Below are 144,179 nucleotides of genomic sequence, written 5' to 3'. Positions count from 1 at the left end.
GCTCTAGATTAACCTTTCTTTTAATATTAAGTATTAACTTCAGCTCCTGAAGTGTAAATGTGATGCTTTTGGTACCTGAGAAGACACCAGCAACAACATCTTACATTTATTTGGCACCCTTAACATAGTAAAATGTGCCAAGGCACTTCACAGAAGCATTATCAAACAAAATTTGACAGAGGCAAAGAAGGAGATATTAGTTCAGGTGACCAAATGTTTGAGCAAAGGGGTAGGTTTTAAGAAGGAGAGAGAGAGAGAGACAGAGGGTCGGAGAGTTTAAATGAAGGAATTCCAGAGATGAACAGCCTTACCAGCTGAAGACAGAGCCATCAATGGCAGGATGAAAGAAGTGGGCGATGCACAAGAGGCCAGAGTTGCAAGGAGATTTGGAGGGTGAGTTTCTTCTCTCATTCCTCCTAAGCTTTAGAAAATTCCTCCCAATATCCTGACTCTGTTAAAATTAAGACTCATGGCACCATTTGCTACTCTAACTCATTCATTCCCCAAAACTGGAGAACTTCTCCCTTTCCTCAGTCTTACCTCCCTTTTACAATCTTTTTGGGGCTTTTAAAACCTCTAGATTGGCATCACCGAATCAATAATTCCTGAATATCTCATCTTGCACTCACTGACCTGCATTGACTCCCAGTCTGGTAGCACGTCAATTTAAAAATTCTCAACCTTGTTTCCTAATCCCTCCATGGCCCTGACCCTTCCTATTTCTGTAACCTCCTCCAGCTCCACAACCCCCAAAATCTCTGTACTCTTGCAATCCTCACCTCTTGTACAACCCCAATTTTAATTGTTCCATCATTAGCAGCCACACCTTCAGCTGCTTAGATCCTAAACTCTTGAATTTCCACCAGAAACGTTTTCACATCTACCGCTGTTTCCTGCTTTAAGACTCTCCTCACAACTGCCTCTTTGGTTTTGGGTCCTAATATCTCCTTAGGAGGTTTGGTGTCAAATTTTGTTTGATAAAGCTTCTCTAAAGAGCCTTGGAATATATTACTATATTAAAGGTGCTATATAAATGTAAGATGTTGTTATTGAGATGTTATCTTAACATATTCTTGGGGTGTGAGCATTGCTAGCAAGGCTGGCATTCATTGCCCCATCCATTGCCCTGGGAAGGTGGTGGCCGACCATCTTCTTGAGATGCTGTTTGTGGTGAAGGTGTTATTGTTTGTAGTAATTTTTAAAAAATTATTCTTTTAATGGGTTGTGGGCATCGCTGGCTGGGCCAGCATTTATTGCCCATCACTAATTGCCCTCGAGAAGGTGGTAGTGAGCTGCCTTCTTGAACCACTGCAGTCCATGAGGCGTAGCTACCCACAGTGCTGTTAGGAAGGGAGTTCCAGGATTTTGACCCAGTGACAGTGAAGGAATGGCGATATATTTCCAAATCAGGATGGTGAGTGGCTTGGAGGGAAACTTCCAGGTGGTGGTCTTCCCATGTGCCTGCTGCCCTTGTCCTTCTGGTACGGATTGCAGGCTTGGTAGGTGCTACCAGTAGCCTTGGTGAGTTCCTGCAGTGCACCTTGCAGATGGTACACACTGCTGCTACTGTGCAGTGGTGGTAGAGGGAGCGGATGTTGAAGGTGGTGGATGGGGTGCCAGTCAAGCGGGCTGCTTTGACCTGGATGGTGTCGAGCTTCTTGAGTACTGTTGGAGTTGCGCTCATCCAGACAAGTGGAGTGTTTTAGATACACCTGGATGATTTGTTAGTCCCGTCCCTGAGAGCATTTAAGAGTCAACTACATTCGAACAAAACTGAAGTGATGTATAGGCTCAGACTGAGTAAGGAAAGCATGCCCTTCCCTAAAGGACATGAATGAACCAGTTAGATTTTTATGACAATCTGACAACTTCATGGTCACTTCTCTGAAGGGCAGCTAGTTATTTCTAGATGTTTTAAAACCTGAATTCAATTTCTCAAGCTGTGATTGTGGGATTTGAACTCAGGATGATTTGTTCATGTTCTGTGTAATAGACATGTGGAGTCTTTATGGCACTGAAGGAGACCCTTCGACCCATTGAGTCCACTTCGGCTCTCTGTAGAGCAATCCATCAATCCCATTCCCCTGCTCTATTCCTGCAGCCCCGCAAGTTTATTTCCTTAAGCCTCCATTCAATTTCCTTTTGAAATCATTGATCATCTTTGCTTCCACCACCCTCTTAGGCTGTGAGTTTCAGATCATTACCACTCGCCGTGTAAAAAGGTTTATCCTCACATCATCCCTGCATCTCAAAACCTTAAGGCCAGAGTTTTTTACTGAGCGGGCGGGCGCACACCTGACCTGCTCGAGCGTAAAATGATGCGCGATGTTTCGGTCAGCAGGCACGCGGGAGTCAGCAGCGCACCAGCCAACAATTAACAGGCCTATTAAGGCCATTGATGTAATAATTAAATGCACTTTTTTGCTGTCCATCCAATCTTATAGTTAGCGGGCAGGCAAATCAGCCAGGCAGCCTTTGGATTTTTTATGGAGACCCATCCACGGGCAGGATGGTTTCCAACAGGAATTAAAAATAAAATAAAAATGTTCAAATCTCATTTGTAACATGTCCCTGCTTATGTGACAGAGTCACATGAGGGGACACGTTTTTAACATTTTAAAACTCTTTCTTTATGTTTTTAAAATTCTTCAGCCCCCTGAGGCAGGTCTGTAGCCTTCAGGGAGCTTTCAGTGCGCGCACCCCTTGTGCAAACTTCCCCGCTCGCCCTCCTTCCACCCCCACTCCAGCAGTGCTCAGCGCTGCAGTGCATGTTTCCCGCTGGCTGGTTGTTAATTGGCCAGCCAGCGTGAAATCACGGTTGGGGCCCAAATGCGGCCGGCGGTCAGTTTTGTGACCGTTCCCAAGCCTGCCTGCCGTGCCCACCCGACGAGGTAAAAATCGTGCCCTAAATCTGTGTCCCTCCAGTCCTTGTACCATCAGCTAATGGGAACAGTTTTTCTTTGTCTACCTTAACTAAAGCTGTCATAATCATTACTAGCCAATACGAGAACTACTGCACTATCATCTAGTAGAGGAATATTATAGGATATGTTTCTAACAATTATATATTAATACATGGTAAGCATAGCCCCACACTAAATAGTTTGAGATGAATATTCCACCAATTTACTACATTATTTCAGCACAGTATTATTTAGGTAGAGATTGCCCCCTTACCCTCTTGTTGCCCTTTGTCACCCTCTCCTGCCCCTCTGCCCCTTACATGTACAATATTCTACTTTTGCCAGTCTGACTCAGACTGCTCTGGGTTAAATTCTTTCTCCTCATGTGGTATCATGGTGAACATTGATGCAGGAACCATTCCCACTTCCTTCACAGCACCAAAAACTCACAAGGTGTTGATTATCTGACACTATGAGGTGTAAAGATGAATTTAAAAATTCAAATTGTAATCTTTGTCACGTTTTTATATTCTTGTGCATCCTTCATATCACCTGAATAGCTGGCAGTGGTAGATTTCTCCCTGAAATCCAATTTGTCTTTGTCACACAAGACCTGTAGCTCTGATATCCCAAGTCATGCACTTGGCACCTCCTACACTATTTTAAATTACTTTCTATTAATGGACAATTAGACAATTCCTAAATGTATACATTGGAGCCCTTCATTACAAATATTCTCTATTTGTATATCTCCAATCTTATAGATTATTGATTAGCTATTGAGTTCCTGCCCATAACTTGCTGAAAAGTTAATAGAAACTCAATTCTAACTTGTTGGATAAAAGGAAAAGAGAGAAAGAACTTGCATTTATTTATTTTTTATTCATTTACAGAATGTGGGCATCACTGCCTGGGCCAGCATTTATCGCCCATCCCTAATTGAGGAGGTGGTGTTGAGCTGCCTCCATGAACCGCTGCAGTTCCTGTGGTGTAGGTACACCGACAGTGCTGTAGGGAGGGAGTTCCAGGATTTTGACCCAGCGACAGTGAAGGAATGGCAATATATTTCCAAGTCAGGATGGTGAGTGACTAGGAGAGGAACTTCCAGGTGGTGGTGTTCCCATCTATCTGCTGCCCTTGTCCTTCTAGATGGTAGTGGTTCTGGATTTGGAAGGTGCTGCCTAAGGAGCCTTGGTGAATTCCTGCAGTGCATCTTGTAGATGGTACACACTGCTGCTACAGTGCCTCAGTGGTGGAGGGAGTGAATATTTGTGGATGTGGTGCCAATCAAGCAGGCTGCTTTGTCGTGGATGGTGTCAAGCTTCTTGAGCGTTGTGGGAGCTGTACTCATCCAGGCAAGTGGAGAGTATTCCATCACACTCCTGACTTGTGCCTTGTAGATGGTGGACAGGCTTTGGGGAGTCAGGAGGTGAGTTACTCATCGCAGGATTCCCAGCCTCTGACCTGCTCCTGCAGCCACAGTATTTATATGGCTAGTCTTGTTCAGTTTCTGGTCAATGGTAACCCCCAGGATGTTGATAGTGGGCGATTCATTGATAATGATACCATTGAACATCAGGGGGCAATTGTTGGATTCTCTCTTGTTGGAGATGGCCATGGCCTGACACTTGTGTGGTGTGAATGTTACTTGCCACTTGTTAGCCCAAGCCTGGATATTGTCCAGGTCTTGTTGCATTTTGACATGGACTGCTTCAGTGTCTGACGAATCTTGAATGGTGCTGAACATTGTGCAATCATCAGTGAACATCCCCACTTCTGACCTTATGATGGAAGGAAGGTCATTGATGAAGCAGCTGAAGATAATTGGGCCTAGGACACCACCCTGAGGAACTCCTGCAGCGATGTCCTGGAGCTGAGATGACTGACCTCCAACAACCACAACCATCTTCCTTTGTGTTAGGTATGACTCCAACTGGCAGAGAGTTTTCCCCCTGATTCCCGTTGACTTCAGTTTTGCTAGGACCACTTGATGCCACACTCTGTCAAATGCAGCCTTGATGTCAGCAGTCATTCTCACCTCACCTCGGGAGTTCAGCTCTTTTGCCCGTGTTTGAACCAAGGCTGTAATGAGAAATAGAAATGGAAATCTTAGAAATAGTACTGTGAGATCTTTTACATTCACCTGAGAGGACAAGCAGGGTTTGCTTTAGCATCTCATCTGAAAGATAGCACTTCTGTCAGTGCAGCATTCCGTTTGTACTGAACTGGGGTGAGGCTTAGGTTTTGTGGTCAAGTCTCTGGAGTGAGACAACTGACTGATTCATTATCAGTGTAGGTTTGCATGGAGCTGAGCATTGTGGAAACATCACAGGTAGCTCCACTGGTAGAGTACAGGTCAATGGTGAGGCCAGTTATGGAGCATGGGATGCCTCAAAATATATGTGTTGGAAAGGGTTCAGAAGAGAGTGAGCTGGACAGTTCCTTGCCTTGTCAGGTCTAAATTATGAAGAAGATTCAAGGGATTGAATCGTTGAACGTCCAGCATAGAATCAATGAATAGTACTGCAGAGAAATATGTAGTCAGCCCATCATGTCTCTTCTAGGCCTTTCAGAGAGCAATCCAATTGGTCCAATTAGTCCCACTCCCCAACTCTTTCCCCATATCCCTGCAATGTTATCTCCAATTTCCATTTGAAGGCTATGATTGATTCTGTATCCATCACCCTATCAGGCAGCACATTCCAAATACTAACAATTTGTTATGTAAAAAGTCACCTGTGGTTCTTTTGCCAATCACCTTAAAACTGTGCTGTCTGGTTATTGACCCTTTTGCCACTGGAAACAGTTTCTCTTTATTTACTTCTTTCAGATGATACATTTAACTGAGGCCCCACCTGCCCTGTCAGGTGAACATAAAAGATCCCATGGCATTATTTCAAAGAAGAAGAGGAGAGTTACCTCCAGTGCCCTGGCCAATATTTATCACTCAATCAACATCACAAAAAACAGACTATCTAGTTATTATTACATTGCTGTTTGTGAGAGCTTTCTGTGCATTAATTGGCTGCCCTGTTTCCTATATTACAACAGTGGCTACATTTCAAAAAGAACTTAATTGTCTGTAAACCACATTGAGATGTCTGCTGGTTGTGCAAAAAATGCTATATAAATGAAAGTCTTTATTTTTTAAAACCTTTCAATACTTTATACAGCTCAATCAAAAATCACCTTCTCTGCTGTAATGAAAACAATCCCACCTTCTTCAGTTTATCAGTATAATTGAAATCTTTCTTCCCAATTGTGTTACCTCACACTTTTCTGGACTGAACCCTATTTGACACTGTTCTGCCCACCTGACTAGTCCATTGATATCTTCCTGCAATTGACAGCTTTTTTTCTCTTTATCATCAACTATAGGGTCAAGTGTTGTATCATCTGCAAATTTCTCATTCATACTCCCCTACATTCAAGTCCAAATCATTGATATATACCACACAAAGCAAGGGATGTGATACTGAGCTCTGCAGAAGCCCTTTGGAAACAGCTTTCCAGTCACAAAACACTCATTGACTATTACCCTTTGTTTCCTGCCTCTGAACTAAATTAGGATTCAACTTGCCACTTTACCTTGGATCCCATGACCAATCCACCATGTTGGACATTATCAAAAGATTCAGAATGGAGGGCAGGAAGAACTTCTACAAACAGAGTGTTGTGAAGCTGTGGAATTCGCTTCCAGGCTTAGTGGCTGAAGCAGAAACCATGTCGACATTCAAGAATAGATTGGTGGGATGGATGCAGTGAAAGGGGTTGACCGGATATTTCAGTTAGGCAAGGTGAGTAAAAGTTATGGAATCAAGGCAAGTAAGGTGCACTGATCAAATTGAATGATGGAACATGTTCAAGTCATTAAATGGCCTACTCCGGTTCCTGTATTATGGGAAGTGGGTGGATAAGTGTGACTAAGGCTAATTGCTCATGTGGATGTAAGTCCCGACAGAAACTGTTTGGGCTGACTGATTAAGCTCAAATGAGGTAACAGGCATTTAGTATTTTAAATACTTTGTTAAATCTAAAAAGGTGTGTCAAAAATAATGCACACACAGTTTCCTTCAAGCTTAACGCCTTTGCAGAAAGCTGAACAGATCATAGAATATGAAGAATATGAAAAGAAAGTACACAGTTTGATGGAAGGGAACTCAAACTGGCCTTCTCCAGACAGGGTTCCACACATCATTAATCCTAACATGATGAAAGGATTTGCTAGTGTAACTGGGAAGACAATGTTCCCTCTAGTGACAGAATCCAGGTCAATGGGGAAAAATCTTAAAATTTGGGCTAGGCAGTTTAGGGATGATGTCAGGAAGCATTTCTTCATGTACAGGACAGTTGAAATCCGAAATTCTCTCCTGCGAATGTTTGTGGGTGCTACAGATCAATTAAATTTTCAAGACTGAGATCAGAAGACGTCTGTTGAATAAGAGTATCAAGGGATATCGAGAAAAGGCAGGTAAATCAATTTGAATGGGCTCAAGGTTCTAAAGGTTGAATGGATAATACCTGTTCCTAGGTTTCCATGTCCAGAAGCCACCTGTTGACTGCAGACTTTATCTGAAATCCTATTTGACACAGTTGAGCTCACGATTCCTAAGGCTCTCCATCACCAAGACCACCTACCTCCATAAACTTCCATAGCTTCTCCTGTCCATAAACAAACACCTGCCCATGCTGCTAAAACCCTCAGCTAGGCTTTTGTTACCTCCAGACTTGACCTTTCCAACCATTCCAGGTTGGCCCTCAAAATCCTCCATGTTCTTGTGCTCATTCCAAGCTCTGCTGGTTGAATCCTGACCTGCAGCTAGTCCCATGCCCCCTAAAGTTCTGTGCTCACTGATCTATATTGGCCCCAGGTTTGACAAGACCTCAATTTGTATATTTTCACCCTGGTGTTCATGGCCTCATCCCCTTGCCCTATCTTTGTAACCTTGTCCAGCCCCACAATTCTCCAAGATCTGAGTATTCCTCCAATTGTGGGCTTTTTTTTCTCTTTCCAGTTCCTGTGCTTCACCATTGGTGGTCATGCCTGGGAATTCCTTCCCCAAACCCCACCCTTTCTCTCTCCTGTTTTAAGACCCTCCCTTAAGATCTTGACCAAACTCTTTTGTCGCTTCTACCACTACCCTAGCCCCCATTCCTCCTCCATCTTCAGTTCTGTGCCCATTTTGCTTGATTTCCCTTGTGCCCCGGGCGCTTTCCAACGACTAAGGCGCTATGCAAATGCAAATTGTTGCTGTTAAACTAAGGGCGAGCAAACTTCAAGTCGAACCTTGATCCCTTTGGGACCGGTTTCAGGATTAACCTTGTTCCCGATGTAATACATTGGAAAACTCTACCTAATTGAAAGACCTCGATAAACTATTGGCTTCGCTGAGATTGAGCTGCAACCGGAAGGTGTCGCTGTTCCTCAACTTCACTGCCCCCAAATTTACTGGCACATTTTTAATTAAAATAAAGAGTGGGAGCTTCCCCAACTCAAATAAAACACATGCGGGTTTATTTTAGATTTGTTCTTGTTTAGTGGGTAATATTACACAAGCAAATTTTGGAAGTTAAACTATCATTGTGTGCCTTTTCTGAATTAATCTCCGAGGGGGTTCCAAGCCTGTAGATTTTTAATTTGATTTTTGCTTTCAAAAAGTAATCATTTTAACTTTTCACTTTTGCAACGGGATATAAATAGGGAATGGCAGAAATATTCGTTTTGTATATTATTTACTGTTTTTTTATTATTTTGCGGAATTTATGCAGCAACTTTAAAAAAGCTGCAGTGGAAAAGTATTTATACAGACTTAATGAGTAAAGCCATCTATGAAGCAACTCCTGAAATATATAATACATGTGAATATTTATTTTGAAGCCAATTGTTTTGCTATTTTTGGTTATTCCGAGTGGATTGATTTTTCGCGGAGCCGCCAAACTGCATCTAAATCGTTTCATTCGGGCGGAAAGTTTGCTGTTTTTTTTAAAGAGTAGGTTCCCCAACAAAGACAATTATGTATTTTCTGGGGAGTTGAGGGAACTGGATTCAGATTGAAAAGCAGAACTCAACTGGAGAAAGGCAGAGTGATTCTGCAGTTTTCCTGTGTTACTTAACCCACCGCTTCTACAGTTCAGATTCTCCGTGTTGTTTTATCCGTTTCATTTCAAATTCTCTTATACACGGTTGTAAATAACTTCAGCTTCTCCACCTGAATCTCTCCCTTTCAATAAAAGGAAGTTACCTTATCTGTCTCGATTTTGTATCGAATGTTTATTTGCATCTGTTTTAATACGTAATTCCAAAATTAATTCTGAAAATGATAACATTTAAGAACATAAAATAATTTTAAATGTTTTTAAAATCATTTTAACTCAAAGAAATGTTTTATTAAAGCTCAAATTATATAAGTTATTTTTTAAATCCTCAAATCATCTCTGTTAGAATGTTCGATATTATCCATTTTGTCAAAACAGTCCAAACACCCTAATCTGAGAGCTGAATTCCAACAGTGCTGGAATGCAGAATATTTCCGGATATGGAGGAAAAAAAACGCTCAATGCCTTAAATCTGTTACAGTCAGATTTTTTTTTCTTTTGAAAGTGTGTTGGGAAAATGTGCCAGAAACATTATATTGTCGTGACCGCTGCCTGGAGTGCGGCTCCTGGAGATTACGAGGGACAATACGCCACTAGAAAAGTTAAGAGACCCAATTCTGCAACCGCTGAACACTGCCCCCAGTCCCAACAAATATACGACAGTGGCATAGGACAGTGCAGCCTATTGAAGTAATATTTAACAAAGAATCGATAGTATCTTCGGTAATCAGAACTTGGATATTCATATGCCAAGTATAGCATCGATAAGATTTTAAACTGAGTCTAAATTCAATGTTGGGACTTTCGCTTCATTATGAGCTTTTGAGTGCGGTCTTACATTTTCTATTTTTGTCCCGTCCGCGTTTGCATGTTAATCGCTGGTTAGAATTCGATTAAATAGTTATTTTAAACACGAATCTTTCCTGAAGAATTTTCTGTTATGACAGCGCAAAGCTAATGTCAATACTTAAACACTAAAAGCTTCCTTTATTTAACTGGCGAAAACAGCAAACTGGATACAGAATGACACATCCTGACCATCTTTAATGTGCCTCGTTAGAACTGATAATGAATGTTACACACAGACACAGCGACGGGATTGGAAACAAGCACAGCGAATTTTAAAAAATATCTTTAATACGGATTGGTATTCGGCGTAGAACTCTGACGTGCTTCCCCCCAAAAAGTTACAAAATCGTTATTAATAATCTTCCAAAATCAAATATTTTTTTAAAAAACGAATTGAACGGAACTTCAAATCAGCGCATCATCTTCAGCAATTTCCAGCTGGAGGATTTATTAGATTAAAACCCCCGCTTTTACAAATAAAAATGTCATTGGATTTCGTTCGGTACTGGAAGTAAAATTAAATCATAAAATAGCTAAAAAGATTCATTACCTCAGAAGAACGGTGTGGTATATTTAGAGAAAGCTTTGGTAGCTGAAATCTGTGCAAATTAACTTTGTTTTTCTGTTGTACTGTTTTAAATATGAGTTTGCCGGGTGTTTTGTGCTGTATGCAATTTTTGATGTAGGTATTTAGCAAGTTTTATCTTTTGGAAACAACATTTTAAATCAGCGATAGAGCGAGACACAGAGATAGCACACCCAAATAGATGACAAGGAACATTTCACACAGCCCACTTGTAAAGGATGTTTCTCAACCCGAGGACTTTGACCACTTGGTCCTACCCCAGTTCCTCTCAAGATCGGAGTATCGGAAGACACAAAGACGCTGAGGCAGATTATAGGGGCATAGAGCGAAGAGTCACGACAGTAAGGCGAGCTTCCATTACCGGGTAGAAATGCTATCATATATCCCCTGAAATACAATCTTCCAAGCCTATACGCTTAGTGATTGATCTGAATCAAATTATATAACATGTGATTATAGGATTTTTTTTTAGAATTAGCAGTAAGAACTTGATAGATATGTATTGTATGTATAAAACACACTACACTGCCTCCATCATACACTATTATTATTGAGATAATGAGTAACATCTTGACAGTATAGGGCAGGACCTGCGACACGTATCATATATAAAGTACAAAATATGTCCGAACTATAGGCTAGGGCCTTAGCTTTAAAGTTGCGTATTGCAAGTGATGCAACTGCATAAATGCAGTATGTCTCTATAAATAAATGAAATCGTAAAGGTATTGGTTAGGAGTGATGAGGCAGTATGCTTTGTACCATTTGCCTCGTTGGAGCCAAGTTACAACAATATCTAAAAGTTAAGTGGTGCCTAATGACCAGAGACTCCCACCCCCAGGGACTGACCAAGTGCTTGTACATTGCATGCAGACATTTCCCATTTCCCCCCCTCGAGGCCTCTCGGACCAATTGATTTGACCTCCTCCTTTTATAACCATTTAACACCAGGACATTAAACAAGAAACGGGGCAAGTTAGAAAGAAGGGAAGGGGAGGGGGGCAGGCAACCGGGCCGCACTGTACAGTTACAGAATGTGGACAGGGTGTTAAAGGACATAGAATAATAGGACATAGCATTTAAATGAACCACACAGAATATGTCAACAGCAGCAAACTAGAAATGCCTTCGTTCAACAATTTTAGCAATTTGTTTAAAAAAGTAACAGCAAAATGATACACAAGTTTCAAATACAAACTGCAATTAATGTAAAACAATTCTTTAACGCATAGGTTATGAATGTCTGCACAACAGAAATGTCTGCATAAGATTGTGAGTTAAATTATAGGCACAGTATTCAAATCTCGGCTCTCATTTTTAAAATCAGACTATCTACTAAAAAAAATAAATTGCCAAAATAACCATCTTTGCATTTTTATGTCAATTGTAACTGACAATCCAGAAATATGGAACAGTGGCAGTTTCTCGTCATAGATACGAAGTTAAAACAAGAGTACGGGCAGTTCTGTTGCTGAACACATTTAGTTTTGTGTAGGATAATATTTGCATTTTATTTCATGAGGAGACAGCGAAGAATAAAGAAAGTTTTCGGCAACCTTATGTAATTGGATACTTTCTTTTCCCAAACACAAACCCACGTATCTGTTTAGAATCTTACACGATCGGCGTTTCTTAAATAAATAGGGGAGGAAATTGGAAATGGACAGAAGTGTATTTAATGTTTAAACCATTCATCTGTGTTAAGTTCCTTGTGAGTTTGAGGGGAGGGGGTACCTGTACCTGAAAGTTTCCCACATTTTGGAAAATAAGCCAACTATTTTATAGACGATACACACGGGCAGCCTAAATGTGTATAAAATACACATGCCCAGTTAATATTGCTGCATTGCATAGTTGCTTAAGCTCAAACCTTCAAATTCTAGTTATATCTGTCCCTTTAAAGCAAAAAGACAGAACTGACAAGGCAGAAAAGGGTGGATGAAGGAGAGATGTTTTTCATCAACAACACCTTTCCTGTTTATTAACCTCTCCCCACCCCCACCCCCACCAGTCCTTTCATGCAAAATTGCAACCTCAAAAGTGTTCTTTTGTGCCCCGTGTACTATGTATAATTAACATATGAAAAGAATTTGTTCTGAAATATATTACACATGTAAAATTCGCCGGTATTTTTCTTGCTGTTTCAGAGTTGGTTACATTCTGAAATGTAGCGGTGTGAGGAAGTAGAGAAAAGACATAGAAAATTCCAAACATCTATTTTACGTTTTAAATTAATTTCTGCTCATTTTTATTGTACTGTTTCGCCTGTACGTGTTTGCGAAAGAAAATTGTAACCAGGCCCTGCAACCGTGTTGTGTGTCGTGTGAAATTTCGGTTGCAGAAAAGTAGAATTTCAGTGACGAGAAATGCAGATATTTCAGGTAGTTCATAATCCATACACATATCTTTCATAATACATTAGCCACGTTCTCTTGCCCTCCGCCGAAACCTGTTTTAAATATATTTTAATGGCAGACCACAAATACCCGTTAAAATTCAGGCCTTAATGTTTCAATTATTATGCATAAATTACGATCGTTTTTAAGGATTTGTTTTTAAATTATGGTTTTAATTTAAGATTGCAGTGCGAAACGTAGTCAGGGGAATTTGCCAGGTAGCTTAATCTTATTTTGGACTTGTCATTCACACTGTAAGATTCTGCACTCCTCCCTTTCAAAAGAGACCTTCATCAAACAGCTATCATTTCAAGGTCACTTTACTTTTCGCTATTTGAATGCTTTGCTGCATATCTGGGTGCAGATCACCCCACCCCGTTTAAAAATAGACAGTGTCTCAACATTGGTGCCAACCGCTTGTCGTAGGATTCAAATGGCAAAAGGACACGGGGCTTGTCTTTAATGGAAAAACTAACTTCAATGCAAACCCACTCCTCTCTCATAATTTCACGTTTAAATCACAATATTTAAGCCCGGGAAAATATCAGGAAACAAATGAATAACGTGAACATATAAATTCTGCTCAGAAATCCCTGCAATGGAGAAGATGGTTTGCATTACTCTGTGCCCAGGTTAAGCAGCATTTACATTTTCGTTGATAGACTATTTTTTTTTAATTTGGACGACTACCTTGCCCCCAATCTCCAACAGCACATATCTAAAATTCCGGTTAAAGAAGTGAGTGCTCTGCATCAAGGTGACTAGAGATCCGCATTGTCGCATCAGCACTGTTTTAAGTACTTTGCCCTGTGTTTTACACAGGCTGGAGGTGATTTTTTTTCACACTCCAACATTTCATCCGTAATTATTTTGCAAAATTAAGCATTTCGGAGAAGCTTTACTGCAGTGAAATTAATTCAATGTGGGCAAAGGAGGGGGGGGGGGGGGGGTTCACCGAAAAGGACGTGACATTTTCACAACAAATATATTCCATTGATAAACCATGTGTGATATTTTAATTTGGCTCTTGGGTGCATTGGCACGTGTGCTGAGGATTTAAGAGTCACTTCTCCAAATCGCCCTTTCCTAACTGGAGCATTCACCCGGCTTGCGGTGTGGACACTGTGTATTTCTTAACTAAACGTTCCTTCAATGCACCCGGTCCGTATAATATCTCCAAAAAAAAATAATTAACGACCACCGGATAATAACACAGTAAAATTGTGAATCCTTTAAACCACTGCGCGCACTGACGCAAACGCGTAATCATTAACGTGGCGAAATTTTGGACAGAATTTCTCCCCTCCTCCCTCCATTCCTGAATTATTTCATAATTTTATCAAAACGGCTTGCAAGGGAGAGAGAGAGAGAAAGAATCTGCTTTCCCTGCCCTGAGAGCGGCGCAGTGCATGTGAGAAAGCAAGGGGGCTTTCTCTTTTTTTGCAAATAGGATGGAAGTCAAGTCTAGGATGCATGGAAAATATGGGAGACGTATCTACTTAACCTCACGTAGGGCAACGTGACCCAGGGCTAGGCTCCCTCTCCATCGTGTTTGGAGCGAGAACATCTCAGTCTGATCTGAGCGGCGTTTTAACGCGCAGTTTTATGGAGGTTGCCTGCTGGAATGTATAAACACAGTCGCAAACCTGTGCTGTCAAATCCCAGACGATTCTCTTTAAAACAGGAGAGAGAGAGAGAGAGAGAGAGGCAGAAAGACAAATAAAAAAAAATATGAGTATCTTGAGGCTCGCTAGGAAAGCAAAAATCGGCTGCATCCTTTGGCGGTGAAGTGAGTTGTTAACCGAGTCCATCTGTGACCTGGATGGGGTTTTCTTGCTATGTCTGTGTGTGTGCTTTTTTTTCCAAAAAAAAGCCAACTTGGCATCCTGGTATTTCCTCATTATAGGAGGAGAGATGTCAGGTGAATCAAGAATAGCAAAGGTGCCTTGGACGGTGGCCGAGAGAGAGAGAGAGAAGAGAGAGTGAATGAAATAGGAATAGAGAGAGAGAGAGGGAGGTGTCTTCAAATGTTCTAGATGTGCCATTGCTTCATTAACGAGCTGCCAAAAGTTGGGATTAATATATAAAAGCAGATTATCCAGAAATGAGTGAAGCGCTCAACAGTAACCCTCATTCTCAAGCCTCGGAGGGGAACATCCACCGCGCAGCGTCTTTCCTTTCAGATCCGGTCCTTCCCTGCTTTGGGAGGACATGTTGGCCCATATTTTTTTTCCTGGCGAAATGAATGGAGGGGGGGGGGGGTACAAGGCGTGAAGCGAGAGGGGATGGGGGGGAGGGGGTGGTGGGCGGAGACGGGGGGGGGGTGAGGTGGGTGGTGGGGTGGGGGGAGTTAGAGAACAGATCACGCAGAGATTGAACAATGGCTATCAATTCAGCTGGACAATGAATTGCGAGCTGTCTGCTTGGGTTTCTGAACACGTCCACATCAGGCTGGGGCAGTTTGGATTCCAGCGCGGACTCCCAGACACCCGGCACAAGTTGTGTGAGAAAATTAGTAGAAAATCAGAAAGGCGGGGGCGGGGGCGGGGGTGGGGGGGTGGTGGGGTGTGGGGAAGGGTGGGTGGGGGTGGTGGTGGAGGGAAGTTGAGGGAAAGAGTTGTGTCCCTTGTCTACTTATTTTTTTTTGCCCCCACAATTTCAGTGTCAGTCAAGCAAACGTAATGCTTTGGGAATCAAAAAGAACTTTAAAAAAAGATAACCAAAAGAGAACCTCGGGAACACAATCAAGGATTTTCCAATTTTAATTTAAATGCAAACTTGGCGCAATTTCTGACTCTGCAAAGGATGAGAACTAATGGATGTAATTCCATTCCTCAAAAACCATGTAAGTAACACAAGTGTTTCCTTTTTTAAGTCTCGTCTTATTAAAATGAAAATCAGGAGAGATTGAGAATACAATCCTTGCACCTATTGCTAATTATTTAAATGAATGTTCATTTCAAAGCTGTGTGTTGAGTGATAAGAGAAAAAAACGCGTAATTTTTTACATTAAAAGTTTATTAAATTGCTACCTAATTGCTTACATCCTTGCCTTTGAACATAACAATTTCTGTGGACAACATCGAGCCCTTCCTGGATGAGATAGATATATTAAACATTTTTTAAAAATGTATTTCAGCACAGAATTCCTACTCAGGCGTTGCGACTCGCATTGGTCCGAGCGCTTGTGTCGCTGACAAACCCAGTTGTCTTAATAATTACCAGGTTCATGGGAAAATCTCACCGAGGGCCTTGCTCTTGGCTAGCGTGACACCAGAACCCGTTGTCTGGTCAGATTCCATTCTGAAAGACGCATTATTATGATAATATCTCTCTCTGTGCTGTTGAACTTGATTTTGACTTCCTCTATTGCCTTCGATTTTTTGCGGTCACTTGTTTGTTAAGACGAGAGAGAAAAAAAAGACAAAAAAAAATTCCCCTCACTCTCCTGGGAGTAGCGTGTGAAATTAAAATATTCTGAATCCGTCCTGCCTTTTTATAATCAAGGGTGTGTGTGTGTGTATGTGTGGAGGGCGGGTGGTGGTGGGGGTGGGGGGGGGGCGGGGGTGGGGGGGAGGTGGAGAGGAGAAGTGGAGTTATGGGTTGGATAAGATTTGAAAAGGAACATCAATGCTAGCAGTGCTGTTTTAAAGAGGTACATTCAGATAATCGAGTAAGGAGGACGTCATATTTCCAACTGTCACTGTGTTATCCAGCGAAATTTGGAGGGAGAGAGTGTGTGTGTCTGTGTGTGTGTGTGTGTGAGGGACTCTGTGTAAGGTCTGTTAAAGTGACATCGCGTTTGGCCAGTGCCTCATTGATTGAATTCCATCACCGCCGTCACATTCTGACTTGCAAGATTTCTCTCCCAACCAAAACATTACTCTATGCAAGCTTCCTCCTAGAATGGGATTCTACATTACATTCTGCACCAGAAGGTAAGGAATTGCAATGACTTTGAAGGATTCTTGATGCACAGAACTGATTGTGTTAATGCAGCTATACATTGGTGTGAAATAATAAATGGAATAAGAAGGTGTGCATGTCCTAAAAGCTGTATTTTAACCGTTGCACCCGAGTGTTGGGCACCCGAGTGTTGGCTGTCAGTCCTGTGACAGTTGTGGTCACTCTCAATCTTCTTAACTGGGATTGTTATTAACTCCTGATGTTGCTTTTTGAGCAACACTGGATAAATATCATTGTGCCTATCTAACATTTACCTTTAAATATATATATATATAAATATATGTATTATATATATATATATACTTTATACATACACTCGTGGGCCTGTATAAACCTCGGTGACAATACTGCAGAACTGATACTGCTGTTGAAATTCCAGAAGTCCCGTTGCAGCACCTACTGTTCAGGGGAGTCTGTGGGCCTAAAGCCACAAGGTAGCTTGTTTCTAAAATTCAATGAATTCTCAAACGGTGCAAAACTTGGCGTTGTTAGGAATTGCGAGCTAACGACTTCTCCCTCGACGACCTCTATGTTGTTATTGGAAAATACAAGATTGTATCCAGGATCTGCCCGGTATCCATTTTTTTTCCATTGTACCTGGGTGCATCAAACAGCATTTTAGTCATTCAGGATCTGGACAGCACGTTTCCTTTGGCCAGAGATTGAACCAGGTTTGATTCTAGATTTCATGCGGATTTTAAGTGGCTTTTGATGAGTTAAGTTTAGCTTGGCACATATGAATGCCCATCCTTTTAAAAGCATATATTTTATATATCTCAATATATTTATGGTGTGTGACAGAGACCCCTCTCATTCTATAAAGCAAAAAAAAGCCTTTTATTTGTGTGTGTATGTGTGTACTTCGATCATACAGAGAGGTGTTTTGCTGCTACATTGTTAAACCGGTACCGCCAGGCTGAGAATCAGTCGTTCTTTGCCATTTTATGCATTTACTGTAACCCATTATAGACGCGAACATACGAGGTACATGCAACACTCGTGTGATTAATGCAACCCGGATGTCAGTAAAGTATCCTGTATGCAGCCTTTCTCATGACTATTTCCAGTTTGCATGACTGTAAATTGCTCCAGTTGGTTCTATTGCACCGATATTTAAGAATCTCCACTTTTCTACCTGCCCTGCACCATGTGCACACGCCAGAAGATTGATTCAAAGTGCCCAAGTAAAAGTCAATCCTGTCCCAAAGTCGGAGAAATGTAATGATATTTAAAAATAATATTTACTGTACTTGAGACATCTGGTGATTGGCAGGGAGCCTGGGCAAAGGTGCAACCGGTGACTCCTTGCTTAGTTGCGGCAGCACTCGGTGCTCAGTGCCACACGCCTGAGCTGGTGCACGGATCCAAAACGCAGATCAAACGGACCCGCTGATTCAAAAAACGAGGTCGGTAACATGCGGAAATCCGTGCTGTTAAAAACCCCCGTGCAGAATGTGAAAGTTCAGAGTGAAAGAGACAGGGGAGGAACTTCCCAGAGGCACCTGCTATCTGCATAGTCCAGCACAGGCCCAGCGAAATTATATAAAAAATAACATCCGCAGATGCTGGATTACAATTGAAATGAATTTGTAGTAAATCCGTGTTTCGGTTTACTTCTGGGTGTGTTTTTTTTAGATATTTGGATGTTAGTGTATGGGATGTGATGATTAAAACTCAGTGGAATGTTCCACGCTTTCACTGACGATTATCTAATTCGTGTCTTAAAGTGACATTAATTTTCGGATAATCCTTTATGCATCGCTCTGTCAATAATTTAATGTTATCACTGGATGTACCTTTAATCGCAGGGTATCCTTATAAAACGCGGAAGGCTCCCTCCCTTCCCATTGGCGAGTTGCTGATAGTTACAAATTAAACTTGACTGTGAATTCCCCCCACCACACACACACACGCACACACACACACAAAAGAGTTCGCCTAAATGGGACATCAGGTGCGAAGATAAAAGGTGAAAATTAATTTAGAATATATCTTTTATGCAACGTGTGTGGGAAATCTCATATCTGAATATAATTCACCGAGGTGAATATTAGGCACCTAACTATCATCTCAACTCCCTCCCAAACCTTCCCATTAAACAGCTTTTAGCGAGGATGAACGTGATGCGTTTAATTGAATAAATTGGGTCTCTACATTTTTCTTCAAAAGACACAAAGAGATAATTGAGTCCATCGAATAAGCGTGAGAAACACGGTCATTTTTTAAAGGGGGAGCCACTTTTTGTACAAAGTAGTTTTTGTACCATTCTAGTGGTGACTTTTATAAGTGTTGCAGTCGTCTGCACCAATACTCTCGCTTAGAATACAGGGGGTGAAATTACTATTTTTCCCACCTGGATAACTGCGAATTCTTATTTGTGCTGTTGCAAAATGTACAAGGGAAATTGTTCATAACTTGATCGATAATAGTTAACCAAGCTGGTACATGTGTGTGTGTGTGTGTACGTGTGTGTATTTGTGCGCGTGTGTACGTGTGTGTGCAAGTGTGTGTGTACGTGTGTGCGTGTGTGTGTATCTGTGTGTGTCTATGTGTGTATGTGGGTCGGATATTTACCTATTCTAGTTGTATTATAAATTATAGGTATACAGTGGAGAAATTTGTTTCTGGTGGCATTATTTAAACATTAAATATATATGTTATAGAAAGTCCAATTTCTATGTGTTTATGCTAAATATACAGTAAACGAGGTAATTGTTCTTTTAAACGTTATCTGCAGGTTCTAGATATTTCTTAAGGAGAACACATAACAGCTCAAGGTGCATATTTAAACACTATATTTGAGAGTGGAAAGTTTTAAAATCTAACCTCTACGTTGTGAATGTTGATTATAAACTGCATGTTATATAAGTGAGTTTCTATATAAACGTTTGCGTTTTATGTTTCTAATCCATACGTGCACGGATAGAGATTTAGCTGTCGATGGATGTATTAATCCTGGTGTAATCGGATGGATTATCAGTATGAGTTCTCCATAGCCAACGTGCGATATCGTTGCTATCCTGCTCTGGGTGCTGAGGATTTGGATATCATGGGATTTCAAGCTTCTAACGGCTTGATTTCCTGCAAGATGCCACTTGCTCCGTTTCCCGGCTTGCGATTAAAAAAATTGAATGAAAATAAAACCCTTTCGATTCTAACGTATTCGAATGTTGAATAAAGTCATTTATTATAAAGAAATATATAACATATTTCCCATTCTCACACGGCTTCTCACTATGTGAAACAACCGCACGTGGAACAGGATCTGTAATATCTGATTTACAATGTCCATTAAAAAGTTCACTGGTCTATGCCACAGTAATATATCCCCCCTTCACCCCTTACCCCTGGTGCCCCGCGGACTAGATATTTTAAAACGCCCACTGCAAAAAAAGGTAATTCAATGGCCATCCGTGAAAGGCCATCAAAATTATTTCAGAATGGATTCTGATCATTAGAGGAATCTACTTTAATTTCGGTGCTGAGGAAGAATTGGATCTTCAGAGAAGCGGGCCGGCCGGAGGCGTCCTCCCTTTAATTAGTGATATTCCTCCGGTTTGATCTGCCCTTTTAATCAGATCCCGATTTCCAAGTTACACGGTGTCACTGTCCTTGGAGAGATCCCGGGGCGGAGATTCCTCAGAGTCGGCAGCCGAGAGTCCCTCCGGCCGCACAAGAATACAGGCAGCATCATTGTGTCATCCGATAAGGAAGATTGTCATTGATTGGATTCATTCCCACAATTTTACCGCCACTCACTTTAGTTAAATCCTTGCTGTTCGAGACAGGGAAACTCAGTAACAAGGAGAAGCAGCCCAATGGAATGGAGGTGGGGGAGGTGGGGGGGGGGGGGGGGGCGGGGTAGAGGTTTGGTTAGGTTTTTTTAAAATACCAAGTTCTATGCGAAACAAAGCTGTAAGAAAATCTGGCGCCAGGAATGAGCTAAATTAGCCGTGATACAGGTTTGCTTTTCTAAAAACTACATCTACCGGAAGCCCCAAAGCGATCAATGGATAACTCTCCAATAACAGACACGGGGGCAGCAGGCAATTCGTGCACAGCAAGATCCCAGGAACGGCAAACGATGAATGCGAAATTAATCTGGGGGATTTCTTAGTGTAATGTTCACGCCTTGAGACAAGGCTGGTGCACGACTGGAATAAGGTCGCGGAGGCTGCACGTCACTGATCTGTGCCACCATCCACGATTCAATATCCCTCCATAGAACACAGGAAGCGAGGAGTGCTCCAGACCAATTACATGGCATGAGAACCAAAGCTGCAAGGATTAGGAGAGAAGATCAGTTAATTCAAGTGCTAAATATCAAGGCATATAAGAACTCCCTAATAAACCCAATACGGAATTCAGGAAAAACTTATTTAATCAGAGACTGGTAAGAATGAGGAACTCATCCCATGGGGAGTAGTTGCGGTGAGTAGGATAGATGCATTTTAGGGGAAGGAGAACGGAATAGAGGGATATGGTGATGGGCTGAGATTAAGTAAAGTGGGAGGAGGCCCATGAACACCAGCGCAGACCAGCTGAACCGGATCACTTGTTCCTGTGCTGTACACTCTACCTAATTCTGGAATGCTGACACCATGGATAAGGCTTTTTTTTTAAGTGTAGACTGTAGGGAGAAGGGAAGGCTGAGGAACGAGAGCGTTTGAATGCCTTTGAGGTTTTGAAAAGAATGTGTTGAAGTAGGAAAACTATCATGTCTTGATTTGAATTCAGTTTATAAGGAGTTCTCCAGATAAAGGTAGGGGGGCTCGAGAGGGTGCAAACAGGATGGACAAGCTTAGATGATAGAAGATGCAGCCACTGGGATATATATGTCTTCAATGTTCCGATGTATAATTACTATAGCCCATAACTGTCTTATGCGACAGTCCCGGTCTAGGATTGGTAGCTGTACAGCGTTGATCTTTCTCATAAGTAGAGCTCCGTTCACCTGGAGGTTCTTGTTAATATGGTTATTTGCTAATACGGTTCAACTGCCTGAAAACTTTCTAAACACCGGCTTCATGCTGGACTGGAGTCATACTGCACTTGGGCGAAGTTCATGTGGTGCGTGCGGGGGCTTTTTGACACTCCTGTTATATCAACACCTCCCTATTGACGTACACCTCTTCGCATCAGTATGAAAGTGGAGCAATCTGACAAGGTAGCTAAATTAATTTAATAGATTTTAATACATTTTAGTTGATGTAGGCAGTTCCTCAGCTATTGAAACAAAAGTTGTATATTTCAAATTCTAGTTTCCCTGCAAACCTGATATGTAAAAGTTGACTGGAAGAAAACAATGGAATCTCTGGATGGAGATGTCATTTTTTTGAAAAAATAAATCCTTTGGTTGGACTAGTTAAAAAGTCAGTATACACTGTAACCCACTTGACTAAAGATACAGTGGTGGTCTACCCTGGAAAGGTAACCGGCCTTTTCTAGGCGTTTGGAGGAGTGTAACTGTGAGTTGGGCATACCATTTTACAAGGTGTACGTTAGGTGTAGGTGCAGCTTGACTTGTGTACGAGTTTTACAATGGGATTTTCTGGAAAGAAATGGAAAACTTGCATTTACATAGCGCTTTTCACGACTCAGGACATCCTGAAAACGCTTTGCAGCCAATGAAGTACCTTTGCAGTGTAGTCAATGTTGCAATGTAGGAAAGGTAGCAACTAATTTGTGCACAACAAGATCCCACAAACAGCAATGTAATGATGACCAGATAATCTGTTTCGGTGGCGTAGGGTGGGGTATAAACATTGGCCCAGGACACTGAGGAAAGTTCCCCTGTTTTTTTCATTAACTAAACAGGCACTGGGTTTAACTTCTTATTCTAAAAGCGGCATCTCCGACAGTCCAGGGCTCCCTCAGTACCACGCTGGAGTATCAGCCTGGATTTTGTGCTCAAGTCTCTGGAGTGGGACTTGAATCCATGGCCCTCTGATGCAGAGGGGAGGGAAATTCTTATGAACCTTAAGGGAATACAGCTGAAAGCTAAAAGGGCCATTGTACTGGACAACACCCAGTAGGTGATAGTACAACAACAACAGATTGCATTTATATACCACCTTTAGAGTAGTACAACGTCATCGGGCGTCTTATAGGAGCGTTATCAAACAAAATTTGAACCTGATCCATAAAAGGAGATTTTGGGACAGGTGGGCAAAGGCTTGGTCAAAGAGGTGCGTTTAAAGAGTGACTTACAGGAAGAGTTAATGGTGGAGAGGCGGGGAGGTTTAGATAGGGAATTCCAGAGTTTGGGGCCTAGTCAGCGGATAGCAAGTAAATAAAGAAATTTAGGATTTAGAGCTGTTGTTCAGAGCTATTCGGCCCATTGAGTCCATGCCGGATTAGGGTGCATGTTGGTACAAGCTCCTCGAGTAACTGAATGAAATAAGATCAAAAATGAAGAATGCTATGAAGAATCTCAGTGTTCTAAGTATATATCACTTACCTCTGACGTATTAAGCAGTGAGTTTTGGCCCATTCCAACAGTAGGAGGATGCTTGCATTTCTGCAGCTCCTGGTTATACATTACGTTTATGTCAAATGTTATTTTAAGTCAACAACAACAACAACGTGCATTTAAATGGCGCCTTTAGGATAGTAATATCGCGCCGTTGACAATGTGCCACAAAGGGATATTGGCACAGATGTCAAAAGCTTGCTTAAGGAGATGGATTTCTGGAGCTTCTGAAACACGTGTGGTTTAGGGAGGGAATTCCAGAGCTGAGGCCCAGGCAACTAGAGGTGCACTCACCACCGGTGGTGTCAGCTGGAGACTTGCAAGAGTCCAGAGTTGGAAAGGAGCAGAGATGAGGTAGGTTTCAAGGCTGAAGAAGAAGCAGAAGTTAATATTCAATTGCATCAAGAGTAGCATTTATTGATCAAGGGTGTAATGACTTTAGAGTTTTCTTTCTGGCGGAGCTCTCGCCATCGTGAAACCATCGACTCTTGGTTTTAAATAAACCTGTGGTTAAATAACCATTTTGAGGTGGCCTCTAATCACACTGACACACCTCACCTGGTGAGTAGCAACGGCCTTTGGGAGAGTGTTATGCTGGGGCCTTTACGTGGCTCTCAAGCGACTCCCACCCGCAGCCGCGCTGTGTAACTCCAGGGGTCAGACCAGCAACCGGAAAGTAATTAAAATTCCTGGAAACCACTGGGTTTCGAATCCTTATTCCCGATTCCAGGCGGCAGTATAACTCCTGTTTCTGGGAGACCGAATGCACGGAGGATGTCTTGAATGGGCTGAGCCCTGAACTGCAGGTCAGGCCCCGGGACTGGAAAGACCACCAACCGGCAAAATGTGTGTGTGATCGATCCATCCCAAACATCAACAGTGCACGGGGCTTGAACTATCTACACAACAGAGAGCAGAGTGTCAGTAAAACCTGGGTCGGTATGATCACTGTGCACTCAGAGATGACCCACTCCCACATTACAACAGCTACAAATGGGGATCGGCCCGGTCAGGGAGCTTATCCTGCTGTTTTAATTCAGTCTCACCTGGTGACCGTCGATCGGACGAGAAGCTAAACGGGAGTCTCTGCTCTTTCGGGTGGGCGTGTCGGTGCCCAGACCCACAGCACTGCTTCGAAAATAAAGAGCTGGGGAGTTCACCAATGTATGTCCTTCCACAAATATCACCACAACAGGTTATCTGCTCATTAGTTTTCACATTGCTGTTTGTGGGATCTTGCTGTGCGCGGTGCATTTCCTACATTAGAACAGTGACTAAACTTCAAAAGTACCTCACTGGCTGTAAAATGCTTTGTGGCGGCCTGTGGTTGTGACAGGCGCTATAGAAATGCAAATCTGTGCTTTTTTTTCTCGTCTCCATTCACGGTTTTGGAGTTTGGTTATCCCCAATGTAAAACGATCTCTTTTTTTTTACACACATTGTGAAACCATCCAATCAAACCAATTTCCGGAACTTCATCCACAAAGTAAAAAGAAACACGCAATCGCCTTACAGGGAACATTTTGGGCCGGTGGTCCTCTCAGCAAGATCAAACGGCTGTAGACGAAGAGGGTCCAGGTTCTCGCTCTAATGAAAGACAGACGCGGGACTGATTCTGGGAACGGGTCTTGACAGGAACCTGGGCCAACGCTTGGAATAGCCTTCCAGGTGCAACCATAGAATCCCGAAGTTCCCAGTCTGCACCTGGATGTTGTAATGAGGCAGGGGCGCAGGTTCTTTTAGCTGGGCGATTTATCTCCTGATTTCCCCAAGTACTCAACGGAATCCGAAATCTCCGCCGAAACAACCCGTTGAACCCAAACCAATTCAGTCACAAGCCATCCAGGTCCACTTGGATCTCTTTCTTGTCCTGGGTATGGTCCCATTACCCCGAAACTCACCTAGCTCATCTCAGGTGCCGTCTGTGGGATCTTGCTGTGCGAAAAATCGGCTGCTGCGTTTGCCCAGCATGACAACAGAAACTGTCATTCATTGGCTGGGAAGAGCGTCCGGAGGGTCTGATTTGGGTGCTATGTCAATGCAGTGAATGTTTTAGGGAGCATTAGGCAAACGGTAGGTTTGAGACACAGAAACCAAGCGAGAAACAAACTGAGCTGGTCTTCCTCTCTTACAGATTCTCAAGACCAGGAGCACTCGGGAGGAAAGATTCGCCGTCTGTATGTGAATCCTAACAGGTAGATTTTAAACTGTGTGTCATCAATATACATTTTGGACCAATTGGGTGAATGACTTTTTCAACGTCTGTGTACAGTATCTAAAGAGGAAGGCCTGCTGTATACACTGTGAGCGATTAAAACTCCCTTTAAATCCTTGACATCACAGCCTGTGTAAACCGAGTTACCCTTATTGACCTGAGCACTCTCTCAAACTGTCCCATTCCCCTTGAGGGAAAGAGCAGGGAGAGTGGGATTAATTGGATAGCTCTTTCTCAGAGCCGTCACAGGCACGATGGGGCGAATGGCCTCCTGTGGTATTTCATTCTATGATTCTGTATCATTGGGAGGGGCCAATTGGCCGTGTTTAAAAAGACATTGGAATGATTGGTCTTACTGAATGAGAGAGATGAGGTATGTACGAGTATAATTGAAATCTGTAATAATTTGTTTAATTGAGTTTTTTTTTGGTAAGACGTTGTCTGCAATCACGCTTTCGCAACCTGTCACACACCTGAGTTTGCAGCGAACTTTTCTTTCGTCCTCAGTGGGGTCCTAAAGTTCGCTCCCGCCCCCAATTTGCCTCCGGCGTTTAACTGGATTGACACCCGAGGCGGAAGATAGGGGCGGAGGTCCGACTGAAAGGTCTGTATTGCCACTAGACGTGACATATGTCAAACTAGCAGCGAGACTTCGGCAGCTGGACTTCAGTAAAATGCAGAAAATGACATCTGCACAATGAAGCGGAGACCCCCGCCCCTCCCACCATCTCTCTCTCTCTCTCTCTCACCACTCCCCCAACATCCACCCTCTTCTAATTCCAATAGATGCGTGGGTACAAAACCAATGCATATCTACAGATTAAACACCGGGTGAATCATTTGCATTGAAATGGGCCGAAGTTCCTTAAAGCGGGAGACGGGGTAAAGCAAACCGGTGATTGAAGGGCAGCAGTGGGAATGGGGTCCCAAGGTGGAGGGGGAGGGGGGCGTGGGGGGGGGTGGTGGAGGTGCGAGGGGAGGTAGGGCTTCATAGTGTTTTCACTAACGAATCGCAGGTAAAATTGAGGCTAGACAGAATTAAGGAAAAGGGATAGTTTGCACCATAAAAATACAGTTCGATCTCCAGTTTAAAAAGCAGGAATCTACTCCTGATATTGGTTTGGGGATGATTTATCGGATAGGAACTGGGACTGGGGCAGTGCCTTGTTGTTAGGTGCCTGCTGATTTACAATTCAGTTTATTCCTCTGGTTATGTTACCCGTGCCTGTTTAACGCGGAGTGAAACAACTTCTATGAGAGGAACTGGGGGTTGGGCGGGGGTAGACTGAGACTAAGGGGATGTCTATATGTCGTGTTGGCTCTGGGCGTTCTTTGCCCATATAGTGCATCGATCTGCATTATACTCCGAAGGAATAGGTACATTCTAATAGAAACTGGTAGCCTCTTAAAATGCAGGCGTGAATCAATAAACCGAACGATATAGACAGCTTACTCGCATGTAGTGTGCCCATGGTCTTGCGTGATGTTTTAAAATACATAAACATAAAATGCATACTTTTATACTTATATACGGATGAATTGTCTGTACAGTGCATAGAAGTTACTATGTAATATATCTAAACATAAATTGCATATATTATGTCGTAACTTATATGCACTGTACATGCAACACTAATCCATTTATTAGTATATAAGTGACCTGCTGTTACAAGAGCAGGTTAAAGGCTGGAAATCCTATGGCGAGTAACATACCCCCTGACTCTCCAGAGCCTGTTCACCATCTACAGGGCACAATCAGGATTGTGATGGAATACTCCCTACTTGCATGGACGAGTGTGGCTCCAACAACACTCAAGAAGCTCAACACCAACCAGGATAAAACAGCCCTCTTGATTGGCACCCCATCCACCACTTTAAACATTCACCCCCTCCATCACTGGCACATAGCGGCAGCAGTGTGTACCGTCTACAAGATGCACTGCAGGAACTCACCAAGACTCCTTCGACAACACCTTCCAAACCCATAGCCTCTACCAACTGGAAGGTCAAGGGCACTAGACAGTTGGGAACACCACCAAGTGCAAGTTCCCCTCCAAGCCACTCACTTGGAACCATATCATCATTCCTTCATTTCTGCTGAATCAAAATCCTGGAACTCCCTAACCACACTATATGCACCACAATGGTTCAAAAAGGCAATTCGCCACCATCTTCTCAAGGGCAATTAGAGATGGGCAGTAAATACTGGCCTAGCCAGCAACACCAACACCCCATGAACAAATAAAACAAACTCCGATAAATGAATATATGCTATATACCTGCACCACATGGATTGCAGCGGTTCAAGAAGACAGCTCACCACCACCTTCTCAAGGGCAATTAGGGATGGGCAATAAATGCTGGAGCAACCAGCGGAGTCCACACCCCGTGAATGAAAAAAAAATGCATGGGTGCCCATGAGATGTGGGCATCATTGGCAACACCAACATTTATTGCCCATCTCTAATTGTCCCTGAGAATGTTGTGGCGAGCCGCCCTCTGGAATAAAAGTGAGTGACTTGTTCGGCCATGCCAGAAGGCAGTTCAAAATCAATCACAAAACTGTGGATCTGGAGTCGCATGTCGGCCAGACTGGTAGGGACGGCAGATTTCCTCCCATAAAGACATTAGTGAACCAATAGATTTTTATGACAATCTGGTACTTTCATGGTCACCCTAACTGAGACAAGCTCGTTATCCCATGTTTATTTAATTAACTGCATTTACATTCCCCAGCTGCCGTGGTGGGATTCGAATTTGGCTCTGATTATTAATTCAAGGCTCTGGATTATTAGTCCAGTCTACAGTCACACTATAAATGCAACATGAATCAGTTTATACATTCTCATGTTGGAACGTACGAATGCACATCCATCCTTATACATGCACATTGCTTGTATCCCTTATGTCCGGATACAGAAAATTGATGAACTGATTTAAGTATTATACATACAGATAGGCTGTGTGCGCGCGTTCCCATGTGTATAGGCCATTTTAATGCAGCAGAGATGTATTTGTAAAAACAAAATGCGCAGACATGTTTGAGTGCGCTATTATGTACGCTAAATGACATTGGTGTACACACGCGGCAGTACATGGGCAGATAACCTTTGATGGACACTTTTCGCATTGTTATAATATACTTCTGCAAGTAATTACTTTACTTAAAAACGGAGCTATCCAAGAGAATAAGAACAGAAAAAAACAGGCACAGGACTAGGCCACTCGGCCCCTCGAGCCTCCTGCCTGCTCCACCATTCAATAAGATAATGATTGATCTTCTATCTCAACTCTACCTCCACCGCCATCCAAACCCCACCCCAACCCCCACCATCATCTCTATGTTTCTGTCCAAGATCTACGGGGCAGTATAGCACCAAGATCAAAAACCAAAACACATTAAACAAAGCTGGATAAGCCAAGAAGTGATGGTTATGTGCAATCTGTTCCAGGAAGCTGTAGATTGTAAGGGGGGAGACTGGTCAGTGGTGGTGAAGAGTTCTCCAGTCCTGGGGGAGGGGGGGGGGGGGGTGGGGGTGGTGGGGTTGGGGGGGGGGGGTGTTGTGGTGGCGGGGTGAGTTAGTGTAGGGGACGGTACGATTAGTCCAGTTTTCAGTGACAGTGACTATGTAGGGACGGCGAAGAGGGACTGGAAGAGTGAGTCGGTCACCTCTGCGGGTTTCCTGCTCATTGTTTAATGCTGTTTGATTTATTTTATCCGCCATCTCAGCTGAATTTCTGTCCAGCCTGTGTCGCCTCCCTTCTTTGCCTCACCCATGCCCGTCACAATCATCATGTCTTCGTGTGACATGGAAAGTACGATTTTTCTCCAAAGTAAATAAACAGAATACCCAATGTTTATTTCCGAGCGCGGGATCGATACAGAACCGAGTTCAAACTGAATATAAAATAACCCAGAGTGGGAAGGAGTTCGAAAGGCGGAATGGTTTTAATTAAAACCAGTGAAATTACCTGATTCGGTGTCTACAGCTAATCTAAATAAAATGCTAGGAAGGTTAAGGAATGTGAGCAGAGTTCTCTTAGCACTTTGGAAATAATAAACGTTGACAATTTAGTTCGATATTAAAGGAAGAACCTGCGTTTATTAAAAGATCTATCTTGACGCTTAAACATTTGCAGAATTAAGACTTTATTGTGGGGAAATCAATAAAGGGTAAAAGATGGTTTGCTCTTTTTCGACGATGATAGCCTTAAAATATCAAGATTTCAATTTCGTTCCAAATCGTCCATAAACATCGATTGCTAGGTGGATGCAGTTTTAGATACAAATTCAGGTGAAATTCTGATAGGGGACCTAGTTGATATTGTATTCTAAGATAAGTAGTTCTCGGGTTGTTCAGAGAATATTATCTCTATTAACATCTTCGCAGTCTGTCTCTTTTTATCTCCCTGCACCTCTCTATCTCTATCGTTTCTCTGGTTAACCACCTTGTTCTCTATACATTTATCTTCCCTTTCCCCCTCTCTCTCAGACTATCTATCACTTTATCTATCTATTTTGGTACTATATCCTCTCTAGTTAAACCTGTATGTTTTTGCCTATCCACCCCCCCCCCCTTCTCTGTGTTTCTTTCTCTTCTCCCTAGCTATACCACACTCTTTGACTACCTATCTACCTATCTGTCCATCTATCTGTCTGTCTATCTATATATCTATCCATCCATCCACCCAGCCAGCCATCCAGGTGCCTACCTGCTCATATTTCTGTCTCTCTATGTATTTCCCCGTTCTAGCTGTACAGCTATCTGCCTTCTTTAGATATGCCTTTAGTATGTGTCCCCACTTCCTCAGTATGTCAAGCTATTGCGTTGTTCTTATACGTAGACCCTTCTGCGTAGTTAAAGATTCAGTGGGAAGATCCTTTCTTTATTCTTGAATATGTGTTGTCTTTATCATGCACTCAAGATGCAGTCCTATGACAATTTAAGATCTATCCACCCGGCTCCAGTTCCTTTGTATATTATAAAATTATATATTGAGCATAGTTTTACGCGCGAACTCGGATAATTTTATCCACATAATGTTATGTAAGATATTATTTTGTGGTACATTAGTGTTTACAGAGAAGTCGGAGATAAACCCAGTGGGGAATGCGGCGATTGGAGAGGATGCTAAAATAGAACAACTGCAACAACTAAACGGGCAAACAGGGTCTCTCCCGCAATCCAACAAGTAGAGAACGCCAACCTCCCTTCTCCAAACTTCGGGCTTTTAAAATCCAAGCCTAGCGTCAAATAATTAATCATTATTTCATCATGTATCTGATCTCTCTCCTACTCTTCCAACCTTGGTAGTGTCCGGCACTATGGACCTTCTCCTTGGTCTTCCAATGAGAAAAAAAAATCGCTGGTTAAAACTCGCCATCTCAGGCCAGCTGTCCAGTGCCATCAATCTGCATCTTTGCAAAATTAGGCTAACATTGAAACGTCCCATTAAGTACATGGCGCGAAGATGAACAGCGCAATTTATGGGTACAATATTAAACTTTGAAAAAAAGTACATTTGGTAACTGGAAAACGATTTGTTCCTCGTCAGAATTTTTATATGTAGTTGGATGCAATGAAATTGGTTAGGGAGGGAGAGCGAAGAGAAACTCTGATAGTTCACAAGTTATGCCACGTTCTAGTAAATTGTACTTGATTTTATAGAGTGATAATTATGCACTATTTATACATGAATCGGAATACACAGCTGTGCATAGCATTAAGCATGTGCTATATTTTATATATAAAATATTGCGTGTGGTATACATTCAAAATATAGAGACAGATAGATGACCAGATGGACATAGAAAAAAAGTCAGATGCTCAGTATAACTCCCTTGTTTTTAAAGCATTGAGCCTTCAGTAAATAGTCTAGTGTAACTTTATTTAATGTAGGGATTACAGCATTTAAACAAGTGGAGTCAGATTTGGCTATCTCATGTAAGTTGCAGGGAGAGCAGATAGGAGACCCAACTTTAAACATCCCTTTTGGTCGCTATTGAATCGGAACTGTGTGGATTGGCTGCCAAGTCTCTATGGTTACTAAAATGAATTTTTCTACATGTCCTGTGCAATATAAGAGGCACACCGAGGCGGTTTGCACGGCTAGAGATTCAAGGTTACTATTGCGGGGGTTGGACGGCAATGAGATTTGGAGTATTCACAGCCCATCCACTGTATACATAGACTGTCCAAATGTAAGAATTTATATCTAATGCTATATTAAACACCGAATCTGTCTGCAGTGCTGAACATCACCTTTTCGATACATGGATTTTTAATGCCTTAAAAGCGGGGGAGGGAGTGGGACTGACGTAAAATGTGTTCAGAACCAAGCAATGTACTGTGGCGTGAATGTTATTTTTAAAGGGCCCCGGATCTTTTCGGTAAAGTGCCAGCTTCATGGAAAATGGTAGGAATTGAGCTTATTTTATTTTAGAAGGTTTATTTTTAACCCGAAGCCCCTTGGTTTGGATATATCGACGGCGTTGCATTAAGAACACGCCCATGTATACACCCAGGTATCTATATACACAGGTACAGTCACTGCAAATCTGCAAAATATCACAGTAATATAGAGACACTCCATCACAGCACAGACACACACACATCCACCGAATCACAACACACACATAAACACATATATACAGGATCACCACGTAACTGGATATATTGAATAAGAACACACATACATACATACATATATGCATAATCACAACATGTACACATATAAATACAGAATCACAACATACACACAGATATTCAGGAGACACACATATACATACAGGATCACAAGACACACGATTATAACCAGTACATTGAACCTCAATCATAAAAAGATAACACACACAGAACCACGTATAGATACCTACCCACACAAACGCACATATGCACACAGTCACACACTTTTGCATTGACTGCGTCTCTCACACACAACCACACAGAAAATCTCTGCCAAGCGCTCCTTTCCACACACACACACACACACACACACACACACATGTACAATATATCTTGCATACAGTCATCAACACAATTCCCGCCTTCTGTCCCTTTCTCACACACAAGAATTTCCGCCTTGCTCCTTTTAAACGATAATCAAAGACAACACTAAGGGGTATAAAATGGTAAGTGTGGCACAATCCTGTGTGCAATGACAAATTATCTTTCAGTAGCTATGTGTGGCTGACAAAGTAAGGGGACCTCTAGCTTTAAAATATTGAGAGGTCCGCACAAACGAAGAATTTAGATATTTGTAAAACACAGAAATTGCTGCAAATCCTCAGCAAATAAATGAGCATCTGCAAGAGAAAGAGAGTTTCAGGTTTTCACATGTTGGTTCCTTTATCGACATTTTTTTTTCAAATTGAATTTTGTTCTACTAATGTCTCTAGTTTTTAAATTTGCATCTGAAATAATTTTATCCACGCGTGTGATTTATGTTAATGGAAACCAAACTTGCTTTGAAAATTGTAAGAACAGTTGGATGTTAGAAGGGGGTTTAAATACTCCAGTCTGTGGGGAAGGAACTCTGATCGTTTCCATGGCACACTATGGAATACCTGCTCAATGCCCGCTGCTGTGTGTGGTCAGTGCGATGCAATTGGACGAGATAATTAAAACAAAACATGTACAAATGGCTCCAGCAGTAGCCATTAGGTCCCCTACACAAATTAGGAACAATTCGAGAATTAAAGAATAGGCCTAGTATCACCTGTGAAAAGAAGGCAGACTAACCTTCCTTCCTCTCTCTTTCTTTCTCTTTTTATGTTTCCTCTTTCCATCTTTCCATCTCCCCTATTTACAAATATTTCCCGCCGTATATCCACATTTAAACTCATTTTCCATTTACGCACGCCTTCCAAACTGACTCTTAGCTAAACTTGTCCATTCCAAACCATTTTCTGCTTGTTTTTGTTCGGTGCATTTACCTGCGTTGACAGGATGCGCCTGGAAGTACACTCATGTACTCTTTCCACAGACCCCAAATGCCACCTTGCTCCAATGATACTTTCCATCTCCCCATACTACGTCTTACAAAGAGGGGCTCCTCAACAACAGCACAGCACACAAGTTACAATCACAAGTTAGATCCCAGCACATACGGTTCATATTTTTCGTTAAAATATTGTACAATATTAATAACACAGGGCAGTTTCCAGCGGCCGAGACCCGCTGATACAACATTTCAATGTGAACATCTGTCCAGATGAGTAGATTATACAGTTAAAAGGAATCCGGCGTTCCATCAAACAAAAGAGCGTCTGACTCCCACTTAAGGTATGTTTATTTTTGGATCTTAAATTCTAAAAAAACAGTGCCAGAGCTGACTCTGTGGGCATATGCTGGCATTTAAGAAAAGTTAAATTAAATACCAAAAAAAAAACGATTCTGTCCGATATAAAGCTGTAAATTGGCACTGCAAGGAAACATTGTAAGACAGACCTGTATAATATGGCCTAGAGTATTCCAAAGCCAGATAATAATTCTGTATTCCAAAAGCTGGTGAAAGGTAACTGACGCACATGGCAACCGCTTTAAAAGTATTCGGAAGTAGTTTATTTATAAGATGGGGTGTGGTGGGGTGGGATCTTAACTGTCACAATTTCACTAGGTGGGAGCCATGTAACAATTATTTCATCATATCCTGTAGAGCTAGAGGTTACAAATATAGGGATCTCTTCTGCTGCAGTCAAGACACTGTTAAATGCAATGTAAAAATATATTGTATTGTGATGGAAGTGACATATATAGACAGCTATAAATGGAAAGACGGAGAGAGAGATCCAATAGTTTAAATGCAACATATGATTGAGACCCGCGTGTAAAATATTGCATTACTGTAAATTAATGTTTCCCTCTCTCATATAACCCAATAGCCATGTAACAGTTTAAATACAACCTTGCCTGTGTGGAAAATAAACGTTTTTAAACTGTTTCGAAGATGATAGACAGATGGACAGAAGTACAGATAGTTAGATAGATCGCCTTTCCTGCTGATGAAACCTATTATAAAGCAAGGGAATTCCCTTCAAAGTCTACACTGTAGTAAGTGTGGCGCCAACGTTAACTAGCTGCAGGAAGAACATTGGAATAACAGTTCAACTCCTTGTACAAAAAAAAAATCAAAAATCATATCCTAAATATTTTTTATCTGAATTTCTGTGCTTTTAAGAAATTAATTTAAAATTCCAACCAATGTTAATATTGTGTATAAATGTGAGATGTATAATGAGGGCCCAGTTTGCAGGATTCTATGTATAAATAAACATTTATATAAAGTAAATGCAAAATGAAGTGTAACAGTTAAGTGCTTTCTGTGAAACTTTTTTCAGAACACCTTTAAAACTATTTTATTTACTGAACTGGTAGAAATCCAAAATTGGCAAAAATGCAGAAATACCATATTAAAAACTGCAGAATAAAGAATGTAAGTTGTGGGCCGCAGTTTGCGTTTTAACTAAGCCCCCAACGCAAAGTAATGAAGTTATTGAAAATAAAACAACATAAGGATGTGTTGTGAGGTTTGGTAGAAAGGCGAAAAGAACAGGCGACCTATCAAAGTTTGTAATTATTATATGAAGCAGGAAACAAGCTCACTGAGCCTGTCGCAATCCTTGACCTTTCATTTTTCATCCGTTGCCCATCCAAAAATTATCCTTCTGTCCAGCAATATGCTACAACATGTTTACATATTCATCTATCTGTCCACGAATTTATCTATCTATGAATCTTTCTAACCAAGGGCCCCTTTATCCATCCATGAATCCATTTATAAATCTAGCAATGACTCCATCGTTCTCCCGCGCGTACATCTATCCATATAAGCCTTATTTTCGTCTGTATTTTAGCTGAAACGTGAATTGAAAATAATATTTCAGTCATACCATTCTAATATTTTGTAAATATGACGTTAATTTTCCAGAAAATATGTTTTTGGAAGAAAAGAGCTTTTAAATATCAGAGACGAGTCATTCTTCCCCTTGTTATTTTTAGCCTCCTTCCTCAATATTACTTCCATTTCTATCCTTAGGTAGTCGCCCCTTTTATTTTTTGTATCCTGCCTTTTTCCCCTCCCTTTTCTCTCTGTTCGTTTCTTTTTCACCATGAGTTTTTGGCAGCAGTTTAACGTTCCTTTGCTCTAGTTCATGCAGGTAGTAGCATAGAACATTCTTTCTCAAAATAAAATGAAAACTGTTTAAACAAGCCACGGATTGGTATATTTATGTTATAACGCGTTGTAAATATGTTACAGGGCTGGGGCATTTACACGGAATGCACACTGATACCCCAAAACCCCGCTGAAATTATTCACCTGATTCAACCCTGGTCAGTGTATGGTATCATAAATACCATTTACACTACCAGGACTTCGGGGGGACTCTATTACAGCAAAGGCTCTAACAACACAATGTGTTGGCTACTGGCGATTGAACAATGACCCATGTACAGTAAATTTAATTCTATCTATTCATTCTTCTGTCTATCTGACCTGCTAAAGATAATGGAGTAATTTCTGCTAATATAAAAACAAAAAAACTGCGGATGCTAATTTCTGCTAATACTCATTCAACAATGTCCGTTCTTGTTGAGATAAAATTCTATACATTTATTTCATTATGGTTCAGTCCTTCTCACTATCTGTGGCAATTTCGTATTTAAAAGAAAACATCCAGGGTCTAATCACTGGGATAAATAACCGGCCCTAATTCTACTGCTTATTGGCTGGAAGGTCCCCAAATTGTACATACCTGGGAAAGTTTGGGTGGCGGGGAGGGGTGGGCGGGGTAGTGGGGGGGGGTGGGTGGTGGTGGGGGGTGAGGAAGATCTGGAAATTTGGGGAAGTGGGTGCGGGGTGGGGAGGGCGAAGGACACTGACCGGAGCTTAGAATGCAACCTTGGCAAAGACCCGCACTTAAACGGGCCGCTGTCGATATTTGCTGAACGCTGTACTTTGCGTTCAATTAATTTGTGATCTTTTCTAACATAATGCTCTTCACACACGTTATATAAGAGAACTGGCACTGTGTTTAAAAAAAAACTGTTGCAAGTGTTTTAGAATGCGACCCTTGTGACTGTAAATACAGAGCTACATCCGCTCTCACAGGGTCTGTATTGAACCCCTTCTTAGTGACAATGTCATTAACCTGGATTTTTTTTCCTGCTGTTAAAATGATGGGGGTGCAGGATTGTTGCTAAGAGCTGGGTACCGGCAATAGCCAGATTTAATTCCTTATGCCCCAGCTAAATATGTACTTCCAATTATTAGATAGAAACAATCGTGGGGAAATTAGCCTTTTGCCAGGTAAACGGGTTTCGATCGTAAAATTAAAACGGGAAGTGAGGTTGGGGTGAGAGGGGGTTGGTGGGTTAATGTTGGCGTCGTGCTGGTGGAATAGAGAGAGATCTAACACTGGAGGACTGGGTTAGTCAAGGCACTGTGTAGGCCTGGGCGAGCCGTCAGATCTTAAATGAAGAACACTTCACAGTGAATCCATCGCCTCGTAAAGGATAAAGAGATAAAGGAACAGACCCCGAAGAAACAGTCGTATTTTATCTGTACATATGTGGGCAATGGGTAAAACAAAAGATTCCCGTTTGTAGGGATAAGCGTCCGAGAACCATTGGCCAGTAGCTCAGCATTACCTTTCCTTCCAGCCCTCAGAGAAACAGGGAAAATGGAATTGTTTAATCTGTGGCAAAATAACCGAGGTGATGTGATATTTCTGGACACATCCCTCAATACTGTAATGCTTAATTTACCATCTCTGTCTCTGAAAGGTGCGTCGATGTGAATCTTTATTTTGTCTGCTAGGTTGTGTTCCGAATCAGGCTTACATTTTATAACTCTAATATCTGCTCAATATTTAATGATGTCGCTTTTAAATAAACCCTCCTTAAAATCAAGACACTGTCGCATTAAAACATGGGAAAGGTACGAAATACAAAATATATATTTTCATGTAAAATCCTTAAATAGGACATAACAAGTAAATTCAAACATATGATGATTAAATCGCTCTGCTTTTATATTGCACGTGTTTCCCGTTCCCAGTCTTGTCCCTGGTGCTGCTGCGCTGTATCTGTGTTCTTGTAGCTAATTCATACATTTCCTTTCAGGCCCCTTTCAACCCCCTCCTCAACCCACCCGAACCCCAACCCCACCCCTGACCTCTGTTTTTGCATTCCCCTGGGCGACAATCCACTGACTGGGATTAAGGGTAAAATCGTGAAACAAACTGTCCTAGGCGCACTGACCGAATTTGGATTCACTAAAGCATCAAATCTGTCCTTGCAGGTCTAAAAAAATAAGGCGTCGGATTATTTGTCTCCCCCCAACGCCACCACCCCGCCCCCGCCCTTCCCCGCCTCAAATACATAAACCGCAATCTTTCGAAATGTTTAAAGTTTACACGTATAACTTTGTAAAAATACATTTTTTTAAAAGAATTGTGTCCGGATGGTGTGTCACTGTGGTACGCTAGAATTCTTGTTTTAATTTAAGTTTACTTACTAATATCACTACAATTTGCTAAATATACTCATGTGTGCGTACTAGTACTGTAGTTACATAAATGTATCATTTTGTATGTTTGAACTTTATGAAGGACTCTTTACATACATAGGGGACCGAGGCAGATATAACGCTGTAATCTTATACAGACATGTAATGGAAATAAAGATAAAGTAGTGCATTTAAAAATTCCGTGCTTTACAGGACAAAGACAGATTGTAATGACGGATATGCCAGAGAAGGAAGGATATTATATTTTTTGGACAATAGAGACTGAAATACCATAGGTACAGTGTGGACTAGCAGGTATGGCTGTAAACAAAATGTGCATTCGTAGCAATTCATAAACCTGAGTATGATGTAGAAAGTTCAAATTTCCAAAACATAAGAGAGAGACGTATCATTGTCTGGGACATATTATTCAATGCATGCTTCTATTTCCGCATGTACACAGAACATATTAATTTATCATTGAAGCTTTAATTTTTATATAGAATAAATACTCTGTAGAGAAGACAGAGATGTGTATTGTGACTGCAATAAGAGAGATATGAATTATTCTGAACTATACATGTATAATCATTGTGCACCTAGCGATAGTTTCAGAAATGTAGATAGATGGAGTGAGATAGAATATTTGGTCATATATTGTGTATAGACACAGGTTAGATGAAACAGATGACTTAATTTTCTAAATCAGCTGCAGATTGAGGAATGACCAGAGAATCCAGTGCTGTACCCAGTGCACATTATCTGGGCTCTCGGCCACCATTACCAACAACCCTCCCGCCGCCCCCCCACCCCCCCCCCCCCCCCCCCCCCCTCTCTAGGAAGGATCCGACTCCTAAGCACAATTCATGCTAACATTTCTGTGGCTTTTAGTGATGTGCACATTTTTTGTTCTGTATAAACCGTTCATTTCATCGTATTGTACTCAGGCGTTCTACAGACCTACATGGGAGAGAGTATATTTATTGATAGTGTAAAGCAAAACAACTAAATCGTTTTTTTTAAAAAATGAACCCAATGTACAGACTCGGAGTTGGTTATTAGTGGAGGACTGTACCTTTAAACATTTAGGCTCTCTCGCAGGCTGCTATGAGAGGTACAGACACTTGTACCTGGAGCACTGGTGATCACAGTGTTTCTGATCTTGGAATAAAAAAAAATCCACACTAGGTAAGCACATAGCAATCCAGGCACAATTTAGACAAACTGTCAGGAATTACGCAGAATCTGGCCCCACCTCCAAATCCTAATTCAACCAACATTTGCACTTTTACCAATTATTCCCCCATTCCACCACAGCCCGCACATTCACACGCTCACATTGACACACACACACACACACACACAGCTCTGTGGCAAAGCAGTTTTCGATCGAGACAGTGCGTGCACACTCTAATCCAGGTATGAAATGTTTTCCAGGGGCTTCATGCCCTTGCTCGTGTTGTGCACATTAATTCAGGGTGAGATTTACAACGCATGATGAGCATGGCTTTAGATATAATGCGTCTGCGTCGCAAACTCCCCTTCAGTGAGTACCCACGGGACCCACAAGCCTCCACCCACCCGCCCCAACATCACCCGCTGCACCCACCTTCCACCACAGTCGGCTGACAAACCAGCTTCCCGGATTGAAGTTTACCACGTGTACTTCAGGATCACCCGACGTAAAATCTGAATATATTATGGAGAATATTCCAGCTGCATTATTGGAAGCTGTATGGACCACGTATATGACAGCGATTTATTGCAATAGTTTATATAAAGATATGTGTGTGTGCATGAGTCTCTTATGTATGAATTTGTGTCTGTGTGTGTTTGTGTATGCATGTGTCAGCATGTACGTGTGTCTGTGTCTTTGTGTGTGTATATATACACACAGAGAATGAAAGAGAGATCATCGTTATGTATTCTGTACAAACACCTTAGGGTAGAAGTTGGTCTCGGACGGCTGTACAGCACGGGTGATATCGGATTGGCCTCCCGTTATGCACAGAGCCTGGTGCTCAGTTCCATTACGGTCAATTAAATATCAGGCGTTGCATTAACAGGCAGCCGACCTGATATGGTCCGTTTTGTGCAATCGCCCGAGACGAACTTCTACCTCCCCATATACTATATATATGTTGTGTATTATTATATACACAGTCAAGTTTATTAGTGAGGCTTGAGATCTTCATATTGGACAAAATTAATTGGCATTTGTAAAAGTATAGGCTCCTAAATGAAAGTCAGTGTGAATTTTGTTTAAGGCAAATCATGCTTGACTAACTTGATCGAGTTCTTTGATGAAGTAATGGAGGGGGTTGATGAGTATAGTGACGTTGATGCTGTGTGTATGGACTTTCAAAGGGCATTTCACAAAATGCCACATAGTAGACTTGTTTTAAAGCCCCATGGAATTAAAGGAGCTGTAACCGCATGGATAAAAAATTGGCTAAGAGACAAAAAGCAGAGTAGTGGTGAAGACTGTTTTGCAGACTGGAAGGACGTGTACGGTTGTGTATCCCAGGGCTCAGTACTAGAACCTCTTCTTAATATATAGTAATGGCCTTGACTTGGGTAAACAGGGCATCATTTCAAAGGTTACAAATTACACAATATTTGGAAATGTAGTAAACAATGAGGAGGATAGTTACAGACTTCAGGAAGGCATAGACTGACTGGTAAGATAGGCAGACACGTTAACTTGACAAAGAGAAATGTGATCTGTTATGTTTCAGTAGGAAGAATAAGGAATGGTATAATTTTAAAGGGAGTGCAGGAACAGGGAGACCTGGAAATGCATATATACAAATCTTTGAAGGTGGCAGGACAAGTTGAGAAAACTGTTTAAAAAAGCATGTTTATTTTATTAATAGAAAAATAGAGCACAAAGGCAAGTTATGTTAACCTTTCTAAAACACTGGTTAGGACTCAACTGGAGTATTTTGTTCAATTCTGCACACTGTGCTTGAGAAAGGATGTCAAGGCCTTGGAAAGGGTACAGAAGAGACTTACCAGAATGGAACCAGGCATGAGGGACCTCAGTTATGTGGTGAGATTTGAGATGCTGGGATTGTTTTCCTTAGAACAGAGAAGGTGAAGAAAATATTTGTTAGAGGTGTACAAAGTCATCAAGTGTTTTACTGGAGTAAATAAGGAAAACTATTTCCAATGGCAGAAGGAACAGTAACCACAGGATATCAATTTAACGTGATTGGCAAAACACATGAAGAAAGAGTTTTTTGCATAAGTTGTTGTGATCTGGAATAATCTGCCTGAACATTGGGGTAAGCAGATTCAATAGTAACTTTCAAAAGGGAATTGAATAAATACTTGAAAGAGAAAAATTAAGGGGCAGTGGGGAAAGAGCAGGGGAGTGGGATTAATGGGATAACTCTACCAAAGAACTGGCACAGGCACAATGGACTGAATGGGCTCCTTCTGTGTTGCAACACCCTATGATTCTACGATTCTCGGTGTTAGGCAAGAGTATTAAGGTATATGCCACTATGGTGTTGGAGTTGAGATATGGAGTTAAGACACAGTTCAGCCATGATCTAATTGAATGACAGAATAGTCTTGAGCTACTGAATGGTTTGCTCCTATTCCTAGTGTTCCTAAGCATGCTGTAAATAAAATCATGTAATGATGTGTCATTGTAGTAAGATGCAAAGGGAGAGGTATATTTATGAATATGTGAGCTACGCCAAGGGCCTGGAAAGAAAGGATTTTGGTTCACATGAGGGTCATATGAATAACCCAAGCAACTATAGACCTGTGAGACTGGCAATGGGATTGGATAGAATAACAGAATGCATTCTGAAAGAGGGAACAGTAAGTGATTGGGAGAAACATACATAGTATAAGAAGGAAGGTTTTCTATGTCTGGTAGATCTTTTTTGATAAATCTACTAGAGTTCCTTTGAAATATAATGGTTAGTTGACAAGGGAAATTCAGTAGACTTAATATGACTAGACTTCAGCAAGATGTTTATCACAGTGTCATATAGGAGATTGCTCTAAAAGATAAGAAGCCTTGGAATGGGAAAAAAAAGCTTTAGGAGTAGAAAACTGATTGAGTCAAGGAACGTAAAGGGGAGCCAAATCTATGTGGAGAGAGGAGGATAGAAGATTCCAAAGGGATTTGCTCAATAGTCAAAAATATAGATAAGAGATGGCGAATAAACTCTTTGAGTGTTCATAAATAATCGGGAAAAAGCAGACTGTAACAGAAGGTTATGGACAGGTTGGGGGATTGGGCCTTAACGAGGGAGGTGTCATTTAGTACAGAGAAATGGAATTCTCAAACCAACTAAAAAAGAACAACAGTGTACAGAAGGAACTCAGCCATGACTGGATGGGTTGAACTTCTGAGGCAGTAGGTTGTGGGTTTATATCTCACGCAAGGGATTAGAGCACATAAATGAGCTAATACACCTCAAGCAATTCTGCGGGGAACAGGAAATGAAACAGTAAGGAATCTGGGGTGTTACTATAAACACCCCATAATTATACTGTTCATTAAGCCAAACAGCATTTTTACAAGGCCAAATAAATATTGAAAATGCTGGAAGTATTCTGATTTCATTTCAGATTTTCAGCTTTGCTTTTTTATTTGTCTTAGACATTTTATATTGCTTGAGGGATAGTGTGTTAAGTCCCTGGAAATGATAATTGGTTTGTACAATGCACTGGTCCATCACCACCTAGAGTAGTTTGTACAGCTCTGAGCACCGTACCTCAAGAGAGAAAATACAAAAGATGGATGCTAAATTGATAAATGAGATTGTGCACCTGTGCTACAATTTACTTGGAGAAAAGGTGCCTTAGGCACAATCTTCTCGAGCACTGCATTGGCATCAAATCTCAGGAAGGGTATATTGGCCTTGGGGGAGCTGGAACACAGATTCACCAGAATGACACTAAGGTTTAAAGGGTTACATCTTAAGGACAGATTGCATAAATCTGACCTGTATTGAGGAGCAATCTTCTTGAGCTGCTTAAAATGTTAAAAGGATTCAATAAGATAGATAGACAGAAATTACCTGGGGTGTAGGAATCAAGGGGACATAATCTTAAGTTTAGAGTTAGGCTATTTTCACACAAATTATAGTGGAATTCTGAAATTCCCTTCATCAAAAGGCTATGGATACAAGGGCACAATTGGAGCATTCAAGACTGAGATCAATAGATTTTTAATGGGTAAGGGTCACAAGTTGTGCAGTAAAGGTGGATAAATGGAATTTGGAGACATATCAGCCATGATCTGAATGGCAAAGCAGGAGCTGAATGGCCTCTTCCTGTTCCCATGTGTTGAAAATGCCAAAAAGAATAGAGAAACTGATCCCAAAATGATAAATATTGATCCATCTCTCAGGTAAAGGGACAATTCCAGGTAAAAAAAAAAGCAACTACACAGCTAGAGTATAATATAGTTAGTAAATATATGGATGGTGTGAATAAATTTTTACCAGGCATGGCTATTAAAGGATGTCAGGTGTAGCATAAAATAGTAATCCTGTTATCTTTGGGATTGACTCAATTGCTGAAATGCCATTTTTTGGCTCTTTACAGACAGTTTTTCCCACGAGGAACTTAGTTCATTTATCAAGTGATGTGTCACAATTAACCTCAGGTCTCTGCAGATTAGTTGATTGTCTTATGGACTCAAACAGGAATCAGTTTTCATTGAAATTGGACATAGTTTTGATTTTTCTCTGGTTTACCTCCCTGAAGACTTAACATTACTAACGTGTATATACCAAAAGGGCAAAGGCAAACCATCGGGCCCACAGTATCCAGGTAACCATGCAACTAACAGACACCATTGACCTCCCCACTAACCACACTGTCTCCTGAGAAAGACAAAGAAACAATGTTCCTTTCTAAAGTAGCGCAGTGGCTCTTCATCCACTGCCTGTTTTGTCTCCGTGTTCCAGAAGGTGATGATGACTATCTGCAAAAAGAAATACTCCATGACAGCTAACCTAATTCTTTGATTATAGATCTCTGCAAGACTGTTGTCTAGCCCTACCATCTCTATCCATATGAAACAATCTGTGTACAGTTTTGGGTCCCGTCACCTAAGGAAGGATATACTTGCCTTAGAGAGGGTGGAAAAATGGTCCATTAGATTGATACCTGGCATGAGAGGGCTTTCCTGTTAGGAGAGATTGAGTAGAATGTGTCGATATTCTCTGGAATTTAGAAGAACAAGAGGTGATCTCATTGAAATGTGTAAAATTCTTAAGGTAAATACTAAGAGGCTTTTTCCCCTGGCTGAACAGCCTAAAACTAGCGGCCATTGGGTAAGCAGTCAGCCATTTAAGATTGAGATGAAAGAAACATCTTTGCTCAGAAATTTGCAAATCTTTGGAATTCTCTAACACAGGGAACAGCGAAAGTTAAGTTGTTGAGTATATTGTGAAGAATATCAAGTTCATGATTTATGTTAATATTTTAGAAGTAACGTTTAGCCCTGGGAAGATTGTTGTTGTGAAAGTAAGGTAACTAAAATACTGGGCTTCAGAGATTGCCAGAACACTTAAAAGAAAATGGCAGTTGAGAAGATTACCCAGGTTTGTTTAAAAGAAGAATAGAAAAGATAATAGAATAGGAAAAAGGGAGCCATAAAACCGTAAGTGGGCTTACTTAGCTAGCGAAGTGGAGATGTGATGTTTGCACTTCTTGTACAGTCCAGAGAGAAGTTTTGTTTTGGGAGTTAAAACTAAATTAATTTAAAAGCATTCAGTGAGTGAACCCTGAAAAGCTACGTCAACATGGAGATGGGTGGAGCTTAAGAAGGTCTTCTGGTTTCAATTTATCTGTGTGTTTGCTGGGGAAGAGACTTCATACAAAAAAGGTGCTGCTGTTAGCAGGGTCCAGGCAGTTAAGGCTCAGAGAAGCCCTGGGAGCTTTGGTGCAGCTGAGGGTTGCAGTTTATACCTTGTGTGGTTTGCAGCTCACAGAGAAACCTTGGGAACTATTAGCAGGCTCCAGGCAGTTAGGGCTCAGGGAAGACATGGGGAGTTGAGAAGGTGGCAGAGGTTCATTGGTTCCATGTCGGGTAGTTAGAGCTCAAAGAAGCCCTTGGTGCAGCCAGGAGACTGGAGTTCAGAGAAACTCGGGGCCAGTGCCTGCTTAGTGAAACTTGCGGTCTGTGAAAGAGTTGGAAGACTGCCGGTAATTAGAGGCAGAAGTGCAGCTTTGTGAATCCTGTGGAATGCAGTGTCAGGAGGAGAGATTAAACCATTGGGAGGTGAGCAGTCATTACAGCAGTTCGAGCCAGAGCAGCTTTTGAGGGAATGCAGAAGATAGATCTTCAAAAATGAAGAATTGAAATCCCTCGTAAGGGAGACAGAGTTTTAGTGAGGCTTTGTCATTCAGAGTGGTCACTGATGTCCAGGTGATGTCATTGCTGAGAAATCCATGGGATCTGCCTTGGTCGCATCTCCCTTTAATGTGCAGTGTGGTTTGTTCAACCACAGTTTCTTATTAATTCATATTTACCTCATGTTAATTTTGAATGTTAGAGTATAAGCTAGATATTGTAAATTGTTTTACTTTTCTGACTTTGTATAGTAAAGGTTATTTTAGTATTGCTGAATAAAGAACTTTTTGTCTTGCAATCATCTGAGCAATTCTCAATGATACAATGTAAGGGAATTTTTTTTTAAATTATACTGTATGAGAAGAGAGTGCTGTATTGTTGCCAAGTGGACTCTGATTGGTAGAGGTGTTGCAATGGAGAATGCACCAGTTGATGGTGACTGACAGTTAACTGCCAAGCTTTGTATGAAATTTAAGCCAGGCAGTTTGGCTCTGATTGGTCAAGTCATTGCCCTGAGGAATGAACCAGCGAATGGCTATCATTTAATTTGTTTAACGGAAACAGGTGCAATGTGTATACATGTTCTTTGTGTCTGCAAAGAACAGAGCTCTGTGTATTAATATATGTAGCTCCCAGTACATGCAAGTGCACCACACTGAAATCCCAGCTGACAATCTTAAATTGGTTGTCAACATAATCCTTAGCATGCTGAGGATTATTTAGTAAATGTCGTCCAGTCAGGAAATCACATATAATGTTTGACTCTGTGTTTTGAGTTTTGAAAGCACAGGCTGATTGAGTACAGTCTGTACCCTGCCCATTGTGAACAGCAGCTGGGACATGCTGTTTGCTGTGATCCTCCAGTCTTTGGGTTGTATGGCCTACATAGCTAGCATCACACTGGCACTGAAATTCATATACTACACTACTTATTTCTGTATAGGCAGAACATCTTTTTGGCTTGACGGCAGTATCCTATTAGTGGTGAATACCACTCATGTTGCTACTGCATTGTAGCAGCGTGAAACCTGTTGCCCAAATTTTTGAGTAACGTGGTATTTGGATTTCAGTGCCAGCATTATGCGAGGTATGTAGGCTGTAAGTCCCAAAGCCTGACAGATTGTATCAAATGGCATGTCCCTTCTGCTGTTCGCAATGGACAAGGTACAGGCCGTACTCAACCAGCCCATGCTTGCAAAACTCAAAACATAGTGTCCAACATTAGATGTGATTCTGCATTTGGACAACATTTATTAAATAATCCTCAAAGTGCTAAGAATTACGCTGACAACCAATTTAAGATTGTCATTTGGGCTCACAATGTGGCGCATTTGCAAGTACTGGAAGCTACATGTGTTAATATACAGGGCCCTGTTCTTTGCAGACAGAAAAAACATGTACACACATTGCACCTGTTTCAGCTAAATAAAATAAGTGGCAGCCATTCGCTGGTTCATTCCTCAGGCCAATGCTTTGACAAATCAGAGTCAAGCCATCTGGCTTGAATTTCAAACAATGCTTGGCAGTTAACTGTCAGTCACCATCAACATGTGCATTCTCCATGGCAACACCTCTGCCATTCAGAGTCCACTTGGCAACCACTCAGCAGTTACTTCCCATGCAGTTTAAATTTGTTGTTTTCCCTTTACATTGAATTCTTCCAAATTGTCCTGATGAGTGCAAGATCAAAAGCTTCGACAAAAGGACCCTTTTTTCAGCAATACTCAAGCTCTGAACTACCAAACAACTAAAGTTTATTTTATTTGTCTAAAACCATGGAATCTTATGGGTTTGTTCTCCTAGCGGCTAACTGGGATTTCAAACTTTGTCTATTTTAAATAAAAAGGTACTGATTCCTAACTGGATTGTAACAATATTCAAGACTTAGACTGATAGATTTTTGAACAATAAATGAGTCAAGGGATATGGATATGGAGCAGAAAAGTGGAGTTGAGGGAGAAGACCAGCCATGACCTTATTGAATGGTGGAACTGGCTTGAGGCACTATATGACCTATTCCTCCTCTCATTTCTTATTGTCTTCATCCATCTAACCAAATGAATATTGTTTCAGAAACCTCAAACTTGCCCGGGCTGAAACTGGTCCCTACCAGTGGAGACTCATAGTGCATTGGCAACATTTGCACTGTGGCTGATTTTTTTCTTCACTGAAGTAACTGGAAAGGGAAATTAGAAATGATATAAAACAAGCTGCCGGTTCACTCCCATTCTATTTTGTGCTAGTGGTGAATTCCACCCAAATCTTGTTTGAAATCTGCATTTGTCAAAGATAATTTTTTCTTAGTCATTCATGGGATGTGGGCATCCCTGAAAAGGCCAGCATTTATTGCCCATCCCTAATTGCCCTTGAAAAGTTCGTGTTGAGCCGCCTTCTTGACAACTGAGTGGCCTGCTAGGCCATTTCAGAGGGCAGCTTAAAGTCAACTTACATAACAGTGGGTCTGGAGTCACGTGTAGGCCAGGTCAGCACAGCAGGTTTCATTCCCTAAAAGACATAATGAATCAGTTGGGCTTTTATGGCAGTCAAGTAATTTCATGGTCTCAATTACTGACACTAGCATTTTCTTCTAGATTAAGCTAATTAATGAAATTTAAATTCGCCAGCCACCATGGGTGGATTTGCGTTTGTGTCTCTGGATCGTTAATCCAGGCCTCTGGATTATTACTCCAACAACATAATCACTATGCTACCATTCTCCTGGAAACTCTTCAAAGCTATCCTCATAATTAAGATTCCTAAAAAAGAAAGACTTGGAAGGTTAAGTTACCACCCTTGTCACTTGCTTCTCCACTTTCTATCAAACTTTAATATTCTTCACCACGTGCAGGGAATGAAACCAAATCAATACTCCAAGCTGCGACACATCTGAGCCTAAGTAAAATACTCTTTGTTTTATACTTGAAGATCTTAGCAATACAACCTTGTGCACCTTTAAGATCATCGAGCATATTACTTTCCATTGTCCTCCTTTTAAAGACTCCCATCCATTGTGGGAATGATAGTGAACCTCACAACATTAAGACATCTCTCAGTACTGAATTACACTGAGAAGTGTCAGTCTAGGTTTTAAGCTTTTAAGCATTCAGGTGGGCATGAACCTACAACCTACTGATGAAGAAGGAGGAGTGCTACCCACTGAGCCAAGATTGAGTTCCTTCTGTACACTGTTGCTTTCCTTTCCCTGGTCTGAGGATTGCATTTCTCTACATTAAATGACATCTCCAACTTCAGGGCCCAATCTTCCAACCTGCCCATATTCTTCTGCTCCCATCTGCTTGTTCCCTATTATTTATGTCCTCATCCGAGTTTGGTATCATGACCAAGCTTGGAGAGCTTGGGAAGCTGATTTTTGTTTTGAGAAGAAGTGAAGAGCTTCAAGTGATGTGTATCCCTGCTCCTCACTACTGTCCAATGACCTCTGCTAGAATATGCTTCTGTGAGGATAATGTGTGAGAACAGAATTGGGCTGATGCAACAAGTGTCTCATTGCTCACGGTCAAATATTCTGCTGGCAATCACAGGTAAAAAATGGCCACATGGACAAGGTAATGGGCTGGTTGTCAGGTGATGCTGTTGCATAACAAATGTCAACAATTTCAGGAGAACAAGAGAGAAATGGGTAAGAGATTCAAAGGGCAAAGAAAAGCTGTGCATTCCCATTGCCACATTAGGGTCACGAGCAGAGAGTGATAATCTCTTTTTATCGGTTTTTTTTATTCATTCATGGGATGTGGGCTTTGCTGGCTGGGCCAGCATTTATTGCCCGTCCCTAGTTGCCCTTGAGAAGGTGGTGGTGAGCTGCCTTCTTGAACCACTGCAGTCCGTGTCTTGTAGGTACACCCACATTAACTGAAACAATATTCCAAGGTGGTTTGCAATGGAGGTATTTAGGAGAATGGATGACAAAACTATGCAAGATGGAGCAACAAAATCTCAGAAAAAAGGATGGATTTTAGTAGGTTAGTGAAGGAGGAGAGAGAAGAAGACAGATGAAGTCATGAAGGGAGGGGGTTACAGAGCAGTGTACACATATATAGCGTCCCTATGTCTGTCTGTATATCTATCTACCTATCTATCTATCTATCTATCTATCTGTCTGTCTGTCTACCTGTCTGTCTATCTATCTGTCTGTCTCCCTGTCTGTCTCCCTGTGTGGCAGATTTTACTGATAGGTGCTTCTTACAAAGGCTCAACTGAGTTAGCATGACTGGAAGCTTGCACCAAGTTCTACTGATTGGGTGGAGATGATGTAATTCTTAATGTTAGGATTATGTAGTTGGTAGTGTCCACTTTCTCAGAATATTGAAAAATATATTTTTAAAATTCTCCAGAATGGGTACCTTTCAAATATGGTTTTCCACTGGCTTGGAGTTATACTACATGTGGTGCCAAGCACTGACAGTGAGAGACTGCCGAAGGTGATTTTGTGGCTCTTGTGTTAACAGGCCTTGCAGTCAGATTGCTGATGTTAACTCCAAAGATACATTGCCACTTGCTGCACACAAACCTACATCACACATGCACCAAAATGGCATCAAGTTGGCAGCCATGATTGCTCAGTCTCATTGCAGGCAATCAAATTAAAACTGGCTGAATATTTTCTTAAGATGATCTCATGCTTTAATAGAAAAGGGTTCTTTAAATCATGGACAGCAATTATTCCAAAAAATAATCCTTAATGGTTTTCTTCACCCTCTCCCATTTCACCAAAGTGTGATGGACTGAATAGCCCTCTTCAGCACTGTATGATATAATGGTTCTAATTGTCCCTGGGATTACCTGCAGCTGGGTTCAGGAAAATTTACAATAAACCATTAAAAAGAGGAAATAACTTGCATTTGTATAACACCTTTCACAACCTCAAGCTGATGAAGTACTTTTGAAGAGTTTGTAATACACCGTATTACACCAAAACACCATAATGTAAAGGGCTGTCACATCTCTGAGCAAGTGAGTGATAGTTATAGGTATGATACTTCAGTGCCGAGAACAATCTTGATTTTTTAACCTCCCCAAAACAGAAGGTTTAGCAAGTTTATCTTTGTGAACACAGTAATCTTCTTCTGAATAGATACCAAGAGATAAGAATTCTTAAACATTTTGTGAAAATGTTTCCAATTTTATTAGAAAACCCAAACAGAGGCAATTGCTACACACAGGACTGGATTAAAATTCTTAGCCTTCCCCCATCTCATAATAAATAAGTTGTTTATTTTATTTTTTTATTGTTGTTTAAAATTAGATTCATAGATTCTGTTGTGAGTCACTCCCAGTGTATAAGCTAGAGCTTTCAAAACAGCAAAGAGCAAGGGAGTATCAAGGCAGAGACCAATATTATAAAGGTATAAGCTTTCGTACACTCTGTTAGCCTCTTTACTATTATGTTATTATCTGAGTTCGGTGTTGTACTGTAAAGAATTGATGTATAGAAACTATATAAGAAGGAACTTAGGTATACATAGTACCTTACCAATACTTCAGGACATCCCAAAAGCTCCTCACATCTAATCAATTATTTTGAAGTGTAGTCAATGTTGTTTCGTAGGCTGCCACTGCAGGCAATTTGTCCTTAGCAAATTCTTATAAACAGTGATCAGATGAAAGACTGTTTTTGATGGAGGGAGGAGTGTTGTCCAGGTTAATGTCTTCTTCTTCTTCTAATAGTGTCAAGAGATCTTTTACTTCTACCCGAACAGGAAGACAGGTGCCTCAGTTTAATGTTTCATCCAAAAGATGGCATCTCCAACAATGCAGCACTCCCTCAGTACTACACTGAACCTAGATGATGTGTTCAAATCGTGAAGTGGCACTTGAAGTCCTGAGTGGAATTCAAACCAATTATTTTTTGCATCTATCTACGCATATTACAATCTGAGTGTGAGAAGTGTGGACTTTGAGTGTTCATGTGTTTGTATTTGGGCATGTGCCAAAGAGTACTGTGTGTTTATGTATGTTGACAGAATAAATGTGTATGCTTCTGTATGGATGCATATTTATGAAAGTGATTTTTAAGCTTTTCTATGTGGGAATTCCTGGAAAATACTGACTTACTTCTTTGGTCTATTTGCATATATTCTCATATGCCTCGGCACCTACTGTCTTAATTTCTCAAAGGCTACCACTGAGTCAAAGTGATCTATGCTCATTTCATCTAGCATGACTTGTTTTACAAATCTTACTTTAATCTTACTTTGCCATTTTGTAAATAGTTCAATATCTTCTTTGCAATATGGAGACCAGAATTGTGCACAGTCCAACAAATCTTGTCTAAGCAAGGTTCTATATACATTTAGTATTACCACAAGGTGGAAATGTAGGAGTCAAAGCCAGAATTTCCTGGATGACGATAGACAAAAGAGCTGGAGAGTAAGATGAGACAGAAAAAGGGTGCATATGACAGATGTCAAGCTGATGAGACAAGTGGGAGCCAGGCTGAATATAGAAAGTCCAGAGGGGAAGTGATAAAAGAAATAAGAGCAGCAAAGAGTATGTATGAGAAGAAATTTGCAGCTAATGTAAAAGGGGATCCAAAAGTCCTCTATCAGCATATAAATGGTAAAAGGATGGTAAAATGAGGAGTAAGGTCAATTAGGGATCAACATGGAGTTTTACACAAGGAGGCAGAAGGTACAGAGGTACTATATGAGTACTTTGCATCTGTCTTTACCAAGGAAGATGCTGCCAAAGTCATAGCGAAAGAGGAGGTAGGCACTAGATTGGGAAAAGTAATAAAGAGGTAGTATTAGAAAGGCTCTCTGTATTAAAGTTGATAAGTCATCAAGCTTGGATCACATATGGTTCCCCCGTTTCTTATAACAATGACTACACTTCAAAAGCACTTAATTACTGTAAAGCACTTTGAGATATCTGGCAGTCGTGAAAGGCACTATATGAATCCAAATCTTTCTTTCTTTACTTGAAAAATATGCATGGTTATGGTGAAAGAATAAGGGTGAATGAGACTGATAGAATTGCTTTTTCAAAGAGCAGGCACAAGTACAATGGATCAAATGGCCTCCTTCTATGCTGTTGCATTCTAGAATTCTATGGTTTGAAATGATGTCACTCATTTTGAAATGAAGCATGACACCTCTAGCATGTGATGAAAGTAACACCCATCCCATGAAAAAAGTTTTGTCAAACATTTTCTTGGAAACACTATGCCTTTAAATAATCTTCACTTTCCATGTGGAAAACAAACTCTTTGTGAAGTGACTTGCATCAGTGTTACTTCAACCTGTCATCATAAAGTGGCTTAAAAAACTTTGGTGTTCAGTTGATTCAATGCACTTCCAAACAATGTTTCATTCACTTGCTAAACTGCTTGATTGCTGCGGTTTAAACAATAAGGAATGGTTCAGTTGCCTGATGCCCTGGCCTGTGGACCAGGCCTGGACCAGTTCTGAGACAAGACATCCTCTTATCAGACTCTTCCCTTTTAAGAATGAAAGACCAATTTAAACCAGGGCTCGGCCTCAGCTCTGCTAACTTCTCAGCCCCTGGGTCACTAGTCAGTTCTGCTTTCTTAGATGCTTAAATTCAACATGCAGAATTTTTGAAACCAATCATTCCTCCAGCTGGCTGCTTCAACCTTTGGGGAGTGGAAGGAGATTTGGGATGAGGATTAGGGAAGAAGATTGGGGTGAGGATCAGGACAGAATAAGATTGAGGGTGAGAATCAGAGGGAAGGACATTTGGGTGAGGACTCTGGAGGAAGAGGATTAGTGCGAGAATGGGGAAGCTCAAGACTGGGTGAGCATGGGAGAGGAAAGAGTCAGATCTTGAATCATTTTGTGCCTGATTGGTCATCTGATGCTTGTGTACAGAAGGTCTTGCCTCATTCTGAGGAGGCCTTAGTTTTTTGTATTTGGTGATCAGATGTATGTACAGGGAGTTTACTGTTTTTTATTGGATGGTTTTGCTTCTTTATTGGGGAGATTGTAGAATGTTTGTATGTGCAGGTGTTTGCTTGTGTATGATAAGTTACATTGTTCTGCTCACTCACTCCATTGCAATCTTTGGATATAATTATTGAGGCTCCATAAATATCCCCATCCTCAGTCATGGGGGAGCCCAGCACGTCAGTGCAAAAGATAAGGCTGATGCACTTGTAACAATCTTTAGCTGGAAATGCCTAATGGATGATCCATTTTGGCCTCCTCCCGAGGTCCCTAGCATCACAGATGCCAGTCTTCAGCCAATTTGATTTACTCTACATGAAATCAGGAAATAGCTGAAGGCACTGGATACTGCAAAGGTCCTGGGCCCTGACAATATTCCGGCAATAGTACTGAACACTTGTGCCCCAGAACTTGCTGCGCCCCTAGTCAAGCTGTTCCAGTACTGCTACAACACTGGCATCTACCCAGCAATGTGGAAAATTGCCAAGGTTTGTCCTATACATAAAATATAGCACAAATCCAGCCCAGCCAATTACCACCCCATCAGTTTATTCTCGATCATCAGTAAAGTGATGGAAGGGGTCATAAACAGTGCTGTCAAGTGGCACTTGCTTAGCAATAACCTGCTCACTGAAACCCAGTTTGGGCTCCGCCAGGACCACTCAGCTCCTGACCGCATTACAAACTTGGTTCAACATGGAGAAAAGAGCTAAACTCCAGAGGTGAGATGAGAGTGATTGCCCCTGACATCAAGGCAGCATTTGACTGAGTATGGCATCAAGGAGCCCTAGCAAAACTGGAGTCAATGGGAATCAAGGGGAAAACTCTCTTTTGGCTGGAGTCATACCTAGCACAAAGGAAGATGGTTGTGGATGTTGGAGGTCAATCATCTCAGCTCCAGGACATCACTGCAGGAGTTCCTCAGGGTAGTGTCCAGGGCCCAACCATCTTCAGCTCATTCATCAATGACCTTCCTTCCATCATAAGGTCAGAAGTGGGGATGTTTGCACAATGTTCAGCGCCATTCATGACTCCTCAGATACTGAAGCAGTCCATGCCCAAATGCAGCAAGACCTGGACAATATCCAGGCTTGGGCTGACAAGTTACAAGTAACATTAGCACCACACAAGTGCCAGGCAATGACCATCTCCAACATGAGAGAATCTAAACATCACCCATTGACATTCAACAGCATTACCATCGCTGAATCCCCCACTATCAACATCCTGGGGGTTACCATTGACCAGAAACTGAACAAGACTAACCATATAAATACTGTGGCTACAAAAGCAGATCAAAGGCTAGGAATCCTGTGATGATTAACTCACCTCCCAACTCCCCAAAGCCTGTCCACAATCTACAAGGCACATGTGGTCACTTCCAGATTGCGCCCCCCCCCCCCCCCCCCCCCCCCCCCGCCCCCCACCAAACCCAACCTTCCTGACATTCCATCTTCTGACCTTTATGAACTCCAACTTGCCCAGGAGCATGACTGATCATAACCTGTCCTGCAATGACTCCTAATTTTCCATTACCTTGATCTTCATTGGCTTTCATTGGTTCCAATAACATAATTGAGTCCAAGTCTTCATCTATAAGTCCTTCCTTGACTACATCCCAGCCTTACTCTCCTAAATGTTCAGTTTGTATGATTCTGGCCTTCTGTTCATCCCCACCCCTCATTACTTTAACCCATTATGGATGGTGGAACCTTCTGTTATCTCATTTTTTCTCTATCCATGGACCAACCTGCCCTCTTTTTGCCTTCATAAGAACTTCCTCAAACCCTACCATTTTTAGTGTAGTTTTACAGCACTGTTTAGCTCTCTCTTGATGCAAAACAAACTATATGGGATTACATTGGATTTATGTCATAGAAACAGGCCATTTGGCCCAACCAGTCCATGCTAGTGTTTATGTTTCACTCAAGCCTCCTTCTATCTTTTCCCATCTAAATCTACCAATCTTCTCCCTCAGCTGCTAGTCTAGTGTCCTTTAAATGTATCTACACTATTCACTTCAACCACTCCCTGTGATATAGAGTTCCACATTCCCCCCGCTCCCTGGACAAAGAAGTTTCTTCTGAATTCTCTACTGGATTTATTAGTGACTATCTTATATTGATAACCTCTAGTTGTGCTCTTCCCCGCAAGAGGCAACATTCTCTCTGTATCAAAACTTTTCACAAAATTAGGTCACCCTTCAGCCTTCTTTTTTCAAAAGAGACCCAGCATGCTGGTCCTTTCCTGATATGTATACCCATTCATTACCGGTATCATCCTTGTATCGGAAACTGAAATTGATGACGATAGTTACTAGTCTTGCAAAGGGCACTCGGTTCCAGCATAATTGAGATCGAGTGTGATGCCCAGCACAGTGGAATAGCCAGTCAGCATTCGCTGCCTGGACTTGCACTTGAAGAATGAACAAATTTGACAAAGGTTGGTTGTCTTGTGCTCATGTAACCGGAATCCAACAAGAACAAAGAGGAGGGGAGTAGAGGAAATTGGGGTGTTTAAAAAAAAGTTTGAGTGCGAGTTTAAATGTCAAAGAAAAGCCCTTTAGGGAAAAAATAGTGTAAGTGAATAAGACACTGAAATAGACAGAAGGGGGTATCAATGGCTGGGGGAATGTAGCTGTGTATCAATGGGCGTATCAGATGCTAAATGACATCGTCATTCTCTTGGTCGATTGACCTTTGGCCTAGCAGGGTTGAGTCCAGATCTCCCTGGGACAGGACAGCGCAGGATAGACGCTACCAGACTTAGATGTCCCTTTCAAGAGCATGGCAGTCAGACTAGGAGGACGGGATGCGGTCAGAGCCCATTGCCTCCCCAACCGGATAACTCCTGGCCAGATAAGAAAGTTTAACACGAGTTGTGTTTGTTTGGTGTTTCGATGTTTGTCAAGCTCATTTAATACAACGTTTGTTTTGTCGCTTTATTTTGGGGGGGTGGGAGGTGGTGGTGGGGGGGAAACTATTATGGTGTTGCCATAGCAGCCGGAACACTGTCTGAATAACCAATTGCTGCGAAACGGGGACAGAGTGGGGAGAGTGGGCTGAGCAGGCGAGCTCTGTCCGTTTGGAGTCAGTTACACAGTGTGTTATTAGCAACAGAGATTTAGCCGGGATTTCGCCTGATTTAATATGTTGTGGTGGAATCTCTGCTCTCGGAGGAGAGTTTGAATTTTTTTTGTTGTTGTTTATATTTATTGGATCCAAACACCTCGGCCAGTCTGCAGATCACAATCGGGCCGGAGGACTTGCACTTTTTGGTTCATATTGAAGGAGATGCACTTTTTCTTTAAAACAAAAAGTCGAATCATTTTTTTGTTTATCTGAAGGACTTTACTTAGAGTTTGTCGTTTGACGGATGTTTCTGAAATTGGGGAGAGTGTCGCTCCTCAGTTTAATTTTATTTTTGGGGAAAAAAAGTTAACATCGGTACTGTGTTGTAGTTTTCGGATTGTTGAATGAGAAATGGATAGGCAAATTCTTTTCTAGCATTTGAGTGAAAACCTGTCGGTGGCTTTGGGTGGATCTAAGGGAGTAGGGGGAAGCGGCTGTTCATTTTCAGGCCCCCGAATAATTCATTTCAGGAATTACTGCGACCAGTTAAAGAGTTCGGATACAATGAAGAAGATTCCTTTCTTTCTAATCCCGTGAAGAATCCGCATCGGACCTGGGGAAGAGTTTGACGAGGCTGAATTTTCTCTTTGGTTATCTAGCTGTATGAGATTGTTGCACCATCATAAAGCTAGAGAACCGAATGTAAAAGCGGCTTCGAGTTTCACTGGAATTCCCCTGCACGGAAGAGAGAAGATAGACAGAGGGTGAACATGAAGACAGACAGACAGAGAGAGAGAGAGCGGGTGAAGATGAAGACAAAATGAAAAGATTACTTCTCCATTTGAAATGATGAGAAGGATGACTTTCAAGCCATTAAGACGTTGGGTTTTCCTACCTCCCCTGGGATATTAGGTGGGATATTGTGTTGATCGTGTGCTTGGCCTTCATCCACATTTAGAGACACTGCGCTGCAGAATCTTAGGGACAACGTGTCTGGTTTCCTAGTTTCTGTTGACTTTAAGGATTAGATGGTGAATGTCCGGGGATTTTTAGTCGCGAACCACACGACACCTTAGCAACTGAAATCAATTTAAGAATGAAAGCTCCCAACCAGAGCCTTTCGCTCTGAATAACAAATTTTATTGGAGAGGGGAGAGAAGGGGGACTCATTGTCAAGAATCAGCTGGAATTTGGCCATCGCTAGAGAGAAGGGCAACGGTGAGAATGTGGAGGATGGGAGAGAGAGTGTGTGAAGAGGAGAGGAACTGGCATAGAGGGATGCGAGAGGGAGAGAGAGTGAGGGAGACGGGAAAGAGGAGAGATGGGAGGAAGAAAAAGAGACAGGATGATGAGGTTTTGGGGAAAAAGTCAGAGAGAGAAAGGAAAGGATGGGAAAATATTTTGCTGTTAAATTTCGATTAGTTTGCTTGTTAAACGAGCTCTCTCGGTGAAAATTCGGGTGACTGTGCTCTTGCTCCCTGTATACGGGAGACAGGATGGTTAAAACTATTTTAAACTCATTTAAAAGTGATCAGTAACTGTTCTGACAAATCCCGGATTATTCTGTCAGCTTCCTTAAGCCACAAGTACTGAATTGAAATGTCGAGTTTCAGAACAGCAGGAAATTCACAGATTTGTTTCCAAATTGCTGCTGTTTCTTTTTTGTTAGCATGGGATTTGCGCGCGAGTTGCGCCTTTCTTTGCGGTCGGAAAACTCCACGGGGCTGCGGGCTGGAGTCCCCGGGTTGGAGTGCTGACTCTCAGGGAGATGCTTTAGGTATGCCCCGCCGTTTCCCGGCAGAATGTGTTCATGCAGAAACGCCGACGGTGGTTCAGTCCTTCACCTGCTTAATTCCCATTGACGGTCACTGACCGTCAGTCTAGGCTGTCAGATATAGGTCAACAGTCTTAAATCAGCCTTAAAGGCTCATTGTAGACAGCTAGTTCAAGTGCTGGACTTGGCAGCAGTGACTGGAGCGTTAACATAAGATATGGCCTTGTTGGGGCGGGAGCCTCGTTCCATTTTAAAAGCTCCTAAAAATTAATGCACCAGTGCAGTTGGATTCGATTCTACTGTTAGATTAGTGCAGTTTTTAGAGGACAGCGGGAGAGAAAGAGAAAAAACGAAGAAAAATAAAGAATTTGCATTACACTAGCACCTTTCACCATCTCAGGACTACCTTGCAGGAGTCCCATTCACCCATCCTTCTTGTACTTGCTGCCCTACATTGGCACCTGGTCAAGTAATTCCTATATTTCAAAATTCTCATCCTTGTTTGCAAATCACTCAAATCATTAGCCTGTCTCTGTAACCTTTTCCAACTCCTACAACCCTCCCTATCTCTGTAACCTCTTCCAACTCCTACAACCCACCTTTTCTCTGTAACCTCCTCCAGTCCCTACAACCCTCTGTATCTCTGTAACTTCCTCCAGCCCCTACAACCCTCCCTACCTCTGTAAACTCCTCCAGCCCCTATGACTCCCCCTATCTATGTAACCTTCCGCAGCCGCTACGACTCTCCTATCTATGTAGTTTCCTCCAACCCCTAAAACCCTCCCTAACTCCGTAACCCCCTCCTCCACAAACCTCCCTATCTCTGCACTCCTCCAGTTCATGACTCTTGAGCATCCCCAATTTTAATTGCTCTACTATTGGTGGCCGTGCCTTCAGTGCCTGAACCCTAAACTCTGCAACTCCCTCCCTAAACCTCTCTCCACCTCTTTCTCCTTGTTTAAGACACTCCTTAAAACCTACATCTTTGACCAAGCTTTTGGTCATCTGCCCTAATATCTCCTTACGTGGGTTCTTGTCAATTTTATGCTGTGAAGGGCCTTGGGACATTTTCCTACATTGATACCACTATCTAAATATAAGTTGTTATTGTTATTCATGTTTTAACACAGTTGACAGCCAATGAAGTATTTTTTGTTTGAAGTCTAGTCATTGTTGTATGAATCATGGCACCAATTCAAGCACAGCAAGACCCCACAAACAGCAGTGAGATCAATGGCAAAATAGTTGAGGGATAAATATTGATCAGGTTAATGCACTAATGATATTCTTAATGGCCAACACTATATTTCTAATAGATAACATATCTGCTGATTTAGTGCTTATGAATACACCTAATTTATAAAATATGTATTTTGAATAACAATTACCCAGAAGTGAGTTAAAGGCTGAAAAGTAGTCAAAGGAATTTAGTCGTTTAATATAGAATAATGGGTCCTAAGAATGGGTTACAGACTGGTATTATTTAATAAAGGGGTTCAGATGTTTTATATATAGAATAATGGATATCCAAGATTGAGATACAGGCTGAATCTGACTTGAGGGTTTTGGGGTTGTTTATATACAAAATAACAGATATCCAGGAGTAGATACAGACCAATTTAATTAAGGGGTTTGGGTAGCTTACATTTAGAATGATGAAGAGTCATGTGTGAATTGCAGACTCAAATATAATCAAGAGGTTTGGGTAGTTCATATATGGAATAATGGCAACATGTGAATGAGTTACAGACTCAAATCTAATTGAGGGGTTTGAAACTAATATGTGAAGTTTGCGATCAAACTCATTGACTACTGATCACTGCTCGATGTTTCAATATTTGGAATACTGTTTTGATGTCACACTGTGGATTTTATTCAGTCTGGGTCTTTTGGTGTGATGACATGGTGAAGTATACCCTGTGTAGTTGGCACAGAATGAAGACTGCATTTCAGGATAAGTCATTGTCAAATCATCATTGTAAGTTTATCAGAAGCGCAGTACAGCTGACCACTGATAGATTCAATGGCTAGTCTGAATTAGACAGAGAATATCAGTACTGAAAGAAGAAATAAAAAACTTGCATGTATGCAGCACATTTCACTATGTCAAGACAGACATAATGTTGTTGGTGTTCTTGAAGGGTGTTTTTACACTGAGTCACAGATGTATTCCAAATATATATAACAACTTGAATTTATTGATCACCTTTAACATAGTAAACATCGCAAGATACTCCACAGGAGTGTTTTCAAGAAAGATTTGGCACTGAACCACACAATGAGATACCAGGACAGGTAGTCAAAAGCTTGTTGAAAGAGAAAGATTTTAAGAAATATCTTAAAAGAGGGGAGAGGTGGAGAGGTTTAGGGAGGGAATTCCAAAGGTTTGGGTGAAGGCAGCTGGAGGCACAGCCACCAGTGGTGGAGCGATGAAAATCAAGGATGCGAAAGAGGCTGGAATTGAAAGGGTGAAGAGATGTTGGGTTATAGGACTGAAGGAGGTTACAGAGATAAGGAAGAGGTATGAAGATGGAGGGATGTGAAAGTAGAGATTTAATATGTGGTACTTGTATTGTATATATCTCTCTCACTGCTCATATTTTTATTTTTGCAATTTGTAATGTTAGTTCTGACTAATATTATATGGTAATACCCTGTGGAGCATAACTATTTTTCTATGATTGGGAAGACATGTGCATGAGATGAAAGTAAGGTAATATTTCAAGAGGGATAATGACAATGACATTAGATCTAGTTTATGACAGTGTCATGTGACATGAGGTAGATGATCATTCTCCACAGACAGCAATGTGAATATGTTTATTTTTTTCCCCTTTACAGTCCTATGTACAACGCCGTGAGTGCACCATTCATGATACCAGGGCTTACGTGTGTGAAGCCAGGAACTATTTCCATGGCCCCATATGTGTGACACAGGGAATATAGCATGTGGGACAGGGACAGTATGTTGTGTTACTATATGATATGGGGATCTATTTGCGAGACACATGGAGTGTACAAGATGTTACTGTATTTGTGCCACAGGGAGGGTACAAGATGTTACTGTATGTGTGCCACAGGGAGTGTACCATGCATTGCTCTGCATAATACATCCAGCAGAGAGAAAAGCTCCATCTCAATCTTTTGGGCTGGTTTGCAATTGTGAATGGAGACAGTTGGAAATGCCAAGACCACTTGTTCTTTCTCATGCATTTGACTTGACCAATGTGTGATAAGAAAACAGAATGGCATATAAGGTGTTGATGAAAATAATAATCAGTTGTTGAAATTATGTGTTTGGTTATGTAGCAATCAGGAAAACAAGTACTAAGTTATACACGAAGGATCAGAGTACACAACACCGATCTTTCACAAAGCCTTATTTATCATTCACTTGGAATACTGGAACCAGTTTCTTGACTCCCCTTTTGGAAAGGATATAGCTGTTGTGGAGAGAGTACAGGAGAGACCTTCTCCTCTACTGCTGAAGGTGCTGAATTTGAAGGAGCTAACTCAGGTTTGGTATGGGCTCCACAGGGAACAATTTCCCTTCAGTATGTTGCTCAATTGACCGTTCTTCATGTGTTAGTTAAGTCTGTCTGGTGACACATTGTGAGGAGCCATGGTTTCTTGGATTGTTTGATTGCCTTAGGGACATCATCACAGAATTTGTTTTCCTGTCTTTTATCTCCCTTATGGAAGCATTGAAGCTGAATAGGATGACCACCAATGCTTTCTTCTCACCTTCCCTTCAGTCTGTTCACATGAGCTTATGAGTGTTGCTGGCAAGCCATTCAACTGTGAGTGGAATCCCAGCCAAGCCTGATTGGTCCTGCCCTCATCCAATGTCCAGTCTCCAATTGAGTCACTGGATTGTGACTGGCTGTGGGAACTTGAGCTGATTTTCCCATCATCGCCACCTCTTAGCCCTGGGTACACTCATGAGAGTTTCTGTGCACCTCCCGCAGTCCTTTGCTAACCTTCCTGTGCTCTCTGCCCTGAAGCCCACACTTGGCAGTATAGGTTTTTTTTATTCATTCACAGGGTGTGGGCTTCGCTGGCTGGGCCAGCATTTATTGCCCTATTCCTAGTTGCCCTTGAGAAGGTGGTGGTGAGCTGCTTTCTTGAACTGCTGCAGTTCATGTGGTGTAGGTATTCCCACAGTTAGCAGGGGAGCACTTAGAGAAAATTCAAAATGAAATGGAAAAGCAGGTACCTTGGAGATGGACTGTACAGTTATGAATGAGAGTCTGGGTTAAAGTGAACGGAAGTGAACAGATTTTCCTTATTTCAGCTTCCTCATTCTCTGTTATACAATTACATTTTTAATCCCCAAACACATATTGAAGCATGAAACCAGTGCTGGTGTAACACCAAGCTGTGCAGATCAGAGGTTGATACTTTTTGTAGTCTGAGCAATACAACTGATCTCATTGGGGTCAGTACTTTAGCTTCATCTCCTGATAAGCATATTCATCAAGGACAACAGACAAATCTTAAAACTCTTCACCTTAACTCCTAGTCTAGGTCGCTGGACGAGTAATCTAGAGACCCAGGCTAATGCTCTGGGGGCATGGGTTCAAATCCCACCAGGGCAGCTGGTGGAATTTGCATTCAGTTAATAAATCTGGAATATAAAGCTAGCCCCAGTGATGATGACCATGAAACTATCTTCAATTGTCATAAAAATGCATCTGGTTCGCTAATGTTCATTAGGGAAGGAAATCTGTCGTCCTTACCTGGTCTGGTACACATGTGACTCCAGACCCACGGCAAAGTGGTTGACTCTTAACTGCCCTTTGAAATGGCCTAAGAAGCCACTAAGTTCAAGGGCAATTAGGGATGGATAACAAACGCTGACCTTGCCAGTGATGCCCACATCCAGCGAATGAATAGAGAAAAAAAAGTATCTGGTGTTCATCACCCAGTCTATATCTAGGAGTTAATCATGCTTAATTTTTTTTTCACAGAAAGAGTTCAGCTTATAATTGGTCCAAATATTGTTGCAGCACATGCATGCACCATTGTTTAGCCTTTTTCCTGCACTCTTCAGTTTGAAACGTTTTTGCGCTGTACCTTCCTGAAAACGCAAGCTGATGACAGTGTGGAGAGGGCAACAGGCCATCTGGATTCTCAGTGAGCAGCAGGACACAACAGTGTGCATCTACTTAATGGATGAGATTCAAGGATTGAGGTAAAACAGAGGAACAATGGAGAAGAAGGGTGTATTAGATTGAATCAGGTTCAGGAAGAGGAAAAAAGAAAGGAAAAGAAAGAATGGATTTAGAGTTAAAGACAGAAAGAGAGAAAGAAAAAATGTACTTTTTAAAAAAGTCTTTCAGAAGAATTTCTTACCTGCATGATTGAGACTGAACACTTTAAACTGTTTCCTTTCTGGGCTGGAGAGGTTGATTGGCATTGCATTAACAATGATCACATTGTACTAGCACTGTTAAATTCCAGCCCTAAATTTCTGCAGTGAGTTTAATAGACAATTGATGTGAAAATACAGCAAGTTCTTAAAAATAACGAGTAGGTTAAAGTTGAAATACTGTTTTTGAATGAGGCAAATTGCGGAATGGCAAATGTCGACTCAACAGTTTCTGGAGATTCATAATCACAGCGTATCTATTTTGGTGTCTGAACTTGCTGCCCGATTTGCCCATTAATAACAAAGTGCATCATGAACACACTGTTACCTTTCCAGCAATACTTGAGCCATCGGCATTTAAGCCATCAACCTCCAATCAGAATCCACACAAGCTACGGAATGTAACTAGTAGAGTTGATGAGGGGGAGCCAGTGGATGTGGTTTATTTGGACTTTCAGAAGGCTTTCGACAAAGTCCCACATAAGAGATTGGCATGTAAAATTAAAGTGCATGGGATTGGGGGTAGTGTATTGAGATGGATAGAAAACTGGTTGGCAGACAGGAAACAAAGAGTAGGAATAAACGGGCAGTGACTAGTGGGGTACCACAGGGATCGGTGCTGGGACCCCAGTTATTCACAATATATATTAATGATTTAGATGAGGGAACTAAATGTAATATCTCCAAATTTGCAGATGACACAAAGCTGGATGGGAGGGTGAGCAGTGAGGAGGATGCAGAGATGCTTCAGTGTGATTTGGACAAGCTGAGTGAGTGGGCAAATGCATGGCAGATGCAGTATAAGAATAAATGTGAGGTTACCACTTCAGTAGCAAAAACAGGAAGGCAGATTATTATCTGAATGGCTATAAATTGAGAGAGGGAAGTGTGCAACGAGACCTGGGTGTCCTTGTACACCAGTCGCTGAAGGTAAGCATGCAGGTGCAGCAGGCGGTAAAGAAGGCAAATGGTATGTTGGCCTTCATAGCAGAGGATTCAAGTACAGGAACAGGGATGCCATGCTGCAATTGTACAGGGCCTTGGTGAGACCACATCTGGAATATTGTGTGCAGTTTCGGTCTCTTTATCTGAGGAAGGATGTATTTGCTATAGAAGGAGTGCAGCGAAGGTTTACCCGACTGATTCCTGGGATGGTGGGACTGACATATGAGGAGAGATTGAGTCGATTAGGATTATATTCGCTGGAGTTCAGAAGAATGAGGGGGGATCTCATAGAAACCCATAAAATTCTAACAGGACTAGACAGGGTAGAAGCAGGAAGGATGTTCCCGATGGTGGGGGAGTCCAGAATCAGGGGTCACAGTTTGACGAAAAGGGGTAGATCATTTAGGACTGAGATGAGGAGAAATTTCTTCATCCAGAGAGTGGTGAGCCTGTGGAATTTGCTACCACAGAAAGTAGTTGAGACCAAAACATTGGATGTTTTCAAGAAGGAGTTAGATACAGCTCTTGGGGCGAAAGGGATCAAAGGGTATGGGGAGAAAGCGGGAGCAAGCTATTGAGTTGGATGATCAGCCATGATCATAATGAATAGTGGAGCAGGCTCGAAGGGCCGAATGGCCTACTCCTGCTCCTAGTTTCTATGATTCTATGAATGAATTACTCCTTTTCAACCAGTTACCAAAAAAGAAGCCAGACAACAAAGTCATGAGCTAACAATTGTTTATTAACCTTAGAATTATAACTGGCAGTACTTAAACGTAATAATTGAATATGCAAATAATTAGCAGATACGGGCAATGGGATTAAATACATAACAGAGGTTACAAAGGCAGTTCATTTATGTCACAGGAAGTCAGCACTGGATACTTGCTGATTATAAATTTATGGCTGAGATCAGTTTCTGAGACTGATATAAACTCGAGAAAACAATTAAGGGTTTTTAGCTTGTTAGATAGCTGACAAATTAATAGCATGAGATAGCAAGGCTATAGAACAGTTTCAAGTCAGGCAGAATTGAATCTTGAGGATCATATCTGGCATTGTTAAACAACCTACCCAATATTCAGCACTCTGAAGTAGAGTCTTACGGACTCAAAACATTAACTCTGTTTCTTGCTCCACAGATGCTGCCAGACGTGCTGAGTTTTTCCAGCATTTTCTGTGTTTATGTCACATTTCCAGCACCCACAGTATTTTGCTTTTGCCCAATATTCAGCTCTGTTGACTTCAATGGAACTGATTATGACGGGTGACACAGATACGGGTGCTGCATGCTTTTTCTGCTACTGCCCAAGATGAGTTTCTACCCCAATATGCTTGCAGTTAGTAATGTCTCCAGAACTTGTGCAGCCTTGTCCTTATGAGTTAGCCTTCATGAACTGGTCACCTCACCTTCTTCTGGAAGAAAGGTGTTAGATTCCTGAGGAAAGAGATGCTAGTATCAGCTAGTACCATTTAGACCCTTGAGCTTGCTTCACATTCAGTAAGATCATGATTGATCTGCAGTCTAACTCTATATAAGTGCCTTTGCCCCAAATTCCTTAATAATTTTGGATAACAAAAATCTATCAATCTCAGATTTTAAATTGATATTTACAATGAATCTAGCATTAACTGCCGTTTGTGAAAGAGAGTTCCAAACTTACATCACACTTTGTGTGAAGAAGCGTTTCCTATTTTCTCTCCTGAATGGCCTGGCTCTAATTTTTTGATCACGTCCCCTAGTCCTAAACTAGACCTAGACTCATAACAATGTGGTTGACTCTTAACTGCCCTCTGAAATGGCCTAGCAGGCCAGTTATTTGTCAAGAAAATGTCCAGGGCAGTTATGGATGGACAACAATGCTGGCTTTGCTAGCAATTCCCAGATCCTGTGAATGAATAAATAAAGAGATGTCAGTGATGAACCTCTGTCAAAGATTCTATTTGTTCCTCCTGGAACATCTGCTCTTGTGTAACTTCATACTGGTAGCTGTATCTGGACTGCCTGCTTTAATCTCACCTCCCTTGATCTCAGGAACACATAGAATTCCATAAAACATACAGCACAGAAACAGGCCGTTTGGTGTAACTGGTCCACACGGATGTTTACACTTCTCATGAGCCTCCTCCCACCCCTCTTCATCTCACTCCATCAGCATATCCTTCTACTCCTTTCTCTCTCATGTGTTCATCTAACTTACCCTTAAATGCATCGATTCTCTTTGCCTCAACTGTTCCATGTGGTGGAGTTCCACATTCTCACCACTCTTTGGGTAAAGAAATTTCACCTTAATTCCCTATTGGATTTATTAGTGACTATCATATATTGATATAGTTCTGGTCTCACCTGCAAGTGAAAACATTATCTCCATGTCTACCCAGCAAACCTTTCCATAATCATAAATATCTCTATCAGGTTTCAATTCAGCCTCTCTTTTCTAGAGAAAAGAACCCCAGCCTGTTCAATTTTTCCAAATAACTATAATCACTCAGTTATGGCATCAGTCTTATAAATCTTATTTTACCTTCTCCAGTGTCACCCCCACCACCCCCATGTTTTTATAAAATAGAGAGCAGAACCATGCAGAGGACTCCCAAGTGATATGCTTCCCTCTGCCTGTATCTGCTTGATACAATCGCAGTCCTGATGTCTTTCTCACACTATCAGAGATGTGCTTTCTAATTTTACAGAGACACCCTTCTACATCCTCAATTACCTCAACTCATTTAAAAGGTGTCTGGATGTCTGCTTCAAGTGCCGTAACCTGTGGGCTTCGGACCAATTGCTGGAAAGTGGAGGTTAGGCTAGGTGACTTGGATTTTGGCCAGCGCAGACACGATGGGCCAAGTGGCCTCTTTCTGTGCCATAAACTTTCTATGATTCTATCCCTTTAACAGGGACAAGGGACTTTAGTTATGAGGAGACTTTGGAAAAGTTTGGACTGTTCTCCTCAGAACAGGAAAGATTAAGAAGTAGCCAGTAGAGATTTTCAAGATATTGAGGAGTTTGATAGGGTGGATAGAGAAAACTTGTTCCCCACTGGCAAGTGGATCAATGACCAGAGATTATAAATTTAAAATCATTGGCAAATGACCTGGAGAGGCAACAAGGATTTTTTGTTTTACTCAGAGTTGTCAGGATTTGGAACGCTCTACCTGAAAAGATGGTGGAAGCTGATTCCATAAATATTTTTCCAGGGTAGTTGGACAGATATTCATGAATGAGGAACTTACCGAGTTATGGATCCAGGATTACAGTGGGAATGTGGGACTAAGCATGTCTGCTCTTCCAAACAGCCAGTACAAGCATGGTGGGCCGAATGGCCTCTTCTGTGCTGAAAGTTTCCGTGATTCTATATTCTAGGCATAGATTTCCTATGCCTTCCACTACAGAAAATGCTACAGGAATGACTAAACAAACTGAAACTACCTGAAGATTGAGGACTGAGAATGGAAGACTGAGCTTTAGCATCAAAACACCATTTTATACAACCATAATTAACAAAGAAGACATTTCAATTTCATTACCAATCTAAATGACATATATGTTAAGAGACTTCAGCCTTTCTGTTGTCAATCAATCATACAGCATTCTAGATAAAGAAAGAGCTTGCATTTATATAGCACCTTTCACAACCCTCAGAAGCCTCAAAGCTCTTTACAGACATTTTATTTTTGAAATGTAGCCATTGCTGTAAGTTAGGAAATGTGGCAGCCAATTTGCACACAACATGATTGGACAAAGTGCAATGTGACATGGGCCAGATAATCTGTTTTGAAATGTTGTTAGCTCTGGAGTAAATATTGGAGGGATACCAGGGATAATTCCAATGCTTTTCTTCAAAATAAAGCTGTGGGACCATTAACATCCATATGAAACAGCAGATGGGGCCTCAGTTTACTGCCCCATGCAAAAGACGGCACCCCCAACAATGAAGCTCTCCCTCAGTAATGCCCAGGATGTGTCTGCCTAGAACATTGTGCCTCTCAAGTGAGGCTCGCACCCACAACTTTCTGATTGGGCAAATGTGATTCAAGGTGGCCTCAAATCTAACCCAGGCTGTTGTAAAGTAAGGGTCTAGTCCAGAGCGGAGAACCCTCCAAATATCAGTGGTTGAGGTGTGAAGTACAGGTATTATAAGAAAAAGAAATATCAGACTGGGTTATTGATGGAGCTTTCTTGAATTTTGGTTTCAATTGGTCATTAGGCCTTCACCTGGACCTTGTTATTCCTGGACTGAAACACTTCATCCTGGCATTGGGAGTACAATTCTCAGCATCTCTGTAAACCGGCTCAATGTTTCTTCATTCTCCATAGCTGCACCTCACTATCCTATGTTCCATGTCTTCCCAGTACTAACCTCACCGGCTCTGCTGCGTGGCTCTGTCAACATAAGTGTTCAGTTTCAGAGGTGTAAAGAGAAACAATTGCATTTATGTAGTGCCATTCATGACCACTAGGCATCCACAAAACATTTTACAGCCAGTGACGTACTTTTGAAGTGTAGTCACTGTTGTAGAGTAGGAAACGTGGCAACTAAGTTGCACAGAGCAAGGTCAATGTGATAATGGCCAAATAATCTGCTTTTGTGATGTTGATTGAGGTATGAATATTGACCAGGGCGCCAGGGACAACTCTTCTTTGAAATAATGGCCATGGGATCTCTTTTATCCATTTCAGAGGACAGACAGACAGGAGGTAACTCCAACAGTGCAGCAATCCCTCAGTACTACAATGGAGTGTCAGCCCCGATTATTTTAAACCAATTCTAATCCTTAACCAGTTTGTTATCAGTACCTAAAGAATTCACAACCTCACATGGAATCACTATTTGATAATGTCGTACTAGAAAATGTGTGTGCCCGTGTGTGTGCCAACATGGTCAAATACTTTGCTGAAATCCAACCTCGAATCTCACAAATGAAGAAGATTCACCTGTGTGATGGTAATGGAGGGTGACCAGAGTCCAGGGGACGTGTCCCAACAAGAGACAGAGGCTGCATGAGAGAGGAGGGGAAAGTTAAAGAGGAGCACCGTGAAATAAGATATCAATGATTTATCAGGCAATTGAACTTCGTTATATCGTTATTGTCTGCTGGTCTAAATAGCACAATGTTTCAGCTCTCCAATTCTATCTTCTTGTGCTTCCCTGATTTTAATCATCCCACCATTGGCGGATATGCCTTCAGCTGCCTGAGCCCTAAGCTCTGGAATTCCCTTCCTAAAGCCTCACTACCACTCTCTCCTACTATGACACTCCTTGAAACTATTCCCTTCAACCAAGTTTTTGATCCCTTGTCCTGAAATTTCCTTATCTGGATCATTTTAAATTTTATTTGAAACGCTACTGTGAAGCACTTTGGGGCGTTTTAGTGCATTAAAAGTGCTATGTAAATGTAAGTTTCTGTTGTTGAGTTTATTTTGGGATCTATAGATTCCTTCCTCCAACCTATCATTGACCGTCATTAACGGACACAATTAAATAAAATCACATTCTGAGGTTTGTTATCATTATATCATTATATTTTCTGGATCACCTAAAGGGAGATCACCACTGCTGTCCATTGAAATAGTGCAGTGGGATCTTTTAAATCCAGCTGAGAGGGCAGAGAGAGCCTCAGTTTAATGTTCCATCCAAAAGCAGCAGCTCTGACAGTACAGCACTCCCTCAATACTGCACTGCGAGTGTCAGTCCAGAATTTTGTACTCAAGTTTTTGAAGTGGGACTTGAATCCAAAACATTTTAACTCAGCCACAGGATTGCTACCCATTGAGCTGCAGCTGACACCATCAAGTGATGTGTTATACACTGAACAAGACACAGGAGGGGTGTCACTGGTTTGCACACAGGCTGAGTGTGTTCCATGCAGTACAATGCCCATATACAAATTAATGCAAAAAGGGATTCAGGTAATATCAAAAAGCCATCCCAATCAGTCCCGTTAGCCTTCCTTATTCTAAGGAACCAACAGCTCCTCCAGTCTCCCTACATAACTGAAGTCTTTCGGTCCTGGTGCTGTTGAAGTCCTCTGCACCCTCTCCAAGACCCTGACATCCTTTCTAAGTGCAGTGACTCAAATTGGATTCAGTGCTCCAGCTTGTGCCTAACCAGTGAATTTATGAAGGTTAATCAATCCTGTTTTCAACACAAGGAGAGAAGTGTGTCTTCTAAATGATCAGAAGGGGTAATCCTGGTTCATTTTTTCCCTCTTTTATTCCTCCTCTCCCCCACTAGCCTAACAATTCCTAACTTAGCACCTCTACAACTATCTACAATCACCTTTCTAGATCTATGGTTCAGTCACATGTTGGGTTGTGTATCCACCAACTGAGTCCCAATAATCTTTTACATGCAGTAATTACATCTGGGTACTGGTGTTAGTATTCAGAAACAAAGAGTTCCCCGGACTACTGAACCTTGCATGGTTGATGCAGGACATTTATTCAACAGGCACTATCTGACTCTAACACAATGATTTCTAACTTTAGCATTCAGGAAAACCTCTGTTCCCTGTCACTTATGATGCCAGCTTTCTGCTTTGAGAAAATAGGCTCACATAATTGTGCTTAATGACTAGTATGTACTGCAATTGCAGTCTGGGGAATGGAGGTAGAGAGCTCTTCAGCTCATAACCCTTTCCATTCTTCATTCAGCCATTCTGCGCTCAATTTAGAGCAACACACTGCAGTAATGCACCTGTTCAGGTTGAGAGCAGCAAGGCACAGGAATATGTATTTGGCTCTTAGGGCAATGTCTTGTGCTGCTCCTGGGAGCAGGAACCAAGGTGGGTGGGGGAACTTAATTGAGCAGAAAGCCAAAAATCAGTTTCCTGACGATGGGATGAACTTTTGAATTAAGTTCCAGGAAGATTGAAGGCGTGTCGAACTTGTATTTGCATACATCTGCATGTCATGCATGCTCATTAAAAGGCCAGCTTGCCAGAATTAAGTTCCCCTTCCCAATTAAGTTATCGGCAAGCTAGCAATACATGCCTTCAGATTTACAACTGCATATAAGTGGAGTGCAGCAGGTGAGGTAGTGAACTTGCTGGATTTGGAGTGAGAAGCCACTGTTTCTTTTCTCTTTGGGGAGCATTGTTCAACAAAGTGATGATTGGGTGGTGGCAGCATAAGGGGCACTGGACAGGAAGGCTGGCCAAGGGAGGGAGGGGGTCCAGGACGGGGAGGGAGCCAGGGAGAGAAGGCAAGGGTGCAGGGATATTGGAGGGAGAGAAAGACATTGTATGTTTGGGTGTGGAGGGGTATTTTTGGGCATGGATGGAAAGAGAGAGATGGTCCTAAAGGGCAGGCTCGGGGCTGTCTACAGTGGGTCCTCAGGGTTGAATTAAGGGTACTGGGCAGCAGAGGGAACACTCACAGTGAGAGGGGGTAGTGGGCTGTGGTACGGCAGAAGGTGGAGGGTCATAGTCGGGTAGTAGATGGTCTCATGGAGGGGTTCACGGAAACGGACAAACATGTAGCACGGATAATAGGAGGGGTCAGGGTCAGGGTGGGCACAGGGATGGTAATGGGTGTTAGCTCAGAGGGGAGGGGAGGTTTGTGGAGGGTGATGGTTACAGGATCAAGGGTAACAGAGGGGAGAACTATGGCTATACTGACTGGGTCAAGGATGAGGGGGGAGGTTGGTGGGTGACAGGGAGGGGGTACAAGGTGATGGAACGTAAATGGAAAGTTACACGCACCATTTCCTCATGGCTGCTCTTCACTACACTTTGTTCTGTATGTGTGAATCCTCAAAGTGGGAGGAGGGTCTTTTCAGGTGGGTGGAGTTAAAGGTGAGCACAATTGGCTGATTAAAGGGAAACCTTAATAATCATGAGTCAGCTGGATGAGAACAATGCTTGGCTGTGTTCTCCTCTCTCTCTGGTGAAGCCCACTCGGCAGCAGGTCTGCTCCCTGACTCATGGGTCTCATAACATCGAGATCTCAGGAAGGTTGGGAGTTGGAGTAAAGTCTGCGCTGAAAGTCAACTCAAGCTGACCAAGGCAGTGAGGGGTGGTGAAAGCAGAAGCGGTGGCGAAGGTAGGGATGGAGGCAAGAGGGAAGCAGGGGTTAGCTCCCTGGGGCCCAGGGTGGGTGGGGCGAAAACAATATGCTGGTTTAGAACGTCAAGGGTCCCATCAAGATGGCCATGACTGATAATGGGGTGGGTGATACCCCCATGATGGTAAGGCAAGGGTCTCTCAAATGTGATTTAAGGGTGGTAGAGGGAAGCCCAATAGCTTCCATCACCTCAGCCAATGCTGCTGTGTCCATACACATGTTTGTGTGAATGAGAAAACTTATCTGTGATCCTCCAGGATGGGTTTCACCATGATGGGGTTGGGGGGAGGCCGGGGTAGACTGTTGCTAGCTCCAGGGCTTCTCAGTGGCCGAAATGCTCAGAGCCTAGGGGAAAACTTCAAAGAATATGCTGGCTGGATGGATCATTGCAATTTATTAACACATCACCTCAGGTACACATGACGCTGGCTCCAGGCAACCCTGCACTTCTATTGAAGAGTCATACGGACTCGAAACATTAACTGTGTTCCTCTCCACAAACCCTGCACTTCTATTAGCTATGGTCCAGCTGAGGAGGAAGCGGTGGGGGAGGGCATCCACATCCTGCCCACCCCCACCACAAGATTTGATGTGCTCCTTGAGGATAAATATCTAATAAGCTGACCAGCACAGTTGCTCATGGCCAGCTGTCCTGCCACTGAGCGGAAATCATTCTCACTTCTGCTCCTGCCTCCCAATTTATACTCCAGACTGAAAGATTCTGCCCATAGTGTAAAGTGGGACTTAGGGCACATCAGCCAAAGCAAAAGCCAACCTATTTCCAAAATTGTTCTGGTACATCTTTGAGGCCCTTGACATTAGAACTAAAGCAAACATTGTTTTCCTCTTCTTCCATTGCCCCCTCTGATTTTGGGGTCAGCAGCAAAGCGACGACCTCAAAGAAAGCTTCCCACAAAGATCCAGCAGTCTCTGTGGTGTGAATTTCCCCTTTCCTGATGTTAAGGGGAGGAAATCTTCAAGCGCCTAGCAATGGTGATGTCATCAAACAGGGTAAGCAGCCAATCACATTGAAGCATTCTCACAAACAACAAAACAGGAAGTAAAACGCACTGTTTATTCTTCATCCTTTTAATGCATTTTACACAGTTTGAAATAAAAATTGGGGCATTCACATCAGAAGTTGAAATATCACAAACATTTTTAAAACTTTTTAAAATTATGTTCAGAAGAACTTTTGTTATAATTGAGAGATTTGCCAATGACAAAATGTTTCAGGGTCAGAGAGGTTGTTCATAAATATTAATGACTCAGTATGCCATTTAAAACCCAGTTAACTTAATTAACAAGGCATAACTTTCTCACGGGTTCAACAGTAATATTACGGCATAAAAGGGGAAGTTCTCGTAAGTTCAGTGATTTCTAATTGATTTTCATCTGCGGAGACTTGAACAGTTCACCCTATGGAGAAGCCTAGAATCACTGACAGCAAATTCTACACTTGCATGTTTAACTGTGCATCTGGAGAGTCCAGAGGCTGTTGGCTGTTTCGGAGTAGTAATGACAACGAATTTGACAGTCTCGCCATCATCTCTGCAAAATCTGGCCCAAAAATAGAAGCAGGAGTAGGCCATTTGATCCTTTGAGCCTGATTCGCATTCAATAAGATTATGGCTGAATATTTACATGAACTCTACTCTCCCATTCTAACCCCATATCCGTTGATTCCATTAGTGCCCAAAAATCTATTAGTCTCAGTCTTGAGTTTACACAATGACTGAGCATCCACAGTTCTCTGGAGTAGAGAATTCCAAAGATTCAGAACACTCTGAGTGAAGAGCAAGGAGGTTATGTTGGAGCTGTCTAAAACGCTAAATAGGACACAGCTGGAGTACTGCATGCAGTTCTGGTCAAAACAATATAGGAAGGATGTGATTGCACTGGTGAAGGTGCAGAGGAGATTCACCAGGATGTTGCCTGGGCTGAACCGTTTCAGCTATTAAGAGAGACTGGAGAGGCTGGGGTTGTTTTCCTTAGAGCAGAGAAGGCTGAGGGGGGACCTGATAGAGGTATACAAAATTATGAGGGGCATAGATAGGGTCGATAGGCAGAAATTTTTCCCCATTAGGGGAGGTGTCAATATTCAGGGGGCATCGATTTAAGGTAAGGGGCAGGAGGTTTAGAGGGGATTTAAGGGAAAAAATTTTCACCCAGAGGGTGGTTGGAATCTGGAACTCACTGCCTGAGGGAGTGGTAGAGGTAGGAACCCCCACAACATTTGAGAAGTATTTAGACAGGCACTTGAAACACCATAGCATACAGGGCCAAGTACTGGAAAATGGGATTAGAATAGATAGGTGCTTGATGGCCGGCACAAACACGATGCGCTGAAGGGCCTGTTTCTGTGCTGTGTAACCCTATGACTCTAAGAAATTTCTCCTCATCTCAGTACAAAATAGCTGACGCTCTTATTATGAGAGTATAACACTGAATTCTAGAATCTCTGGGCAGAAAAAAATAGCTCCTCAGCATTTACTCTGTCAAATCTTCAAAGAATTTTATATATTTCAGTGAGATTCTCTCTCATTCTTCTCAATTCTGGAGAATAAAGGCCCATTCTGGTCAATTTCTCCCACGGATCAATTTAATGAACTTTAGTTGCACCTTCTCTAAGGTAAGCATATCCTTCTTTAGGTATGGAGACTAAAACTGTACACAGTATGCCAAAGCCCTCCGAAATTACAGAATGACTTCCTTATTCTTATACTGCAACCTCCTTGCAATAGAGACTACCATACCATTTGCCTTCCTAATTGTTTGCTGTACATGTGGGCTCCCCTACCCCAGCACCCCTTACCCTCCACCTCTACCTTGAAGGCTTCAGTGCATATTAGGGTAAATTTTTCCAGGCACCTACTACACTGACCATTGCATGTAGCCCCCATACCATGCCTCCCCACCATCCTTCGCCCTCACCAATCCCAGTACGATGCTTCTTCCATGAGACTGATTGTGAATGGCCTATCCCGCCTTAGGTAACCATCATATCTGAGACTCACTTGAGACGTGCACGTGTATGCTCAGGACATGGCTGGGTTAGCAATCAGCAACAAGATCTCTAGTTCAGGACCCTTCCAAATAAGGCCTGGCTGAGATCAGTGACTTGCGCACAGAGCAGGGATCGAAACTGGGATCTCCCTGGTCTGTGCTTATGGTTCAGTACCGCAACAGGAGCGCCTTCGCTTTGAAGAATTATTTCTAAGGTCCAAGATAACCTCTCAGGAGAGCCATAGCATCTCAGCACTATCACATGCAGGGCGTGTTGTGAGGCCATCTTACGAGGAAATCATTTTACAACAGACTATTAGAAGCCTGGGTGAAAGTATCGGTCCCATAGGACAGGTTGTCTCCAGGGCTGAAAAGAATGGCCAGAAAATCACACAGGTGATGGTTCCACTGCTAACTACGCAGGGCTCAACAAATAGGCACCCAAAACATTAGGCCTCTTGAACATAAATGAAGGGACTTAATGCTTGTAAAGAAGACTTCAGGAATTAAATATTAATTTGCAGGCAATGTCTGGGAGAAAAAAAATCCAAGAAGCATTAAAAAAAATAATTTCTTTCAAAACTTTGGTTTAGTAGTTATAAGGAATGGAGAAGTTGGGAAACAAAAGTTGGAGTTTGACTGACAATCAAGAATCATCCAATCAGGTGACAGAGTCTGGTTGCTTTCCAATTGGCTAAGAAGGCATTAAGCACTGAGGATGAACATGTTGAGTGATCAGTGAGAGGAGTGTAGGGACAAGGCAGTTGAGAGGAAGAGGTCATGTGATGAAACCTCCAGGAATACACCAAGCCTGTAAATGGCACCTTTTAGAAATTTATCTCTTGGCGGGACAGATGTTGGGGTGGAGGCTGTCCACTCAGGATTCTTCAGTGGTTCCCAAAGACTATCAACCAATGGCAGAATCAACTGAATCCCTCCTGAGATCTTCCTGAGGGCCCCTACCAGCAAGACCTTAATCACTTCATTCAAATGAGCTGTCCTTGGTAAAGCGGCAAGAGGCAATGAGGCCCCAATTCTATCAATCCACAAAACTCTTGCTTCAGGTGTGTGCTGAACCTAAACATGGGCATGGAATAAATCCTACCTCACCGTATGCCCAATGACACATGAAAGAAGGAACTTGAATTTATATAATGCCTTTCAAAATCTCAGGGCATCCCAAAGCGCTTCATAGCCAATGAAATACTGTTCAAGTTTAGTCACTGATGTAATGTAGGAAATGTGGCAGTCAATTTGAGCACAGCAAGATCCCACAAACAGCCATGGGATAATCTGTTTATTAGTGATGTTGGTTGAGAGATAAATATTAGACCAGGAGGCTGGAGAGAACTCACCTTGCTCTTCTTCAAATTAGTGGCTAACTGAATGTTTACATCCACCTGACAGGGCACTTTAACGTATCATCCAAAAGACAGCAGTGCAGCACTTCCTGGGAGTGCCAATCTGAATTATACACTCAAGTCTTTGGATTTGAGGTTAACTCACTCCCTTCTGACTCAGAGGTGAACCACAGCTGAGCTTTTAAGTGATATCAGGTAGCAAAGAGCAACCTGCCCCAATTCCTAGCACCATTATTAGACAGCTCAGGGTCATGGGCACCAAGAGCATTTAGTGTCCCTTTGGCATCCTATACCCACCGCCTCCCTCCCCCACCACCCCTGGCCACTTCCAACCCCCACACAACCCTCTCACAACCCCGCTCCATTAAAAGAGTTGTAAATTGTTTGAAGAAATAGATCCATGAAATGTTTACCCACTATATTAATAATAAAGTAGTTCTTTCCAGTTTCTCAGCATTATTGTTTTACTGGGGGGCTCCATGTTGGCACCATGTCCCTGGTGAGGGCTCCATTATTGGCCCTATGGCCCTGTCAGACCCTCCACCTGGCAGTGTTCCCTTGGAAGGAGCGCTGTTTTGACCCTGTCGGGGGCCCCACATTTGGCTCAGCCCCTGGGTTCAGGCCTCTCACACTCCTGCGCTAATCTCTCTGTAACACCATTTTAGCCAAAATTCACCCTCAACCCTTTCAGGAAAGTGGAAAGCAAATTAGAAAGGAGAAAAGTTGGAGGCTTGAAAAGGAGCAAATAAATCAATGAGCGTGAGAGACAGCGATAGACACAGTGAGAGAGTTGTAGGACTGCTGCAAAACAGGTGTGAAAGCGTAAAAGGATTAACTCAAAGGCTGTGGGTATTCATATGCTAATTGAATATATCCAGGCCACAAAACAATTCAGGCCTAAAGTGGGCGCTAGAAAGAGTATGCATGCTTTCATATTCAGTTCAAGTTTCTTCTGTCTGGAGCAAAAATCTCCCTTTCACTCAGGTAAAAAAAAAACTGTGCATGTTATTCAAACTCTATCACACTACAACTTTAATCAGTTATAAAATAAAAGGGAAAATGCTGTAAATGTACAGCAGGCCTATCAGGATCCAAAAAGTGCAAAGGAAGGCTAATATTTTTTTCTGGATTGATGTGTCTCTTTCGAAAATATAACCCACTTGCTGTGTACTCCAGCATCTCCTGTCTGTATTTCTGATATTGGGCTGGATTTCGCAGACAGCGGTGAAGAAATGGAGCTCACTGCTGACCTCAGGGAAAGTTGCCCATGTGTCCAGCGATCTCAGTGGTTTGGATTTCCCCTTCCCTGATGTTTAAATCTGCTGCCTAGAAGGACAAGGGCAGCAGGGGCCAGGGAGCACCGCCACCTCGAAGCTCCCTCAGATCCACACACTATCTTGATGTGGAACTACATCGCCATTCCTTCACTGTCGCTGGCTCAAAGTCCTGGAACTCCCTCCCCAACAGCACCATTTTTTAAAATATTCATTCTTGGGATGTGGGCGTCGCTGGCTAGGCCAGCATTTATTGCCCATCCCCAATTGCTCTTGTTCAGAGGGCATTTAAGAGTCAACCACATTGCTGTGGGTCTGGAGTCACATGTAGGCCAGACCAGGTAAGGATGGCAGATTTCCTTCCCTAAAGGACATTAGTGAACCAGATGGGTTTTTACAGTGGTTTCATGGTCATCATCAGGCTTTTAATTCCAGATTTTTTAAAAATCAAGTTCAAATTCTACCATCTGCTGTGGTGGGATTCAAACCCAGGTCACCAGAGCATTACCCTGGGACTCCGCATTACCAATCGAGTAATAATACCACTACTACCACCTCCCCCAGAGTATTTATACCACACATGCTGCAGCGATTCAAGAAGGTGGCTCATCACCGCCTTCTCAGGAGAAATTAGGGATGGGCAATAAATACTGGTCTTTCCAGTGACACCCATATTCCATGAATGAACTAAAAAAGTCAAGTAGCTTTCCAGGAATCCAGCAGCAGTGAAGTCAGCAAGCAGGGTAAATAACCAATCACATTGAAGTATTCTTACAGACAGGAAATCAGCAGTTAAAAGCACTGATAAACCTTCACTTATAATTTAAGTTTTCAGATGGTGAAATAAATTATGATGATTGGATTTAGATATAAGCTACATGATCATAAACAGACTGTAAGAAGAAATGTTTTTAAAGTAGAGGAATTTTTTTAACATCGTGGGGAAATTTAACATTCCACAGATATAAAATATTTTTGGGGCCATTGAGGATGTTTAGCAGTAATTATGAAGTTAATATACTGTTAACAACCCAGCTACAACTTGTTCACAAGTGATTTTGCAGCAAAGTTAAAAGTGGAAGTTTTTGACAATTCATTCTGTGGGGGACTTAAACAACCTCTGGAGAAGACTGACTGACAGCAATTTCTGGATTTCAGCGCTATTTTGTGCATGTGAGACTCCCAGTGTTGTTGTCAGCTGACAGATTCACCATCGTTGCCACCGCAAAATCCAGGTCAATCATTTTATCCCTATTTGCTGATGGAGACAAGAATCAGGAGGGACTAGGACGAGCTTTGCTCAGTGGGTTGCACTGTCCCTCTGGGTCAACAGGTTGTGGGTTCAAGACACTTGAGCACATGATCCATGCTGACAATTTCCATGCAGTGTTGAGGGAGTGCAGCACTGTCAGAGTTGTATCTTTCCAATGAGAAGTTAAACCGAGGCCTTGTATGCCCTCCCTGCTGGAAGCAAAGGATCCAATGGTTTTATTTGAAGAACAGGTGGCTGCTGCTGTTCTGGCCAATATTATCCTTTAGTTAACACCACTTTGGTATTTTATTGTATTATGTGGGGTCTTACTGTGTGCAAGTTAGCTGTTTAGCTGCATTACCACAGTAACTACACTTCAAAATAGTTGGTTGTGTAGTACTTTAGGTGAGACATCAAATGGAGAAGGACACTGTCCACTTCTCAATGTAATAATGACCAACTGATCTGCTTTTTAAGGGTGTTAGTTGAGGGATAAACTCGTCAGGACATTGGGGAGAACTCCTCTACACTTCTTTAAAGTGGTGCCATTGTATCATTTACATCCTCCTGAGAGTTCTTGATTTAATGTCTCATCTGAAAGGCAGCAGCACTGACAGTTCAGCACTCCCTTAGTACTGCACTGGAGTATCAACCTAGACATTTGTGCTCAAGTCTCTAGAGTGGGACTTGGACCTTTTGACCCGGAGGAGACCAACTGAGCCAAAGTTCACCCCTCATTTGCCATTCGTCCCATTTTGTCTATGCTGGCTCTTTGCTAGAGCCATCCATATTTAATTTCATTATCCCAGCTTGTTTTCCCATGGCCCTGTATTTTCCATGCTTCTAAAATCCAGGAAAAAAATGACTTGGAGTAGGAGATGGTGCAAGGATGAGGTAAAATGTAAAACAAAATGGGCCATCTGAAGCTTGGGAGGAATAAAAGAGAGAAGTTTGGAGGAACATTGACCTGAGTGGTGGAGGTATGTTACAGCTCATTCAGGGAGCCTGAATTTCTGTGGCAACATGCAAATTGTAGGCTGGAACCAAGGATCGTGATGGTAGAGGCTCAAAAGTTCTTCCATCATGAGGCTGACCAAGAATCTCTCCAACTGTTAGCACCTGCCATTGGCATGTGTTGGAAGGATTTACAGATTGATAATCAACTTGTTTGGCCATGGTATGAACTCCCTCGGCCATCAAATCCTGGGGTTGGACTTGATCCCAGAGTTCCAGGTTGAGAGGCAGGGATGCTACCCATTGCATCACAAGACCTCCATATTGACCAGAGTAGCTTTGAACAAATAGAGAGAGAGAGTGAGTGAGAGTGTGAGAGTATAAGAAAGAGTGAGAGAGTGTGTGAGAGAGAATGAGCAAGAATGAGAAGAATGAGAGTGAGTGTGAGTGAGAGACTGAGTGAGAGAGTGAGTGAGTTGTGAAGGAGAGCGAGAGGTCAGCAGTTAGAGCTGAGAGGCAAACTGACTATCTGACAAGGCTTCTACTTGCAGAGAGGCATCGTGACTTTTGGTTTAAATTGCATTGCTAGTGCACCTGTTGCCATGGTAACGAAGCTACACCACACAAATATGCTGGAGAAGTGTTTCCAAATAACTGAGGTAGCAACGTTGGCATCTGAGAGGCCTTTAACGAAGCGATGCCTTTGTGCAATGATGGAAACTGGAAATGATGTATACTCCCCAAGAACTGACTTGCTCTTCCCACACCACAAACACAAACACCTTGAGGGGCGGGTGGGGTGGGGTGGGGTGGGTGGAGTGCGGTGTTGATGTCCTAAGCACAGCTCCTGATCAAAAGCCATGGATCACAAGATATTGCTGGTTTTCGACCCAAGGGAGCGTTGCCAAGTGATTGCCTGACAATCAAGACTCCGCACCATTGGCACTTACACAAAGGATGGGCTCCCATCACCGTATTATTTGTTCTACGTCTAAAATTCATGTCCTGCGCAGTGGAAAGAATGTTAATAGGTTTCAATAGGGTAGATATGGGGAAACTATTTCCTGAGATGGGAGAAATTTAGAATGCAGGGGCACAATCCTAAATTTTACTCAGGGTCCTTGTCACACCATCTCATAGTGCTTCACGCACAATTAGTTCCTTCTAAATGCAATAATTCTTGTTGTGTAGGCAAGCCTACAGTGTGGCAGCCAAATTGTGCATAGCAACATCCCACAAACTGCAATGGCCAATTAATTTATTTTTAGCAATGTTGGTTGAGGGCAGAATGCTGGCTCAGGACACCGAGGGAAACTACCTTCTTCACATAGTGCCATGGACTCTTTAACCCTCAACTGAACAGACAAATTGAACCATCGGTTTTAACTTCTTATCTAAAGAGCCTGCAGTTTGATAATACACTGTTCCCTCGGCACTGCACTGTCAGTCTGAATTATGTGCTCTAATTTTGGAATGGAGAAAGCCTTCTGATTCAGAGGTGAGAATGTGACCAACCCAGCCACAGTTGACAATGAATTATCCAATGGGGCAGTTGTGAAGGTGATACAGTTAGCCTTAGCACCACTGGGCACTGATAGGTAAGGGTTTCTGCTCTTCACAGGTCCATTGCTGGAAGATTCACATGCTTATGAAGCTACATAGCCTCTGACATGATAGCAGGAGTAGACGAGACCCTTGACCCTGCTCTGCCATTCCATTATTTAATGGCTTACCTGCATCTCAACTCCACTTTCCTGTTTTTGCATCAATCCTTTGATCCCTGTACCCAACAAAAATCTACTAATTTCAGCCTTGAAAGCTCCAACTGACCCCCCAGCATGCAAAGACTTTTGGAAAGAAAGCTCCAGATTTCCAGTACTCTTTTGTGTGAAATAGTTTTTCCATATCTACCCTATCGAAACCCATGAACATTTTTAACACCCTGACCAGAACATCCCTCAGAGCACATGTCTCACAGGCTTCATTACAAATCCATTCAGCAGCCATGTTATTCTCCAGCACCTCAACACCCCCAGCCCTAACCCAGCCCTGCTCTCTCATACACCATCGTAGCAACTTAACTGCTGACTCCCCGCCCCAGCAATGCCAGGGAAGATCTGCTAATGCGCTTTGTAAAAATGTACTTTAATAAACTATTACGACCATGTGTTCAATTTTGTTCCCTGCACTTCATTGGGATTTTTAAAAAAATATTCATGGGACATGAGCATTGTTGACAAGGTCAGCCTTTATTGTCCATCTTAATTGCCCTTGAGTAGGTGGTGACGAGCTGCCTTCTTGAACTGCTGCAGTTCATGCGGTGAAGGTACGCCCAAACTGCCATTAGGTAGTGACCCGGTGACAGTGACTGAATAGCAATATATTTCCAAGTAAGGATGGTCTGTGACTTGGAGAGAAACTTGCAGGTGATGATGGTCCCATATGCCTGTTGCCCTTGTCGTTCTAAGTGGTAGAGGTCAGCGGTTCGGAAGATGCTGTCAGAGGAACCTTGGCAAGTTGCTGCAGTGCATCTTGCAGGTGACACATCACTTGCCAGTGGTGGATTTTTAAGGTGGATGGGGTGCCAATTAAAATTAAAATATTTTAGCCTGAAACTTATTGCCAATGATATCAGAGGGTGAACACGTACTGCTATTTACGTGGAGGTTTATTTATTCTGAACAGGCCTCTGCACACTGAAATGATGTTCTCTTGTCAGCAGCAGAAGTTTCTGCACTTTTGTCCATAAAGTGACACTCAATTCTCTATAAGCTGAGCATTAAAAAAACAGTTTTTGTTGGTAAACAGATTTAGAAGCAGCGAACGGGAGTAACTGCCATTATTTCTTGCAGCCGGAGTTTGTAGGAGTAACTCTCCTTTAAGAATTATGGGTTGGATCTTGTGCTCTTGTTGGTCGTGAGTTTGGGGGCGGGAAGGGCACGTGATTAGGCAAGATGGTGGTATACCAGAACCCCACCATTAAGTTCTGGGTGGGAAGGCCCATGGTCGATCTTCCCACCCCCGTAATGTTTGAGGCCCTTAATTGACCAATTGAAGACCACATAAGGGCCTCATCCTTCCACTATTATGATTAACATAGCTGCCGATGGGCCTATTGCCATGCAACATGCACGACAGCTGATCACCTCTGGAGTGGAGTGGGGTGGGGGGTCCTCAATCAAAGGCACTAAGTGCCTGATTGAGGGAGCAGACATCGAGAAGGCAGGGAGGGGGTGACAGTTGAGAGCCACCCCTTTGCCCTTGCTTCCAAACCACCTGCACCCTTCTCCTTTAAACCCCACCCCATGAAACCCCCTCCTGCAGCCACCCCAGCTCCCACCCCCGCTCCCCCCCACCCCCCGCCCCACCCCCCGCCATATCAGTTACCTTTATCCTGGGTCGTTCTGCAATCCTGGGACTCTGGGGGGATGTTGTTCTGGAAGCAGTCGGGACGCTGAACGAGCGCAAGAGCGGTCAGTCTCTGACTGGGCAGTAGCTCACACTAGGCGAGACTTCCGCTCCCCATTCCGGGTCTTGATACCAGGGGATGGCCCACCGCTGGACTTGCCACTGCCAGATTGGCATGTGGTTTGGCTGGCCTTCCAGAAAAGAGGCAGCGTGGGTTTCTCACTGGCTCTCCAGCTGGCAGACGAGACCCCCGACTCCTCAACAAGATTCCACCCTATATTTCTGATGCACTTACTGACAGATGTTGTCTTAATCTTCTTGGATTTTTGCTTTTTAATATCTCATGCCTTGTGTGAGACTAAAGATTAACTTTTTTTAAAGACAGAGCCAATATTGTGGAGTTGATAAAACCAGCTGTTGGATTACTTGTGGCGTTAACGAGCTGAATTAATAATTGGCTCAATTTTACTCTTTTAACAGATCCTCATTGTCTTGTGGGCCCCACAGCAGCACTAATTGCATTTTCATATTGGGGTTTCCTTTCAAAGACAAGATTGACCCGATTTATATGTTTTGTTTTTACTTTTGGCTGCTTATCATTGAAATGATATGTCGAGATATGCACTGAAGTTCATGATTTCTTCGTCCTTTGGTTAATGAATTCATTTTTTGGGGGAGGGGCTGTCTTAAAAAGGGGCGAGTGAGTAAACTGATTAGTAATCAGGTTCCTCGGCAGCAGGGAGACGGAGAGGCTGGTATTTTGTTCAGCCTGCTAGCGATAATGAGCTGTATTTAGGAGGCGGTGAAAGGGTGGCAGGGAGGTGAAGTCAATGGAAGAAGAAAAGCTGGGCCATTGCCTGCTTCAGTTTAGCGAATGATGCAGCTGTGAATAGGAATCCAGACTTTTTCCCACGCCCAGAAGACTGAGGACAGATCCACTGGTGGGGTCAGGCGACATCAGCGGTCCTACACTCTCTGCATACTTATTGAATCCAAACACACACTCTTGTCTGCATCCAGACAATCCCCCTCCATTCTGTATACAACACACACACACATGTGTATATATATATATATATATATATATATCTCACAGTGAAATATTTCAGCTGCACTCTGCTGTCGTAAAACACATATGCTGCCATCTGCCTTCCAGACAATCACTAATTCTCCATGCATCACAGTATGAAATATGTGGTCTGTAGTTTCACGCCAATTGGCCCCAGACCTTTTTACACTAAGTTAAACACAACTCTTTCTATCACTGTCTGCACTGATTCTTTGCATCTCTTCCCTGTTTTTTGTTGCTAATTATTGCTCCCCTGCCTTACCACCATCACCCACTCTTCTTCCCCTCCCCTGAAGTGTTGGCTCCTTGCAGGGTTACCGTTCCCATAGCTGTCCTCCAGTATTTGCCCAAGCTGCTACTCTTCATGGGTGAGAACTGCTAGGGTATTCAACCACAGAGGCATCACAGCAGAGTCTGTAACTACCTCTCAACTTTGCTCCCCAAACTTTCTGTCCCCTCTAGCTCTAGCCTTGAAGCATTTAAGATGTTAAAAGACACGAGAACTATTTCTGTTGGCGAGAATGTAATCTTAAAATTAGAGCAAGGGCCTTAAAGCAAGCACATTTTCACACAAAGGACTGTGGAAATCTGGAATTCACTCCCTCCAAAAAGGCTGTGGATGCTGGGGTGGGAGGTGGCAGTAGGGTGGGGTGGGGGCTGGTGGGTGTGGGTGCTCAATTGGATCTTTCAAGACTGGCATCAGTAGACTTTTGTTGGCTAAGGGTATTAGCAATATGGAACAAAGGCAAATACATTTGAGGCCCAGATCAGCCTCTCATTGAATTGAATGCTCCTCCTGTTCCTAATAATCCTATTACATGGGTTAGGATGTGTTTGTTTGTTAGTTTGAGACTTCCAGTGCAGTAATGTGGGAGTGCAGCACTGTTGGAGGTGCCACCTTTTGAATGAGATGTTAATCTGAGGCCCTTTCCACTGGTTCAGATGGACTCAACATATTCTGAAAAAGAGCAGGCAAGTTCTCCTGGTGTCCTAATCAACAAAAAAAAGGTCAGCTGATCATAGGATCACACAGCAAAGAGGGAGGCCGCTCGGCCCATAAATTCTGCACCAGCTTATTTGAAGAGAAATCCGGTTAGTCCCACTCGCCCCCCCTCTTTCCTCATATCCCTGCAATTTTTCCTCCTTCCGGTATTTGATCAAATTCATTTGCTATTGGTGGGGTCTTGCTGTGCACAAAATAGGTGTTGCGTTCATCTATCTAACGACACTGATAACACTTGATAATACAATTAGTTGGCTGTGAACTGCTTTGGGGTGTTCTGAGGATGTGGAAGGTGCTAAATGCAAGTTCTTCTCTTCGCTTCAGGGAGAGAAATGTAAACGTAGCAAGAGAAAGACAGACAGTGATCACAGTCAGAAAATAATGTGAGAGTGCAAAACACACAGAGAAACAGAGCCAGACTCTGAAGGGTTTATTTCTAAGATCAGTCAGATAAACAGTTGAATATCACTTGACAAACTTGCCATGTTTCCACGAGTATCATTAGTAAAACTAATTAGTGCAACACATTGATAGTCAATGATGCCCCAAAGCTGAGAACCAAAAATGTTAATAATGGTCGCAAGGTGAGAAAGTGAATGAGGGGGAGCGAAACTAAGAGACTGTTATAGTGACCCCTGAATTGCAGCTGGAAAAATTAATTGCCCAGGCACAAGTGAAGTTTGGGGAAGCAATCTCAAATGGTACAAGACCAAAATACCGCAGGTGCTGAAAATCTGATATAAAGACTGAAAATGCTGGCAACACTCAGCAGATCTGGCAGCATCTGTGGCAAGAGAAATGGAGAGTTCAAGTTCCAGGTCAATGATCTTTTGTTGGAACGGGTCAGGGATTCGTCAGATCTAAAGGGTTAACTGCGTTTCTCTCACCACAGATGCTGCCAGACCTGCTGAGTATTTCCTAGCATTTTCCGTACTTATTTCAGATTTCCAGCATTTTCAGCATTTTGTCCTTGCATTAGCGTTTAATTCACTGCCACCTCCCTTGCAGGAATGTTCACCTGCTGAAATTATGCAGCAGGTTGTTTGTTACGCCTCCGACCAGAATAAGAATTGCACAGACTCAGCTTTACGCAGAAATCCTGGTGACAATATGCTCGTAACCTGCAAGTACACCCTGTGTATATTGTACAGGCTGAACAATAATGAACACGTTAAATAGCCAATGTATGTTGGGTGTTCAGCCTTTGTGGTCCGATCCAGCCCTCAAACCCTCGGTGATTTAGTTCCACTTTCACCTTTATTTCTGCACTGTCAGAATTCCCATCTTCAAGTGAGATGCTAAACTGAGGCTTCATTTGTCAACAGGAAAGATCCCACAGTAATATTTCAAAGAAGAGTAGGGTGTCCTTGGCTAACATTTATATCTCAATTAACATCGAGAAACAGATTACCTGGTCATTATCACATTGCTGTTTGAGGGACCTTGCAGCGCACAAATTGTCTACTGTAGCTACACTTCAAAGTACTTCATTGGCTGTAAAGTACATTGGGACCTCCTGAGGGTGTGAGTGCCACTATATAAATGTAAGTCTTTATTTCTCACCTTGAAGGGAGTGGGCAGTTCAACCAGCCTCAGCGCCCCTGGGTGGGGAAGGGAAACATCAAGACTGGTTCTCACTAATAGTCATTCATCCTGATGGACATCGGGAAATGACTCAGTTTCGATGCTGTCTGTGGTACAGTAGCCTGCTCATTAATTGTTCAACATCAGTCACCCAGCTGAGATACTGGATGGGGCTTCTCTCCATCTCACCCTCTCAAACTCTCTCACACCCTCTCACTCTCTCTCTCCCTCTCACCCTCTCACCCTCTCAAACTCTCGCACACCCTCTCACTCTCTCTCTCCCTCTCACCCTCTCAAACTCTCTCACACCCTCTCACTCTCTCTCTCCCTCTCACCCTCTCAAACTCTCTCACACCCTCTCACTCTCTCTCTCCCTCTCTCCATCTCACCCTCTCAAACTCTCTCACACCCTCTCACTCTCTCTCTCCCTCTCACCCTCTCACCCTCTCAAACTCTCTCACACCCTCTCACTCTCTCTCTCCCTCTCACCCTCTCAAACTCTCTCACACCCTCTCACTCTCTCTCTCCCTCTCACCCTCTCACCCTCTCAAACTCTCTCACACCCTCTCACACTCTCTCTCCCTCTCACCCTCTCAAACTCTCTCACACCCTCTCACTCTCCCTCTCCCTCTCACCCTCTCAAACTCTCTCACACCCTCTCACTCTCTCTCTCCATTTCACCCTCTCAAACTCTCTCACACCCTCTCACTCTCTCTCTCCCTCTCACCCTCTAAAGCTCTCTCACACCCTCTCACTCTCTCTCTCCCTCTCACCCTCTAAAGCTCTCTCACACCCTTTCACTCTCTCTCGCTTCTCACCATCTCAAACTCTCACTCTCTGTTTCTCTCTCTCTCATTCTCTCTCTTTCTCCTTTTTGGAGCTGCTCTTTTTATTTCACACTTTTACCTCATGTAGAATTTCCAACATTTTTTCTTTCTTTTAAAATAATTAATTCCCAAGAGAAGTGGAATCAGCAGTTTCGCTTTCATGGCTCCTCCACTCTGCCCAGTTTCTTCATTCTTTCTTTCTCTGTACCTTTCTGTCTCTCTCCTTATCTGCCTTTCACAGTCTCTCTATCTCTCTCAGTCTTTTTCTCTCAGTCTCTATCTCTCTCTGTCCTTCTGTTCTGTCTTCCCCTGCTTCTCTTATTCTCTCTCCATCCTTCTCTTTCTCTCTCTCTAATCTAAAGTATGTCTCTGAAAGCAGCCTTTTATGTTCTACGAGATTTATTGTCCAGAGAAAGCTGACAACAAGCTTTTTTTCAGGCAATTTCCTGTAAACACATCTCCTTTTTCAACAATATTGTTGTAACATCTTGAAATCCTATTGACTTTCTTCCATCTCCTTTTTGTTTTCTTTCCTTTATGAACTCCCTTGCTGCTTTATTGCACCTTCATTCCTCTGACTCTCCTATCATTTTTTCCTTTGTCTTCACCCAAGTCTCTTGTGATTTGTAGCTCAGTGTTTATAAAAGGATCAGTGTTTACCCAAAGGAGTTTCTCATCTCTCTGTGTTGTTAGAATTTTAATAATGATTTACCAATTTTTGACATTGTGATAATGAACTGGTTTAGAAAAGAGAGCAAAATGATTTTCCTTTTCCCCCTCCTCTCCTGTCCTGTTCTCTCTCCATTTCTTTCCATCTCCGTTTCTCTGTGTCTCTCCTCCTCTGTCTGTGTCCATGTCTTTCCTTCTCTGTTTCTTTCCTTCACTTTCTCTGTCTCTATCTCTCTATACCTTTGTGCCTCTCCCTCTGTTTCTCTCTCTTGCTCTGTCCTCCTGAGCTGTATCTGCCTCTGTCTGTCTTTGACCTTCTTTGTCTCTGTCTCCCTCAGCCCTATTTCTCCCTCTGTCTCTGACTCTCTTTCCCTTCTTCTGACCCTGTCTCTGTCTGTCTCTCTGACCATCTCTGTCTCTATCCCCCTCTGCATCTGGCCCTCTCTCTGAACTCTTTGTTTCTCCCTCTCTTTCTGTCTCGCTGTCTCTCTCTTCCTGTCTATCTCTCCTTGTCGCTGTCTCTGTCTCTCTCTCTTTCTAACTAGCTTTCTGTCTTTTTCTCTCTCATCTCCTTTTGTCGCCCTCGCACTCTCTGTCTGTCTTTCACTCTCATCATTCTTTCTTTCTGTCTCTCTTTTTCCCTTGCTTTCTGTCTTTGTCTGTCTCTCCGTCTCTGTCCAATTCTCTGTCTCTTGCTCTCTTGCTATCTCTGTCCTTATCTCTCTGCCTCCCACTGTCTCTCTGTCCTTGTCTGACTATCGCTCTGCCTCTCTTTTTTTATCCCAGTCCTGTTCTCTCTCTGCTCATCTTTCTCTCTCCACTCCCCCCACCCCCTCCATGTCTCTGCCCATCTCTCTGTTTCTTTCGGCCGACTCCCTGCCTCCCTTCTTTTCTTACATTGAAACGATGGTGCAAAGGGGTGAATGTTGATTTAGCTTCTTAAAGAAATATTAGAGAAGATTTTCTTAGCTGATAGGTCTGTTGGAAAATGTTGTGCACAGTAACTTGCTGAACCAAACTGGCGAAGAGAGTCACAGGTTTGGTCCTTGGTACGTTGCCTATGCTTGGCCCAGGGACAGTGTGAGCTGGTGATCAGTGTCGATTGATTCCTACTGGACAGTGATTGCAAATGAGCTACATGTCAGGGCAGAATCAGGCTCAATGTGATGCTTCCACTGGTTGAATAGCATTACACTGTTTGATGCTCAGCGCAAGTATGAAGAATGGTAGCCTGGGGTAAGGGGAGGGAGTGATGCTGTGAGATTGTTCCCAGTCTTTGGGTGACAAGGGCAGTAAAACCCAGGAAATGGGAGTGGGGGAGATCAATTACATGTTTCTTCAAACAATTAAAAATTCCTCCTCTTTATTTGCTATGATATTGTATGGCAGCCAATTCGACATTCTGCCAGCATGATCTGGCAAAATTTAGTCTCCAAGATTTTTAAAATTAATTTACGGGACTTAGGCATCGCTGGCCAGGCCATCATTTATTACCCATCCCTAATTGCCCTTGAGAAGCGTGAATGGAAACATCTCAGTTGCTAAAATGAAGCGAGCCAAGAGGCACTTAAAGGGTTAAAACAGAGAGGCCCCATCTCCCTTTTCAACTGATTGGGTGAGGGGTTTCACCCTCTCACTCCCACCCCCTGAAGGGCAGCACATTGTCTGCCCCACCCTGTTCCTTGTAATCTGCCTCCCATCACAATCCAGCTCCTAATGACTGATATTAACCTCCCATGGAACAGGCCAGTTTAAGGCCTTTGCTACCGGCTGCTGTGGATTTTATCAATTCGCAACAGCAGAGAGGGGACAGGTTCTTATGTAAACAGAGTTTTTTTCTCCCTTTCTGTGCTCTTGTGTCCCTCCTCTTCCCTGTCAGCTGAGCCAAGGGCAATGCTTGGTGTTACAAGACAATGAATCACTTACATAAAACATACAGCACAGAATCAGGCCATTCTGCCCACTGGTCTCTGCCAGCGTTTATACTCTGCAGGAGCTTCCTTCCACTCTTCTTCATTTCACCTCATCGCCAGATCTTTTATTCCTTCCTCCCTTAAGTGTTTATCTAGTTTCCCTCTAAATGCATCTATTCAATTTACTTCAGTTGCCCCTTATGGTAGCATTTCCACATTCTCACCAGTCTCTCGTGATTTCTTCTGAGTTCATTTTTGGATTTATTAGCGGCTATCTTACATTGTAGAGCCTTAGTTATGGGCATTCCCACAAGTGGGAATATCTTCTCTATGTTGACTCCATTGAATTCATAGTTTTACAAGCCTCTATCAGGTCACTCCTCAGCCTTCACTTTCCTCTGGAAAAGATCCCCAGCCTGTGCAATGTTGCCTGGTGATTTTAATGCCTCAGTTCTGGTATCATCTTTGAAAATATTTTTTCACCTTCTCCAGTGCTTCTATTTTCTTTTTCCCAAATGGAGGCCAACTGGGCAGGTGTCTGGGAGAATTCAGGCCCAGGTTTTCTCCCCCAGGTTGGGTGTGCAGAGATGGGAGAATTCCCGGCTCCGAGAACCCGCCCTTTAAAAATGGCCACCCACAGGTCTGATTGTCGGTTTGGTGGGGTGGCGGTGGGGAGGTTGGAATTGGAGACAGGGAGGGCGAGCCCAAAAGTGCTGAAGTGTCGGAAGCTGGCCTGGGACGGATCAGACGATTTGGGTGCATATACGAAACACCCCCCTCGGGGTTGTCGGTCCAAGCATTACATCCTGAATGCAGCATATCCAAAGTCTTGGAGGAGACATTGTCAAGTTGTCAAGTGAGTGTCAAAGCTGTAAATGCTATCCAACTTTTAGAATATCCTAGAACGAATGGCCGATCATGGGCTTTCCCTCTGGGAGAATTGTCACTGATGCTTCCTAATCAAAAGTGTGCTGAACTAAACCACTGAGTGAATTCTCAAGACACAGCCATGGAATTGGCAGTGACTTGCCATCACTACTTGATGCAGATAAGATGCATTGATTTAGTAAGCTGGCTAGACTCAGTGGATAAATGAACAACATTGCCATGTTCATTACCCCAGCCCTATTGCTATTTGTCTTTCTGAATGTGCCCACACTGTGGACCCTTGACCAGGTCCCTCACGTTTGGCACAGTGGTAGTGACATATCAGTCTAAATAAGGCAGAGATAGCCAGTAGGGCTGTCAGTTGTCCTTGAGCATAGCATGTCACCTTGGAGTGACAGCCACAACATACACGGCACCAAGAGTATGTGCAGAGCAACTGTCTCAACCACACCATTAAGAATATTCATAGATTACATGATGTGAATGGTTAGTGCAATCAAGCACACAAAAGTAAACTACAGCAATGTATTCTGAGTTGCTCATGACCCTTATCATCTTACATTTTCATTAACTAATTCATTAATTAATAGAATGTCACACAGATCAGCTGCATTTGAATGGGTGGGACCAGCTGCCCCACGCTTTTCCCAGCGGGACCTGGATGTCCTGGTAGATGAGGTGCAAAGGAGAAGCGACATCATCTACCCAGCTGGCTGTTGCAATCCGCCTGCTATGACCACAAAGGTATGGGTTCAAATTGCGGCTGCAGTGAGCACCACCAGAGACCATCGGGGATTGTGGATCCAGTGTCGCAAAAGGTTCAGTGGCCTCTTGCATTCTGGCAAGGTGGGTAGCTTCATTCATAGACACAGAGGTCCAAGGGAAGGGTCACAATTGCATACTGCAGATAAAATTTGAGATCAGGCGCCTACAATCCTCAATGCTGAAACAGAGGAGTGTGTAAGCAGCTCATTTAGCTGCACACAAAACACATGTGAATGGACAGAAAGATGCACAGACGCATTGGAGAGCAATATCTCTGCATGAACTATATATGAGGGTGACAAAATTCATGTTGTGGTTGCAGAACAAAAGAGCAAAGAACGCCAAAGAGATTTGGGGTATGAAAGCCTACCTGAGGCCTATGCGCCCTGTGGAACAGATGGTCATGGAGATCGCCAGGGTGCTGGGGCTGTTGACTGTTAGTGATAGTGAATCTCCAGTAGCAGGTGATGAAGGAGATGTTGAGATTGCCTTGGCACATGGTGGCAATGGTGGAGGTCATGCCGTCAGTTTGTTGAGCACAATGGGACGATGGCATGAGAGGGAGTGCCTCGCATGCACTTGTTGAGTTAAGTCATGTGGGCAGTGCGAGCGTCCTTAGGGCAATGGCGTGCATCAGAGAATATATTCACTATGAGAAGGGCTATACCTAAATATGTCATTTTGTGTCTCACACAGGACCCAACCCTGATCGCTCTTCCCCTGGGTCCATATCATTCCTTGGGCATCAAGAGAAGGAAGAGATATCTGAGGACGCGGTGTCACATCATACCACATGCTAAAATACAAGCACATTGGAGGGATTTTGCGCATGTTTAGAGTTGGTGGCATAGGGTGAAAGTCACCGCACCAGAGTGCAGCAGGAGTTTGCAGAGACATCTGTGCACAGTCCCCCTTGGAGGAGAGTGGAAAGTCATGATGATTCTCCAGTGGACAGGAATGTGGAGCCTCAGGAGTCACCTTTTGGGGCACAATATTTGTCCAATCAGGGGCAGATGTGTGGACATCTGGCAGAGTTTCTTGAGGCTGTGGGAGCTCTTGGACAGCGAATGGGGAAGTCCATCGCCGTCATGAGTTCCCATTGTCTCAAGGGCTCAACTGCATGAACTCTGACCATGAGAGATTAGCCAAACTCATGGAGAGACACATGCAGCAACACTCGGAGTCAATGCTATAGCATCATCTCGGCCAGGAGAAGGCGCAAGCCTCCGTCAGTAGCCTGAATCAGTCCACTTAGAGCATGAGCGCTAAAATCGATGGAATGCATGAGGAGCTGCATACCCTTAACAGGATGGTCACGCTGTTGGCCCAGCAGTTGCTGGACTGGACAACTGCTGCGCAGCGTCAGCCAGCCCCAGCAACCCTGCCTGACAGCCAACCCAGAGCTGTGGAGAAGGGCAAAGATGCCGAGAACTCTGCAGCACTCTCATCTTCTGCCACCTCCCGGCTCCCTCCTCCAGAGACCTCGTCTGCCCACATGTGCCAGTGATCATGGCTGCCCATGCAGAGATGCGAGGCTGCAGGCTGAGGAAGGTCCCTAATGGGTGCCTGCACAAGGAAGCAGGCCACCACCCTCCTCACAGAGCTTTCGACAGATAAGTGAGCAGCCTGCCTCCACATCCTCCGAGGCAACATGAGACACACTTTGTAGCAGTGTGCGCGAGCGCAGAGCGGTGTCTCGCCTGGAGCACTAATGTGTTCACCATGTTTACTATATGCACATTGTATATATCACATTTGAGCACTTGTTGAATTTATTTCTTTTCACTTCCAAATGAATTGGTGTGTGTGTATACAATAGAGAGCCCGAAAGGAATGATAAAATTGTGAGGTCGCTTCTCACCAGTAACATTGAGGGCAGCATGCTGACTTGTATCTCAATGAGGCTTCACCAGGAGCAATGATGTGACCTGGTTGATGAGGCATGTGAGAGCATCTTCCTTCTTTGTTGACCTCAGAGTAAAGGCATCCCTACGTAGCAGTGGCCATAATATGATTGAATTTTACATCCAGTTTGAAAGGGCAAATAGTGGGTCCAAGACTAGTATTTTAAACTTAAATAAGGGCAACAGTGTGGGCATGAAAGCTGAGCTAGCTGAAGTGAACTGGATTACTAGGCTAGGGGATAGGTCAATAGAGGAGCAGTGGCAGACATTTAAGGGGATATTTCAGAATACTCAGAATAAGTATATTCCTATTATGAAGACAAATTCTAAAGGGAGGACTTACCATCTGTGGCTAATTAAAGAAGTTAGGGAAAGCATCAAACTTAAGTAAAAAGCATATAACTGTGCAAAGATGAGTGGCAGGACAGATGATTGGTCAGAATATAAAGAACAGCAGAGAATGACTAAAAGTTTAATCAGGAGAAAGAAATTAGAGTATGAGAGGAAGCTAGCTAGAAATGTAAAAATGGATTGCAAGAGTTTCTACAGATATTTAAAATGAAAAGAGTAAGTTAATGTTGGTCCTCCAGAGAGTGACAATTGGGAGTTAATAGTAGGGAAATGGCAGGTGAAATTAACAAATATTTTGCTTCTGTCTTCACTATAGAGGATACAAAAAACATTTCAGTAGTAGCTGTAAATCAAGAGGTGGAAGGGAAAGGGGAACTTGGTGAAATTACAATCACTAGGGAAGCGGTACTGAGCAAACTGATGGAGCTGCGGGCTGACAATTCTTTGGGTCCTGATGGACTTCATCCTAGGGTCTTAAAAGAGGTGGCTAATGAGGAAGTAGATGTGTTGGTGTTAATTTTTCAAAAGTCCCTAGATTCTGGAAAGGTTCCATCAGGCTGGAAAGAAGCAAATATAACCCCTCTAATCAAGAAGAGAGGGAGACAAAAAACAGGAAATGATAGGTCAGTTAGGTTGACATTTGTCGTGGGGAAGGTGTTAGTATTGATCATTAAAGAGGTTAGAGCTGGGTAATTGGGCAGAGTCAACATGGTTTTGTGAAAGGGAAATCATGTTAACCAACTTATTAGAGTTCTTTGAAGGAGTAACATGTGATGCGGATAAAGGAGAGCCTGTAGCTATGCTGCACTTGAATTTCCAGAAGGCATTTGATAAAGTACCTCATCAAAAGTTATTGTGGAAAATAAAAGCTCAAGTTGTAGGGGGTAACATATTAGCATGGATAGAAAATTTGTTGGCTGGCAGAAAACAAGAGTATGCCTAAATGGGTATTTTTCTGATGGGCAGAATGTGATGAGTGGAGTCCCACAAGGGTCTGTGCTGGGGCCTCAACTTTTTATAATTTACATCAATGACTTAGATAAGGGGAGTGAAGACATGGTAGCTAAATTTTCAGCCGACACAAATTTAGGTAGGAAAGCATGTTGTGAAAAAGACATAAAGAGTTTGCAGATGGCTATAGATAGACTGAGTGAGTGGGCAAAAAATCTGGCAGATGGAGTATAATGGCAGATGGGAAAATGTGAAGTTATTCACTTTGGCAGGAAGAACAAAAAAGCAAAGTATTACTTAAACAGAGAATGACTATAGAATTCCGGGTGCAGAGAGATCTAGGTATTGTAGTGCACGAGTCACAAAAAGTTAGTCTGCAGGTACAGCACTTAATCAAGATGGCTAATGGAATGCTATCCTTTATTATGAGAAGGATTGAATATAAAAGTAAGGATGTTATGCTTCAGTTATACAGGGCATTGGTGAAACCATGGGTGGAATCATCCACTCCCGTCAGTGGTGGGCATGCTTGGCGGCATCAGTGGACAATATGGCGGGAAGGCTAAAAATTGGTTTCACACGGAACGAGTTTGCGATAATCCACTGCGCCTATCAATGGCGGGCTGCATTTCCTGCAGTCCAATGTTGGGAATGGAATTTTAATGCATTTGCATCTCATCATCGAAATCATTCCCTCACGCTGGATCATCTGGGCACATTGGTGTGTATGCATGCTGACGTGTTTCACAACTGTACATCTGGCAAGCTGCACTTCACTCAGGACTTCAAGGTTAGTTTGCCTACCTTGCTTCGGGCAGCACTCGCAGTCATCAGCACCAGGCTTCACAGACATCACCACATCACTTTTAGTGGGGCTGATGGGCAGGTCTCTACCTACCAGACCAGCCATAAGGCGGGGGTGGCTTTTCAACAGCTGCAGGGCAAGGGCTTGCTTGGGGAAGGGGGAGAAGTGGCCTCAGGTGAGGGAAGAGGCTGCAGCGCGAGGGCTGTATAGGGCAAGGAGGATATCCCAGGGTGTGCGTGGGGGCACATGTTGATCTGTGCAAGTGGCGTCAAGATGGTGCGGGCTGAGGAGATAATCTCCAGAGGAGATGAGGCAGATGAGATGTGTGTGAGAGAATTAGTGGTGATGTCCCTTTAGATGGCAGTGAGTGAGATGCCAGTTAATGTGTGATGGCCTTGTGAATGTGTGAGTGTAGAGTGATGAGATGGTTGCCTTACTCTGGTGGCACAGATGAGATCGTTCATCCTCTTCTTGAACCGGATGGCCAACCTCTTCTGTGCAGCGTTGGCACTGACCACCATTACCACCCGCTCCCAAGCTGGCATGGTGACACCGATGTGCTTCCTGTGGCCAGAGTGGGGGGTAAAGGACATTGTGGCAGCCCTCCGCAGCATCCAAAAGACGTTCCAGGGATGCGTCAGAAAACGGTGGGCTGCAGTCTTCTTGCCTTTCAGAGCCGTGTGCAGCAGTCCTGGGCTGCAAGCATTGAGAGCTGTGCACATGGCTGCAGTTCAAATATGGCACCCGGCGTGAGGAAGCAGTGAGGTGACGGCGTGGTGGGCAAACTGGAGGAAGCCCTCCAGCGAAATGGCATGTTTCCCACGATTGCATAAATAACGAGGAGGGAAGGGGACGATACGATGCAAAAACCCGCCATTGCAGCCGGCGGGTAAAATGTTGTTTCACAAGCCCGCTACCGTACTTAGTGCAATTCTGGGATGATTCCGCCCCCACATCTTGAATACTCTGTGTGGTTTTGATCTTCTTATTTAAGGAAGGATGTAAATGCATTGGAGGCAGTTCAGAGGAGGTTTACGAGATTGATACCTGGAATGAGCGGGTTGCCTTATGAGGAAAGGTTGGACAGGCTGGGTTGTTTCCACTGGAGTTGAGTGAGGGGTGACTTGATTAAGGTATATAAGATCCTGAATGGTCTTGACAAGGTGGACGTGGAAAGGTTGTTTCCTCTTGTGGGTAAGTCCAGAACCAGGGGGTCACAGTTTTAAAATCAGGGGTCGCTCTTTTAGGACAGAGATGAGGAGAATTTTTTTCTCTCAGAGGGTTGTGCAACTTTGGAACTCTCTGCCTCAGAAGAGTGTCATTGAATATTTTTAAGACAGAGGTAGATAGATTCTTGTTAGGCAAGGGAATTAAAGGTTATCGGGGGTAGATGGAAATGTGGAACTTGAAACACAAACAGATCAGCCATGATCTTATTGAATGGTGAAGCGGGCTTGAGGGCTGAATGGCCTACTCCTGCTCCTACGTCTTATGTTTGTATGTTGTATCACATAAGAGTCCAGAGGTCAAAGGCTCAAGCACAAAGATGCTCCTTGTATCTTTCAGTTTCCACCTATGCATGACTTTAAGGGAGGCTTAATGATCCGACTCCATCACTGGGTGCTGATCGGCAAGCGCATCTGCACTTTGGCCTTTGTGTGGGCAGTGCAACTCAGTAGCTCATGTATTGTCCAGTAAATACAGGTTGTCTGCTGTCGCCATACAGTGGCTGCATTGTCATTTCCGGTGTCACAGGATGTGGTTTGTGTGGTTTGCACAGATATATATATATATATGTAAGCCAGAACTGATGCATGTGGTGCCCAGATCCTGACCAGGACAACTGGCTGGAATGGGTGTATCAAAAGTTACTTCAATGAAGTGTTACGGAACAGTTGTGTAATCATCATGAGCGAGATGCCATATCTACATATATGATGCAGCATACACTTGTTTCAGCTTGTATAGGGTTTTACATCTTCATTTGTGTCATTATCTGCATTGTGGGTATAGCTTGGTTATGGTCGAGTTGGTAGCATGAGTGCCTCATTCATGGTCAATGGCATTCATGTGAGGATGCCAGGTTGTAAGGGATTTATTACTGTGTGTTTGAAGGATGCTGATGACCATGTTAATGATGGAGAGGGTAGCTGCAGTTTGAATGTCGCTGAATCAAACTCATTGATGTTGATTCGCTCCCTTATGGGGGGGTGGGCAGTCCCTTGAGAGATTGTGGTGTTAAGGTACAAGGATTTTTGTGTAGAGGTATGTCATCAGGGACTGTCTGATATGAGAATCTATTCTGAACAAGGACAAGTCTGGCAAGGAACCCTTCCTGCACCGTATCAACTCTGGATGCATGTTCATGCCTCCCTGCTGCCATGCCATTGAGGAGCTCATCATCCTTATCTGTTTCAGAATGGCTGGAATGTAGATGGGCTTCCTCCTCCTCCTTGTCCTTCTCATGCTCCTCCTCTTCCTCATCTTCTTCCTCCCCAGAGGTTGGAGCTCTGCCAAAGGCCTCATCGTCATCTAGCTGCAGCCCCCTCTGCTGCGCAATGTCATGCAGCATAAAGCATACAACAACTATCCTTCAAACCCTTTCTGGGGCATATTTGAGAGCTCCACCTGAGTGATTGAGGCATCTGAACCTCATCTTTAAAATGCCAATGGCCTGCTCGATGGTGCCCTTGGTGATGACATGGCTGCTATTGCAGTTACGCCCTGCCTCGGATTGTGGGTTTCTAAAGGGGGTCATTAGCCAAGTTTAAGGGGTAGCCCTTGTCCCCTAAGAGCCAACCCCTGGTCTGGGTGGCTGAAATAGATTGAGGAGTTGCAAGTTCCTTAGTGTGGAGGAGTTGTGGCAGATGCCCAGGAATCTTGCACACATTTGAAGAAAGACCTATTGTGCTCACAAATCACTTGGACATTGATCAAGTGAAATGACTTGCAGTTCACCAACATGTCCAGATGCTGAGTTGGGGCCTTTATTGTGACATGAGTGCAGTCAATGTTGCCCTGCACCTGAGGGGAGCCTGCAATTTGGGAAAAAGCCATTGCTCTCTGAGACTGAGACTCAAAATCCATGTGGAAATGAATGTCCTCCCCCACATAAGCAAATAGGGAATTAGTCACTTCCTGTCATTTATTACAAGGGGAATGGAATGTAAAAGGAGGGATGTTTTGCTCCAGTTGTATAAGGTGTTGGTGAGACTACACCTGGGATGCTGTGTACAGTTTTGGTCTCCTTATTTAAAAAAGGATATAAATGCATTGGAAGGTGTTCAGAGAAGGTTCACTCGACTGACTCCTGGGATAAAGGAGTTATGAGGAAAGGTTGGACAGGCTGGGCCTGCAAACAATGGAGTTCAAAAGAATGAGAGGCGATCTTACTGAAACATATAAGATCTTGAGGGGACTTGACAGGTTGGGTGCAGAAAGGATGGTTCCCCTTGTGGGAGAGGCTAGAACTAGGGAACACAGTTTAAAATTAAAATTTAAAATAGAGATAAGGAGAAATGTTTTCTCTCAGAGGGTCGTGAGTCTTTGGAACTCTCTTCCCCAGATAGAAGCGGAGGCAGAGTCATTGAATATTTTTAAGGCAGAGGTAGATAGATTCCTGACTCACAAGGGGACAAAGATTATCAGGGATGGGTTGAATGTGGAGTTGAGGCCACAATCAGATCAACCACAATCCTATTGAATGGTGGAGTAGGCTCGAGGGGCCGAATGGTCTACTCCTGCTCCTCATTTTATGTTTGTATATTCATGTGTTAATGCACCGGTGTGCTGCTGACTGAGAAATAATAGCCAGGTCTCCTGTTGAGCCCTGGAAAGAGCCTGAAGCATAGAAGGTCAGGGTAATGGTTACCTTCACAGCCACTGGCAGGCCATGGTGGGGTGGGGTGGGGGGCTTGGGGGGGAGGTGGGGGGGGGGGTGGGATGGATGGGGGGGGGGGGGGGGGTTCCAATGGATTGTGGCTCCAGTTGCTGCTGTACCATGTGACAAGCATCTGTCACAACATCATGGCTCAACCTGAGTCTTCTCCAGCCCTGGTTTTCTGTCATGTTGAGGTCAGTCTGTACACCCTCCCCTCAGGGTAGAACCTGGTTGTCCTCCCTCTCCTCCTCCACCTTCCTGCTGTTTGTGCCACTGCCTCTTCCCCCTGACCTTTGGCCTGCTCTCTGGGCTCCAGCTGCTCACTTGGAATGGCTTCTACTGCCTCTGTGTGAAAGGGTGCCATGCCCATCCTCTATGGTCCATCAGACAAAGCACTATGCACACTTCTGAAGTACTAATTTCTTCCTTGCACGTGGATGCAACAGTCAGCGGGGGCAACAAGAAATTGCCCGGGCAGAGCAGCAGCCCCACCCTCCCAATCCCTTGGGTCATGGGAAGACAGTGGGAGTTAAGCTCTCGACACTTCTGGGCCACTAAATATAAACTGAAATGTAACTACAGGAGTACCTCACATCTCCAAGGGGGCAACCTGATTATCCAAAATAAATACACAAAAAACAGACCCCTCCCCTCCCACCCCCCCTCACCCTGATCTGGTCTGCTCTGTGCACCACGGGATCCATACGGCTGGAATGCCAAAGTTGGAACTCAGTGGAGGCAGCTGATGATTTGATTGGCCAGCTGCCCCCGTGAATCACATATATGTGAAACTTGGCCGGTCAAACCTGCCCCCGTGAGAATGGAACACGCTATGTTCAGGGGCGGGACTTAGTCCTTCTGACAATTTCCATAATTTTTGGCACAACAGAGAGAGCATCTCCGTCGTAGCGAAAATCTGGGCCCCAGAATTGGAGGAGTGCAGGGGATCTCAGGGGGGTGGTAGGGCGAGAGGAGCTTACAGAAGTAGGAAAGGGGCAGGGCTGTGGAAAGCTTTCAGCACAGGGATGAGAATTTTAACATTGATGCATTATCAGACTAGGAGCCAATGTAAATCAATGAGCACAAGGAGTGATGGGTGATTGGGTTTTTGGTCCAAGTTAGGTTACAGGGGTCAAGGTTTTGGATGAGCCAGGCAGATAGGTCAGACTGGGTAAAGATGACAGGTTTCCTTTTCTAAGGAACATTGGTAGACCAGTGGATTAGGATGACAGTCTGACAGATTCATGGGGCAGAATCTTCTATTCAGTGAGCAGTGGGGGGCTGGGCCCGCTCGCCGACATGTGAAATGATGCAGGGTGATGTTGGGCGTGCGTCCCGACATCACTCCGCGTCATTTAGGTTTTCAGTTCGGAGGCGCACAGCCAAATCGGTTGCACGCCCGCCGAACTGTCAAAGGCCTATTAAGGTCATTAAAAAAGTAATTAACATGTTTAATGGACCTGCCCGTCCAGCTTTAGGGTTGTGGGTAGGCCAGGAGCCCAGGCGGGCTTCTGAAAAAACATGAAAACTCATCCACGGGCGGGATGAGGTTTCATGAGGGTATTAAAATTTTTATAAAATGGTTAAATAAAAGAAATTGACATGCCCCAGCTCATGTGACAGTGGCACATGAGTGGACATGTCGGTAATTTTTTTCCCTTCTATTCAAATTTTCAAAGCTGAGCTGATTTCCCTGAGGCGGCACTTTGCCTCAGCGAGATCTGTGCGCTCTAACATGTCATTGCGCACTCCCGGCTCAGGGAATCCCCACCTCCCCATCCGTACAGGGAGTGCATAGCGCTTCCTGGTGGACGTCACCCTGGGAGGGCCTTAATTGGCCTGCCCACGTAAAATGGGCACCGATCGGCAACCCGCCCACCCGTGCCCGCTCCTGCACATCCCCCCCCCCCCCCCCCAAATGGGGGCAAAGGCAAAGTGTTGCCCTGGTCACTTTTACTGATGCCAACTTTTAGATCTGGATCTTTTTTTAAAATGAATTCACATTCTAGAACTGCCGTCGTGGGATTTGAACTCAAGTTCTCAGAATTGTTAATCTTTCTGCTTCCCCTGACTCCAGATAACAACTGCAAGCTTAGCTGTGGATCTTGCCTCTGCCTAAATTTGGTTAGGCCCCAGCAGGCACCTGGAGCACCGCATAGGTGCCCACTGCTTACCTGCTATGATTGTGGCACCTGAGGATAAATTCAGACCGTCTTTGGGCCGCTCCATTCTGGAGTGTGGTTGGGATCACACTGGGTTTTGGTGCTAATGAATTTAGGCCCAATTGTGTCTCCGTCACTTCTTATTTCCGGGCACTCTGCTTGAAATCAACTGGGCCCATGGATGAAAAGTCTCTTCTGTGTTAAGGGTATAAAGGGTGGTGTTTGAACTAAATCTGGACAATGTTAATCATATTACTACAAAACATAAACTCAGTTTCAATACAGTCTTTGATCTGACTTTAAATACCATTGTGAATCCTACTGAAGGTCATCAGGCTGAAGTGGAAAATGGAATGTTTTTTCTGTGGTCATGAATGAGGGATACAGTGTAGGGGGAACTTTACTCTGTATCAAACCCCATGCTTTACCTGTCCTGGGAGTGTTTGATGGGGACAGTGTAGAAGGAGTTTTACTCTGTATCTAACCCTGTGCTGTAACTGCTCTGGGAGTGTTTGATGTGGACAGTGTAGAAGGAGTTTTACTCTGTATCTAACCCTGTGCTGTAACTGCTCTGGGAGTGTTTGATGGGACAGTGTAGAGTCACATTCACCACAGCAGTGATGCCTCTACAGTTCAATTCCGACATGGAGCTGGGTTATTGAAATCTGTTGGCTGCCATCTGGAAAATTATTCTTACTGGAAATTTGCATCTGCTGCAGGAAGTGACACAAACGAATATCTGAGGCTCAGGTCTGAAGAAGTCAGGATGGTTTCAACCAATGTGATTCTCGTGATGCCAGAAAGAATATCCAATTGGAAACTAACAATGCTCCCCATTGACAGTAAGTGATCTTTTTGTATATTCAAATCTGAGTGGGTCAATTACCAGAGGTGATAGATTTAAAATTGTTAGCAAAAGATTTAGGGGTGGAAGAGGAGAGATTTCTTCATTCAGATAGTAACTGGATCTGATTGAGCGCTACCTGATAAGATATTGGAATCTGATTTCTAAAATAGTTTTAGAAGGGAGTTAGACTGGCATTTGAGGATGAGGAATTTAAAGGGTTATGAACAAGATGCAGGGATAATGATCGGCCAAATTACTTTCCTCTGTGCTGTAAGTTTCTGTGAAACTATATTCGTTTCAGTGAAGGACTATTATTTCTAACTAGATTAAAAACAGATTTTTTTTGGAAAATGCTGGGTGTCTATCTGGGTGGAGCTCAATGCCATTGTAAGAGACCTCAAATCATGGAGAAATGTATGTAAAGATTCCATTGTCAGATATAGAATGTGCAATCTCGTCTATTGGGATGCAACCCACTTCATAAAAATTGGGTTGGGGAATAAAACATACTTCATGAGCCCTTAAATATGATGAATGATACCCAATGTGTCTATCTGCGTCCATGTGTGGTACAGGAGCAGGGAGGTGTATCTGGGATGCTGACATGCAGGTCAGTAAAATAGCAATACAGGTTAACAAGGCTGTAAGAAAACAAACAAAGCACTTGGGTTCATTTCTAGAGGGATAGAATTGAAAAGCAGAGAAGAAATATCACATTTACATACAACCTTGGTTAGACCACACGGAGTACTGTGAACATTTCTGGTCTCCATATTATATGAAAAAAGGACATGGGATACTGGAGAAAGTGACAAAAAAGACTTACTAGAATGATACCGGAACTGAGAGGTTATACCTATTTGGAAAGATTGAACAGGCTGGGACAAAAACAGAATTACCTGGAAAAACTCAGCAGGTCTGGGAGCATCGGTGGAGAAGAAAAGAGTTGATGTTTTGAGTCCTTATGACCCTTCAACAGAACTGAGTGAATATTAGAAGAGGGGTGAAATATAAGCTGGTTTAAGGTGGTGGGGGGGCGTGGGGGGAGAGAACTGAGGGGGGTGGTGTGGTGTGGTTGTAGGGACAAGCAAGCAGTGATAGGAGCAGATAATCAAAAGATGTCACAGACAAAGGAACAAAGAAGTGTTGAAGATGATGATATTATCTAAACGAATGTGCTGATTAAGAATGGATGGCAGGGCACTCAAGGTACAGCTCTAGTGGGGGTGGGGTGGAAAGACTAGCAGGGCATAGAAGATTTAAAAATAATGGAAATAGGTGGGAAAAGAAAAATCTATATAAATTATTGGAAAAAAACAAAAGGAAGGGGGAAGAAACAAAGGGGGTGGGGATGGAGGAGGGAGTTCAAGATCTAAAGTTGTTGAATTCAATATTCAGTCCAGAAGGCTGTAAAGTGCCTAGTCGGAAGATGAGGTGCTGTTCTTTCAGTTTGCATTGGGCTTCACTGGAACAATGCAGCAAGCCAAAGACAGACATGTGGGCAGGAGTGCAGGGTGGAGTGTTAAAATGGCAAGCGACATGGAGGTTTGGGTCTTTCTTGCAGACAGACCGCAGGTGTTCTGCAAAGCGGTCGCTCAGTTTACGTTTGGTCTCTCCAATGTAGAGGAGACCACATTGGGAGCAACAAATGCAGTAGACTAAGTTGGGGGAAATGCAAGTGAAATGCTGCTTCACTTGAAAGGAGTGTTTGGGCCCTTGGACGGTGAGGAGAGAGGAAGTGACGGGGCAGGTGTTGGATCTTTTACGTGGGCATGGGGAGGTGCCATAGGTAGGGGTTGAGGAGTAGGGGGTGAAGGAGGAGGGAACCAGGGTGTCCCAGAGGGAACGATCCCTACGGAATGCCGCCGGGGGGGTGAAGGGAAGATGTGTTTGGTGGTGGCATCATGCTGGAGTTGGCGGAAATGACAGAGAATGATCCTTTGAATGTGGAAGCTGGTGGGGTGATAAGTGAAGACAAGGGGGACCCTATCATGTTGCTGGGAGGGAGGAGAAGGCATGAGGGCAGATGCGCGGGAGATGGGCCGGACACGGTTGAGGACCCTGTCAACGACTGTGGGTGGAAAACCTCGGTTAAGGAAGAAGGAGGACATGTCAGAGGAATTGTTTTTGAAGGTAGCATCCTGGTTATATTTGTCCCTCTATCTGTCTCTCTCTGTCTCCCTCTCTGTCTCTTCTAGTTCTGACTCAGCTGCGCATCCTGCGAACTGAAAATCTAAATGACGCACAATGATGTCGGGATGCATGCCCAAAGTCACCCCGCGTTATTTTACGCCTCCGCGAGCGGGCCCTGCCCCCACTCGCCAAGCCGAAGATTCAGCCTCATGTCTCTTTGCAAACTCCTTATGTCCTCTTCACAACTTAGTTTCCTACCTACCTTTGTGTCATCAGCAAAGTTAGCAACAATACATTTGGTCCCTTTGTCCAAGTCAGGGATGGTGGTGTAGTGTAGAATTAGTGCTGGACTAGTAATCCAGAGGCCCAGGCTAATGCTCTGCAGTCATGGGTTCAAATCCCACCATGGCAGCTGGTGGTATTCAAATCTACTCAGTAAATCTCAGTCTCAGTAATGGTGACCATGGTAGCTGTTGATTGTTGTAAAAACCCTAGTGTTCACTTAAGTTCTTCAGGGAAGGAAATCTGCTGTCCTTACTTAGTTGACTCTGAACTGCCCTCTGAAATGTCCTAGAGAGACACTTAGGGTGGGATTTTCCACACCTGCCCCCTGCTGGGATCTTCCAGTCCCATCACAAATCAATGGACTTCTGGCTGGGGCGCTGCCTCGCCTGCAGTGGGTCCCGCCCACAATGGGGCTAGAAAATCCTGGCCTTGGTTCAAGGGCAATTCAGGATGGGTAAAAAATGCTGGCCTTGCCAGTGATGCCCATAGCCCATGAAAGAATAAAGGAAAAAAATAGTTGAAGCTCTAGCACTGATCTCTCTGGCACTCCTCTTGTCACATCTTGCCAACCTGAAAATGACCCATTTACGCCTATCTCTGATTTCTGTTAGCCATGCTAATATGTTACCCCTACACCATCAGCTCTTATTTTGCATAGTAACCTTTGATGTGGCACCTTGTCAAATGCCTTCTGGAAATCTATGTACAGCACAACCACAGATTCCCCTTTATCCACATAGCTTGTTATATCCTCAAAAGAATCCAGTAAATTAGTAAAACATTATTTCACTTTCACAAAACCATGTTGATTCTGCCTGATTACACTGAGATTTTCTAAGTGCCCGTTATAACCTCCTTAATAATAGATTCTAGCAATAGACCCTATGACATATAAGATGGTCCCTAATAAATTCAATAGAGAATTCATGAGAAACTAATTTGCCCAGAGAGTGGTTAGAATGTGGAACCAGCTACCACAGGGAGTGGTTGAGGTGAATATCAATGATGCATTTCAGGGGAAGCTGGATAAACACATGAAGGAGAGAAGAACAAAAGAATATGTTGAAGGGGTTAGATGAAGAGGGGTAGAAGAAGGCTCAAATGGAGTATAAATACTCTATGGGACTTATTGGAACAGATGACCTCTTTCTGTGCTGTAAATACTATGTCGGTGACTAAACAACCTCCAGGTACATGGTTACAGCTTTGTTTCCCAATATTTGTCCACCTTGTGCCATCCAGGACATTGACATGTGGGATTATTTGGAGATGAGTGGGAATTGTCCCAATGTGCAATGTCAGTTCTACCCCTCCAGGCTCCATCAGTGAGGCTCACTCATTGACAATCCACTGGAGTCTTTGGGTGTGCCCACTCAATGTGACAGTGTCTACTATAGAGCATCAACCCTGTAAGAACTTGCCCAGGGAATTCAAGCTGAAAAAGATTCTTACTCTTTTCTACTTCCATTCCCTGACCCCATCATCCTTACCAAACAGTCTCCAGGACCATATATTTTTAATCTTTCCCTAACTTACACTTTATTAATTTTTTTTCTATATATGAAGAAAAAATTGCCTTCATGTCACTCCGTTCATGCTCTCAGGACATCCCAAAGCAATTTATGGCCAATGAATTACTTTGAATTGAAGAGTACTCACTGTTGTACTGTAGAAAATTTGGCAGCCAATTTATGCATAGCAAGATCCCACAATCAGCAATGTGATAATGATTGGATCATCTATTTTATCTGGTTGATGAATATATATGGCCGTGGGAACCTTCAAACCCACCTGAGAGGACAGACGGGGTCTGCGTGGGTTTAACATCCCATCTGAAAGGCAGCAGCTCCAAATGTACAGCATTCCCTCAGTTGAGGGAGTGATGTTCCCATTTAAGAAAAAGGTATCAACCTTGAATAAACCCCTAAGAGTAAGTGGCTTCAGCTGTGGCTTAATGATGGCACCCTTGCCTCTGAGTCAGAAGGTGGGTGGGTCAAGTCCTATCCAGATACTTAACTACATAATCCAGGCTAGCCTTCCCAGTGTAGTACTGAGGGAATACTACACTGTCAGAGGTGCTGCCTTTTGGATGAGATGTTAAACTGAGATTCTACCTGCCCTCTCAGGATGCAAAAGATCCCGCTGCACTATTCAAAGATGATTAGGGAAGTTCTCACCAGTGACCTGAACAATATTTCTCCCTCAATCAAGATCACTAAAACATTAAATGGAATTTAATCCACATAAGTGTGAGGTGATGCACTTGGCCAGGACAAACAAGGCATGGGAATACACGATGAATTGGAAGACCCTGGGAAATACCAAGGATTAGAGGGACCTTGGTGTGTGTGTCCACCGGTCCCTTAAGGTAGCGGGACAGGTAGATAAGGTGGTTAAGAAGGCATATGGGATACTTGCCTTTATTAGCCAAGGCATAGAATATAAGAGCAAGGAGTTTATGCTGGAACTGTATAAAATGTTGGTTAGGCCACAGCTAGAGTATTGCATGCAGTTCTGCAATCCGCATTATATATGTGATCCCACTAGAGAGTGCACAGAGGAGACTTACCAGTATGTTGCTGGGGCTGGAAAGTTTTAGTTATGAGGAGAGATTGGATAGACTGGGGTTATTTTCCCTGGAGCAGAGGAGATTGAAGGGGGACATGATTGAGGTGTATAACATTATAAGGGGCATAGATAGGGTAAACAGGAAGGAACTTTTCCCCTTGGTGGAGGGATCAATAACCAGGGGGCATAGATTTAAGGTAAGGGGCAGGAGGTTTAGAGGGGATGTGAGAAAGAAGTTTTTCACACAGAGGGTGGTGGGAATCTGGAGCTCACTGCCTGAAAGGGTGGTAGAGGCAGATACCCTCATAACATTTAAGAAGTATTTGGATGTGCACTTGTGATGCTATGGCATACAAGGCTATGGGCTGGAACATGGGAATATAATAGTTAGATACTTGTTTGACTGGTGCAGACTCGATGGGCCGAAGGGCCTTTTTCTGTGCTGTAGACCTCTATGACTCTATGACTCTATTATCTCATTGCTGTTCGTGGGAGCTTGTTGTGTGCAAATTGATTGGAGTGTCTTCTAGAAATGTATAATGGGACAAGGCAGAGAGAACTTTACTCTGTATCTAACCTTGTGCTGTACCCTCCCTGGGAATGTTTGAAGCTGACACTAGCCGCATTATCAATCCCCCAGTTCACTAGGCAGGAAATGCACAAAAAGGAGTGAGAAACATTTGTTATACTGGGCCGTCTTTTTCCTGTATAGTTAAACTCCTGATGCAGTAAAATTGCGCTTTGGGAAAACAAGGATTTCCTGTAAAAGGAATTCATTGACTTGGGAAACATACTTAGCTCAGGTAATAAATGGTTTAATTTAAAAGGTTGAATATATTATGCAAATGAAGAACGGGCCGACACATTTTTATTGCATGTTAATACTTAGCGCAAAGATGCTGATTTACATAAAATCTAAATAGGGCCAGTCACTATGCAACAGATCAGTAACCAAGGCAACAGACCCTGTGTTAACTCTCATTGACTCAAACCCTGGTCATCTGTCTTAGGGAGTGTGAATCCCTCTGTTCAGCCCCACATCCCATCCTCTACTGCTATGGCTCTACGGATAGATGCAGCTCCCATGTGTTTCTGCACCATAATGAATAGAAGGATCCCAGCTCCAATCCCTGGTCCCTGCTGGGTTAGTTGATCTCGATGCTTCAATTTTTCAATGACTTTGACTGATCCTCAACTGCTTCTGCAGAGTCCCACCATGCTCCCGAGTTGCTAAAATTTAAATCTGAGCCTAGACAGTTGGCATCAGCCAGCTCACTGGGTGGCACACCACAGATACAGCCCACCCCCCACTCTCAACTTAGGTTTGCATGTGCCCACTTTCCAGCAGGGGTGAGGGGGTCACCGGATTGTGCTGAGGAATAGGGCTTCCTTTGTCTCATGGTGCCACCCTGGACTAACCTGAGATAATTTGGCATGGTACTACCTGGGAAGTACATTTTATCATCCAAGACATTGGGATTCCAGCTCTAATCCCTGGCAATGCTGAGCTAGGACATAAGAAACAGAAGCAGGAGTAGGCCATTTGGCCCCTTAAGCCTGCTCCACTGTTCAATAAAACCATGGCTGATTTTCTACTTCAAGTCCCCTTTCCCACCCAATCCTTATATCCCTTGATTCCTTTAGTTACCATAGAATCACGACAAGCTGTAGAATCATAAATCTACTTCAATCACAGTCCCTAATCCTTTCTGTTATAAATTTGTATTTTCAAATACCTACCCTAAACAAAATAATAGCCTCTGCCTCAATGAAGCATTCCACATTCTAGTAACTCCCCACCACGTACCCCTGCTCCCCCCAGTACACACACGCACACACAAACACTCACACTTCCCTGTCACTGGGTCAAAATCCTGGAAATCCCACCCTAACAGCACTGTGGGTGTACCTACACCACGTGGACTGCAGCGGTTCAAGAAGGCAGCTCACCACCACCTTCTCAAGGGCAATTAGGGATGGGCAATAGATGCTGCGCCCACATCCCATAAATGAACAAAAAAAAACACACAAACATTAAAGGTGTTTTTCCTTTTTAACTTCTGTTCTGGTCTTGAAAATCTTAGAACAACAACTACTGCAATTTGAATTTACATGGCACCTTTAATCTAGTAAAATTAAGGATTAACTGAGGTAGAGAGATGGAGAGGTTAAGGAAGGGAGTTCCAGAGCTTAGGGTCCAGGCAGCTGACAGCATGGCCATCAATTAAAATCAGGGATGTGCAAGAGGCCAAAATTAAAGGCACACAGATATTTCATATGTTTGTGGGACTGAAGAAGATTTCCGAGATAAGGAAGGGTGAGGTGATAGAGGGATTTGATAACGAGGATAAGAATTTTAAAATTGAGCTAGTGTTTAACTGGGAGCCAAGTAAATAGTGAGAACAAAGATGATAGGTGAACAGGGCTTGGTGAGAATAGGAAATAGGCAGCGGCATTTTGGGTGACCTCACATTATGGAGAACATTACCAGCCTGGAGTGTGCTTGAAATTTTTAATATTCATTTATGAGATGTGGACTTCGCTAGCTAGGCCAGCATTTATTGCCCAACCCTAATTGCTCATGAGAAGATGATGGTGAGCTGCCTTCTTGAACTGCTGAAGTCCCTGTAATATAGGTACACCCACGGTGCTGTTAGAGAGGAGATTCCAGAATTTTGACCCAGTGACAGTGAAGGAACGGCAATATATTTCCAAGTCAGGATGGCGTGTGATTTGGAGGGAAGCTTCCAGTTGGTGGTGTTCCCATCTATCTGCTGCCCTTGTCCTTCTAGATGGTAGTGGTTATGGGTTTGGAAGGTACTGCCTAAGGAGCCTTGGTGAGTTTCTGCAGTGCATCTTGTAAATGGCACACACTGTTGATAATGTGCGTCGGTGGTGGAAGGAGTGAATGTTTGTGGAAGGGATGCCAATTAAGTGGGCTACTTTGTCCTGGATGGTGTCGAGCTTCTTGAGTGTTGTTGGAGCTGCGCTCATCCAAGCAAGTGGAGAGTATTCCATCACATTCCTGACTTGTGCCTTGTAGATGGTGGACAGGCTTTGGGGAGTCAGGAGCTGAGTTACTCGTCACAGAATTCCTAGCCTCTGACGCTGCCCTTGTAGCCAAATTATTTATATGGCTAGTCCAGTTCAGTTTCTGGTCAATGGTCAAGGGGCGATGGTTAGATTTTCTCTTGTCGGAGATGGTCATTGCTTGGCACTTGTGTGGCATGAATGTTACTTGCCAATTGTCAGCCCAAGCATGGATATTGTCCAGGTCTTGCTGCATCCTTGTCTCAGCTCATCTGTCGCTGAACCCCTCATCCATGCCTTTGTTACATTTAGATTTGACCAAGTGTGGCATCAAGGAACCTGAGCAAAACTGGAGTCAATGGGAAAACAGGAGAAAAACTCTCCTCTGGCTAGAGTCATACCTAGCATGAAGGAAGTTGGTTGTGGTTGTCAGAGTTCAGTCATCTCAGCTCCAGGACATCACTGCAGGAGTTCCTCAGAGTAGTGTCCTCGGGCCAACCATCTTCAGCTGCTTCATCAATGACCTTCCTTCCATCATAAGGCCAGAAGTGGGGATGTTCGCTGATCTTTGGACAATGTTCAGCACCATTTGCAACTCCTCAGATACTGAAGCAGTCCATGTCCAAATGCAGTTGGGTGATGTTTAATCTAAACAGAAAATTATGCAGGTAAAAACAGCAAAATCATACACTTATGTAGCAAATACATAACAAGATTCTTCAAAGGAGTATAATCCAAAAAAGATAGAGGCTAAAAGAAAGGAGGAAATATTAAGAAACTTGGTTAAATTGGTGGATTTTAAATAAATTGTGAAGGAGGAGGGGGAAGTGAAGAGATTTAGGAAGGGAACTCCAGAGTGGCCAAGATTACTGAAGGCATACTCAGCAGTAGTGGAATGGTAGGAGTAGTGAGGATACAGAGGAGCCTAGAGTTAAAGGAACCTGACTGCAGTCCATATAGTCCCAGGTTTTATCTGTGGTCCGTGCTGAGTTGGAACATAGGAAACATAAGTGATTTCCACTTTACAATTAATGTCCAGACCCTTGTCATAAAGGTCTTATTGAGGTGGATTTGCTAGTGACCAGCCTTGCAACAAAGCGTGCAAATCACACGGGTGACATTCACTATCTGAGTTCCAGCACAGACTGTACCCCAGCGAAGTCCTTCAGGCAAGGAAGGTGGAGAATAGAAGGGGGACAACCAACATTCTTTAAAAGAAAAATTAAACCCAGCAGAAATGTATAAGTAAACACAAAAACCAACTCTGCCTTAGTGTTTTTAGTATAGAAAGATTTATGCCAAATGTAGAAATAATTAGATAAACACTGGAAGGGAAAACGTTTACAGGGCTATGGGGAAAGAGCAAGGAACTGAGGTTCATTGAATAGAGCTACCAAAGAGCCAGCACAGACACGATAGGCTGAATGGCCTCCTTCTGTGTTGTAAGATTCTATGGTGATTCAGAAAAGCTCCCTCCATCTGGAAATTACTGCTGCATTATTGTCAGTTTATATCTTGCTTTGTGGCTGATACAAGTCCATAGCTGAATGGTGTGAGATTCTCCTCCCCTCGCTGTCCCCCACGCCACCCCCATCACACATTCCCCCCCCCACAACCCACACCCCCCCCCCGCTCAACCAGCTCTCTGTCGACACGCAGACAAGCAGCTTTTTCTCTTCACTCCTGGCACCCCCCACCTCCCCACTTCTCCTAAGGCGCTTGTCTGAGGGAGATGGACAAAGAAGCTCCATTATACCATAGCCAGGGAAAGTTTCAGGCAACAATACGGGCGGAGGTGTGAATAGCAGAGTGTGCATTGTGCACGCCTGAGAGACCCTTGAAATCCGTGTCTGGGTTCCGAAGAGTGACGGCATTGTGTCCTGCTAACCCACCCCACCCCCAACCACCCCCACTCAGCTCTGACCCACTGCTAATGTGCAATATTTCAAACACCCAAAAACACCGTTTCAACAACACAAACTGAGGCAAGCTTCCCTTTCCAACATTTAGATCTTTCTCCTTTTGGAAAAGAACTCTTTCTTTAAACATAAGAAAGAGCTGTCATATGTTTAGCATCCAGTGTCACATTAAATCCCAGTAAAGTAATTACTTAATTTTTTTTTAACAAAACATCATGCATTTCTCACATCACCTTTCATGGGCTCAGACTGAGCTAAAGCACTTCGTAGCAATGAAGTATTTTTGAAATGTAGTCTCTGTTCTAATGTAAGAAATGTGGCTGCCAATTTGCACAAAGCAAGATCCCACAAACAGCCAGATCATCAGTTTTGGGTGCGCATTTACTCAACAGATCGTTTCTCGTTCTGGGAAGAAATTGCCTCAAACTTGCACACATAGAAAACAGGGGGCAGAGGGTGCAAACATGCCACAAAACACATTTCTACAGGGATTAAAATGTATGGTTGAATCTAATTTTAAAGCACAGATTTCTGCACTTCTCTGTTTTTCTACACTTGATCCCCTCCTGAAGGCACTGACTACTGTCCGACTTCATTGGTACCATCTGGGCAGGAAATGGCATGCAATCCTTTGAACTTTAAACCTTAATCTTCAATGGGTCCTCTTGTAAAGCCAATGCATATTAATTATTGAATAAAATATTGACATGATTCAATATTATAGTGCCCAATTTACAGGGAACTGAGAGACCAGAAATATCCACTTTCTTCCTATATCCCTCAATCCCACCTACCCACCTTCTCCTCATATCCCTCAATCCCACTTACCCACCCTCTCCCCATATCCCTCAATCCCACCTACCCACCTTCTCACCATATCCCTCAATCCCATTTTCTCACTATAACCCTCACTCCCACCTTCTCATCATGTCCCTCAATCCCACCTTCTCACCATAACCCTCAATCCCACCTTCTAACCATACCCCTCAATCCCACTGACCCACCTTTACACCATATCCTTCAATCCCACTTACCCACCTTCTCATCATATCCCTCAATCCTACCTTCTCACCATATCCCTCAATCCCACCTTCTCACCATACTCCTCATTTCCACTTACCCACCTTCTCATATCCCTCAGTCCCACCTATCCACCTTCTCACTGAGCATGGAGCCCCGTGTAGGTATGTGACTAAATTGTTAGGCAGGTTTCTCATGCAACACGGCACTCAAACTCATATGCAGATCAGTGCTTTCTTTCTGACGGCGCTTGTTGCTAAGTGACAACAGAAAGAATGAAAGAAAACAGCATGAACGTTTAAAAAAATAATCTGATCAGGATTTAACCTCTGAAACCACCCAACTTGGAGGAATAAAAAGAGTCTTAAATAATGTTGTGGTTGATGGATCTAGCATGGAGCACTCAGCTGTGAAAATGGTGAAGAGACGAAGCAAATTTGCCAATGGGAATCTGGAATGTTCAGGAGGAAGTGTCCCACTTAGGGCAGCCTTCCTTGGTCAAATAAAAAAAAACAGATTAAGATATAAAATGTGTGGGCTTGATGAGCGGCTGTAGTGAGATTGTAGCTACAGTTACAGGAGTGAGGTTCCTTTGTCTAAAAGAAGTTGATTTTTTTTTTGACGTGTAATGATGGCTGGGAGGAACTACATTCCCATGCTCTCCCTGTGTTTGTCCACTTTTGAAAACTTTCACCAAAACCAGCAGAACCTTGAATAAATAAAGCATGTCTTGTCTTTCACAAATGGGTGTCAGAATCTGAGCACAAGTAAAGGAAAGAACTTGCGTTTATAAAGCACCTTCCAAGACCAATGAAGTATTTTTGAAGTACTCACCACCACCACCTCAAGGGCATTTAGGGATGGGCAATAAGTCAGCAATGCCCATATCCCTGAAAGAATAAAAAAGTTGTATTCAATACTGTAATGTAGGAAACACGGCAGCCAATTTGTGCATAGCAAGCTCCCACAAATAACAATGTGATGTTGGTTGAGGGATAACTATTGAGGAGAACATTAGTGTTAAACTCCCTGTTCTTCTTCAAAACACTGTCCTGAGGCCTTTCATATCCACCTGAGAAGGAAGTGGGACCCCAGTTTAACATCTCATCCAGCTGCCCAGCTCTCACTCAGTACTGCACTGGGTAACAGCAAAGTAATGCGCTCAAGACTCTGAAGGGGGACTGGAACCCACAATCTTTGGATTTAGAGGTGAGAATGCTACTCATTCGGCTATGGCTGACACCATTAGGACTCGAGTTACGGGAGGCAATCAGTGAGGTGGCTCCAGAGGTTAATTAATGGGCAGACAGAAGTAGCGAGGAGGGACATGTTTGGAAAGAAAATTCCAGGTATTAATGATTCGAGGTTCTGTCAACCACAGGGCAGTGGCGAGGAGGGCAGTGATGAGGAGAGGGGATAGCGAATGGAGATGTGGAGAGGATGGGTGAAAGAAGGATCAGGTGTGAAAGAAGAGTTGGAAGAGGGGACGGCTTGTAGCGGCAACATGTGGAGATTCTGGGGGCAGGATGGGGAAGCAGGGGCTGTGGTGATGATAAAATTCAGCTCTTTGAGCTTAATACTCTTACCATGTTACTAGGCAACCGGTCAAAATATGAACTTGTCCAGTCCAAAACTGACCAGGAGGCAACATTGAGAAATCAGTGTGGTGGAAAAGCTGAGTGGGCAAGAAAACATTAGGCAAAAAATAAAACACGGGCAGAACAAAGAGGACCAGGGCCGTGGTGAAAATCCTTGTCGTCTCCCTTTCAGTCTCTCGTGTCAGTACTGTTCCCATTAATAACCAGAGTCTGATGTTTCAGAAGCGAATTAAAACTTACCTTTCAGTCACTTGTTTTAATCCATTTATTTAAGGCCCTCAAGTAAAATTGAAATCCTGGCTGAAACTGACATTTGTAAAATCAACTCACCATAAATTCTGCATTTCAGCCGCTATCCCCTGCTGCTAAAATTTTATTCCCTTTTATTTTAATTTGATTATTGTCCCCGTCCCCCTGAATTTATTCCTCAATATTAATTGCTGATAAAAGACCTTGCAGCTGGATCTCATGCTACGCTTGTCCCCGTGCCAGTCCGTGATTATCTTGGGGAAACCTGGATGCCATCTGTGGACCAGCTAATAGGGAGAGAAAGAGAGAGATGGGGAGAGAGAAACAGCACCCACTCTGTTATTCAAATTGTAAGGCAATACGATTAAAATGAACTGTGAGGATATAATTAAAGTGGGAGTCTCATCCCCTGCTTACAGACACAGGTCTGCTCACCATGGATATGTGCCTGTGCATGTTTGTGGGAATGTACAGATGTCTGTAATGCTGTGCACACGTGTTTTTGTGCATATCTCTATCAGAAGGGTGAGTCCATCTCCCATTTATGCCTGGGCATCTGAGCATGTTCTGTAGACATGCCGCTTGCCTATGTGTTTGTGTAGATGTTATTGTGTGTCCACATCTGATATGTGGGAATGAATGCATGTGCCCCTGTCCTATTTATTTTGCTATCCATGTGTGACTGTGTACAGACAAACTGAAAAGCTAATTTAAAATTAAATATAAAATCAAAATGAAATTAATTTGAAGGATTGAAGATTCTTGGTGACCCTGGGATGACCTGGCCCTCATGTCTTTTATTAAGTTCCACCCTTCTCATTTGGGCGCAGTTCCACAGGTGCCAGATGCCATGGGTACCTTGCCTAAGCGCCCGCTGTTTAATGTAAGGATTTAGGCAGAGATTATCAACAACCACAACTTGCACTTATATAGTGCTTTTTGTTACTGTCATGATAATTGTATTGTTAAGGTTAAGGATAAAAAGGTGGAGAGTATTGATTTATTAAGTATCTTGAGCACGTATAAAGAGGGACTGCACATTGGCCCCAAGTCCCGAAACCTCCCTCGGGAACCATGGCCCCACACTTTTAGCTGTCTTGCAGAAATTCCCTCCCCACCTTTTTGTTCTGCATAGCATTCTGTCCCACCCTCCAAAGGAGGTGGGGATCCTCAGTGGTGGGCCCTCTATGCAGGAGACATCACCTTGACCATTGGAGATCTGGCATGGAGGGTATTGCATGTAGCAGTATAGTACAATCGTAGGTTAAGATAGTTGGTGGACTTCCAGGCCTTGAGGAGTCTGTGTTCCATGTTTATGTAGATTGCCTGAGGTTGCAGCCCCTCTTCTATTATTTGAAGGGGATGCTTCTCAACCTTTGGTTGCACTTCAGCCCCACGCTCCTGATCTTTGGCCACCCAGTACAGAGTGGGTTGGGCAGGGCGGATGATCTCCTTGTTAGGCTGCTCCTGGGCCTGGCCAAGGTGGCCATCAATAGGTCCAGGCAGTGGGCAGTTGAGGGGTTCATCCAGCCCGACTGTCTGTCCCTTTTTTGTGGCTACCTTCACATCCAGTGTCCCTGGAGAGGGAGCATGTGGTGTCCACTGGTATGCTTGAGACCCTCCACAACCGGTGGGCATGGCAGGAGCTGGAGTGCATCATCAGCCCCCACAATGTCATTTTGATTTAGTTTGATAAGTTTCCTTTAATATTTTGTCCTTTTGTACAGTGCCCATTTAAGGGACTATCACTTTAATTTAATTTGTTAATTTTGTTTCCCTCTGGTTAATTGGTTTCAACCAAAAGAGTATAAACGGGGGCTGCTGGGACACTGGGTTTGTTAGTAGATTGGAGGCAGACATTTTTAATGCTGCATTATGTAAATGAACAGACTACCAAGAAAATGATTTGGGTCTAGTTTCAACCATCTGGCTTGGGATCCATTTATCACCTTTAATTTGGGAAAACTTTCCAAGGCTCTTCACAGGAGAGTTATCAAATAAGTTTGACACTGAGCCACATAAGGAGATAGGGCAGGGGACCAAAAGCTTGGTCAAAGAGGTATGTTTTAAAGAGCACCTTAATGGAGGAAAGAGAGATAGAGAGGCAGAGAGATTTAGAAAGGAAATCCAGAGTTTATGGCCCCGTCAGTTGAAGCCATGGCCACCAATGGTGGATCAATTAAAATTGAGGATATGCAAGAGGCCAGAATAAGACAAGTGCGGAGATCTTGAAGGGTTGTGGAGCTGGAGCAGATTACAGAGGGAGGGCAGAGCGAGTCAATGGAGGGATTTGAAAACGTGGATGAGAATTTTACAAATCAAAATGATTTTCCTTTCCTTAGCTCATGGATGTTCCCTATAGCAGCCCTCTCTTCAGCCTGATAGAATTAGCTAACTCATCACAGAGCTCTGCCATCAAACTTTGTACTGTACAGTACCACACAATGGTTTAGATTTAGTACAGCCTGCAGCAGGAACCAGGGCAGTAGTAGTGGTATTGTCACTGGGCTAGTATTCCAGAGACCTAGGGTAATCCTCTGGGGACCTGGGTTCGACTCCTGCTATGGCAGATGGTGGAATTTGAATTCACCAAAAATCTGGAATTAAAAGTCTAATGATGACCTTGAAATCATTGCCAATTGTCCAAAAAAACCCATCTGGTTCACTAATCTTCTTTAGGGAAGGAAATCTGTCATGCTTAACTGGCCTGGCCTACATATGACTCCAGACCCACAGCAATCTGAACAAGGGCAAGTTGGGATAGGCAATAAATGCTGGCCTAGCCAGCGATGCCCAAATCCCACGAATGAATAAAAAAAAAGGCCCACTTGATCGCAGGAGAGGCCTCGTGCCAGTCGCCCACTTGCAGAAGAACCTCCCCTGATTAAGACAGAGGGCGGAAAGGGCTGTCGCCAGATTCCCAGCCACTGCTGGTGGGATATTAATTAGGCTCATAAATGAGCCAATTAACAGTTTCCCTGAGACCACGGCAATTTAGTGGTGCTGCATGAATCTCCCTTGCCCTTGGGAGACCGCCCAGCAAACTCTGCCAATGACAACCGGGGGGCGGGGGTGGGGGCAGTTGGTGGAGGTAGGGATTCCACATTATCGGGAAATCTGTGCTTGATTGGAGGACTCGGCATCGGGAAGAGGTGGCGCCACTGAAAACCAACCCCTTTGCCCTTGCCTTCCGGCACTCTGCCCCACCAGCCCATTGCCCCCATCCTGCCCATGCATGTTTGGTCTGGTAGGGTTCCATGGTGTTCCTCGGCCTCTGATTGGCCAGCAGCTCTCACCAGGTGGGATTTCCGCCACGGGAGACCTCAATCGCAGGAGAGGCCCAACAGTGGCCACTTAATTGACTGATAGGCACTTGATTTCATCAGACCTCCTCCAAGTAACTGATGGGGGTCCCTGTTGGTTCTCCAACTGGTGGGGGAGGCCCCATCGGCCCCACAAAATCCAGCTCATTGTATTCCTTTCACAACCCCCGAGATGTCCAAAAGCGCTTTACAGCCAAAACAAATCATCGCTGTGAAGTGGGAAACACAGCAGCTCAATTTCTGTTCAGCAAGCTCTCACAAACAGCAGTGTGATAATGACTAGATAATCCATTGTTAGTGATGTTGGCTGTGGGTAAATATTGGCCCAGGACACTGGGGAAAACACCCATCCTCTTCTATGAAATAATGACCATGGATTCTTTTGTGTCCACCTGAGAGGGCAAATAGGAGGCCTCAGTTTAACATCCCATCTGAAAGACTCCACCTTCAACAGCCCAGTGTCAGCTTGGATTATGTGCTCAAGTCTCTGGAGTAGTCTAGGAACCCATGATCCACTGACTCAGAGGTATGAGTGCTACCTGCTGAGCTCCTAGTGACCTATCAGAGCCATAAGGAGAGGCCATTTCACGTGAATGGTTTTGTTTGCTGGTGAGATGGAAGAATCATTGTCCTTAGTTACCTATTTATGTGATTTATTTTTGTGCTTGTCTGTCATGTTATCTTGTACATGTTGAATTAATTTCAGCATCATTGCCCCCTGATGTAATAGCACTCCTCATATTATTGATCCAGCCATAATATTTCTGATTAGCTGTGTAATTGATGTCAGTCTGCTCAATAAAGTGACCAGCAACGTTAGCAAATATCACTTGAGTAACCCAAACTTGTCATCAGCTTCCACTGATTCCTTTTCCCTTCAACTGCTTATTCATTTTTTCTTCCCTTGTGCCCAAAAGATCCTCCAAATGGCCAATGAGTGTTGATGGACTATTCGGCAATGAAAGGCATCACAGGTAACCATACTCCCTGTGTGTGTCCAAAGTTTAGACATGTTCACTTTCTGGCAGGGCTCACTTGGGGTCAGTGATCACAGGTGTTCCTTAGTAAGATTATCTTTTCCACCATCATAGAGTGCAAATGAACCATCAAGACTCAGGTTTGATCTTGCCTGGTCCATTCTGAGCAAGCTGACCTCAGGCAGGTCAGAGGTTGTTGGAGATGGAGCAATGGTACAACTGATACAATATTTGGATAGTCACTTGCATTGCCATAGCCTCCAGGTCTATGGGCCAAGCGCTGGAAAATGGAATTAGTGTAGTCAGATCCTTGTTGACTGGCATAGACACGATGGGCCAAATGGTCTCTTTCTGTGCTGTAAATGTCTATGAGCCTATGACTGGTCTCAGATTAAGGGGATGACAAATCAGCCAGGGATCTCACTCCTGATCACTAGAGAGCTGCACCTTCTGGAATTATGTGCATGTGTACTGGGTGTGTGTGTGTGTGTGTGAGTGTGTGTGTGCGCGCACATGTGCAAATATGTATATGCAGCTGTGCATTCATCAGCATGCATGTGTGTGTGTGCGTATGCATATGTGTGTCACAGTTCCAGCTTTCAGGGGAAGAGGTGAGATGTGAGGTTTATAAAGCGTGATTTTAGTCAGCAAAACTATCAGATATCAATTATCTTTAGACATTTTGTAAACCATGCAGTATACATCTTTATTAATAGTGATCTGTCCTGCATTAATAGAAAACTACTGTAGTTAGTGTACAGGGTATAAATGAAGTTGTTTGTCCACTGTTTAAAGGAGTCAATGGTTAGACAATAGTTTACTCCCTGGGCAGAATTTTCACCTCTGTGGGCGGGTGCATGCCCAACCCATTCGAGCGTGAAATGATGCGCGTTGATGTCGGGTGAGCGTCCTGACATCAACGTGCAGTCGTGCGATAGTTCCGTCGGCGGGTGCAGCGGGAATCGGCAGCGCGCCCGCCAACAACTAAAAGGTCTGTTAAGGCCATTAAAGTATTGATTCAATTAAATTTTTGGCTGCCCGTCCAACATTATGGTTAGCAGGCAAGCAAAAAGGCCAAGCAGCCTTTGCATTTTTTTTGGAAACCTCATCCAACATCAAATAAAAGATGAAATAAAACTTTTCAAATTTCACTTAAAACATGTTCCTACTCATGTGACATGAGGGGACATGTTTTATAACATTTTTCTAATCTTCATTTTTTTTTAAACTCTTCATCTCCCTTAGGCAGCCCTGTGCCCCAGGGCGATTCTTAAGCGCACACTCGCGCACATGCACCAAGTTCCCCTCTCACCCTGCTCGCCCTCCTCCCCTCTCCATCCCTGATACAGGCAGCACTGAGCGCTGCTGCTCACGTTTCACACTGGCCCTCCAGCGTGAAATCGCCTTCCAGCCTCGATCACGGACAGCGGGCAGCTTCCTGACCTCCACCGCCCGCCCCTGCCAAGCCTGCCCACTGAGGTCAAAATTCTGCCCCCGGTGTATTTTCCAGGCCTTCTTAGGAATGTGTGAATGACAGGAAATCAAAGGATAAAATATGAGCAATAAAGAACAGGTCTATTAGAAACAAAACAGAAAAAAAGACAGGTTAATGTTAAACTGACTTGTATCAACTATCAGTGGCCCTTCAGACGAAACATTAAATGAAGGCCCAGCCTACCCATTCAGATGGATGTTAATGTACCTGTGCCACTCGTGGAAGGGTGCATGGGCAACATTCAACCAATAACGCCAGAAATAGCTTAACTCATGAGTGCAGTATTGAGGGTCCGAGACCCACTCTAGATATTTGAACACATAATCCAAATCCAACAATCCCAATGCCAGTATTGCAGAATTGCTGCATTGTCGGAGGTCTTTCAGATGAGACATTAAACCGAGACCCTCTCTGCCCTCTCAGGTGCTAAGTTTCAAAGGATTCACAAAATGCCAGCAAGCTGACTCAAAGCTAATTTTGTTAAAAGGTGCTATGACATTTTCAAAGAAGAGCAGAAGGGAATTCCCCCTGGTATCCTGCTTCCAATATTTATCCCTTAACCAACAGCACCCAAGAATACAGATAATGCAGTCGTTATCACATCACTGTGGAATCTTGCTGTGCACTGAACAGCTGCCACATTTCCTATGTTACAACAGTGACTACACTTCAAAAAGTACTTAATTGGCTGCAAAACATTTTGGAATGCCCTGAGGTCATTGAACTTGCTGTATGTTATTTTGTTTATCTGTTTGTGGGATCTTACTGTACACAAAATAGTCGTCAGGTTTTCCCTGGATAACAGTAACGACACTTTGAACTGAACCGTTGTATGGAAGGAACCTCAAAGAGTTCCTGAGAGACCTGATAAGATGTTGCATAAACATGTGTCTTGCCTCCCTGGTTATCGGTCTGTATTTTCATTGTTTGCGGAAATCAAGTGCAGATCGTAGGGCTTATTCTGCTTGGCATGTTAGGTAAAGGACAGTGGACTTTTAATAGAGAGAGAATCTGCAGTTAAATAAGGGAATCCAACACGATTACAATATACAATTAAATGATCCCTGAACAGGCCACACCTCGCATTAATGTAAAAAGTTTCAAAGGATTCACAAATGCCAGCAAGCTGACTCAAAGCTAATTTTGTTAAAAGTTTATGAATAGTATATAATCACAACTCATAGAAGCTTACAGCACACAGGAGGCCATTTGCACCATCGTGCCTCTGCTGGCTCTTTGAAAGAGTTTCGTGCCACACCCCCACTTTTTGCCTGAATCCCTGTAAGTTCCTCATCCTCAAGCGCCTGTCCAAATCACTTTTAAAATTATTTATGGAATCAGCGTCCATTGCCTCTTCAGTTGAGCATTCCAAATCCTGACAACTCTCTGAGTGAAAAGATTTCTCCTTGTCCCTCCCGGGATATTTTGCCAATGGTCTTAAATCTATGACCCCTGGCTATTGACCCACTCGCAAGAGGGAATAATTTTTCCTGATCTAATCTATTAGTTGATAGGTGACTTAAAAAATATTGGTTTTCAAAATTCCTCTCCTGTGCTGCGTTAATAGCAGAGATGAAGGTTAGCTCATAATGGTTGGAAATTAAAACATGTTTATATTCATTTTATGAATGGTCTGAATTGAATGAAGGACTAGTCACCCTGCCTGTGTGTTAAGACACTGAAGCAACTTACTGTTTTCTCTCCCACCTGCCCTCTATGGCTAAGAGCTGTCAGCTTTGAATGTTCGGGCTCACTCCCCAAGCAGTGACAGGTTGCAAAGCCTGACAGCACTGACTGTCTTCCAACCCCCTTTTTGTGGTTCTCATTCCCTAATATTGGTGGGTCAGATCTTGTGTCAGTGACAGTGTTAGTATAGGAAGAGAGTTGCAAGGAGAATGGGGATAAAGAGGGAAGGAGAGAGAGAGAGGGATTGCTACCAATAGCCTGTGGTGTGTGAGAAAGAGAGAGCGAGAGAGAGAGAGATGAGACTATTTTTCTAATAATGATGTCTACTGTCTTGGATTAACCTCTCTCCTGGCCAATTGTCACCCTGCTGTTGCTTTCAGTGCTGCAGTAAGATGCCAGGGGCGGTTCCATCGCTATCCCTGACTGGCTCTCTCTCTCTGTCTGTCATCTTAACCGTCCTTTAGCTTTGAAATTGGTTTTAAATTCCTGCCAAACTGTTCCTCTCTGACCCACAATTCATTGGCAGAACAAGGCACGGTTGTAATATTAAATCTCAGATATAAAATGTGGGAGTGGCAGCAATCAGTCACTAGAAATCTGTGAGTTTTAATTTAAGGGGGATACAGCTGTCAGTCTTCTCAGTCTGTCATCTGTTTAATTAATTTATGCTTAATTTATAGGCCTTGAGTGACAACAACAACAACTTGCATTTATTTAGCACCTTTAATGTCCCAAAGCACTTCATGGGAGCGTTATCAAATAAAATTTAACACAAAGCCACAAAAGGAGACATAAAGACAGGTGACCAAAAATGTCATGACCTGGGTAGGTTTTAAGGAGCATCACAAAGGAGCAGAGAGTGGTAGAGAGGCAGAGGTGTTTAGGGAGGGAATTCCAAAGTTTAGGGTCTTGGCAGCTAAAGGTACAGCCACCAATCGTGGAGCAATTAAAATGAGGGAAGCTGAAGAGGCCAGAATTAGAGGAGCACAGAGATCTCGGAGGGCTGTAGGAATGGAGGAGGTTAAAGAGCTAGGGAAGGGCAAGACTTCAGCATGTAATCTGAAGGAGCGTTACATTGTCAGAGTGCCATCTTTCAGGTGGGACGTTAAACTGAGGCCCCATCTGGCTATTCAGCTGGATGTAGAGGATCCATTAGCCATAGTTCTGCCATTGTCCTGGCCAACATTCCTCCTCCATAAAGACTATCAAAAGAAGATTAGGTGACTGTTTAACTCACTGCGGAGTATGGGATCGCACTGTGTGCAGATTGAATACTGTGTTTGTCTCCACAGGGACTGCAGCAGTTCAAGAAGGCAGCTCATCACCACCTTCTCAAGGTCAACTAGGGATGGGCAATAAATGCTGGCCCAGCCAGTGAAGCCCACATCCTGTGAATGAATAAAAAAAAGCAATAGCCGTGGTAACGCTTCTCAAGCACGTCATTGGCTGAAAAGTGCTTTGGGAAGTCTTGAGGATGTGGAAGGTGCTATCTAAATGCGAGTTTTTTCACTCTGTTAACAGGAGGGCAACTGAGACGGGAAAGTACCTGAGATGGGAATAGCCATGAACAAGGAGAGCAACACGTACAAGAAACAGCACATCAGAATTCTGACCCTTTGTCCAATACTAATCTATCTTTGGTAGGGTTGTTAAGTTAGTTGATAAAATGCATGACGCAGAATTTACAGCATAATAATAGACTATTTGGCCCAACTAGGCCAGTGTTTATGTCGCTCAGCAGCATCGTTCCAACCTACTTTTTCTCACCAATCAGGATATCCTTCTATTCCATTCTCCTTCAATAGACTGATAGAATTAATACATAGTGTATATACATTATTTTTGTTGTTCTGTTGCCCATCAGCCTAAACATTTCTAAGTCAAAATAATGTAGTAAACTCAGAATGTTTTCAATGAATTGTGAGAGTCAGGATCATATAATTATACTTGGAGATGAATTAAATTTTCAGCTCAAAATCACGCCTCTTGTGGAAATTCACATACCCCTGGGAAATTCGTAAACACCTTGGGAAAATTCACACACAGGGGAAATTCACACATCCTGGGAAATTTACACATCCTGGGGAAATTGGGGAAATTCACACACACACTGGGGAAATTCCCACACTGGGGAAATTCCCATACCCTGAAAAATTTAAACATCCTGGGGAAATCAAGGAAATTCACACATACACTGGGGAAATTCCCACACTGGGAAAATTCTCACACCCTGGTAAATTCACACATCCTGGGAAATTCACACATCCTGGGAAATTGGGGAAATTCCCACACTGGGAAAATTCTTATACCCTGGGAAATGCACACATCCTGGGAGATTGGGGAAATTCACACGCACTGGGGAAACTCCCACACTGGGGAAATTCCCATATCCTGGAAAATTCACACATCCTGGGGAAATCAGAGAAATTCAGGGAAATTTGCACAAACTGGGAAATTCACACATACACTGGCGAAATCCTCACATCCTGGGAAAATCAGGGAAACTCATACACACATTGGCAATATTCCCACTCCTTCTGGAGTGAGACCCACATTCCGAATGATTGTTGACTGAACCTTCACAGTATGTTGCGTACCTTTATTACAATCAAAGATACAACCAGATAGCTCTTCTGCATGAAAATTTATTTGGTAAGGAAAATAAGATTTAGAGAGAGTTGTTTACATTTAAAATACTCAACTAATACGGAGGGAGCTTGGCATTTTTTAAAGGGGTGCTAGATAAGTATTTGACTAACAGCACATTACAGATTACAGTTTACACTGCTCACAGGCTCATACACTGAGTATCGAGATTCTGACAGTGAGGATCTTATATCAAGATGAGGGTCTTTCTGTGAGGGTCATAAGGAGTTTCAGAGAAGGATGTGTTTTTTGTTACTGAATTTCACAAATGGCAAGAAAGAAATATAAATAAACTCTTGGAGCAGTTAATGTTCATTCTGAATGTTGCAATTCTCCAGTTAACGGTGTCAACTGGGTTTTCATTATCTCTTCCCCTCTCACACCTTTTTCTCGTTCCTGATCTTTTCCTGTATCTTTTCTATTCCTTATCTGTATCTCTTTCTGTCTCTACCTTTCTCTCCCTCTTTTTCTGTTTCCTGAACTGTTCTCTCTTCTTTTTCCTTTCTTTCTTTCTTTCTCTCTGTCTCTCTCTCCCTATCTCCCCATATATGCCTTGCCTTCTGTCTCTATCCCTCCCACCCCCTGTTTTCTATCTCTATCTGCTTAATATCTCCTTCTCTTCCACCCTCTCCTCTATTTCTCTCTTTTTTCTCGCTCCTCTTCTTTTCGCCTCTCTTTTTCTCTTTTCCCCCACCCTCTCCCTCTCCTTTTTCCCTGTCTTATTCACTCTAAGTCTCTCCCTCTCTCTCTGTGTTAGGAAAATGGCGGGCGCTCCCTGACTCATCAGCTCTTGCCACAGAATTAGCTGCCGACTGATTGATGCAGATTTTCTTGAGGACTGGAAACAGAGGTAATTTGCATATTTAGAGCAGGTGGAGCCCCATCTGTTTAAAATGCACGAGGACCAAATTAGTGACTGCAGCCTTGATTGCGAGGATATTCATGCGAGCATTGTGGATTGAACAAATAAAAGCTAAATAGTCATTTGCATGACGTGTGCATGGCGCTTGTTCTGATACCTATTAAACATGCCCAGCCACCAGTATCAAACCAGACCCATCTCACCGCCCACCCCTTGTAATACCTTATATTTTTTCAGCAGACTATTATTATGGAAAGATACAGAATTTTCTAAATTTTCTTTTTTAATTCTTGAATTAAACATTATTCTGCTTTGTTGGATTATGCTACTGTATTGGCATATGCTTCTTGCCTTGTGTTGCTTTTCTCAGCCCTCATTTTCTCTCTCTCTCTCTGACTTTTTCACACATTCTCTTTCTCTTTTGCCCTCTTCTTTCTTTCTTCCTCACTTTTTTCTTACTCTTCCTGCCTCCTTCTCTCTCTCTCACTTTCTTTTACTTGGTCTCTCTCATTCTCTTCCTTTATCTTTCTCTTATTTCTTGCTTTCAATCTTTTTCTTGTTTTCTCTTTCCTCTCTAATTTTCTTTTCTGTCTTGCTCTCCTCTCTTTCATTCTGTCCCTCACCCCTTTTCTCTCACACTCTCTTTCTCTCTCATTCTCTTTCTCTCTTCCAGTTTCTCCCTCCTTTTGTTTTTCTCTTTCTCCTCCCTCGAACTCTATGCCCTTTCACTAACAAAGAAAAAATTGTCATCTCTTTTTTTTTAGCAAAATGGTGATGACATCCTCAATTCTGTCTCACGTAAAGTTCAATTTCATTTGTTTCTTTATTGTCTGCGTGAGTTTTCAAAAATTAATAATTAGTGATCCATTTCTGGAGCAGGAGAGTGATTCTCTGGGATAAACAAATTATTATATTGCGTCTGTTCTTCTTTGAATTTCATTTCTGGAAAGAGTGCTCAGAGCATAGGAACTGGGGAGGCCATTCAACCCCTCAAGCCTGTTTTACCATTCAATTAGATCATGACTAATCTGTATCTTCACTCCATCTATTCGCCTTGTAACTATCAGCAACTATCACAACCTCAGGACTTCTCAAAGCGCTTTACAGCTGTTGAACTACATTTTGAACTGCAGTCACCTTTCTAATTTAGAAAACACAGCAGCCAATGTGTGCACAGCAAGCTCCCACAAACAGTAATGTGATTTTAAGTACCAAATAATCTGTTTTGTTTGTGACGTTAATTGAGGAATAGATATTGGCCAAGACACAAGAGAGAACACCCCTGCTCTTCTTCAAAAAATGCTGGGCACAGTTTGCATGAGAGGGCCTCGGTTTAATGTCTCATCTGAAAGGCAGAACCTCTCATTGTGCAGCACACCCTCAGTAGTGCTCTGAAGTGTCAATAACAAGAACTTGCATTTATATTGCACCAATAGCATAGTAAATCCAAAGTGCTTGACAGGAGTGTTGCCAGTGTCCTCAAGCCTCTGGAGTGGGATTTGAACCCACAACCTTCTGACTCAGTGGCAAGAGTGGTGCCCTGCTAAGTCACACCTGCTCCCACAACCCTGAATTCCCTGACCCAACAAAAGTCGATCAGTCTCAGTTTTGAAATGTTCAATTGAGCCCCAACCACAGCAGATTTTTAGGGAGAAAATTCATGATTTTGGACTTGCATTAATTGCAGAAGAAAATAAATTTAGGAAACTCATTCTGTCCTTAGGAAACCTGAAAGGAGGTTGCCAGATAAGGAAAACCATTCAGAACAGCTCATTCACAGGGAACTTTTGTATAATGTGTTCTCAAGAGTGAAGAAATTACCAGCTGCTCCTGAAAAAAATTCCTTAAGGTCATTTTTAAAAAACCTATTTATTTCCTCTTAAATATCCTCCCCTTCCCTCTGGAATATTCTGATGCCTCTGCTACTAACCCAAGTCTTCATGGTTCATAAGGGAGTTTGGGTAGAGTGATGAAATGGGATTGTGGACAAGGTTAGAGCTTGGCAGGAAACAGAGAGGAGGGCTAAAGTGTTGATTCATTGATTGACAGTATGTGACAAGTGGTATTCCTCAGGTAATAGCTTAGATAAAGGAATAGAGAGTTGTGTGTCCAAGCTTGCAGATGACAGTAATTTAGGAGTTACAAAGAGTTACACAGTTGGAAACTGAAAGTTGCAAAGGGACCAGGTCAGATTAAGCAAGTGGGGAAAACTACGGAGTTCAATGTGGAAAAGTGTGAGATCCTCCACTTCAGATCCAGGAAAGACAAAGGGTATTTTCTAAATGGGTAGAGATTAGGAGCTGTGAAGGAGCAAAGGGATTTAGATGTCCATGTATACAAATCACTAAAAGTTAATGCACAAGTACAAAAAGTAATCAAAAAGGGAAAAATGGAATTTTAGTCATTATCTCCAGGGGTTAGAATATAATGGGGAGGGAGTGCTGTTTAAGTCGTACAGTTGCTCAAACCCTATCTGGAGTAAAGCATTTAGTTCTGTACATCCCACCCCAGAAAAGTTAGATTGAACTTGGAGAAGTTGCAACACAGAAAGATACAAGGGTTTATAGGGTTAAATTATGAGGATCAGTTACGTAATCTTGCCTTGCATTCCCTTCAGTGTAAAAGGTTAAGGGGCTGTCTAATTGAGATCTTTAAAATGGTGCAGTAATAGGCTAGATGCACAAAAACTAGTTCATCTGGTGGGGGAATCAAAACATGAGGGGATAATCTTAAAATGAGAGCGACCATTTAAGAATGAAATCAGGAAACGCTTCTTTCCACAGAAAGTGTGGTGGAAATGTGGAATCCACTCCCCTAAAAGGTTGTGGCTTTGTTAATTGAAGTTTTCAAAACTGAGCTCGATAGATTTTTTTTAGGGAAAGAGTGGCAACGCATATGGAGTAAAGGCAAGTAAACAGAGTTAAGGTACAGATTAACCATGAACTGACTGAATGATGGAACAAGCTTAAGGGGCTGAATGGCCTCCTCCTGTTCCCTTGTTCTAATGCGAAACAGGGATTGAAACTGCAAAGAAAGGACTTGCATTTACACAGTGCGCTTCCAAACGTCTAGGCATCCCAAAAAGTTCCGTAGCCAAGGAGATATTTTTGAAGTGTAATTAGTGTCACAGGGCGGAATTTTCCATTTTTGAGATTCAGTGCAGTGGCCGGCAGGTTCTGCGGCATGTTCCCCGCTGAGCAACATGACAGGAAGTTGTACCCAATTTCACACTTGTTTGCTCATTAATTATGCATAGGTGAGTTTTTCTCCGAATCACAAGGCGGGTCAAGAATTGATTCGTCCGCCCCGCCATCACCTAATGGGCTCCAAGGTCCGGGCGCCATATTTAAGCCCCAGCTTCACTCTCTCCACCCCAACTTTCAGAAGCAGATACGTGGAAATCATTGCGGCAAAGAAGAGAGCTGCTCCAATGTTTTGCAATGACTCCCTGGAAGCACTCATAGATGGTGTGCGGCAACACGGGGATATCCTCTACCCAGGGATGGCTCCAGAAAGCCCACAAGCCTCACCTCACTGGCCTAGGAGGCCATTCTGAGGGCAGTGAGTGCATTGGCAACCAACCTCAAATCACAATCCAGTGCAGGAAGAGAATGAATGATCTCATCTACTCTGCCAGGATAAGTCTCTTCACTCCAATCGCACACTCTCATTATGGCATCAGGGCACTGTTCAGGGATCTCACACAATATTAGCAGAGGACACATCACCACTGATTGTCTTACGGGCTCTTTAGCATCACCAGCATCTCATTTATTATGCTGCACAAACCCCATCGTCAACTCTTACTTGGGAGGACTCAGCGCACAGAGTAGGCATGCATGCTTCCCAACCTCTCCTCCATCTCCTCATCACATTCCAGTGACTTGTCTTCACCCAGGTTAAACTTGTGCACAACAAGAGGGAGAAATCCCAGACTGGAGGAGGGAGAGCCGATATCAAGCGTCAGGTATGATCAAGGAAGATGCAGCCGAGCTGGGAGAGAGGACGGGGACTGCTCCTGTAGGGAAGGCAAGATTGGCTTCTCCCAGCAAGCCAATATGGATAAGCCCTCCTTGAGTTCATCACATCTTGACATTCTCAATGAGTGACATGCAATGTTGTATTCAGTCTGTTCATGAACTAAATCTACCTGCTCCCTCTTACAGGCACCAGCAGGTCCACACACATATCGAGACCCTACATAACTCCTAACATCCAGGCCACCTCAGATGAAGAAGCTGAGGATACGTTCAAGGAAGACCATCATTGCATTCACCTGCACCCTCCACCAGCTCAAAGAGACACACCTTGGTGGGTCCTAGTTGTAGAGTAGGCTCGGGGTCACATTCTGGGAAACACCTCACTGACACACTACCACAGCAGTCGGAGGGAGTGACAGCCCAGGTCTCTGGCACTCGGAGGACTCCTGGGGATCAGGCACCCACTAAGTCTGAGTCTGATAATAAGCGCTTGGAAACGACCATGTCACACATGCTGGAGATGTATGACAGGCGGTGGAAAGTCAGGTAGAGTTGCGAGAGGCAGTCAGCAGACTAAAGTGAAGGATAGAGGAGTCCATCCACGTTCTGTCTGATGTTCTGGCTCGGACATGCCTTAATGTCACCATGGAAAGGGTGGCGACTGCCTTGGAGACCTTGATCCACCAGATCCTGTCAGATTTGCTTTAGGATCTGCACCCCATCACTACAGGCATTGGTAGGATCCATCAGGACTATGCGAGAGGGGGATGGGGCACCATGACCTCCTTCCAGGTGCCCCATCTCCTCAGGGAGTCAGAGATGGGCCCTGAGGCACCCACAGGGAGGAGGACTAGCAGATGGACACCCTAGGGCCATCCAACCAGCCGACTCAGAGTGTCCAGCCGATCCCAATCCCCTTTGCCTATGACCCCATCACCTCCAGCTGTACACACCGAGGAGGTTGCACCTGCCCCACAGCAGGACACCCAAAACAGGCCGGGTCCCTCCAGCTCTTGACCCTCTAGAGTACGGTCGCCAAAGTCATCAAAGACAACAGCAGATGTCAGGGATGCATATAGACATAGCGGTAGGGTTAGAAAAATTAAGAACTTTGATTTCACGTTTGGGTCATGGGTGTTCAATCATTGTAAATATCGTGCACCTTTGTAAATACATTTGCTTTTCATGAGAATTATGTAGTTATGTGAAAGCATTGTGCATATGTATCTATGTGCCCTCTTATTATGAGGGTGATCCATGCTCCCACTCAGTGTTCATCTCCCTTTGTGAGCCTCACATTCATGTGATGTGTAGTTAACTCAGAATACTTATTCTACCCTTGTGTTATGCCAGGGAGATGTGTGAAACATTTTACTGAAGGGTCTGCAAAATACACCAGCAGCCATAATCCTTACAGGACAGCCTGGAGCTAGGCTTCCTCACTAGCCTTGGAGAGTTAGCTGTAATTGTCTCTCCAAATGAGAAAGCTGCCTTCAGTGGTAGCGTCAAAGCACAAGACCTGCAGCCATGATGCTCTCTCCAACCGTGCTTGCATCTCACTGTCTGCGCTGTTGGAAACATAGAAACATAGACAATAAGAGCAGGAGTAGGTCATACTGCCCTTCGAGCCTGCTCTGCCATTCAATATGATCATGGCTGATCCTCTATATCAACACCATACTCCTGCTTTCTCCCCATACCCCTTGACGCCTTTAGAGTCCAGGAATCTATCTATTTTCTTCTTAAATATATTCAGTAACTTGGCCTCCACAGCCTTCTGTGGTAGAGAATTCCACAGGTTCACCACCCTCTGAGTGAAGAAATTTCTCCTCGTCTCAGTCCTAAATGGCCTACCCTGTATCCTGAGACTGTGATCCCTTGTTCTAGAACCACCCCCCCTCCAGCTGAAGGAAACATCACCACAGCATCCAGTCTGTCCAGCCCTGTCAGAATTTTATATGTTTCAATGAGATCCCCTCTCATTCTTCTAAACTCCAGTGAATACAAGCCTAGGTGACCCAATCTCTCTTCATATGACAATCCTGCCACCCCAGGAATCAGACTGGTGAACCTTCGTTGCACTCCCTCGATGACAAGTATTTTCTTTGTTAGGTAAGGTTTTGAAACTGCACACAATATTCCAGTGTGGTTTCTCCAAGACCCTGTACAGTTGCAGTAAGACATCCTTGCTCCTGCACCCAAGTACTCTCGCAATGAATAGATTGGTGTTTTTAATGTGCATTCATGAGATGGTAATGCATGGAATGGAGTTCCCGCCATGGTTCAGTGGGAAACCCGGCCCACCATCCACCTGCCATGAAAGTGGTGAGGGGAAAATCCCAAACTGTTCTCCCGTCAGCGCGTTTCCAATTTTTGGCCTCTCCAAATTTTCTGGCCCTGCCCACCACTAAACCCGCCATGGGCTGGAAGGGAAAATTCCACCATAATGTGGCCAAACACTTTGCACACAGCAAAGTCCCATGAAAATGAATGAGATAAATGATTGGGTAATTTGCTTTAGTGATGTTGGTTGAGGGATAAATTTCTGGAGATAGTGGCATAATGGTACTATCACTGGATTAGCAACCCAGAGGCCTAAGCTAATACACTGGGGACATGGGTTCAAATCCCACCATGGCAGCTGGTGGAATTTAAGTTAAGTAATTTGGAATAGAAAGCTAGTCTCAGTGATGGTGACAATGTACTTTCTCATCAATTGTAAAATCCATCTGGTTCACTATTGCCCTTTAGGGAAGGAAATCTACTGTCTTTACCTGGTCTGTCCTACTGCAAGATGTAGGAGCAGAAATAGGCCAATTTGGCCCATCAAGTCTGCTCTGCCATTCAGTGAGATTAAGGCTGATCTAATAATCCTCAACTCCACTTTCCTGCCTTTTCCCCATAACCCTTGATTCCCTTACTGATTAAAAATCTGTCTATCTCAGCCTTGAATATACTTAACAACCCAGCCTCTACAGCTCTCTGTGGTAAAGAATTCCACAGATTCACTACCCTGTGAGAGAAGAAATTCCTCCTCTTAAATAGGTGACCCCTTACTCTGAGATTATGCCCTCTGGTCCCAGGCTGTCCCACAAGGGGAAACTATCTCTCAACATCTACCTTGTCAAGCCCCCCTAAGAATCTTATATGTTTCAATAAGGTCACCTCTCATTCTTCTAAACTCCAGTGAGTACAGGCTCAACCTACTCAACCTCTCCTCATAAGAAAATCCCTCCATACGCAGGATCAACCTAGTGAACCTTCTCTGGACTGCCTCCAATGCCAGTATATCGTTCCATAGATAAGGGGACCAAAACTGTTCACAGTATTCTAGGTGTGGTCTAACTAGTGTCTTGTATAGTTTTAGCAAGACTTTCCTATTTTTATACTCCATTCCCTTTGAAATAAAGGTAAACATTCCATTTGCCTTCCCTATTACCTGCTGAACTTGTGTGCTAGCTTTTTGTGATTCATGCACAAGGACCCCCAAATCCCTCTGTGCTGCAGCTTTCTGCAGTCTTTCTCCATTTAAATAATATTCAGCTCTTCTATTCTTCCTGCCAAAGTGCATAACCTCACATTTTCCCACATTGTATTCCATCTGCCAAGTTTTTGCCCACTCGTTTAATCTGTCTGTATCCCTCTGTAGACTCTTTGTGTCATCCTCACCATTTGTCTTCCACCTATTTTTGTGTCATCTGCAAACTTGGTGATAGTACATTCACTTCCCCCATCCAAGTCATTAATATATATTGTAAATAATCGTGCCACAGCACTGATCCCTGTGGCACTCCAATAGTTACAGGTTGCCATCCTGAAATTGCCCCCCTTATCCCAACTCTCTGTCTTCTATTAGTTAGCCAATCCTCTATCCATGCTAATATACTACCCCCAACACCATGGGCTGTTATCTTATTAAGTAGCCTTATGTGCAGTATCTTATCAAACGCCTTTTGGAAATCCAAATATATTACATCTATTTGTTCCCTTTTATCTATCCTGCTTGTTAACTCCTCAAAGAATTCTAATAAATTTCTCAGGCACGATTTCCCCTTCATGAGGCCATGCTGACTCTGCTTCCTTATGTTATGCATTTCTAAATGCTCTGCTATTACACCTTTATAATAGACTCTAACATTTTCCCAATGACAGATGCTAAGCTAACTTGCCTATAGTTATCTGTTTTTTGTCTCCCTCCCTTTTTGAATAAGGGTGTTACATTGGCACTTTTCCAATACTCTGGGACTTTTCCAGAATCTAAAGATTCTTGGAAGGTTACTACCAGTGCATCCATTATCTCTGTAGCTACTTCCTTTAATATCCTAGGATGCAACCCATCAGGTCCAGGGGAGTTACATGTGACGCCAGACCCACAGCAATGTCATTGACTCTTAATTGTCCTCTGAAGGGTCAATTAAGGATGAGCGGCAAATGCTGCGATATCCACATCCCATGAAAGAATAAATAAAAAATTGGATAGGATGTTAGAATTCTCCTGCTCTTCTTTGAATAGCTTTTGGGAATGTCCATATTGAGGGCAGTGAGTGTATACTACATGATAAAGGCTGCGTAGTGGTGTAGGGCCAATGCTAGGGAGGTGTAGGGCCATGATATCCTCCTGCACTCAACTGTAGCCCACTGTTGTGGTGTGAATACAAACTGGAGGGCAGGTAGCTCTATACTATAGTTTCCAACTCTAGTTGGATAAGATTCTGGGAGGTTTCACCATGTGATCTGCAGCCTCCAACCACCTCAGCCCCATGCTTGCACTATTGGTTACCAGATGCCAATCGACCCAGTAATTGGTCAATAATGGCAGCTTTGATACCCACAATCCTCTGCACACCAGAAACTCTTGTACCCATTGTATGGTCTTGATAGTTTAGAGTGGGCATGTATCTGAACCAGGTTGCATCTCGAAGAGCATTTAGACCCTTGATGTCTGTGAATTCGGAAGAAGAAAATCTCCCTGTTTTCGCTTTCTGCTCTTATGAGTACCCTGGAGATTGAAACTGTTTAGATTTGCTAAAGAGGAATTTCCCAGATTTATTTATCCCTAACTGGCCTGGGTTTGTGCCCATTTCTTTCTACCTCCCCCTGGATTATGTGTGGCTGCAGGCAGGGTAAGGAGTGTCTGTATCCTATGTGAGAGGCATCGAGACTGAATGGCATAGGCGAAACAGATCGGTGAATCTTTTTACATGCCAGTCATTTCTGTATCTTGAATGGAAAGAATATGGTGTTCAAAGTTCAGGCCCCATTGTGCTGCCCTGGTGAATATCCAACAGTGTGATACTGAGCCAAACAGTCCCAGCTTTGATGCCTGCCCTGTGCTGAGTTAGCTATCTCAGTGGTAGCTGTGTTGCAATTGGCCTCAGTGACTCCTGTTCATAAGGAGGAAATCCCAACAAAGGCACATAGGAACAGGAGAAGGCCATTTAGCCCCTCAGCCCTGTTCCACTGCCATTCAGTGAATCATGACTCATCTGTGAGCTAACTCCATACCTCCACTTTTACCCCATATTCTTTAATACCTTTGGTTAACAAAAATCTATCAATCGTAGATTTAAATTAACATAATTGATGTGGTATCAATGCCATTTACAAAAGAGAATTCCAAACTTTGGTCATCCTTTACTTGAAGAAGTATTTCCTAATTTCACTCCAGAAATTCTGACTATTTCCCTAGCCATTGACTCCCCAACCAGTGGAAAAAATTCATTCTACACTATCTGTTCCACCCAGTATCTAGAAAACTTCAATCAAATTACCCCTTAATCTTCTAAATTCTGGGGGAACCCTAGTTGGTGTCATCTCTTCTTGTAATTTAATCCTTGGAGTCCAGGTGTCGATTACTTTTTCATTCTTTTCACAAGGTGTGGGCATTGCTGACCAGGCCAGCATTTATTGCCCATCCCTAATTTTCCTTGAGAAGGTGGTGGTGAGTTGCCTTCTTGAACCACTGCAGTCCATGTGGTGTAGGAACGCCCACATTGCTGTTAGGGAGGGAGTTCCAGGATTTTAACCCAGCAACAGTGAAGGAACGGTGATATAATTCCAAGCCAGGATGGTGAGTGGCTTTGGGGGGAACTTCCAGGTGGTGGTGTTCCCATGTGTCTGCTCCCCTTGTCCTTCTAGATGGTAGTGGTCATGCGTTTGGAAGGTGTAGTTTTTAGCAAATATACACTGCATCTTCTCCAAGGCCAATATATGCTTCCTAAAGTGAGGTGCCCAGAGCTGCTCATAGTAACTCCAGGTGTGATCTGACCAGGGTTTTGCTTAGCTGGAATATAACTTTTATCCTCTCGTATTCTAGTCCTCTAGATATAAAGACCAGTACTGTATTCCATTAACCTTTCTGATTATTTTCCCTATTTATCCATAATATTTTGATTCTCTGTGTACTTCACCCCCAAGACTCTATGGACCTCCACTGTTTATAGCTTTTCACATTCTGCTACCAAAGTCCAAAGCTCTGGAATTCCTTCCCTAAACCTCTGGGTCTCTCTCTCCTCCTTAAAGACACTCCGTAAAACCTACCTCTTTGACTGTGCTTTTGGTCATCTGCCCTATTATCTGCTTAAATAAAAGCAAAAAAACTGCGGATGCTGGAAATCCAAAACAAAAACAAAAATACCTGGAAAAACTCAGCAGGTCTGGCAGCATCTGCGGAGAGGAACACAGTTAACATTTCAAGTCCGAATGACCCTTCAACAGAACTAAGTAAAAATAGAAGAGAGGTGAAATATAAGTTGGTTTAAGTTGGAGGGGGGGGGTGGGACAGGTAGAGCTGGATAGAGGGCCAGTGATAGGTGGAGATAACCAAAAGATGTCACAGACAAAAGGACAAAGAGGTGTTGAAGGTGGTGATATTATCTAAGGAATGTGCTAATTAAGGGTAGAAAGCAGGTCAAGCAAGGTACAGAGAGCCCTAGTGGGGGTGGGGTGGGGTGAAGGAATCACGAAAGGCTAAAAGGTAGAGATAAAACAATGGATGGAAATACATTTAAAAATAATGGAAATAGGTGGGAAAAGAAAAATCTATATAAATTATTGGGAAAAAAGGGGGGGATCGGAAAGGGGGTGGGGATGGAGGAGAGAGTTCATGATCTAAAATTGTTGAACTCAATAATCAGTCCGGAAGGCTGTAAAGTGCCTAGGCGGAAGATGAGGTGCTGTTCCTTCAGTTTGCGTTGAGCTTCACTAGAACAATGCAGCAGGCCAAGGACAGGCATGTGGGCATGAGAGCAGGGTGGAGTGTTAAAATGGCAAGCGACAGGGAGGTCTGGGTAATGCTTGCAGTCAGACCGAAGGTGTTCTGCAAAGTGGTCACCCAGTCTGCGTTTGGTCTCTCCAATGTAGAGGAAACTGCATTGGGAGCAATGAATGCAGTAGACTAAATTGAGGGAAGTGCAAGTGAAATGCTGCTTCACTTGAAAGGAGTGTTTGGGCCCTTGGCGGTGAGGAGATGAGAAGTGAAAGGGCAGGTGTTGCACCTTCTGCATGGGAAGGTGCCGTGGGAGGGGGTTGAGGTGTAGGGATGGATGGAGGAGTGGACCAGGTTGTCCTGGACAGAACAATTCCAGCAAAAGGCCGCCGGGGGGTGGGGGGGGGAAGATGTGTTTGGTGGTGGCATCATGCTAGAGTTGGCGGAAATGGTGGAGGCTGGTGGGATGATAGGTGAGGACAAGGGGGACCCTGTCATGTTTCTGGGAGGGAGAGGAAGGTGTGAGGGCTGATGCACGGGAGATGGGCCGGACACGGTTGAGGGCGCTGTCAACCACCATGGGTGGAAAACCTTAGATAAGGAAGAAGGAAGACATGTCAGAGGAACTGTTTTTGAAAGTTGCATCGGCAGAACAGATGCTTTATTATCTGCTTATGTGGCTCAATGTCAAATTTTGTTTAATAGCGCTGCACGTGAAGCACCTTGGGACGTTCAGGGCGCTATATAAGTGCAAGTTGGTGTTGTATACCAACACTAATGGACGTCACCCAGCAGGAGAGAGGAGAATTGGCATTGAAAGGGATTAAACTGTGGACCGTTTACCAGTAATCCCAGCCCTTAACAGAAATACCTCGCGATACTGTTGTATCTGCCACTTGATAAATTTAGCTCCTGTCTTATTATGAGGCTTATTCGCCTATCGTCTACAATATGCTCATTTTGAAATTGCCCACCTCGTAATGGGGGACCTGGAATTTAAACCTGGAAGCTGTAGTTGTTTATATTGGAGAACGAAGCTTTGCCAAGTTCACACGGCTTTGCTATTTTAATGGAGATATTACCTGTTCCAAATGAGCAGGCGACTCTCTGTGATAAACCAGCGCACCGGGCGGCAGTGTAACAACGCATTATAAGGTCTGTACGCTAATTATCGCCAAAGGCAGCTTCTCGGCTTTCAATTTTTTTTCTCTTCTTCTAAAGAAATAAGGAATGTTTTGGCAATGAGTTTAAGGCAGTATTTAAATCGGGGAGAGTCTGGCTCAATTGAATTGCTGCCTTTGAACTCACTGCTGGGCACCTATTATCTGATATGCAAATAGTAGGAATATGGGAAAATGCGTTTAAAAAAAAATTCAGTCATCAATGTCCGACTCTTCAACGCACAAACTCCCACAGTGTGCCGGATTCTCACTGGGCGCTGCTCATGAACTCGCTTTCTTCCTTTCTACAGACACAATGGTCTATTTAATGTGGTTTCTCTCTCCCTCCCTCTCTCTCTGGGTTAAATAGTGTCTGCAGATGGCAATTATCTAAGCGGGGGCGGGGGGAGGCGAACTTGAGACCGAAGCAATATGAGGACAGTCGTACACGAGGAAAACCTGGGTGGAAGTTGCAGCGGGAGAGACCAGGCGCGGATAAAATGGGGAGGGCTGACTCACAAGTCAGCATTGGGCTTTCGGTGAGGCGCTCGGGGTCGCACTTAGGAATGAGTCTGCTGGGACCAACAACCCCAAAGGAGACTCGATTGTTAATATTTCATGATTGGGGGAGGCAGTTTGCAAATTCAGACACAAGGCAGCATGTTGCTGAGAATCAGGCAGGACGGTCCAGGGGGCACCACATGCCTGCGCATCAAAGGCAAAAAGACTCAAGTTCAAGGTCAGAGTTGACAATTCAGCTGTCAAAACCGGTCTAAGTTGCCGTCCCGCCTTTTGTTCTACATGATGATTTACATTCGTTGAATTATTTAATGTCCGAAATAACATCTCAGATGTACAACCACACCCCCCACCTCCCCCCGCCCACCTCCAACAGAGCCTCTTTGTTAACTGGACTGTCCTCGATGGGATTCTTCAGCCTCTGTCTCTCTTTCTCCTTCTCTAGGAGAATTTATAGGTTTCCTGTCAATGCCAGGTTAAAAAGAATCAGTAAAGGAGACTTGGGCACGGAATTTTACTCTGTTGTGGGTGGGTTGGGATGCAGAGGAATAGACATTAAACTGAATCCATGCGTCCAGGAATGTTGCCAGGGGCCCAGATTTCTAGAATAGAAACATGTGTCAAGTCTCATTTTCAGAGATAAACTGTGAAGAGAGAATCTAGCTTCGGTCTGTAGAAAACTGATTTAAAAAATAAAACTCTTCTTTCCAAAACAGGGATTTTTTTTTTCCAAAAATAATAATTTCCCTGTGATAACTTGCACCAGGACTGGAGAGCTGTTAGTTGTTGCCATGTTCAGGCGTCAGTCGTGGCTCAGTTGTTTGCACTCTCACCTGACAGGGAAGCAGGTTAACTGCCACTCTGAAGACTGGTGCATGTAACCAGGGTTGAAACACCCAGTATACTATTGAGGGAGTGCAGCACTGTTGGGTGTATGGGGTTGGGGGTAATGGAGGGCCAGGCAAGGAGTGGGGTGCCCTGTTTCAGGTTATTTCTGTCATTCATTGTCCTTTGAGGGTAAATAGCTCAGGAGAAACAAAATAAAATAGAACTGCCTGTGGGCTGTTTGTGCTTTTCCTAAGGATCCTGTGATCTCTTGGTCAAAGCTCTCAGTTGGTACCTTTGTATGTTTTTTTTAGTTTAGGAAAGGATTCAGGCACACTGCATTCTTTAGAAGATGTATAAATAAGGTTTAAATTTATTGTGACGATTTCTACCAATTCTTCCTCTGGGTCGTTTAAGGCCAATTTTAAAATTGATGGCCTAAGTTTCATAGTGAAAGACACTAAGGCTGTCAGCCATAGCCACATGGGTGTCAGCTTTGAGTAGCTCTATCATCTCTGAGGCAGGAGGTTGTGGGTTCAAGTCCCACTCCAGATACCTGAGCACAAAATCAAGGCTAACACTTGCAGTGCAGCACCAAGGGAGTGCTGCAGTGGAGGAGGTGCCATCTTTTGGATAAGACTTTAAACTGACTCAGGTGGATGTAAAATCTCCAAATATTCAAAGGGAGTTCACCCCGATCAATATTTTGTTCACAAGGTTTCACAAACAGCCATGTAATAATGTCAGATATTCTCTATATTTTGGTGATATTGGTTGAGGGATGAATATTGGCCAGGACACCTGGGAAAAATTCTCTTCTTGGAAATAGTGGCATCAAATCTTTTACATCCACCTGAGAGGGCAGACAGGACCTCAGGTTAATGTCTCACCCAAAAGATCATGTGCTCAAGTCTCTGGAGTGGAACCTGAACCCACAATTTTCTGATTCTGTAGGTAAAAGTGCCACAGAACCAAAACTGATTTTGGTGCAGTATTCCAGCCTTGGGGAGATTTTGGCGTTATAGAGAATGTTGTTGAAGGGAAGAGAAGGATTTGGCACATAAGAAGAAACTGAAATTTTTGATGCGTACGTTGACAATGGAGGAGACTGAGAAAGATTCAGTAAGGTCAGTTGAGATAGTGAGACCAAGACTGTCAGTGTGGGTGAAGAAGAATGAAAGGAAGACTCTTCCAAGACTTTGCAAATATTGATTGGATTGTGAGAGATATGAAGAAGTTGTATTCCTGAAGAATTGAAGGAAACAGATTTTCACTGCCCCATCAAAAGAAAAAATTGTATTAATACAGTACATTTAAGAACATCCCAAAGTGCTTTACAGCCAATGAAGCAGTCACTGTTTTAATGTAAGAAACATTACAGCCAATTTGCAGGGTGAACTCCCCTGTTCTTCTTCAACATAGTGTCTTGGGATCATTTATTATGTCCACCTGAGAAAGTAGGCAGCGCCTTGGTTTAATGTCTCATCTGAAAGATGGCACTTCCAACAGTGCAGCACTCCCTCAGTATCGCATTTGGAGTGTCATCCTGGAATTCTTTTATTCAGGTCTCTGAAGTAGGAAGTCCATTAGAAGAAATAGTGAGAGGGCTACCCACTAAGCCACAGCTGACTGGGAAGGCCAATGGAGAAGACCAGATTCATCCTCAACCATGGAGTAATATTTAGTTTCTCTGGAAATTGAAAGTGGTGCTAAGGGCATGAGTTGGGCTGATTGTAGAAACCTACAGTGGTAAAATGGCTGTCAGCAGACTCTAGAAAACTAGTGGAAAGCACAATACCAGGTGCCTGCACATGGCAAACATAAAATCTCAAGAATTCTCTATTTATAAATTTTCCATGTATCTGTCCATAGGCAATCAATAAGCATCAATATAAAGGAAAACCATTATTTATATTCTGTATGAAGCAATCCCTATTAGTTCCACTTCTCACTTTAATGTGTTAGTGTGAGCTGCAGTGTGGTCCCATGGCTTCTTACCAATGTACAGTAACTTGCACAGGTGGCCATTTTTGATGGAAAAAGGTGACAAGCTATTCCACTATGGAGTCATCACCGTGAGCCCAAGCCTTGGTCTTGTCAAACATCCATAAATATGCATTTTTTCTCAGGGATAATTGGCCAAATAACCCATCCTAGGCCAGGTACCCTAAGGACGACCAGAGCAGCCACTTCACCATGACTATTGGGATCAGCTAATGTGACACGGTCCAGGGCTGGAGCCAGGTATCTCACTGTTCAGTGGGGCTCAGTGTTTACCAACAGAGGCGTCATGTAGAGCTTGACAGTTAACTCTTAAATACTTACCATGGCTCAATGGGTAGCCTTGCCTCTGAGTCAGAAGGTTGTAGGTTCAAATCCAACTCCCAGTACATGAGCACAAAATCCAGGCTGACATTCCCAGTGCAGTACTGAGGGACTGCTGCATAGCTGGAGGTGCCATCTTTGAAATGAGACCCCACCTACTCACTCAAGTGAATGTATATGAAGAACAAGGGAGTTCTTCCTGGTATCATGGCCGATACTAATCCCTCACCAGGAATTCACCAAGGCTCCTTCAACAGCACCTTTCAAACACACAACCACTACCATCTAGAAAGACAAGGGCAGCAGATAGATAGGAACACCACCACCTGCAAGTTTCCCACCAAGTCACTCACCATCCTGACTTGGAAATATATCGCTGTTCCTTCACTGTCGCTGGATCAAAATCCTGGAATTCCCTTCCTAACAGCACTGTGGGTGTACCTACATGGTACACCACATGGACTGCAGCGGCTCAAGAAGGTGGCTCATCGTCACCTTCTCAAGGGTAATAAATGTTGGCCCAACCAGCAAAGCCCACATCCCATGAATGTATAAAGAAAAAAATCAGTATCACTAAAACGCATGATATGGTCATTGCTGTTCATGGGATCTTGCACAAATTGGATTTTTTTTGTATTCTGTCATGGGATGTGGACATTGCTGACAAGGACAACATTTATTTCCCAACACTAATTGCCCTTGAGAATGTGGTGGTGAGCCATGTACAGCTGCAGTCCATGTGGTGAAGTTGCTTCCATAGTGCTGTTATGGAGGGAGTTCCATGATTTTGGCCCAGTGACTATGAAGGAACTCTATGTTGGTTGTTTGAGTCAGGATCAGAATATGTTGGCAGCCTGTCACACTCTCTCATAAGTTGAGGGGTACACTGGCCATCAGCACTTGCTACAAGGGCCAAGTTTTGTGCCGATTTGTCATGGGCACAACAGGGCCATGGGTCTGGCTTATACTCAACCAATAACTCTCACAAGCACCAGGGGCCGGATTTTCAACATGGAGTTGGGAACCCA

The sequence above is a fragment of the Carcharodon carcharias genome, chromosome 14 (assembly GCF_017639515.1).
Source record: "Carcharodon carcharias isolate sCarCar2 chromosome 14, sCarCar2.pri, whole genome shotgun sequence".
NCBI lineage: Eukaryota > Metazoa > Chordata > Chondrichthyes > Lamniformes > Lamnidae > Carcharodon > Carcharodon carcharias.
Note: the sequence above shows the minus strand (reverse complement) of the source record.